The sequence below is a fragment of the Chionomys nivalis genome, chromosome 8, assembly GCF_950005125.1.
Source record: "Chionomys nivalis chromosome 8, mChiNiv1.1, whole genome shotgun sequence".
NCBI lineage: Eukaryota > Metazoa > Chordata > Mammalia > Rodentia > Cricetidae > Chionomys > Chionomys nivalis.
In genome coordinates this window covers 46,031,897-46,173,120 of record NC_080093.1, presented here as the reverse complement: position 1 = coordinate 46,173,120, position 141,224 = coordinate 46,031,897, and the positions used below count along the sequence as shown (strand labels likewise).

Here is a 141,224-nt window from a genome sequence, read left to right as displayed (position 1 = left end):
AAATGATTTTCTCTTGCTTGCTTTCTTCTTTTCAAATGTACATTGGTGTACATCGCCTGCATGTATGAGGGTGTCAGATCCCCTGGAACTTAAGTTGCAGGCAGTTGTGAGCTGTCATGTGGTTGCTGGGAATTGAACCCAGGTCCTCTAGAAGAGCAGCCAGTGCTCTTAACCATTGAGCCAACTCTTCCAGCCTAAGAATTGATTCTTGAAAGTTGTCCTTTGCCATCCACCTGAGAGTGTGCATGGCCAAGCATACATACATTAGAGTTAGATGAGGTCATGAGGTGGTGACCCATGATTGACTCCTACCGGCTTTATAAGAAGAAAGAGAGAGAACTCTCTCTCTCCCCCCTCCCTTCTGATCATATGAAGTTCTGTGTCATCCAGGATGCTGCCAGCAAGAAGGCCATTGCCTGATGTGGGATTCCCCTCTGTATGCTGTGAATATGTTTTATGATCATTGGTTAATAAAGAAGCTACTTTGGCCTATGACAGGGTAGAATAAAGCCAAGCGGGAAATACAAACAGAGATATATATAGAGAGAAGGCAGAGTCAGAGAGATGCCATGTAGCTGCTGAAGGAGACAGATTCCAGAGCTTACTGGCAAGGCACAGTCTCATGCAGATACACAGATTAATAGAAATGGGTTAATGTAAGATGTAAGAGTTAGGTAGGAATACACTTAAGCTGTTGGCCAAGCAGTGTTGTAATTAATACAGTTTCTGTGTGATTATTCAGGTCTGGGTGGCCAGGAAACCAACGAGCAGTCTCTGACTATAGTTGTCAGTTGCAGATACTTGACCTTGGATGGACTTTCAGAACTGTGAGTCAAAGTAAGTCTAACTGGCTTCCTCTCTTTCTTTCTTTCTTTTTTTTCTTTTTTCTTTTTCTTTTTTTTTTTTTTTTTGGTTTTTCAAGACAGGGTTTCTCTGTGGTTTTGGAGCTTGCCCTGGAACTAGCTCTTGTAGACCAGGCTGACCTAAAACTCAAAGAGATCCGCCTGCCTCTGCCTCCCAAGTGCTGGGATTAAAGGCATGTGTTACCACCGTCTGGCTCCTCTCTTTCTATTTTAAAAGTCTATGCGTCTGAGTGTTTTTCCTGAACATAGTATGAGCATCATGTGCATGCAGTGCCCAAGGAGGCCAGAAACCTGTATTTGATCCCCTGGAAGTGGAATTACACACTGCTGTGAACTGCCGTGTGAGTGCCAGGACCTGAACTTGGATCCTCTGCAAGAGCAGGAAGTATGCTTTGTCTCTGGCTCTAAGTCACCTTCCCTCATAACTTCCCCAATCTATAGTCCTGTGTGACTTACAATAGAAACAGACTAATATGTGAGGACTTGGTGCCACTCATGAACAAGTCAAGTCACTCCTCAGGCTTTATAGGCAGGGAGCACCCTCAGGAGAGGTGAACTGTTCAATCCGTAGAGCAGTGCCTTCAGGTTGGAAGCCAGACCGGGACAATCAGCTGTGACCAGTTTCAGTGGATGGTTAAATGAGCAGGCTAGGGCCATATCCCCTAAAAGGTGCCTGCAAATTTGGCTAAGACTGAAAAGATTTCTGGCAAGTATATGAAGAGACCAGAATTGTTTTATGTAATTGGTAGGAGTAAAATGAGAAAATTGCTTTGAAAAACAGGGCACGTGGATCACAATACACCTCAAATATCTACCCCTAGGGATATACTTAACAAAAATGAATGCACGTCTGAAGAAAATCATGAAGAGGAAGAAGAAGAGAAGGGTAGGGGGAAGCAAAGGGGTGAGAAGGGGGAAAGAGAAAGAATGAGGGGAAGAAGAAAAAGAAGAAAAAAGAGGAAGAAGGAAGAGGAAGGAGAAGGTGAAGAGAGAGGAGGAAGAAAAAGAAGTGGAGAAGGGGAGGGAGAAGAAGGGAAGCAGGAAGAGGGGATAGAGGAGGAGGTGGAGGAGGAGAAAGGAAGAGACCATCTTGAGATAGAAACCAGTTTCCCTTAGTCAGCAAGGGCAGGGCCGTGATGGGCGAGGTGGTCCCGGTGCCGCTTCCCCCAGGGGACAAATAACTCTTGGATTAGGTTGGGCCGAGGGCACATGTGCAGCGCATGTGGATTCCTTACTGGCTCAGTCTGAGATTTCCTAAAAAAGAAAAAAGAAAGAAAGACCAATCTCAGTAAAGATGATCTCAGTCTCACCCACTTTCCGCCATAGGATGTATAAAACCCTGCCAGGCAGTGCAACCTGGTGGTTCCTCCCTCGGAGCCCCGCCTACTCGTCGAAGATGTTTCTCACTTTCCCTCATAAGACCATGTTCACTCTGTTCACTTCTCATCTGTGTTTCCTTAATCTTCTGCAGCAGGAGACAGTGAACTCGGAAGTCACTGGCTAGGGTGGCTTTGGTTGCTGCTGGTTGTCCAGCTACCTAGCTCCCTGAATTAGGTAGCTGTTCGGTATCAGACACTTGGGTATCGGTGAGGTCTGCTATCTTTGGTGGTTTGAGCTCACCATTCATGGACACTGAGGGGCTGCTCTCCTGAGGCACAGGTGTCAGAGGTCTGAGACTGGCCCCAAGGTGTCCTGGAGCCATGGACTCCATGGTTTGAGACACCCCACCAGACACCTGCTTTCTGTGCCATGGGGTCAAAGGTGTGCTTGCTTCCCCTCTTAACTTTGATCCCAAAAAGCAGGAAAGCCCCGTGAAAGGCTCCAGGCCTGTTGGGACCCATTCCAAAGCCATTGTTCTTCATTTTACCTGAAAAGTCACCTCTGGCTGCCAAGTCAGCAGGCATGGATGATAGTTCAAGGTCTGGTCCTAGTGGTCATGAGAGCTTCCAAACCCAGGGCAAGGCAATGGTGGGCTACTTGCCATGCAACAAGGACCATGCCGAGATACCACACTGACACTCAAAGTTGATATTGGTAAAGCCACTTTCCAGACTGAGAAATGGGGTTCTAAGAGGGTCCCCAACAAGGGGAAAAGACTTCGGAGCTGGATTCTCTTGACTCTGAATTGCTGTTAGAGTTGTGCCTGCCTGGGGTCATTCTTTTCTTAGATATAAGAGGAGGCAGAAAAGAGGAGCAAAGTCTGTGATTATTGGTATGGCTCTTTGCTCCTGCACCAAACATGGCAAGGGCTCATTACCCAGAAGTCAGCTTGGTAGAGGAGGCTGATAGCTGCTGAGTAACTTCCTGCATCTCCTTCCTCTTTGCAAGCTAACCCTTTCCCAGAAAGGAAACTCTGAGGTGAGAAACAGGAAAGGGGTCCTGGTGGAGGGAGCGTGTCTTGAATGGCTCTGAGCAGGGCACTGGGGAAGGGGCACACCTAGTGCACTGAGTGAAAGGAACCCTGGAATGGGGGTCTGCTTTCAGTTTGGGTCCTGAGTCAGCCTCCACCATGCTGTGCGGCCTAAGGTACCTTTCCTTCTCTGTGCCTCTGCTCCCTTACCTGTACAACTTAGGAATTGATGCTCATAATAAGCTTATCAGGGCTCATCCACAGATTACACAAATGTTAACTGATCCGCTCCTTCAGTCACCAACCAAGCACTGGGGACAGAGCACAAGTTAGGAGTGGAGTCTGGGCCATGAAGACTGCTCTAAGGGAGAAGTTGCCCCAATCCACAGACCCTAGCCAGTATGAGATTGGCTCAAAGAGCAAAGAACAAGTCTGCTCTCACCTGGGCATTACCCAGGAGCCCTCAAGCATGTTCCTATTCTCCTGGTGCTCCAGGCATCAGCTTTTGGGGGTGCTCTCACCCCCATTTCCTGATGAACCTGAGGAAAAGACATAAAGTGTCCTTCTTGAAATCCAGCCGGAAGGGCAGATGACCCTGGAGATAAATTTGCAAACAGGCAACCCAGCCAGGGGCTGGAATCTGTGCAGAGGCCAAGGGGGAAGGAGACCAAACAGGTCAGAGGTGCCTTGTTTGTCCAGGGACAGACAGGCTGGATTCTGGAAAGGTAGCAGAACAGAGGTTAACCCCAGCCTACATGTCAAGCCCTACAGTAACCCCAGATGAAATAAAGATGCTTGGTTAAATGGGAGCTTTATATGTACCACTAATAATATTTTAATATAAATATATCTTGGCAGTCTTTGGACTATACTGATATTTGTTTGCTGTCAAGCTGAGATTCAACTGATTTTTTTTTTTAAAGAAATAGAATCTTAGGTAGCTCAGCCTTCGTTTGGTTTAAACGTTTCATGTAGTGGTGGATGGCCTTGAGCTCCTGGCTTTCTTGTCTTCACTTTCCAATTCTGCATCACTGCCATGTTTTCAAAGTGGTTAAAATAGACATCCTGACCACCTAAAATGTACACTGAGTTCTGAAACAAGAGTTCCACGTTTGAATCCCAGCTCCGATTCCAACAGGTTGGCCTTGCTGACTCACTGACTGGCTCTCCTATGTATGATATCCTCCTCCCTAAGTGTGGAGTAACTGTTTGCACGTCAGTGAACAAGAGCCACAGAGCCCTGGGCTGTGCCGAGCTGACCTGTGGGAACACTGGTTTCTCTCATAAAAAAAAGACCACCTTTCAGCCTGAGTTAAATTGCATGAGTAGATGGTTCTCTCTCTCTCTCTCTCTCTCTCTCTCTCTCTCTCTCTCTCTCTCTCTCTCTCTCTCTCTCTCTGTGTGTGTGTGTGTATAGGCAGCCTCACTGGAGAGCATTTGGCTTCTACATCACAAAGGCTCTCAAGTGTATGTGTGTGCCCTAGTGATTAATACCATCCATTCCCTGAAAGCATTCCAGAACTTGCAGTCATCTTTTGTACTGTTTTCTTTCTTTCTTTCTTTCTTTCTTTCTTTCTTTCTTTCTTTCTTTCTTTCTTTCTTTCTGTCCTTCTTTTCTTTTCTTTTCTTTTCTTTTCTTTTCTTTTCTTTCGCGGGGTGGGGGGTTCAGACAGGGTTTCTCTGTAGCTTTGGAGCCTGCTCTGGATCTAGCTCTTGTAGAGCTAGGCTGGTCTTGAACTCAGAGAGATTCGCCTGCCTCTGCCTCCCGAGTGCTGTGATTAAAGGCATGTGCCACCGCCGCCCAGCTTTTGTACTGTTTTCAGAGCCAACGAATGTATCAAAATTCCACTAGTGGACTGGTGAGATGGCTCAGGGGGTTAAGGGCGCTTGCCACCAAAGCTGATTCCCAAGTTCAATTCTGGGACATACATAGTAGGAGAGAACATTAGTACTAACCTGGGCACCAGTGCCAGGTCAGCCTCTCTGCCCTCCCTCCCAGGATCCATTGGGTCCCAGGGATGCCCAGTCCTTCTCTGCAGAGAAGTGACTTAGTTGATAGCCATCTGTGGGAGGAGCTTCTGGGCACGCTGGGTCAGGTCTTTGTGTAAAGTGTCTACTGATCTGTCTGACAACCTATAGTATTCCCACTGAGCCAGAGACTGGGTAATTTCATAGATGAATGTTAGGTTCAAGGATGGGGACACCCAAAGTCCACTTGGCTGGGGTACAAAATCACAGAGGTAGGGAAATAACTTACCCTCCACCTCCCAGTTGGTTCAGTCTTGGGTGGGAAGAGGTTCTTGAGGGACCTCTGGCCAATTCCAGACCTGAATGGGAACGGTTTTCTAGAAGTGTCTTACAGAGGTCAGAACAGAATTGGAAGTTATGGATACAGCCACGTGGAGCTGAGGAGGATGGGAGCCAGAGAAGAGGACTTGGGACCAAGGCAAGGAGGCTAGGCAGCAGCATAGAAGGGGACAGGCTGGTCAAGCCAAGCATGTGCTTTTTCCCAGACTCGGGGACATCTGGAAAAGACATTGATTGACAGGAGGTTACAAGGAGACCAGTCATGGAGTTGCAAATCCAGACCATTCCTCAGAGGAGAGGGGAAAGCTCCACTTAACAGAACAGCAATGGAGGCGGACTCCACACCCCAGAGGCACGTGAGTGGTTGGGCATTTCACCTCAGCAAGTTTCTCCCCGATGATGACTGATGCCGAGACCAGTTCAGATGTGGGTCTCCCGAATTATACAAATGTGGGCCCTTGACTGGTGTTTTGCAGGCTGGTCATGCCTGGCTCCAATGTGGATGACAAATATTTCCTAATGCCCTCTTTACTGAGGGGAAATGAAATTCATAAATAATCTAACCTGTGTACCTGTATGATTTTAAACAAGTGGGGGGAAAATCAATGTTCTGTCCTAACTGTACTATGAAGGAAAAATGAGAAGTGATCCGTAATAAAATACTATAAATTTCAGGATGCAGGGTGCAAACTGACTATAGCAGGGATTTCATGGACCCCCTGTTTGCTCCTAGAGATGTGACCGTGACGGCCACCGCAGCCACTAAGACAGTGGGCACAGGTGGCTGTGAGGCTGACTCAGACACCACGAGCCGCCCTGTTGCCAGTGACATGGATTAGGCACCAAGTCCTGGAAAGATGCCAAAGAAAACAAAGGACAATCTTCTCCCCCACACACAATAGTCTCGTCCTCAGAAAATTCATTGTGTATATAAGGAGCATGAAAGATTGCTTCGTGTTTATATATAAACAGGTCATACTCATGCACACACAGATGCACACAGCTATTGTGACCAAAAAGATGTCTTTGCAGATCTCCCAGAGGAGCCGCCCAGCGCTCATTCAGCACCATTGTTGATGCTCATTCAAGCCACATGTGTGGTGACAGCCACAGAAAGCAGAGCACAGGGGCCAAGTTCTGAGAGCTGGGAAAGGGATCAGAAGATCTGGCGAGTGGGCCCAGGAACATGGCATCAGACCGGAGCTAACTGGGGCTGTCTGGTGACGAGACCTTCCCTGAGATGGGATCTGCAAAACAAACTGACAGAACAAGTACCTGTTCTGTGAGGGGTTTGGAAGCTGGGCTGTGACCCCCTCTCATTCTTCACACCATCCACAGTCAGTTATGTACATAGAGAAGGGTCAGTAAAAATGACATTCATTCTTCTTAGTCACTGGGCACCAGGACCTGCTATTAACTCACAGGGCCTCCAGGGAACCCTGGCAATCAGGGCCTGTACTCAACATCATTTATAATGGGGACATTAACAGACTGGGGATGTAGCTCAGAGGTAGAACTCTTGCTTAGCAAGTCCAAAGCCCTATGTTCGATTCCCACCAACACCACAAACAGCAACAGTATGGGGTGTAGTGTTAACTGAAGCCTCAAGAAGCAATTCCTTGCCTGAGGCTAGGTAGTTTATACCAGCAGAGCTGGAAATCAAACCCAGGGCGTTGGGTATATTAGGTGAGTGTTTTTGCCAATCAAGTTATACCTCCAACTGATAAATAAAATAACCTTTTAAGGGCTGGGGCTGTCACTCAGTGGCAGAGCACTTGTCTCGAATATAACAGGCCATGGGTTCTGTCTCCTGTAACAAAAATATAAATTCAAGAACCTGGCATGGCAACAAAGCCCTGAGTGTCAGCTATGTAGCCGGCCAAGACAGGATTGCTTGAGTCTAAGTATTTGAGATCTTGTTTCAAAATACAATTAACAAACTTTTGTTATCCTGGAAGTTAAACATGGAGAAGATCAGAAAAATGAGAAAACAAAGCTGTCATTCTGTGTCCCCGGTGAGTCTCACTGTAAACATCTTATTGTCTGGCCTCTTTCTATGAATGTGAGGGCTTTAATCAACATGAGATCCTACTGTCTGCTGTCAGTAACAGCTTCAGCCTCTTCCTGCCAATGCGGCAATATCTTTCTTCTTTAAAAAAGTACTTGTTTGATTTAAAAAACTTTTATGCGTTTGTGTGTTCATGTCTTCATATATGAGAGTCACGTGTGCTCAGATGCCATGGAGGCCAGGCAGACTCCCTGGAAGTCAGACAGATTCCCCCAGGCCAGACAGAATCCCCTGAAACTGGAGTGGAAGACAGTTGTAAGACACTTGGCGTGGTGCTGGAAACAGTAACACTGAAGCCCTCTTAACTGCTGAACCACGTCTCTAAGCCTCTTCTGCATCTTTCCACGCCACAGGCCATATTCAAGGTCTCCCACGGTCCCTGAATATCCCTCACGCCGATTGCTAGGCATATGGGCCCTCTTGGCATCACTTGGTGCCCTCAAGTGTCAGTCTAAGCCTCTTCTGCATCTTTCCACGCCACAGGCCATATTCAAGGTCTCCCACGGTCCCTGAATATCCCTCACGCCGATTGCTAGGCATATGGGCCCTCTTGGCACCAGCTTGGTGCCCTCAAGTGTCAGCTTCTCCCGTCCTTAGGTTATAGAGGTCTGGAAGGACTGAGCCAGCTGGGTCATAGACTCTGGAATCACCTGGAGAAAGGGCATCTGGACTTGCCTGTGAGGGGCTGCTGTGATTGTGCTAACTGCTGTGGAAAGACCCTTTTTGCTGTGGCAGGATCATTCTTCCTGCCTTGGTTTCTCCACCATGGAGAATTGTACTTGGAACCACGAGCCAAGACAAACCTGTGCTCACCTAAGTGGCTTTGTTAGAGCATTGTAATCAGTGACGGGAAATGAAGTTAAGGCAGTCTCGCTTTGGGACTGACTTCTCTTGGTGGCGCCCTGTCGTTCCGTTCATCTCACTCCTTGTCTCCTACATTTCCAGGCTCGAGCTGGCGCATGCATCACTATGACAACAAATCTGACACAATTTAAAGGAAGAGAGGTTGATTTGGGCTCGTGGTTTTGGAGGGTCCAGTTTATCGTGAGGCACAGCAGATTTGTGGCACCCAGAGTGCCTGACCATGACGGTTGACATGGGACAGACCAGGAAACAGAGAGAGCTAGATGGGAAATGGAGAGAGGGGTGCAATTTTCAAAGGCCACCCCTAGTGGCTCACTTCTCTCAGCCAGGCCCCACTTCCTAAGGGCTCCACAGCCTGACCATTCAAAATGTCAGCCTGTATGGAAACATTTTTGTTTCAGATACAGGCATAGGGATGTTATTCTGGCTACCTGGGAGGCTGAGCAAGAGGGGCACAGGTTCAAGACTGGCCTGAGAAACTAAACAAGCCCCTGTCTATAAATGAAATGGAAAAAAAAAAGAGATCTGTGAATGTAGCTTAGTGATAGGGTGTAAAGGTGAGGCATCCATCCCTAGTACCGGGGGACAAATAATCCCATAAACTAAACACACACACACACACACACACACACACACACACGGGATTGGTGGTATCTCCCAGGCACGCGTCACATTCCTGGGTGAGGCAGAGTTGGAGAGACAGTGTCACGCAGGACTGGGTAGAGGCTTGTCCCAGTTGTGAGGATCCTCAGACTTCTTGCCTGGGTTTTCCAGCATAGGAACTGAGGACCCAAGAGCCGCCTCTGGGCCCGTGAATCCTTGCAGCTTATCAAGGGTCTTTTCTCCCCACTCCAACACTGTAGGGAACATCTACAGGTCCAAGATGCATGAGAATATGAGTCTCGTTTCAAGGAGACAGACTCTCAGAGCACAGTGACCACAGTTGGGACATTCTCTGCTTCCCTTGAGCCTTGCCTCAGGGCTCTGCCAACCTTCTCTATCAGCAGAGGTCCCTGAGCATACAGCTTTGGGACCCTCTGGGCCTAGCCTGTAGTTCAGGCCACAGGCACACTGCTATCCAGAGAAAGCCCTGTACCTATCCTTGTATTTTAGAGACCGGTTTTGCGCTGGCATGGGGTTGTGAACACAGATGTCAGGGCCCCCAGGCCCTGCCAGCTCAGCAGGGTTCAGGTTCCCTCTGGGAAGAAGGGGCCTTGTTACAGGCAGCAAAAGACACTGGACAAGAGGCTCTGACCCCACTTCCCAGCAGCACCCCCCTTTCCCTTTGGGGTAAACTGAGTCTCAGAGTCTAGGAGGCGATTCCAGGACACATACTCCAACCGAGGGAACTTGCTCCTTCTCCACCCGACCAATCTTAGGGAGGTCCCCATGGACCAACCAGTCCTCAGCCCAGTTCAAAGCCACACGACACAAAGGGGTACTAGCTAAAGAACTCTGCTCACAGTTTAGCCTGCTTCCACCCGACCATGCTATTCCTACACTCAGCTACCCCGTGGTTGTCTGATGTGAGGAAAACATGGAGAATTGGTTCAATCAGTAAAGTATAAGGACCCGGGTTCAAATCCCAGGACTTATTTTAAAAAGGCCAGGCATAGCAGTGCTTACTTGTCTGTATTTTTGTTTTTGTTTTTCAAGACAGGGTTTCTCTGTGTAACAGTCCTGGCTGTCCTGGATCTAGCTCTTGTAGACCAGGCTGATCTCAAACTCACAGAGATCCTCCTGACTCTGACTCTTGAGTACTATGAGTAAAGGTGTGTGCCTCCACCGCCAGGCCGACAATGCTTACTTGTAATCCCAACACTGGGGAGGTAGAGACAGGAAGGTCTCCGGGGCTGGATGGCCAGACAGACAAACCTGATTGGTGAGTATGGGGCTAGGGAGAGACCCTGGCTCAAACAAACAAACAAAAAATTGGTGAGTGGTACTTGAGGAACTATAGTTGAGGTTGTCCTCTGATTGCTACACACAGGTCACATGAGCACACGCGTGCCTGCACACGCATGTGCACGCAAGCACACATGGATACACAATAATAAAAGTGAGTATTTGTATTAGTTCCTTTTCTGCTGCTGTGATAAAACACAGTGACAAGTCAATTTATAGAAGAGTTTATTAGGATCATGGTGCCAGAGGAATGAGAGTCCACGATGGTACAGTGGAAACCCAGCAATGGAGTGCAGACGTGGTGGCGGGGACAGAATCAAAAACACAGAGTAAACTGGACATGTTGACAGGATTTTAATTTGCAAGGCATCCCCGGTGATGCTGTGGTGCCCCCACAACAAGGTTGCACCTCCTATGCCTCCCAAACAATGCCACCAACTGGGGATCAAGTGCCCAAGACCGTGAAGGACCTTTCTCATTCAATCCACCACAGTAGCGGAGACAGAATATTGGTCAGTAGATCTCACGTTACTTCAGTTCCTAAGAATGATAGGATCTAGGGCTGGAGAGATGGCTCAGCGGTTAAGAGCGCTGGCTGCTTTCCAGAGGACCTGGGTTCAGTTTCCAGTAACCACAGTAAACACATGGTACCCCACAACCATCTAACGTGGGATCTGATGTCCTCTTCTGGCATAAAGGTGTACGTGCAAATAGAGCACTCCTATACATTAAATAAATAAATAAATAAATAAGTCTTTAAAAAAGGATGATGAAACCCTGGCTGGTTTATTAAGAGAATTATGTGGTAGAGTGCCTCCTGCTTCTCTGATGGTTACACTCTGTTCTGTGCTGCTTATACAGAGATTTTTTTAATCCGCACAGCATAGGCAGCCATTGTTATTAGTGTCCCCTTTTACAGATGAGGAAACTGAGGCCCTATCCATGGTCACATAGAAGATAAGATGGAGCTAGCTTGCTTAACTTTGAAATATTGGCCACACCCTCAAAATGCTAGATGCGATCCCTGGGCACCAGCAGGGAAAGACTTTCTGTTCAGTCACTCTTTGCCGCTGACGTCCCCTGAGGTCAGAAATCTTTCAGGCTGAATGTCTACCTCCAGCCTACTCTAAGAATGTGTATTAGGCAGCTAATGCTGCAATGATACTGTGTAACCAGCATCCCAAAGCTGAGCCATTCAGAACAACCATCTGGTATTCTCACCCTTTACCGCATAGTCTCGTTTGGCTTTGTGGCTCTGCTCCAAGAAGCAGAAGTGTTGATCAATTTTTTATTTTTGTGGAAAAATGCCTGAAAGGATGGAAGTTTATTTTTTGGCCCATGGCTGGCCGGATTCAATGTTTTGGGATGGCCAGGAGAAATAACAATACGGCCGTGGGGGAGTGAGGAAGAAGCCACGGTTCGCCTCTAGGAAACAGGAAGAGAATGCCCGCCCGAGGCAGGAGCTTTCCCCTTCATCCTTTCCAGCCTATGATGTTGTACCACTCACATCTGAAGTGAGGCATTCCCTTAGTTAGCCACTCTGAAACCCCCTTCCAGATGCATCCAGAAGTGTGCTGAGTAGTCCTCTCAGAGCTTCTCAGGTCGCCACGGCATCAGGCACAGCACAACGTCCCGTCTCTCCCTGTAGCCCTGTATCAGTCAGTAGTGTGCACCCGTACATGCACAAACTTATTGTGCAGACCGGCTCATGTGACTCTGGAGGCCAAAGAGTCCCACAGTGTGTCCCCTGCAAGCTGCTGCTCCAGAGAAGCTCTAGCCTATGAGCAGAGGGAGGAGAATCAGGAGCGCGAATACCCAAGAGCAGGACAGTGTCAGCCTGGCTGAAGAAAGCGCTCACCCTTCCTCCCTTTTTCTTCATTCTAGACCCTTGGGGTACTGGCTGCTACTCATCCCTACTGGGAGGGTGGCATGATGGTCAATTGTGGTTATCAGTTGACTTGAGTCACCATGGAGACAGGCCTCTGAGCATGTCTGTGAGGGAGTTTCCAGATCAGGGACATTAGGTGGAAAGACACACCCTGAATGTGGGTGGCTGGGGGCCTGGACTGAGTAGAAGGGTGAACGTGAACAGAACACCAGCATCCGTCTCCCTCTGCGCACTAACTCCGGATGCAATGTGAGCAGCACCTTCACACTCCCCACCTCACGACTTCTCCACCATGATGGTCTGCACCCTCAAAGCGTGAGCCAGACTAAGCCCTCCCTTCTTAAGTTGCTTTTGTTTGGTGTTTTGTCAGTGAGGCAAGTAACTACTAAAGATGGTCACCTAGAGAGTTCGGTGCTTGTCATTTCCAGAGGCGCCCTTCCAGGCACACCTACCAACGGTGTCTATCAGTTATCTGGGCATCCCTTAGTCCGGTCAGTGCACCCATACGATGAACCATCCCAGCTCAGGCTGTTGAGCAGCAGTAATAAGGGGCCTGTTTAGCCTCTTTCCACCTCTTAGCTCACTGCTCAGTACAAACTGCATAATAAGGTCACAGTCAGGGGCTGAGGGCACTTCTAACCTACTACAAAGCCACGGCCAAGGGAGTAGGTGCAATGGCACTCCAGGGCAGTGGAGACTTGGGATCAAGCCTGAAAACTTCCACAGTAGGGATGTGTTTAGGGCTGTACAGCTCAGTCTGTGGCTGAACATCAGGCATGGAATCTCTGGTTGAAGAAGTCTTAGGACCCTTCGTGTGTGTGTGTGTGTGTGTGTGTGACAACCTCAGATGTCATTCCTCAAGTACTATCTACCTTGGTTTTTGGCAGTGTCTCTCGGTGTCCTGGAACTCACCGAGTAGGCTAGTCTGGCCGGTCAGTGAGCCCAGAGATATACCTGCTTCTGCTTCATAAGCACTAAGAAAATGCTTTGTGCCACCATGCCTGTCTGCCTTTTTTTTCCAAACATGTAGCTTCTAGAGGTGAAATTCAGGCCCTCGTGCTTGCAATGTAAGTGCTTTGTTGAGTGAGCCACATTCCCAGCTCCTGGACACCTTATAATGGGAGAAGCTCCTTGGATATTAAAAATCAAAGCATGCTAACACAGTTTACAATAATTGCGGCATAGATTTAGATGTTTACATTTAGCAAATTAATGCTCTTAGCACACACGCAAATTGCCAAGCAATATAATTATGCTATTCACAAGAAAATTACAGGATTTTAAAAGTTATTAATTACTGATATACCCTGGGCAGTGGGGTCTAGCAACAGGCCATGGGTATGATGTTTTCTGATGATTGTCTGCATTTATTCTGGCCAGGGTCCTCATCCCAGGGCATTGACCTCCTTTGGAAATGGTCCCCAACTTCTAACCCCAAAGCCTTATGTGCTAGACATACTTAGGATGCTTTCTTAAAACCTTGGTGCCTGGGGTCACCCCAGCATCCTAACTTAGTAGGGAGATGGTCCTTAACATGGCCCTCAGTGTCAATTTTTTTTTATTTTCTCCAAAACTCCCAGGGTGATTTTGATATTCTATGAGTCAGAGCGGAGGACCACTGATCAGCGTATGGGTAGGTCTAAGTCAATCTGGGGCCACTGATCAGCGTATGGGTAGGTCTAAGTCAATCTGGGACCACTGACCAGCGTATGGGTAGGTCTAAGTCAATCTGGGGCAACAAAGTCTAAGACGAGACCTGTTTATGGTTTGGGTGAGAGCATCCTCGTTGAAAGCTTACCCTGGAAAGCACCATCTCTCATTTGCTGAACAAGAATAAGGAAGCATTCTGCCTGATGCCCCTGGTGGCCACTTCATAGCCACCAAGGAAGCCATGGGATGCAGAGGAAAGCAGAGAGACAGGGGAGCCTTGATCACACCACCATGGAAGTCTACCAACCTTCCATATGTGAGCCGACAAACTCACCTCTTACGGCACCTGTCAAACTAATAAGGCACTTCCTGTACCTGCTGTCGTCAGGGTCAAGTTTGAGATTCCGTGTGCAATGCTCAACATGGCACTTCGTGTTGATAGATGCAAGCTACAAGGACAGGGCGAGAGAGCAGGTGAATAAGGTTTCACTGTGCTGAGGAAGCCCCAGGGGTTCTGCATTGCAGAGCTTGGGCCTTTGGCCAGTGTATAGCAGGCACTTGTTAAATATCTGCCCAGTGGGATGGGCGCTTTATGCCTTCATTTCCCTTTGCCTAATACTCTGATCTCTGCCAGATGCCAAGGAGGGGAATAATCTGATTATCTGATTAAAGTAATATGGCCCTCTCACTAGCCGCTCCAAGCTTAAGCTACCAGCGCAGATCTGTATGGTTTAAGAGGCTTACCATCTAAGGAGTAAAATAACCAGGCAGGGAGGGCGATTCACTTAGCGACTGCCCCCCAAATGCTTACTATGTGTCTGAGGACCTAAATTCAATCCCTGGAACCCACGTAAATTTGGAAGGAGAGAACTGACTTCACAAAGTTGTCCTCTGAGCTTCACATACGTGCTGTATCATTCTCTCTCTCTCTCTCTCTCTCTCTCTCTCTCTCTCTCTCTCTCTCTCGTGATTTATTTTAGTGTATGTGTATTGTCTGTGTGAGTATATACCACACGTATGTGCTGGTTCCCAAAGAAGCCAGAGAGGGTATCTGATTCCCTGAAGCTGGAGTTACAGGCAGTAGCCAGCTGACATTAGTCCTGGGAACTGAACTTGGGTTCTTTGCAGCACAAAGTGCTCCTAACCACTGAGCCATCTCCTCAGGCCCACAAATACAATTTTTCAAAGGCCACGTCTTTTATGGTTCCATAGACACAAGTCCATAAACACAGGAAGTAGATTTAAGTTGCATGGCTAGGGGGTGGTGGGAAGTGGGGAGCGTCTGCTAGGGGTGGGTGGGAAGCTCCTGCTAATGGGTACAGGGCTTCTTGGGGTGGGGAGGGGAAGAGAACATTTGTCCATTGCTAGTAACATTTGCAAAATCTTGGAGTTTTGTTGAGCTGCCTCCAGTTGTACACGTTAAAGGTGTGGATTTCAGCTATGAGGTAGTTGGGAAGACCTTGCTGGGGGCCACGCAAGCTTTGGAAAGGCAGTTTTTGAGACAGGCTCTCGTTTAGCCAAGGCTGGTCTTGAACTATGGCACCTCCCAAGTACTGGGATTACAGATATACACCACTTTTTCCAGCTCTGCAGACTTCACACTGAGCAGACCAGTGCCGTCTGCTTGTTCTGAGGCACGCATGTTCATTCTGAGCTCCCATTCTCCTTAGAATAACCTAGGAAGCCTTTTGAAAGCCCGGACACAGAGAACCCAGATAATATGTCCAAAGTCCAGCCTGGCCTGGGAACCAGCATCCTCAGGGGCCTCTGAAACAGTGACCAAACAAGGAACAGAACATATCTGGCTTGGCCAAGGAGGACTCTGAGACCCAGAGTTACTAATAGCTATGCCTTGTGAGTCTCTGTTAGGCAGACATATTGATTCATGAACAAGAGCTTGGGCTCTGGAGCCCAGTGGTCCTGGGTTCAAATCTCGACTCTCCACTCTACAGATGTTCCAGACAGCCATAGCTGGAGCATGGGCTGCTCGCTAAGCACAGGTTTGGTCTCTGCTCTGTGGGGAATGGAAAGAGACGCCATACACAAAGGGTTTCTCCCAGTAGCTTGCTCACCTCAAGCACCTGCCTATGTGACCATGAGTCTAGGGATTTTCATCATGTCGACTGAGGAGGAAGGGAAGGCGACCTCAATTTATTGGCCAAGTTAGGTCTTTGAAAATCATATGAATGTTCAGATACCTGCACATTCCATAGGTGCCCTGTAGAACATCATTCCCACAGGCCTGGAAGCGCGTCTTGCCCAAGCCCCTTTTCAATATGAATGCTCATAGGGGCAAGAAGTAGAAAAAGGATGGCCTGAATTCTGCAGCATCTGACAATGGATTCCTAGTACGGATAATCCTCTCCCATCTGCATATACAGTGCCACCCATACGTCCAGGACTTGTTCAAGACGCTTGCAGAGCCTCCAAGGGAAGGTGGAAGGTTTCAGGCGTAGCAGTGCAGTCTCTGATAAGGCCACTAGGGGTCTCCACGCTCCACCAAATGACTCCTTCCAGGGTCCTGTCAATGGCTTGACTCTCAGCTGTCTTGGAGCACAGCGCTAGAGGGTGACAGATGTGGACCAGGGACTCCAGACTCTGGCCCCCCCAGGGTGCCATCAGTCCTCCTTCTTATTCACAGGGTCAGGTTACAGGTCACAGTGAGGTCCAGCCTCTGAAGATGTCAAAGTTCAGTGTAACGTTAAGATGTGTCAGGGAGGGGGTGGGAGAGTCTCTACTAGTTGAATATGAACTGGGCACTGGGAACCAGTTGGTTTTCTTTCATTGTCAGAACATAATCCTGCAATTTAGATGCTGAGTTCTCTCCTCTACACACTAGGGAGCAGCTGCTTGGGGAAGCATTGGGACAGGATTAGTGGGCTTGGGATTCGGACACCATTCTGTCCTGTTTTAAAGCCTATGCTCTTTCTGGGTCATCCTGCCCCTCAGCATCACAGAAGACACTTTGGAACCAGCTCCTGAAAAGACCAACTGTCCCCCACCTCCCACACTCAGTCACTCACAGACGCCGTCACACTTAGGTACACACACACACACACACAGCCCAACATCCCAGTAGAACTCAATCCTAGCCTCTCACACCAGGCTTTCATGGAGGGGGTGAGTTATGAAGGATTAGTATAGATGAGTTATTCTAATCTAACCATTTTCATGGCTTTTATTTTCTCCTTCTTGAACGTACTTTGCATCAGGGGACTACTGCCTCGTTCCTATGAGAGCAGTGCTTTTTCTTGAATAGAGGCTTGTTTATGGGTTTTGCCTGCTATTACAAAAGCAATTCCTGCCTTTGGAGAAAACACAGAGACACCAAGAGAACAGAACCACCCCCATACCCACCCCCAGGGACAGCCCAGGCTAACACGTGTATGCTGTCCTTCCCACCCTTTCCTCCTCTGCACACCCTCTGCTACTACAGGAGTCCCTGTCCTGTCTAAGGGAGTTCTGGGACACCGCAGTGCCCTATGACAGGGTCCTATGTCCCATTGGGCTTGCCCTCTTGGGATGGACATAGGATGATTTCACAAGTTCTGTTGTGGAACACTGTCCCCTGAGCATACTCGTCAAAGCAGCCATGACTGCTCACAAGAGACTTTCGGGATTGGCTCTGTTGAGACTGGGGAGCCGGCTCAGTGGGTAAAGCACTTTCTGCATGAGCATAAGCTCCTGAGTCATATAAAAAGCCAGGTGTGGCAACACACATCTGGAACCACAGCCCTTAGAGGCGGAGAGACAGGAAGATCCCCAGAGCTTACTGCAAGCCTAGGCAGTCAGTGAGCTCCAGTGGGAGACCCAGTCTCAGAAAATAAGGTATAAAGGCTCTGGTGAGATAAATACAGGCGTTTGCTACACAAGTCTAACGATTTGAGTTCGAGTCCCAGCTACTACAGTGGAAGGAGTGAGCCAACACCTGAGAGATGTCCTCTGCCCTCCGCATGTCACAGTGTGCACGTGCCTGCACTGACATACATGCTACACATGCACACACACTAATAATACGTAAAATTAAAAATAAGGTGGGGATATTGCCCTCCAGCCTCCATGTGCATGCACACATGTGCACACACAGCCAAAAGAGAAGAGAAGAAAAGAAAAGAAAAGATTGGGCCCCCAGACATTCCTCACAGAAGAGGTGGGGAGAGTCATTATACCCCACCCACTTGAGATCGCAGCTAAGCCATCCTGAGCCTCTCACCTGCTGCAGGTAATTCTGCCTGAGATGCATGCGGTCTAGTGGGCTCAGGAAGTGCTGCAGAAGTTATGGAAGGGGCATGGCTTACTTTGTGCTGAGGAGACTTTTCAGTGATGTGACTGTTCGGGGGGTGTCACCCACATTCATACAAGTAACCCTAATAAGTTCACCCTTGGGTCATTACTTTGACCAGTCATTGGCGACCTATCTGGGGTGAGTAGCTGTTTGCTCATCTCTCTCTGGGGGAAGCTCATGCAGCAGGGTCATGTGCCTTAACCTCAGGGAGTCTGCTCTTTCTTGCTGAGTGATGGATTTGGAGTAGACTATTGAGAGGGAAGGGAAGGCCAGAGGCTCTTACTACACAAAATTTTACTGGAGTAATCTGGAGACCAGGAGACAGAGCTGGGGAATCCTTAACCTAGCCCAGCCAAACCCAGTATATGAACCTGGGTATCAGCTGGGCACTGGAGGCGCACACTTTTAATCCCAGCACTTGGGAGGCAGAGGCAGGTGGATCTCTGTGAGTTCGAGGCCATCCTGCTCTACAGAGTGAATTCCAGGACACCCACGGCTACACAGAGAAACCCTATCTTGAAAAACCAAAAAAGAAAAAAAAAAGAACCTGGGTATCTTGTCTTCTCGCCAAAGCCAGCTGTGGACTCTGCAGATATGTATGCTCAGACAGACCCTGCTCTCAGTCATGGCTCTGTAGCCGTTGTCTTGCAGTTATTATTATTATTACTTTACATTTAAGAAATTGTGTGTGAGAGAGAGCGTGTGTGTGTGTGTGTGTGTGTGTGCACCTGCCACAGTGCGTATGTAGAGAACAACTTGTAGGGGATCAGTGCTCTCTTTCCACCATATGTATCCTGGGGATCCAATTGGTGGCAAGCTCTTTACCTACTATGCCAGCCTCACTGGCCCCGCAGTTTTGGAGCTTTTAATCAGTTACCTGTGAGAGCCCACATTTCCTTTTGCATTGAACTCTGCAAATTATGTAGCTGGTCTGTTCCTAATAATGATACCAATTACTGACAGAGCTTGCTGTACGCTTGGCACCGTGTATTTTTTTCTCCCGTATGTAATTCACCTGCCCCTCACAGCAGCCAGGTGTAAATTGCTTCTCTTCAACTCAGCCAACCCACATGAGAAGGCGTGCCAGGCACCAGGTCCTTCCTGTATGCTGGTGCCCCAAAGACTCTCAGCAGGGCAAGGGGTACCATTACCACCCCCACGAGAGTCGGAAACTCAAGTCCAGGAGAAGTCTGCAGCTAGGGAGGGTTCCGGTGCTGTATTTCAATCATCGCCTGTCACTCCCGTGCCTCCTATCACTGTGTGGCAGCCAGCACAGGCCCTGCCTGGCTAGCCAGGGGGCTGTTCCACGTGCTCTGCACCCCTACCTGCCCTGCCTCAGCCTCCATTCTGGCTGGGATGGGCCCCCCACAGTGCCTGGGAGGGAGGGCAAGTACCTCTACCCACGCTGTCAGTTTCCGTTCCTGTCACCTCCCGATATGACAGCTGCTGCACCAGCCCACCTCCCAGGCTCAGGTGTCCAATCTACACCACCACCAGCTCACCCCAGCGCAGAGCCTCGGGACTAAGGTGTCACTTTCCATCTCTGCTCGCGGTGCCTGAGCTCATGTGACTACAGCTGCAGCGCCTGGGACCAGGTTCATCAGTGCTGGCTACTGCTGAGGTGACAGTCCCCGGGGGACTCAGGGTGGCTGAGAACCAGTCCACAGGGATCCTCGCACGCTCAGGCCGGCTCATGCAGCTTCTTGTCTGAAAATAGGATGAAGAGAATGGGCTCAGCAATTAAGAATTCAGAATCTGGGCGGGCATAAGTTCAAGTCCTAGGTCCAGCACCTAATAGTCATACGGTGCTGTCCTCTGGGAAAGACAAAAGAGCAGAAACATAGGGCCCTGGATGAGGTCCTCAGCCCTGATGGAGAACCTCAAGTTTGAATGGTCGCTTGGGCACTCACCACAAGTGGGACGGTGTACTGGTAGTCTTTGGCCATCCCAAGACCCATTCGGTGCCAACATCCTAGGCCTTGATGGGGACCGAGCAATCTGACGACTGTGAACCCCTTCCCTGGTGCACTGGAAGTCACTATAATAAGTATGACTGGCTAGGATGGCTCCCACCGCCTCAGCAGGTTAGGTGCCCTGCTGGGAGGGTTATAGACAGGGCAGATGGCTCAAGAGAAGGCCGAGTTCAAGGCCATGTTCCCATAGTTCTGGGGACACCAGGCCTATGACTGAGGACTGGGAGCTAAGGCACCAGGAGGCTTTTGGCAGGCATACGGAGACAGTTTATCCCAAGGCGGTTGCAGGCATGGAGTAGGTCAAGCTCCTCATCAACCTAGGTTCTCCACCAGCCTCTCTACCCTCCTGGTGTGGGGGTAACGGGTGGGGCTCTGGTACCAGGCCTCTGTCCCCAACTCTTGGCAAGTTTCCTCTTCTCCACTGACCCAGCTCCCACCCCCCACCTACCATGCTCACGAGTCCCCGAGGAGCTGGCTAATACACTCATTGAGATGCTGCAATGGAGGTGGGGCCTGGGAGGACTTTTCTAACCAGCTCCAAGGGATGCGGGGCCACACTCTGAGTAGTCAACATCCAAAGCATCACAAAAATGTAGGTCTTGAAAATTAGTCCTAATTTGTAATTTTGGGTTCTTAGCCTGATCTGACTAGAGTAGACTTTGATGGCCTCTCTGAGAGAAAATTGCCCACAGAGGTCACGGGGAATCCTCACTCAAGGCTCAGGATTTGGTTTTACTCCTAAGAGCAAGAAATAGGGTGAGGGTACCGTCAGCTTGGGTGACAAGTCACTGGTTCCCAAACCTGAGCCCGTACACCAAATGCTTCAGAACTACGTGAGGATTAAAATGTATAGACTTGGAGTCACAAAAGACAGATAGCATAGGATTCCCTTAGAGGAGGCAGAAAGCAGTTTCCTATAGACACAGAAGCATAAGGGTAGTGGCCAAAGGCAGGACAGGGGGGTGAGAAGATGGGAGGCTCTGTGCAGCAGGTGCAGAGGTTCAGCCTCGCGCCACAGGAAAGCTCCAGAGACCTGCTGCACAACTGAATGTTTCCTGGTGAACTGAACACAAAAACAAGGCCGACCAAATGGCAAGATCACCAACTGTGACTGCAGCTCAATCCTGGGACCCATGTGGAGGAAGGAGAGAACCAGCCCCTAAAAGCTGTTCTCTAGCACGCGTGTGCCCCATACATTCATACGCCCACCCACTCCATGCACGAATAAAATAGATGTCTGCAAAACAGCTGGTGGGTGTGGCAGCACACACCTTGATCCCGGCACTGGCGAGGCTGAGGCAGTGGATCTCTGTGAGTTTGCGGCCAGCCGAGGCAACACTGTGAGACCCTGTCTCAAAAACAAACAAACAAAAAGCAGTTGAAATTGAGGCTGGGGATATGACTCAGGTGTAGAATGCGTGCCTGTCATGCACAAGGGCCTAGGTTCAATCCCCGGCATTGCATAAATCAATATATTGCATAAATCAAGTATAGTGGTGCATGTCTGGACCCAGCACTCAGGAGGTGGAGAAGCAAGAAGTTCAAGGTCATCCTTGGATGCATGGTGAATACAAAGGCAGCCTGAGCAAATGAGATCCTAAAAAAAAAATAAATAAATCAGTGTGAACCCAAGACATAGTGGTTCAGGTTTGTAGTTCCAGCCCTTGGGAAGATCTCTTACTCAAGGCCAGCCTAGGCTACAGAGCAAGGCCTTGACTCTAAAGAGAGGAGTGGAGCTAAGATGATAAATTTCACATTATGACCTTTTTTGTGCTCTTAAGAAATTCTTTAAAATCCTGCCCCTGGAACCTGAGAGCCTATTACACACATCTGAGGAATCTGATTTTTATTCGCCTGGTTGGTGGTGGGAGGTGGGGAGTCAGACACATGACTTTAGTGCAGGGCCAGGCTCAGAGACTTCTGATCAAGCAAAGGCTGTACCGGGAGAAGCAAAGGCTGTCCTTCCCTCCCGCTCCCCTTGAAGCCTCCCTGCCTAGCAATCACAGAAGCCCTAAGCCTTCCCCCTGCCTCTGCCAGTCACCCTGGTGAACTTCTGAAGCACAAATCCCATGCAGGCCCGCAGCTCTGAGGCTCCATGAAAACTGTACCAGCCTCCTGCTGTCTTTTGTGAAATAGAAGAAGCAACTTCAACAAAGCCTGTTCGGGGAGGGATGGCAGCATGCTGGGTCAGGTAACCTTTGGTATGGGCAGAGGTCTCACCAGGGTCCCAGCCCAGAAGACAGAACAGAACTGGGCTGAGAGATGTGCACAGAAGAGAGAGGTGTTTGGAGCTGAGCTTTGGCAAAGGAGGTAGTGTTGGCCAGAGGGGGAGGCAGAGGAGGTAGGACCCAGGGTAAAGGACACAGAGGTGCACCTCACAGGTGACAAGCAGGAGAGTTGCACTGGTAAGGGCAGAGGGAGTGGGAGGGAGAGCTTAGAGAAGATGAAAAGCCAGTTTGGCTCAGGGCTGCCTCTGTTTTCCAGTCCCAGGGTGGCATCAGGCCTGGGATCTTGTTGCTGGCTACCTGGCCCACACCTAGCCTAGTCTCAGCCCTCCTTACTGGGGCTCTGTTTCGCTCCTGCTAGCCTACGGATCATGCCTCCTCTCCACTCTCCAGCCAGACTGCCTGTCTATAAGCTTATTGGCAATCCTAATAGGTGTTTGGTGAAAGCTGGCGGGCTGTAGCGTGCATCCGTCTAAGAGGGCATCCCCCGCAGATCCACAAACCCCACCTCCACCAGGGCCACTGGATCTCCCTAGGACATCAGAGGTGAGTTCAGGGGTCACTGTAAGAGAGGGCCATCCTAAGGAGGAGAACTACAGTCACAATGTCATCTCCAGCCACCCTCAAAGGAACACATAGCCTAATACCACGAGTTCCCGGGCAACCTCCGCAGCAGGTCCAGTCAGAAGCCCCTGGGCTGTATCACCCACCGTCAGCTTCAACAGCACAGAAGAATCCAAAACTGTTTCCATACCCCGCATGCATTTCAGAAAGTTCCCTTCCACCCAGAGGTATCAGACCTCTTTTACAACCACCGGCACCCACAGGGAGGCTTCTTCTCCCTGCCCACATCCAACCACACAGCTTCTCACCGAAGTCCAGTTAGCCTAACAGCCACAGCTCCTGAAGACCTCGAGTTCTCCCAGAGGCCAGTGTCTTGTGGCCCCAGCCACAAGGCCATCACTGTGTGGCTTGTATGCAGTACTTCTGTTTTTCAGGATTAGGGAAGGCAGCGATATCCCTGTGAACACTGACAAAGAACTCATATCGAATCGTTGTTGGCAGGAAGGTTAATTGGATACAATTGTAAGCTTGTTCCTGGGACAGGTATGTTAATAAGAGCTAAAACTTCTGGAGAATGCCCAGAGCTGGAGGGTGAGATTAATATGCCAGAGTCCAAGGTCACATTGAAACAGTACCCAGCAAGCACTCAGTGACAGCTCAGAAGCCCTGTCTCCTTGCCTTCTCACTACGCCCGTGGTCCCTAATGAGTCCCTGCCCCTGGGAACCTGGGAAATACCACTGGGCAGGGCTGGTCTCCCGAGTGATCCTGTGTGTGTGGGTATCATCTCTGTTTGGGAGACTGCAGAAACAGGTTTGCTGAATGAGATGAGATTTGTCCAAGTTGGAAGTGAGCAATAGGTTCAGCATGGGCCCGACTTCAGGCTCAGAGTCATTCTAACCTGGACCACAGGATGGCTAGGAAGATGTTCTCTTGGTGTCCACTAGGAGGCGCCCCATATAGATTCTCTTTGCTGGTACCACTGCCTTTAGGACCCTCAGTCAGAGTGGCTTTCTGTGGTCTCTAAGCAAGGTGCGCTGGGCACTGCCAGCCCTTGGCACTAGGTCCAGAGGCACAGCAGTCTTTTCCTTCTACTTCCGAGGGTCAGGGAAAGAGGATATGAAATCTACAGAAACCTGGGGTCCTATGATCCCTGCCCTGGGGTCTCTTGGGAATCCCACTGTGTTAGATCAGAGCAGAGTCATCTATAAATGGCAGAAGCTCAGAAAAGACTGATAACTCATTCGAGATCACAGAGAAGAACTTTGGGGTTCTGACCTGCGGGGCCAGGAGGTGCTGGTCCCCAGGCCTACAAGCCAGGGTAATGACAGAAGGATGAAGTCCTGTACAGGATGCTCCTGCAATCTCTCAGAGATGACAGAAGAACCCATATGACAAAGCAAGGGCCAAGCAGCAGGGTGAGCAAGGAAAGGGTCTCCCTGGCGTGAGTGCCTCTCTCCAGGGGATTGGCATGATGAGGGGGACACAAGACTGCCTTGGAAAATCCCAGCTTTCCCAGGCAGGTGACAGAACCTTCTCTCCTAGCCGGGCCCAGCAACGTGGAGGCCAGAGCCACCTGACTCTAACTATAAATAGAGAGATGACGGAAGGCTCCAGAAGCCCAGGGGAGGCTAGAGAAAGGGAGTCAATTCTCCCTAGAGACTGAGGAAGACACACGACACACACGAAGCATTCTCCTGCAGTGGGCCTTCAAGGTCAGCCTGGAGTCCTGCAGAAGGATGAGAGGGGAGTCTTGGCCCAGAGAGTGGGGCAGGGCAGAGGTGTGCAGAGCGGTGGTAGATGACAGGTCACAAAGGCCAAGGGCTTCGGAAGCCAGAGGGAGGCTTAGTGCTGCACGCAGTCTTGCTCTTACAGCAGTCTGGCATCGTGCTGGAGAACTGGACTAACGTCCAAGAACAAGAAAGGCATAAGAACAAAGAGTGAGTGATTCAAGGCCGCTGGGGGCACAGTGCCAAGAAGCATGCAGCCAGCCTTCCTGTGGAACAGAAGCAGATTATGGGATTCCAGAGGTTGCCAGCTGTCTCCAAGCATGTTTTCCACGGAACTCCTGATGCCTAGCTGGGCACAAATTCACCTGAAACGAAGACTGCACATCCCAGAGTTCCTATGAGAATATGTATGGTTCTTCTGTGGGGTAAAAGGCTCCTTTTGTCTCTTCCTTGCTGGTTGTAATATGCCCGTACTTATTGGAGCTGGAGCAGCCATTTGTGACTGTGAGGTGGAAGCCACACGTAAGATGACTAACCAAGAAACAAGTGATGATGTCGGTACCACTTGTGGGCCTACCACGCCAGTCCCGAAGCAGAGACCTCCAAATTTTGTTTACTTGGGAGAAAAAAAAAAAGTCACACAGTATTTGCCTTCCTATTCATTCATGAACCTCTCAAGAGACCTAATATATGGGGATTCTGTTCCTAGGCCACTTTGCACCTAATCAACACCACGGGCATGCTATGTGATCCCACACGAGGGATTAGCAGGTGTTGGTCCTTTCCAGAATCTTCCCTCAGAAAGTATCAGTGGAACACCTGACCATGTGGCATGGTTGGTGTGGAGAGAACTCTGTGCCGGGGCAGTTCTCCCTCCAGACAGCCTGTCTTCCTACTGCAGAAGTTAGCACCCTGGGATCACCAGGGTTCCTGGAACTGTATTCCAGGCTAGCTGGCCATGAGCTGCCAGCCGATGCTCCTGTCTCTGCCATCTATCTCTGCTAGGATTACAACTTTGAGCTACCACAGCCAAGGTCTTACATAGATCCCAAGGATGAAACTCAGGGTCATCAGTCTTGGACAGCAAGTGCGTTCGCTCCTGAGTTATCTCCCCACACCCTTGTTGGTTTCTCTGGCCCCTCCCTGAGTGGGTGGGTTGAATGGTCACCCTATGACAATACTAACCATGGAAGCCAGCATGTAATGAAGTCCCCTGGGCACCCCTTGCAGTACCCAGATTTCCATGAGGGGACTATGAACATGTCTCTTCCCCTTAGCTAGGATGGACACCTAGATTCTGTCATTAAAGGGACAACTCTTCACTGTGTCTCCAGTAGTCCAAGGCCAGCGTCTCTGCATCTCTGCATCGGCTCCCTGGATGGTGAGCAAGACGAGCAGCATGAGGCAGTTGAGAAAACGTGTCCCTGCAGCTTGGGCCGTCTCTTTGACTCTTATGTTTACTTTTGTTGAGGTCACAGGACCGTCAAGGAGGGATGGGGAGCTGGTAAGGACATTCTCAGGGGGCTACAGAGACTGTGCTCACACTTCCCTTCCCAACATCCACCGTCCAACAGGCAGCACATCCCAGGCCTGGGGGAACAGGTCACAGAGGTGAGGCAGAGGGAGCGTGGTTGGAAGTGAAGGGGTACAGGGGGGACAAACAAATGGATTCCGTCTGCCTGGATGGGCACCCCGCTTTCCCACCAGTCCTGAGAGCTCCAGTGCTTTGACCTGGCCGTGCCTCCTATTCACAAGCACATCTCCTGAGGCATTGTGAGCAAGAGGTGACTCAACCTGTGTCAAGTTTTAGGACAGTGCGTGGTGCCTGAAACCTGCCCACAACCCATGAGCTGCCTGGATGTCATCAGCATCATGAATACGCCACCGCGGAGTAGTGACTTCATGTCACTAGTAAAGCTCACAGGCCTCTTCAAGAAAGACACGACCAGGAGGGGATGTGGCTTCTCACTTTCTGCCTTGTAAAGAGCCCTCTCCTGATGGATCACCTCCCACTCCCGAAAGGGACTTGGTGAGTCTAGCTCAAGGGGGATGTCTGCATCCTGCTCAGGGTCAGAGGAGGCCAGGGGTTTGGAGCACAGACTCTGTCCAGGCTGAATCTGAGATCTGCTTAAATATGTGCCCTGGTTCCTTTGGTTATGAGACAGACTGAGGCAAGTGCCCGCCTGCAGGTTTAAATTCGACTTCATGTGGCTGGTGAGTTGGTGGCAAGGGATACCTCTGGGACCAGAGCAGTGATGGGGCAGGAGCTTCCCAGCCTTGCCAATGGATGTCCCTGAAGGCTGGCACCCAGCAGTTCCTACATGGGGATGACTGTGTCCCAGCTCCTGCCACACTTGAGTATGAATTTTCTAGGCATTGAGAGAAGCTATTGTTCATCACAGCTCAGGATAGGAGAGCTGGTCCTACTGGCCTATCTCTCTCCATCTGCCTCGTGCCCCGGGAGGCTGGCTTTACTACCCAATCCTGCATATGAGGACCTGAGACCCAGGTTGGGCTCGTCTGATCACAGAATCCTTACCAGACCCCCACCATGCCTAGATAAAACCAATGTGGAAACCTGGGGTGCACAGCTAGCCAGGCACACATTCACTCCAACTCTCTTCCCACCTCCCTCCAACTCTCCCCACTCTTTTTTTTTTCTTTTTTAAAAAATCTGGTGACTTTGAACCCCAGTGACTCACAGAAGCAAAAAGCAAGGTGTTTCTTCCTAGAATTTGTGCAGTTGGGGAGCATGTGTGACTGACATAGGCTTCTGCAACTGGGAAGCCTACAGTCTGGGTGCGGAGGCAGCTGGAGGGCTTCGTGGAGAGGGTAGCACTGAGCAGGCCTGCAGGAAGGGCAGCGCCCCCTAGGCACTATAGGAAGATCCTGCACCTGACAACAGAGGCCGGATTTGCAGGCAGCTGGCTGATGACCAAGGGTCTAGCAGTTCTCCTGCCTCTGCCTGAATGTCCTTGTGTAAAGCAGAGGTGTCAAGGGTCACTGCAGGAATGCGGGTGTGACTCAGTTGGTGGAGTGCTTGCACAGTCTTGGGTTCGATCCCCAGCACCATCTAAACTGGGCGTAGAGGTACACGCCTGTAAACCTAGCACGTAGGCACGTAGGAGGTGGAGGCAGGAGGATCAGAAGTTCAAGTTGCATAGTGAGTGAGACCAGCTTGGGCTGCATTAGATCCTGGAAAAAGATACCGGGGGGGGGGTGACTAAAGAAGGAGTGGGGCTTCGTGGATGAACATGGAGGAGGAGTCTAGACACCTAGGAGCCACTGGAGGGCTAACCTGGCACAGAACTTGGGTGGGCATCACGACTGACCCAGTCTGTGTTTGCTTGGTGCTCCATGCTTTATCTGTGGTATCTTATTGAAACCTCGCAACCACTTTACTTGAATGGTGCACTGTGTTCCCATGAAGAAACATGTCCAGAGGGCTTGGCTGGCTTGCCAGAGTCTATGCAGCTGTCAAGTGGCAGCACCGAAGCTGAGAGCCTGACTCGGATTCAGGATCCTGGGTCCCTGACACCTGTGTCCCTAACCACCCCGGCTCCCTGTCAGGGTTGTAGTGCCAGTCTGTTCCCTGGTGATTTGTGGCCCCAGCTGCCCCCTGCCATTTACACTGGGGGAGTGTCCCTCCTGGAGCTCAGTGCCCCCACTGTATCCTGACCCATGCCCAGGCTGGTGAGAGGTCCTGCCTCCCTCTGGGAGGGGGTCTGGCTCTCCCTTCCCTAAGGACAGGGGACTGAAGAGGGGAGGGAGGAGTTTCATTCCCTGGGCCCAGGCGCTGTGGGCTAAATTTAGGTGCTGGGATGCAGAAGGAAGATAGTAATTAGGGGTGCTGTGTCACTTTCCCGGTGCCTCTTCACATCCCTTGAGCAGTCACACGCCACTCGCCACTCGGGGAAAGAGGGAGGAGGCTGGGGTGGCCCGGAAGAGAAGGAAGAAACAGATGGACAGCTGGGTTTGGGGGCAGGGGTGTCCAGACCTAAGGGGCTACCTGGGCTATATATACTGTCCTGGGGCCCTGGGGGCCCTGCAGGAAAGGTTACAGAAGGACAACTTCCCACAAAACACCCTAAGGGCTTCCTCCAATTAGTACTGTTCACAACCCCTAACCTGGCGCTGTAACCCCAAGAGCTCTGCGCCAGGGAAAGGAGTCAGCTGTTGACGGTGGGGAAACTGAGTTGCATAGGTGTGCACAGGTGAGGCCTGGGGAGACAGGTGTGGACCACACAAACTGGTCAGACCTTAGCATGGCCTCTTTGAGTCTTGCCCAACACCATCATATATCACTCTGTAAGAGGGATGCTGGAGGAAGCATTGCAGAAGAGAGGAGATAGCAAGGACCCTGGAACACAGCAGCTGCCTTTGTTGGGGGGGGTGTAATTTAATTAAATTGATTCATTTATTGTGTGTGGGGAGCACATGATAGAGGTTGGTACTGTGTATCTTCCTCAGTTTCCTTTAAGATTTACTTTTTAAGTTTATTTTTATTTTTGTGTGTGTGTATGAGAGAGAGAGAGAGAGACAGAGACAGAGACAGAGAGAGGCCGAGAGACAGAGATAGCACACAGCAAGTACTAAGACATCTCTCCAGTTCCTCACTCTATTTTTGGCCAGACTGCTTGGTCAGCAGACCCCAGTGGTCCTCGTGTCTGCCTCCACAGCACTGGGATCACAAGCACTCACCACAGCTTTCATGTGGGTGGTGATATTAGAACTCGGGTCTTAATGTTTATACAGCAAGCACCTACTGACTAAACCAATCTCCCCAGGTCCCTATGGTTTTTGAGGCAGGGTCTCAGGTATCCCAGGCTGGCCTCAAATTCCATATATAACTAAAGATGGCCTTAAATTCACGGCCCTCCTGCCTTCCACCTCCCAAGTTCAGGGGTTATAGGTTATATCGCTATTTCTGTTTCATGAGATGGTGGGGCGCTCATCAAGGGACTCTGTAAAGGCTAGCAGGTAAGTGTGGCTATTCTAAAGGGCCCAGGCTGCTGGCAAAGCAAGCTGGAGGTATCTGTGTTGGGGGTCTTCCTACCTGCCTATCCCTGGCAGCATTAAAGGCAGACCTGAATCACCCAATTAAAAACTGGGCAAAAGATTTGAATTCACATTTCTCCAAAGATTTGCGAATGGCCAATAAACACATGCAAAGTGACTTTGCACAACTCACCAGGGAAATGCAAATCAAAGCCACGATGAGAAGCCACTTCACACCCACTAGGACTGCTGGAATATAAAGCAAGGCAGACAATAACAAGTGCTAGCAAGAGTGGGAAGAGATTAGAACTTCTGTGCACCGCTGGTGGGAATGCAAGACGGCACGGTTGCTTTGGAAAACCCACTTGGAAGTTCCTTAAACAATAAACTATAGAGTTACCATATGCCTCAACAAACAATTTCACTCCCAGGTACATGCCCCACAGAGCTGGAAACAAATGTCTCCCAAAGAGTTGCATGGGAGTGTTCTTAGGCATAAAATAAAATGGAAACAATTTAAATGTCTGTTACATGATGGGTGGATGCGACCACACAGTGGAATATTATTCAGCAACGAAAAAAAGCGAAACACTGATACACACTACAGTGTGGAAGAACTTGGAAGACATCGGGCCAAGGAAAAGAAAAGACAAAAGGCCACATGGCACGCGATCCGTCTGTACCACCCAGTCGAATTTATACAGGTAAGAAGCACACTTGAGGTTTCTAGGAGACGAGGAACAACTGCACACAGAAGGCAATGAAATTGAGTTGGGATTAATGGTGATTAAAGCAAGGCTGGAAATACATTTAAAACCATAAAGTGTCCACTTTAGAAGGGTGAGTGCTTAAAAAAAACTTCACTTTTATTTGTGTGTGTATGTGTGCACGCGAGCGTGTGTGTGTGTGTGTGTGTGTGTGTGTGTGTGTACAGGTGCTGACGCAGATCAGAATGAATAGCCAGATCCCCTGAAGTTGGAGTCACGGGCATTTGTGAGCTGCCCAATGTGGGTATTGTGATGTGATCCGAACTTGGGTCCTCTGAAAGAGCAATACACATTCTAAATTGCTGAGCCATCTCTCCAGTCTCTAGATGGATGAGCTTGATAGAGTGTGAATTATGTATCAATAAAGTTGTTTTTTTTTTTAAAAAAAAAAAATCCGGACCAGCCTCCAAAAGCTTTGGGCTGTAGATGAAGACCCACATACCATATGCCTAAATATTCCCCAACCAAACAAGCTGTTAAATAAAATATGTTCCCATCTCCTACCTCGACATGTACACCTTCATAGTGGCAAAACAGGAGTGTGTGTAAGGCCTTGGTTTTTAAATGCTTGGAAACTGTTGTTTGGGTAGCCCACTGACAGGGCCGGCTGTGTTTAGACAAGCGATAGCGTGATACATAATTCATAGATTTTTATTTTATTTTATAAAATGTCCATGTCTTCATTTCACCAAAAATGACTAATTTCAGTGACGGTAGTGATCGAAAGAAATAGAGCTTTGCCAAAATATAAACTGAGGGGCTGGAGGAGGGGCTCAGTGCTGGGCGCTTTCCTTGTGTTCCGAAGGTTCTGGGTTCGATTTCTAATAGCTACAAAAATAATCAAGGATAAATTATAGTAAATGGAATTTGTAGAGATTTATTTAGTGAATGTCTGTGGACCTGCAGGAGTTTTTGTATGCCACATGTGTGCAAGTACCTAAGACTAGAAGAGGGAGTCAGATTCCCAACAACTAGAGTTCCAGGCTGTTGTGAGCCACCATATGGGTGCTAGAAACCAGGTCCTCTGCAAAAGCAGTAAGCGTTTTTAACCACTGAGACATCTCTCCAGCAAATGAAAATTTAAAGTATTGTCCCCCAAAGATACTTTTTCTAACATTCAGAATTATTCATTGAAACAAAGAGACAAAATAGAAATTATAATTAATGTGATAGTTGAAATCCTCATTCGAAATCAAATCTGAATTAAACATTTTTAGGAATTTTAATAAAATCCTGCTAACCATTTTTAAAAAATGATTAGCAATTGTAGTATCGGCACCCAGCAAGCAAAAATCAGTGTCATATTTCATGTACATTATGTCTAAATTTATATATACAAATATAAAAGTGGTAAGAATTGTTTAAGCATTGCAAAAGGCCCCTCAGCTGCAGCGGGCATCACTGTGGATATCGCATTAATTCACAAGAATCTCGGGAACTGAGAGCTAGTGTACCAAGAAAAGCAGGGAAGTGACCCCTCCAAGAAATGACTGGAGTCTGCAAGAATACACAGGGTTCTTGCCTTCTACAGAGGGTCAGACAAGTCCAGTAATTTGTTTTTCCCCTCAGCATGTTAGCTTTCTGTTACTATAACAAAACCTCAGAGCCAATTAACTGGAAAAAAGGCTCATATTAGCTCACAGTTTTGGAGGCATCAGTCAGGGCTGCCTTTGGCCCTGTGATGGGGCAACAAAGGGTGGAGTAAGCTGTTCACTTTATTGTGGCCAGAAGGAAAGAGAGATGAGAAGGGGCTGGATTTCCACTCTCTGCTTCCAGGGCACTGCTGAGGGAGCACCTTCTGCTCCTTCAGCCAATAGCTGCTGAAATACCAGCCCACTGGAGCATGGTCTATTTATCTTTAAAAAAGAGCGGCAAGCCTCGGCTCGCTCTCTTGATTCCGGTGCTTGGTTCCAGCTGCTGTTCCAGCGACTAGGCAGAAAGAGCAGAAGGTCCTCCTGCAGCAGGGCACAGCCCCAATGTGTGCCTAAAACCTTCCATTATGCCCTACCCCACCATGTAATAATGCCAAGTCGGGCACCAAGTCTTTCACACACAGATCTTTGGTGCCCTGGACTTTGGGAGATACATGGAGCCAAACTACAACCTTCTACCACACATGTCTGCTGCTCAAGACACTCCCCTCCCCCATCCTCAGAAGCAGAGTCCCTCTTCAGGTAGGCGGTGTCATAGTCTGTGAACAATGATGGCCACCTCTCAGACCACACTTTGTGTCCAAAGCCCAGACAGGAGAAGAGGAGGCCCGGTCTCCGGAACAGTGTTGGCAGTTAGAGACCATGTCAGGAGCTGTGTGGGACTGGCTTTGGACATGGGAGATGTCTTACCTCTACTTCCTGTCTCCCCGTGGTACTGGAGGAAACCACAGACCTTCCATAGTCATTGTCCCATGAACATCTCCATGTGGCCAACATTCAGTTTACATAGTTGTTTGGATTTTAGTTGCAGCCTCCGAGACGCAGAATCTTGAGTCAGGAGAAGCCAAGGGATGCTGGAATTCTAACCCCAGGCTGCTTCTCTCTGATGGAACACTGCCTACCCCTCCATGCCTTTGTGTATAAAACCCAATACAGTTCATCAGGCCCAGGGCTGGCTTCTGACTTCCCACTGACTTCTCTCTCACCTGTCCCTCATGCTGAGCTAGTAAGGGTCCTTGTAGCCTGGTTCCTCTCTCTGAGACACCCTTTTAGCTTAAAATGTTTTTTAATAAGGTCTCATGTATCCCAGTCTGACCCTGAATTTTTATGCTGCTGGGTCTGACCTTGAACTTCTGATCCTCCCACCTCCACCTTCTGAGTGCTGGGATATAGGAATGGACATCAGGTCCGGCTTAGGTGGTGCTGGGGACTAAACCTGGGGCCTCATGCATGCTAGGCAAGCACTCTACCTACTGAGCCACACCACAGCCTCCTCTCTGCTCTTTGCCTTCCTTCTCCATCAATTTCACTCTGGCTGTCCCTTGATCCTCCATGTTGGGATTGGGCTCCTTCTCTCTGAGTAGTGTATGCCCACAGGAACAGGGACTACTGGCCTGGTGGCTTTTCCACCCCAGGGCGTCCCACTGGCCATATTGATATGGCTGGCTGAGCAAGCGAGGGCCACATTCTAAAGGTGCAGGGGACACTGGCCTTGACTTCCTCTCTACACTCTCCTCTGGTCTTGGGAATGAGCAGACAATCCACCCAGAGGGCCACTGTAGGGACAGATGGATGGGAATTTGTGGCACCCTGAGATCTGATCCACAGGTGTTGAGGGGGTCTCACTCAAGCATAGGCCTAAAGTGGCCAGGCACAATGGGGATCTCCATGGTGACACATTTGATCTTAAGTCAACCTGAAAGCTGTGTTCCTCCCGCATACCAAGGGTTCTAGTGGTAAAGGCCCAGGGCTAGTGTGCCGGTTTCAAGATCCCTCCAGCTTCCAGTGTTATCTTTCTAGCTTGCAGTAGCACAATGGCTGCTTTACCTCCAAGCCTCATGTCTATAATACCTGGCAAGAAAAATGGAGGTTCAGACCAAAAGGAATGTACTGATCTCAGTGTGCCCCTTAGTTTTCAAGATGTGTTTCTCTGGAATTCCACCTGCTCAACCTCCAATCATGCCCATGGGTGAGCCATGGAGTAAAGATTAAATGGGTGGCAGAGGGAGAGAATCAACTGAGTCTAGCCCAATCCACCCAGGGCCCTGGCAACCCTGTACAAACTATAGTGTGATTAGCATGTGGTGTGGGAGGTAATGGGCAGGCTATGGGGAGTGGAGAGTTTACACCCAATGGAGGAACACCTCCAGGCATCGTGTTTTCCAGGCCACTGCACCCCATCCAGACCCACCTGTACACCTGGTACCAGGGTTCAATCGTGAGCGTAGTAGAACAGGAGTGAGACTGGAACCCAGGCCTTCTAAGGCCCCCAGCATGAGATGATGTCATGGTTGGCCAGCCCCCTTTAGTGCACTATGGAGCTAGAGCAAGGATCCCTGGACCCAGAACTACATACAATAGGGAGGGAGACACTGGCCACAGTTGTCACCAACCCCCAGGGCACAGTCAGCTCCTCAGGGTGGTTAGCTGGCAGGCAGATAATTACCCTTGTCACCCACTGTCTTCTGGGAAAGACAGCTCTGCAATCTGCTTGTCAGGGACTGCCCCTTCCCCCACCCCCTGCTGAGGCCATGGTTGATAGTGGGTGGCAGGTCAGCCAGTTGGAGCCATGGAGACCAACTAGAGGGCAGATGGACAAATGACAAAAAAGCAATGGGAGGAGGGGTAGAGAATTTATACCAGACATACTATACCATGGAAATAGGTAAACTGAGGAAAGAAAGCTATGTGCCCCTGCTGCTATCCCAGGAGGAAAGGATGAGGTAATGGATATAACATCTCTGGTAGATGAGTCTCCAAGCTAGCCATCTCTGAGAGGGTCTGGTGGGGCTAGCCAGAGCCGAGGATGCCTCAATGTGGATCTTGAAGGACAACAGAGGATTCTGGGAAAAGCATCTAGTCAGAGGCATGGGTGAGCAGGTCAGGGCCATCCTGGACAGAAAGAAGTCCAGGTGGAGGCCTGTGGGCAGGCCCTCAACTATAGTGCCCTGGTCCCATTCCTACCTCACGGATGAAGTGCCAGAGTCAGAAGTCACAAATGACAAAACAGGTATCCTAGCTCAGCTCAGCCTTTCTGCCTTCCTAGCCACCAACTGGTTTCTCTGCAGCTGCTGCAGAGTGAGGAGCAGGTGTGTAGGATGTGTGTGTGTGTGTGTGTGTGTGTGTTGGGTGGGACCCTTGTGTGCCAGATTAGGAAGCTTGGACTTGGAAGACAGGGAGGCTTGGAAGATCTGAGCAAGAGGAAGGGGATACTTGACCAGCTTGTGTAGGAAAGAGTCCTTGGTTCTTTCTCCAAGTAGGTCCCACCCACAGCTGTTAGCCCCTTGTTTGCTTCCTATCCAGAGCACAGAGTAATAGTTAAGTGTGTGGGGTGTGGAGTCCAAATCTTGGGTTTGAGTCCTCCCCCACCTTAGACTGGTGTGCCCCATCAACTTCCCATCTATAAAATGGCATCACAGTCTTGGCATCGGACTGGTAGGATTAGGTGAATTTTGCCGTGGGACCTATCCCAACCTGGTGCTGTGGTCCGCCTCTGCAGGCTCAGCCTCTTGGGAGGCAGAGTCAGGAGGACCTGGAGCACAGGAATTCTAAGCCGGCCTGGGCAGCACAGGAAGAAAGAAGCAGATCTGTGACAGAGCCAGGCAGGAGCAAACATGCGCAAGGCTGGTCGCTCTCTCAACCCCCAGCCGGTTGCTGTGTTCTCACCTGCCAACCTCCTGGATCCTTGCCATCACTCCCTTGTTCTCTTAGAGCGACAGCAGACTGAGGCCCTTGTGCCTGGTTGCATTCCTGTCTTAGGCTGCCGTAACTAATGACAACCTGGGCACCTTCAACAATAATGGATTATCTCCCAGCTCTGAAATCTTCAATAAAGTCCTGGTAGGGCCTCCCCTCCGTCTTGTTCTGGGGAGACAACCGCTCCCTGCCCTTTTCTGATCCTCCTCACTGTTCCCTGACTTGGAGCCTTGAGGTTTCAGCCTGTGTCTGCCGCCATGTGACAATCTCTTCTTTTGTCAATATCTTTACTAATTTTCCTCCTAAGGATGCCAGGCATATTGGAATCAGGGCCACCCTACCTCAGCAGGTCTGCATGATCAATGCCAGTTTCCAAATGTGATCCTACTCTGAGATACTGGGGGAAGGCACTTCAGCATATCTCTACAGGTAATTCAACTCTTGATAATCATCAAGACCCCCCCCACAAACACAGACACACGAACACACATGTGCATACACACACAGACACACATACACGCATGCATATGCATACACACGCACACACACACATGCATGCACATGAACACTCCTGCGTGCACACACACACTCCTGCGTGCACACACAGAGACACACATGCACACAAGCATGCACATGGATGCACGCACGCATGCACATGCACACACGTGCACACGCACATACACCCCTGGCCAGAGAGGTGGGAGGAAGAAGAAGAAACAGAGCAGGAGCAGTGAGATGGCTCAGATGGCAAAATCACCTGCTGCTAAGCCTGACAACCAGGTTCCCACCCCCAGAACCCAGAAGGAGAAAGGAGGGAAGCGACTCCTGCGAGGTGTCCTTTGACCTCGACATGTGTGCCATACCATGTTACCAACCACACAAAGTAAATACATCAAAAGATAACAAAGTGTCTATTTTGAAAAAGAACGAATGGGGGGGGGGTGTGGCTCAGTGCTGGAGTACTTTCCCAGCTTTCCCCGAAGCCTCAGTTCAATCCTTAGCACTGATACAAAGGAACCATGTCCTGTCCTTGTTTTCCTAGAGCTGAGTAGAAAACCTGCCCCAGAGGGCAGAGAGATGGACTTTGTTTTTAGATTTTGCAAGTGGGGTGCCAGAGACATGGTTCAGCAGTTTAGAGTACTTGCTGCTCTTGCAGAAGACCTGGATTTGATTCCCAGCACTTGTATGGCAGCTCACAACTGTCTAACTCCAATTCCAGGAGATCCAACACCCTCTTCTGGCATTTGAGGGTACCAGGCACACATGTGATACATAAATATACATGCACGTAAAATTCCCATGTACACAAAATACTGAAAAAAAAAAACCTGTGTGTGTGTGCAGGTGTGCATGGTCAGAGAAAGATATCAGATGTCCTGCTCCATCCAGTACTCTGCCCTCCCCATAGTGCCCTTTACCACATCCAGATTTTTACGTGGGTTCTGGGGATTCGAACACAGGTCTTTATGCTTGTAGAGCAGGAAGTCTTCTGCACTGAGTCATCTGGGAGAAGGATTTTAATTTATAGAAATCTTTTGGGATTTGCTCAGTCAGCTGGCTAGCCAAGCCACCCGTGACAAGAGTCCTTGGGGACCAGGTAGGCTGGGAAGCATTTTCACTCTCGGAAGTGCAGGCCTGACTGCTGAGCCCGGCAAAGCTGACAGCGCTCAGTGTTTAGCACTGCTGTCACTCAGCATAGATGGGGATTCCCCGGGGAGACGTCATGGCAGCAGGGGGCAACTGACGTCTCCTTGACATTACTAATCCAAGGGCCCAAGCTGTCTGTGCATCAGACAATGACTCGCTGTGGGGGAGAGAAAGGATGCTGGGGTTGTGAGGGAATCGAGGAGGGTGCAGTAGCTGGTATTGTTTTGGGGTACAGTAGGATAAGGGGGACACCTACCTAAGAGGCTGGGGCACTGAATGACCAGCACGGCTGAACCCAGTGGACCTGGAGGAGAGGTGGAAGTAACAGCCGTAAAGGTCAGCGGCCCTTGGGGCCAGGAACATCCAAATGCAAATGTGGAATTTACCCTCCTACAGTGCCCGCTGGCCAGCCTGCTTGCCTGCTGGCTTGCCTGTCTGTATGCCAACCAGCAGCCTGGGCCTGGCAGGCACAGCAGAAATCCTGGACCCTACCAGGAGCTAGGCAGCTCTAGGAATTCCCCCGTGCCCTGAGCACTTCAGGAGGGTGGTTAGGTTGTACAAGGGTGGGATGCAGCCTCAGGGATTCCAGTTGTCAGCTGGGCTTCGTCTCATCTCCCACTCTTCAGCTCTCCCGGCTCCACTGACGAAGGAGCAGGAAATAGGACCGTGTCTCTTTCTCATCCATTCTGCTTCTCCCAGCTTCCCACCCAAGGTCAAGGGCAGCCAAGGGGATCTTACTGGTCTTTCTACGAACTTGGGGCAAGGCCAGTCAAACTGATGGGGTCCTTCAATGTGCGGGAGTTTTCTGTTAATCCCCCAGAACCTTGCCTCTCTCCATCAGGAGACAGTTTAGAGAGGAGGTCCCTTTAAAGGTGGTACCCCAAGCAATGGCAGAGCTGGACTCAGACTGGCCCCTATCTCCTACCTGTAGGGATCGGACCCCAGTCTTTGCTCAGTACTCCCCCCCCCAAACCTTTGCAATCAGCCTAGGAAGCTCCAGGTGAAAGACAGCCCACCATTACACACACCAGACGCCAGGCAGGCTACCCCTCCTCGTGTGTGTCAGAGGACGAGGACTCACTTGTGTGTGCGCACGCACACACCTTGATTGTGCAGTGCTGAGTTCTGTAGCATAAGCACTGTGACGAGGACGCAGGGTTACGTTTACTCCCAGCTATTGCCATGTGACCTCATCACGGGTCCCTAGGGTCAGGGCTCTTCTGAGCCAATCATGCCAATTTCCCTGTGTGCTTATAGACCCCGGGAGAGAGGCCATCTCCCCCTCAGTCTACCAGTTCCCTACCTGTCCCTGATACCTATATCCAAGCTTGACACCTTGTGAGTGTTCAGTCCATCTAATTCTTGCCTGAGTGACAAACCTGCCACTCAGAGTCCGGGAATGCCGTCCACAGCATCCTGGGAAGGCTCCCAGGCCAGGACACTTCAGTCGCTCAATCTTCATTCCCTCATTCTGTCTACAGGACCCACTCAGCCTCTGCCCCGCTTCTCTCCCTTTCTCTGTGTTTCTCTCTGCTATCCTGGGCGCTGTCTCTTTCTCCCTCTCATTTTTTTTCCCAAATGCTGTTTCTCATTTCTTGGGCTTCCATGCTTTCTTTTTTAACTGCAAATGACATATGCCAGAGACAACTTGCACGGTTTATTTCTTTCCTTCTACCAGTGTGGGGCCCGGGAACTGAACTCGGGCGATCAGACTTGGCAGAAAGTTCCTTTGTCCAGTGAGCCATCTTGGCAGCCCTCTGTGCTTTCTTTTTTCTCTCCTTGGACCTTCTGTCTGAGTGGCTTGCCTTTCTCCTTTGTTCTCACCCCTCTCCCTCCCTCCCTCCCTCCCTCCCTCCCTCCCTCCCTCCCTCCCTCCCTCCGTCTTTCCCTACATCTGGGCTACTATTTGCCCTCACCACCACCCCCACATGCCCCAGGGAGTCTTTTCCTACTGTCAGGTGATGTCACTGGTGTCTCCTGGACCATTCAAACCTTTTAATCCTATTGACATTCACTTAACAAGTTTCTCCCATTGTTGACAGAGCCTCCTGCCCCACCCACGCTGTCCAGGAGCAGAGTTCAGAGTTTCTGTAAAGCCATTTGGGGTCATGGAGATGATGACTCCATGGAGTAACCTCCTGGCCACCTCCTTGGTTTCCCTGGGAATGAGGTCAGCTCTAGATGAAGAGTAGGTATGTCCAGAAGGCATGAAATCAGAAAGCAGAGGAGCCACACCCTGGGTTCTGGGCTAAATGTGGATAGACTCCTTGGGAGGGCATTGGGGATGGTTGCAACAAAGGAAGTCCTCAGGGAAGGCTGAGGAAGTCAGGGCTTGGAAATGAACCCTGGAATTGCCAAGGGAGGTGCTGTTCACCTGCCTACTTCCCACTGAGTCTGTCCTGAAGACAGAGCTGAGATTCAGGGGTCTAATGTTAGGGAAGGCTCCATATCAGGCAAGGCTGTGGGGGACTGGATCTCTGTCCATCGCTCCCTGGTGAGGAACTGGGTGGGCCCAGTGCCCTTAGCCTGGAAACAAGCCTATCCAGAAGGCCCTTGGAACAGCAGGGCTGCTTGTGTCAGATGATCTGGGTTGAAATCCTGCTCTGCTCTTTGAGGCCGTGGGACCTTCAGAGAACACCTAACTTCTCTTAGCTTTCGTTTCTTCCTATATGGGATAGGCAACTGCTATCTGCATCCAGTGGTCCTTCAGGAGAAAAGAGCACCATGTCACGTGTGCCACGTGCTTGGCACAATGTCCTTCAGCTCACCAGACAGCCGACTATATAATTGCTGTCTTAAAGTTTCTTACTACACTGACACAGCCTTGTTCGAATATCAGATTGGCAAAGCTCACAGTTTGATAACATGCCTGCTGGCAAAGCCACAGGGGAGCAGGGCAAGCAGACAAGGCTGGGCTGGTATAGCTTGGGGACACCACTGTGGAAGGCACTGTGACCCTTTCCACCCAATCAGGACCTCGGATCCCCGCACCTCCCTGGGAGGGTCTCCTCTTGTAGGTTCGCAAGCCCCCACTGAAGCGCCACATGTGGGGGATTATTTATTGCAACATTTAAAGTAATTGCCAAAGGCTGGAAACAAGCTAAATGTGCATCAGTAAGATCTGTTAAATAACTCGTGGTCCCTCCATATAAGGAAGTCCTGCACAGCCATAAACAAGAGATGAGGGTACTGTTTCCAAAAAACGCCCAGCAGTAACCAAGATGCATCCGTCAGGGAAGAAAGGCAGGGAGCAGAAGGATGTGCACACATGGTAAAAGACGAAGGGTGTGGACACCAACAAAGCTTATGGTTCACACATAATATATTCCAGGAAATAAGAATCCCTCCCTTTGCAGGGGGGACACGAGAGGGGGCGTGCTGGCGGGACTGTCTGCTGCCTGGTGTGTGTGTGTGTACTCTCCCATACCACAGCACACGCGTAGAGGTCAGAAGACAACTTAGGGTAGTCAGTTTGTTCCTTCTAAATTACGGGTCCCAGGAATCAAACCCAGGTCTTCACATTCAGTGACAAGAGCCTTTACCCATTGAGCTACCTCAGGGGCCTATTTTGGGATTTTGTAGCTGCTGTTTTGGAGAGGGTTTGTTTGTTTTTCTTTTTGTTTTTTTTGAGACAGGGTTTTTCTGTGTAGATTTGGAGCCTCTCCTGGAACTCGCTCTGTAGACCATGCTGGCCTCAAACACACAGAGATTCACTTCCTCTGCCTCCCGAATGAAAGGGGTACACCACCGCTGCCCAGCTTGGTTTGAGGGTTTTTGTTAGCTCGTTTGTCTGAGATAGGATCTCTTTTTTTTTCTTTTTTTTCTTTTTTTCTTTTTTTTTTTTTTTTTTGAGATAGGATCTCTTGCTGTATTGTAGGCTAGCCTGGAACTCACAGCAATCCTCCTGCCTTTGCCTCTGGAGTGCTGATCTCATATATCAGCATCTCCAGTTTGTTTCTATGGGTTTTTTTTTTCTTTTTAAACTTGTATTTTGAACCTTGTGCCTGTAACATAAATTAAGTTGGGCAAGGTGGAGCATGCCTGGGATCCTAGAACTTGAGAGGAAGAAGCAGGGGCATCAGGAATTCAAGGCCAGTTTGAGCTACAGCCTGCTTCAAAATTAAACCACACACACACACACACACAACTTCTAGTTATTTTGTTTGTTTCATTTTTCGGGACTGAGACAAAATTTCAAAGTTTTGGCTCCATGGAATTTTCCAGAGGTGCAAAGGGCATCAGGGACCCACCCTGAGACCGGCCGAGAAGGAGCTGGTGTGCACGCGCACGAATTGGACAGAGGACAGTCTTGGGTAAAGTCTGCCACATTCACTCACTTGAGCAAAGGCTGAACAAATGTTTTCTCCACAGCCATTGTCAAAGGTACAACTCCCCAGGCACTCTGACCATGGGGGCGGGGGCAGTGTTCAAGAACCCCACTGAGGGATGATGCTGTCTCTCGCATCCAGCACCTGCCATGCACCTGTGCCTCCTCTCACCTAAAAGCAGGAGCCACAGCGGCTAGGGTGGCCATCTCATCGGCCCCCACTTCCCTGCACTGGGCCCAGACAGAATGGAATTCTTAAACCCACTCTTACAGTCTAGTCAGCTCTCAGCGGGTGTGGCAGCATCAAACACACCCATGCAGGGCAGCAGGAGCTCTGCTGCCAGGAGACCGTCTCCCTGGAATCTCACTCTTGGAGGTGGTGACGACAGCATGCAGGCGGCAGGGTGCCACCTACCTTTCCAGCTAGGGCGGGTGCTGGGCTCCAGGAGATAGGGTGAGGGTTGTCCCCTATAACAGGTCACGAGGGGCTACCTGGTGAGCAGTGGTCTCTTTTTCTGGTTTTCCTATGAGTGTAGGACTTCAGCACACAGACACTGAGGCCAGAACGTTTGGGATGCACTAGGCAAAAAGGCCCTGGCTCAACTTCTCAGGCGGAGGACAGGGACATGATATTGGTCACACTGGCTGCTTATGGATCCATTAGGTATGGGCCTTTGGAACTTGGCATCGTGAGTCCTCAAAGGAAGCTGGGAGGACATCCCACTTTCAGAGACTGAGGCTCAGGGAGGTGGCCACTTCACATGTCCCTAAGCCACCGAACTGACCCCAAGGTCCTTTTCTCTCCATTGTTCCCCTCATGTTCCTCCCTGTCTGCCTCACGAGTGCTCACATATCTGAGCCAGATCAGGCACACAGGGCAATGACCTTGAAACCAGGTAGATACCCTGGAAAAAAGCCTAAACCTGCACACAGTGGAGGAACTGCTTAGAACACAGAAGGGGAGTCTGGAAGATGCATGGGATGGCCGCTGTTGCCCAGGAACACGAATATAAGGATGGTAGCAGGAGCTGACTCAAGCAGAGCCGCCCTGGGGCAAGTGTCATGAAGCCCTGGAAGGTTGAGGTTGAAAGAGAGGCTTTCTGGGGTCAGGATGTTTGGATGAAAGCCCAGCTGCTCCGCTCACCAGCTGTGTGACCCGAGGTCATTTACTTAACCTTTAGGGGCCAGTCATTTCACCTGTAGAATGGGGATGATAATACACCTGTCCACAGAGCTGTTTGGAGGACAGAGTAATTTAAAATGAGCCCAACACAGACCAGGGCAGTTGGGATAGAGCAAACACTAAGGTTCGGCCATCTGTCATTTGTTATTTTGACTGCTACCCTGGTCCTCTGTCTCGTATCCCAGTTCTAGGCCGCTCGAATATGTGGGTCGATTTCTGCTGATTGGAGCGGAAGCAAAGACATGAAGTCCAGTTCGGGAGAAGGGACGGTCCTCTCTGGAGAGTGAGGTGCTCCTGGCTCCGCTGACTTCAGAGCCCCATTAATTGTCCAGAGTCTGCCCGGTGATGGTGTCCCTGCCACACCCTAAATGTGTATCACTGTACCCATCTGATCCCCAAGGCCCCCAAGACCTGGGCCCAGGCAAAGCTGTGGGAGAAATGATGTGTCTAGGAGAAGACACACCCAGACAGCTCTAATGAGGCATGTGGAGGCCAGAGACTGAGGGTGGACAGGAGGGCAGGGGTGAGGCGGTTTGACAGCTAAGTGGGATAAGCTGCCGCAGGCGGTTGCTTGGGTGAGCGAGCACATTCCCAGTCACTGGGCAGTAATAACCCTAATCCCCTCATTACCACTCCCAGAGCTGATGCGTGACTCAGGCAGGAGCTGCCAAGGGTCCCTGCCTTCTGAACCTGGTTCCACACACCCTCCCCTGCCCCACATCTGTGCAACAGCTGGGCTTCAGGGCAGCCAGTAGCTGGCAGGCTCTGGCACCATCTGCTTCCCCAGACCTAGGCTCCTCAAAGCGGGTGCTGGAGTGGCTGGGGACCTGCAGGGAGGGGCTCAGGCTCATGTGACCTCGAGTGTGGAGCTTCCATCCCTCACTCTGCTGCCTATAAAGAGGTCCGGGGCCAGTCTGGGAGCTCTTGATGGGTCCTAAGGGATGTCAAAATTATTGGTTCTCCTAACGCTTGAACCGCAGTTTCTCCACCTGCATGGTAGGAAGCCTGCCTTGCTAGTGCCCTCATTCCTCTCTGACCAACCATAGCTAGCCGGGATCTGAGGCTTGAGTGTGCTCATGCATGTGTGCATGTGGGAGAGTGCACACGTGTGTGCAGAAGCATGTATATACATTCACATGGAGATCAGAGGATAATGTTGCTCCTCGTGTGCCTTTTTGGTTTGTTTGTTTGAGATAAGGTCTCCCATTGGCCCAGAATTACATTCTGTATGTAGGCTACACTAGCCGACCAAGGAGTTCCAGGTATCCACCCCCTCCCTTTTTGCCATAACTGGGATTACAAACTCAGACTGCTGGACCTGGCTTTTTATGTGGGATCTGAGGATAGAGTTCTAGTTGCCACACTTGCAAGGCAAGCACTTTACAAACTAAGCCATTTCTCCAAGCCGAGGGCGTTCTTCTAAGGACATCTGAACTACAAGTTTAATGAGGTGTGGATGGGATACAATGGAAGAGGGAGGGGCATAATCACTACTTCCCAGAGCCTTCGTCCCACACAGCCCCAGGCTGCCCATCAATCTGGGGGCACTTGATTCGATTCGCTTTCTCTTACCCGTGCTAGGGTTAGAGATTTTTCTTCCACGGCTGAGGGGAGTTGTCAGGAATTATGGCTACAATAATAACAGAAAGGCCTTCTGAACATCTTCCAAGCATCCTGAGAAGGCACAATGCTAGGGCTAAGTGGTGTCGCCACGATCCAGTAGGTGGACATCATCATCATCATGTCCAGCTCAAAGATGGCACACAATGCGTAAGACCACGTGGTTAGCCGATGGTAGCATCAGGATGTGACCTAAGCTTTGTGTGATTCCAGACCCTCTGCAGCACCATGGAGCCACAGGTGGTCCCTGTGCAAGTCTGGAGCCACTTCCCGTCAGAAGGAGAAGCGCATCAAAGCGAGACAGCCAGCTCCACCCGCGTGGCCCCACCACCTGGCATCTTGACCATCGACTAGTACACAAAAGAGTCAGCTGCGAGTTGCGTCAGGTAGAGGAGGCAGTGTCCCGTGGGCAAATGGCTGATATATTATCTCCCATACTCTCATTTCAGGAAGTGAAAGTGACACTGAGACATCATCTGAGAGAGGAAGGGACTGGCCCAGGGTCATCCATCTAATTGGCATCGGCGTCAAGACGGAGCCTAGGGGCTGGCAAGATGACTCATCGGGCCCTAGCTGTCAAGTTAGATGACCCAGGTTTGATCTGCAGGGTCCAGACAGCGGGAGGTGAAAACCAGCTCCTGCTAGTTGTCTTCTGATCTCCACATGTACACTATGGTGTGTTCCTCCCCTACTCGGTGAATAAATTAATAAAATGCAATTAAAATAAGAAAAAGACTGAACCTGTGTGCAACCTCCCCAGGGAGAAAAGCTGGAGGCCTTAGTTGCTGGCACCAGGGACTCTTTCCTTTCCTGAGGGGGCATTAGCACCCCTGCTCCTTGCCTCAGGCTGAGGCTTGGGAAGGGAGCTAGAGTACAGCTCAGGCAGGTGCTCTCTGAGTACCCTACTTCATGGGGACAGTGGGCTCCATAGGTCTGTTAGCTGGCTCCAGGGACAGGCTGTGTATGCAGTGAAAGGCCATCTCATTCGCTACTGTTGACACACCCGGCTCTTGTTCCGACAGCAAACACTGGGCCTGGAGAGACGGTCTTATTGGCTGGCAGTGTCCTATTGCAGGCTCCCCTCCTTGCTTAAACAGACAGCCCTGTTTGCCCTACCTGCCCAGCCCCCAAGACCTCACTAATAAATACCCAGGTCCCTGCCCTGTGGGCAATTCAAACCTCTTGTCCCAACGGGATACCCCTTCACTACTGGGGAAACCCATGAAAAATTCGAGGCCAACCCCAACTCCCTAAAGCACCATGTCAGTGTTACAAATGAGGAAACAGAGACCCAAGGAGAGTGGGAACCAAGGTACACACAGATGGTCAGGCCAGCATCCAGCCACTCTCTGTGATTGATATACAATCTCTGCAATTGGACATATGGTGTTGCTTTTGCCTCAGTGAAACCTGAGCCACCAAATAAATGGCACCCCAAATCACCCCATGACTGCCTCCAATGGCTCACAACATCCCTTAGAAGTTTCTAGAGGCCAAAGTCTAGAATAATTCATTCCTGAGAGAGAGACATACACACACACACACACACACACACACACACACACATAAATGCCTGGGGTTTCCAGCCCAAGACACCCCACCCCCCAGAGTGAGGCCCTGGCTAGGGGTGGGAGGTGAATAAGTCAGTGGGCTTAAGCAGAGCAGATCCTTTCCATCCTGGCCCAGCTCGGCTTCTCAAATCCCAATCCCTGCTCCTTTAGGACTGAGGAAAGCTGGAAGACCTTGAAATGTCCCAGCATCTCAAGAGGCTTTGATAGATATGTGTGATGTGCATGTGTGGGTGGGGAGGTGTGTGGGGGGGGGAGGGATGTGGGGATGTGTGGGTGAGTGTTTGTGCATATGTGGGGGGTGTGTGAGTGTTTTTGTGTATGTGGGGTGTATATGTATGCGTGTGAGTGAGTGTGGGTATGTGTGGATGTGAGTGTGTGGCACATGTGTATATGAGTGGGTGTGTGTATATATATGTGCGTATGGTGTATGTGTGTATGAGAGGGTGTGTGTATGTGTATGTGTATGTGTGTATGAGTGGGTGTGTGTATATGTATGTGTGTATGGTGTATGTGTGTATGAGAGGGTGTGTGTATGTGTATGTGTGTATGAGTGGGTGTGTGTATGAGTGGGTGTGTGTATATGTATGTGTGTATGGTGTATGTGTGTGTGAGTGGGTGTGTATATGAGTGGATGTATGTGATGTATTGTGTGAGAGAGGCTGGAGGCTGACGTTCGGAGTCTTCAATTGCTCTCTCCACCTTTCTCTGGTGTGGGGCTCTCAGTTGAACCCAGAGCTTGTTGATATGGCTAGTCTGCCTAGTATTTTAACCACTAAGATATCTCTCCATCCCTCCCTCTTTAAAGACAGGGTCTCATGTATCCAAGACTGGTCTCAAACTCACGATTTAGCCAAGGATGACCTTGATCTTCTGCCTCTAACTCCAGAACAACTTTTTATGCAGGACTGGGACTAGAACCCAGGACTTCATGCATGCTAAGTAACCACTCTGTAAACTGAGCTTTATCTGCAGCCCCACAAAACATGGTCCCAAACTGGAAATTAAATTACAATTTAATTGATAGAGTACTTGCTTAGCACGCATGGGGCCCTGAGTTCAATCCCCAGGAGTACATAAGCTAGGTTTGGTCCTGTACACTTGAAATGCCAGCACTCTGATGCTGTCAGCAGGAAGATCCAGAGTTCAAGGTCATCCTCAGCTACACGGTGGGTTGGATGCCAGCCTGAGCTACATGAGACTGTGTCTAAAGAATAAAAATACCATGGTCTCCTTGTTTCCATTCCTGAGCCTAGACCAGTCCAGCCTTCTCTGGGCTGTTGTGGGTGATTCACTGCAGGCTGTAAACAACCCCCTGGAGCACCGGCTGTACCACCAAGGCCCTGGCACTCATCCTAGCCGTGCCGAGGGGAATCTAAAAGAAGACACCGTGCCCACGCACCCCCGATGGAAAAGAGAAGGTGGAAGAGAAGCAGGGGGAGGCTTCCAGATCTGTATCTCAACACATGCACAGGAGCCCATGATACAGCCAGCTTTGCAGGGCCCAGCTGAACCTGAGGGTGGGGGGTGGTGCACCAGCCAGGCTTCCTGGGAGAAGGGACCTGGAAAGAGGACGTGGGGTGGGAGGAGGAGGGTCACTGGGAGCTGCAGAGCCAGTAGCATGTCTGAGCTCCTATTGTGCAACAGGCACCCCGGGAGACTTTAATGAAAGAAGCTGAGACCCTAGGGGCCATACAGATGTCTCAGTGGGTAAGGGTGCTTACCACCAGGCCTGATGACCTGACTTTGGTCCCCAGAATACACAGAGTAGAAACTGACTCCTGCAAGTTGTCCTCTGACCTGCATATGAGTTCTGTAGTATGTGCTGCGCTTTTGTGAATTATTGGGGGCACAAACGATCTCAGATGTAAATAAAATCATAAGAACTCAAGAACCTATGCCATGGAGAACAGAGAAGGGGGGGGTTGCAGGGAAGATGACTCCCTCACCACGGAAGAGCGGGACCTTGGAGACCTTCCCACTCACTTGACAGGTGGAAGAAACTGAGGCACAGCACAGACTGAAGATTTGCTTGAGGTCCCCTAAGGGGCTGTGATGGAAGAAGGTCCCAAAGTCACCCGTGTGGGCTAAAGATGAGTGTGACCTCTCTAGCAATCAGAAAGGACCTAAGTCCTGCCCTCTTCAATGTTGCCCACGAGTAGTTCACTCTTATGGCTCTGGGTGGGGAGGCACTGGACAAAGGCAGACTTCCTCCCTATGCCGTGTGTGAGACAGGTTGTAAGGTTCTTGATGACGTGGCAGAGGCTCATGGGGAAAGCCAGGCTCTGCATTCACTGAGCAGAGGGTCCTCACAGCTGAGCCTCATCCATCCCTGTCTTACTCAGGGTTTCTATTTCAGGTGATGAAACACCATAACTAAAAGCAAGTTGGTGAGGAAAGGGTTTATTTGACTTATCCTCTTCCACATTGCTGTTCATCACAGAAGGAAGTCAGCACAGGAACTCAAGCAGAGTTGGAAACTTGGAGGCAGGAGCTGCTGCATAGGCCAGGGGTGCTGCTTACTGGTTTGCTTGCCCTGTTCTTGCTCAGCCTGCTTTTTTATAGACCCAGGACCACTGGCCCAGGGATGGCACTGCCCACAATGGGCTGGACCCTCTCCCATCTATTACTAATTAAGAAAATTCCATACAGGTATGCCTATAGCCTGATCTTATGGAGGCATTTTCTTAATTGAGATTCCCTCCGATGACTTTAGGTTTTGTGTCAAGCTGATGTAAAACTACCCAGCACAATCCCTGTCTGGACCAGAGCAGCTGTGATTCTAAACTCCTGTCCGTGTCACAGAGTGAAACTTCCCGTCTCTCTGGAAATGGCCAGCTGGGGGCTGATGGCCCAGTGTCCAAACATTCAAACATCTTCCAACCTCAGCCCCCACTCTCCACCCTTGAAATCTTTTGCCACACAGAGCTTTATGCTCCTCTAGTGACTCAGTTTCCCCAGCAACAACCCTGATAGCTGTAGGCAGATTGTGGCACTGACATTTCAGAGGCCTGAGCTCTTGCTAAGTCAACAGTAGACACAGATTACTTAGCCGCTGCAATTTGTGGCTGCCTCCTACATAGTGGTTTGATAAGCCTTTATTGTCACCTCCCTCTGATGCTGCATCCCTGGAGCCCATGGCAGCTTATTTACCCAGAGACAGAAGGCGGCTAGGTAGGGAAAGATGGACAGTGATGGTACAGATATAGATCCCTGGTCCAGAGCAACAGCCCAGATGCATCACCTTGAACATCTTGCTTACCCTCTCTGGACAGCCTGGAAATGGCTCTCCATGGCATGCTTTAGTTTCCTGGACCTCTGGACCACTCAGATACAGTCTTGGGCCCCAAACAAAGCAGATACTCTCAGATCATTACGCCAGTCCTCTGCCCTAATCCTTGCCCCCAGTGATTTGTCATTCAAGGTCCCTGGCCTCTTCCCTGGGAAGTCTGGTATCCCACCCCAGTGTCCCTCCTCCCTTCTCTGAGTTTCTACTACACCTGTCTAAACTCATGCTTCACATATCCTGGGCCATTGTGTGAGTCAGTGCTGGGTTGGGTCCTATTTGGCCCTGGACACCTGGCACAGCATATAGTTAACCTCTGTAGATTTTGCAGGGTGTGATGTTGCCCGGCTGTAATCCCAGCATTTAGGAGGTTTAGATGGGAGGACTGAATGTTTAAAGCTAAGGCTGGGATACAGCTTAATTGGTATAATACTTGTTTAATATGCACCAATCGCTTCAGCCCTCAGTAGCACATAAACTGGGTGTGGCTCAAACCTGTAATCCAAGAAGTGAATGGTCATACCCTACTGCAAAGCTTGTTCAAGACTAGCCTATGATACATAAGACCCTGTCTCAAAGAGAGGGCAGAGAGGGAAGGTGGGAGAGAGGAAGGAAGAAGGGGAAAAGGGAGAGGAAGAAGGAAGAACAGGAGGAAGTAGGAAAGGAAGGAAGGTGGAGAAAGAAAGGGAAGAAAGGAAGAAAAGTTACTGCAAAAAAGCCTGGGGGACTGGAGAAACAGCTCAGTGGCTGGGAGCACTGACTTCTCCTCCAGAGGACCTGGGTTTAATTCCCAGCACCCACATGGAAGTTCATGGCTATCTGTGGTTTCAATTCCAAGGAACCCAGTGCCTCCACACAGCATATATGCAGGCAGAACACCAATGCACATAAAATAAAAACAAATAAATAAATGATCTTTTAAAAAAAGGAAAGAAAGAAAAGAAAAGCCTGGAAAACTTAGTAAGATCTTGCCTCTCAATAAAAATTTTAAACAGGCCCAGGATTCTCAGTGCTTAAGTGCACTTGGTTGTCTTGAAGAGGACCTAGGTCTAGTTTTCAGCATCTACAGTAGGGCACACAATGGTCCATAGCGCCAGCTCCAGGGCATCTGGTGCCCTCTTCTGGCTTCCATGGGCACTGGGCATGGACATGGTGCACATACCATGCAGGCAAAATACTCATAAAAAATAAAGATAAATAAAATCTTAAAATAAATGAACAAATAAGAGTCTGGGGATGAAGCTTAGTGGTAGTTGGCTTCTCTAGCATGTCTGAGGCCCTGGGTTATGCCCATCCTCAGTACTGGAAAAGTAATTAACATAATTAATTTAAAATAAAAAATAGAGATGTCTATGCATGCCATTCCGGATGATTAGTACCCTGGTAAGGGAAGTGTATCAGGAATACCAGAGAAACAAGGGGAGGCTTCCTGCAGAGACAGAGCCTCAACTGACATGGAGGATGGATGAAAGGTAGCCAGATAGGGGAGGCTGTTTGAGATAAAGGTCTGGGAGAGGAAGCATATGTGGTGAAGTGCGGGCACAGTGCTTTCTGGGGATTCACTGTAGTTTGTAGAGCCCCCGTTTCCTAAAATAGTAATTTCATTTTTCGTGTGTGTGTGTGTGTGTGTGTGTGTGTGTGTGCGGATGCCTGCAGAGTCCAATAGACGTTAGATTCTCCTGGAGCTAGAGTTACAAACAGTTGTGAGCTGTTGGATGTAGGTGCTGGGAACCAAACTTGGAACCCTTGCAAGAGCAGCATTTGTATAGCTCTGAGTCATCTCTCCAGGCCCTCTTTGCCCCTCTCTGATTCCATCCTGTGAATAAAGAGTTGGCCCCCTCTCGTTGGGTGAGCACCATAAACCTGAGAAGTCCAGGAAACTCCCAGGAGGCTTGTGACTCGGCACCTACCCCACGATCAGTCAGTTATTCTCTGCTCTGAGTTTTGGTTTGCCTATCCATGAGGCTGAGAGTCTCTCTCTCCCTCTCTCTCTCTCTCTCTCTCTCTCTCTCTCTCTCTCACACACACACACACACACACACACACACACACCTTAATATTGTAACTGACCTGAATGAGAGGAGATTAGGCTAGCATTTCTGTCCCAGCCTGGAGCTGTAGCCCGTAGCCTCAGTTGGGCATGGGTGTGTAACTGAGTGGTATAGAGAAGGTCCTGGAAGTTAGCTGTGCACTCCTGGCTCATCTTCCTTCCTGGGAGCCTTTCTCTCAGTCATGTCATTTAGGGATTTTTAAAAAGCAAAGGAAGAAAAGGTCTTCCCACTACCCAGCAGGCATGTTCTCGATGAGAAATGCTTTTCCAGCTCAGCATGTTCTTCCAAGAGTCCTCACCACCACCCACTCCGACCTGTCTACGGTCCACTCCATCTTTTCCACATCTCTGGTTTCCCCCTTAACCTTAGAGGGGCCTAAGGATGCAAAGCCTTGGGGGAAACAGAAGGTAAAGGAGATATCAGGACTGGGTAAGCAATGCCAGTCTTCTTCCCTTCCTGTCTTAGTCACTGCTCTATTGCTGTGAAGAGACACCATGACTAAGGAGACTTACAAAGAAAGCACTTAACTGGGGCCTTGCTTACAGTTTCAGAGGGTTATTCCATCATCATCATCATCTTGGGGAGCATGGTGGGATGCTAGAGCAGTAGCTGAGAGCTCCACATACTGATTGGTGGGGGGGGGGAGAGAGAGAGAGAGAGAGAGAGAGAGAGAGAGAGAGAGAGAGAGAGAGAGACTGACAGACACGGCCTGTTGTGGACTTCTGAAACCTCAAAACCCACCCTCAATGACACATTCTCTCCAACAAAGGCACACCTCCTAAACCTCGTAATCCTTTTGAATAGTGCCACACTCTGGTGACTGACACATTCAAATATATGAGCCTATGGGGGTCATTCTTATTCAATTCTGTAAACTGGAAGTGGCAGTGACAGGGACTGAATTCAGCACTCTTCCTGACATCTAGAACCTTGCCTGGCACAGGAGGTTCTCAGTAAAAAGAAAGAGTGGTTATTGTCATCCTGTCCTACTCTGCTTCTGGCTGGACACCATGAGTGAGGGTGTAAATGATTTCTTTTGTCTCAGTCGTCTGAAGGAGGACAAAGAGGTAGCAGGCTTCCTAGGAATGATGGCTGCGTTTCTGTTTGCCGGTCTCATGCTTTTCTGTTTGGTTCTCCTTGTGGTGCAAGCAGAGTGGGTATGGCTGGATGGTGCCCAAAGACCGCAGCTTGTTGACTGATCCTCCTAGACCTATTTCTTGTAGACAAGTCAGGGAGAGGGGCCAGGGGCACCTGAGAACCAACCCTCCATTAGGCTGCCTGCTTGCAGAACATGAGTGGCCAGGGCTGCCAGCCATTAGTGCAGGAGCCAGCCTCTGCTGAGACCCGAGACCAAAGCTTCTTGCAATTCTCTGGCTGGTCATTAAGAGGTGAGAAGCAGGGCAAGGACTCTGCAGAACACTTTGTCTGTACCCACTTCTCTGCAGCTTCCCCACCACCTGGCACTTAGCGGCTCCTGCCCAGCCCTCTACTAGGCCTTTACATGGGGAGGGAACATTGCGGCTGTCCTCCCAAGCCGTGGAACCCATCCTGGCCCATTAACACTTGCTCCCCGAGGCCCCTATGGTGAGGCTTTATTGCTGCCTCCAGGTTTCAGAAGGTAGAGAGTGAACAGCTGGGAGCAAAAGGCTCTGCACATGTGCTCAGCAGGTGTCTAGGCAGGACCCAAAGACCCCTCTCACGGCTGTTCTTCCTGAAGTCTTTTTATGAGCAGAGAGCAAGGACACACCAGCTCCTTCAGTCCTCCTATCCCCTACACTCACACTCAAAGCCACAAAGTAACACTCACGCATACACACATATACATACATCACATGCTTAAACACATATTCATAAACACATGTATCTATACGTACAGCCACATATATCCACACACACTTGCACACTGGACATGCCCTCACAGGACTAACTCCAGGCTCTCAAGAGAGAAAGCCACACCTATCCTGAACATATGGAGGAAATGTCCAGGGGTGGGGAGGTGGAGTGCAGGGAGGCAAACAGGAAGGGCCAGGCAGGAAGGAAGTCCAAGGGTGGGGCCTAGGGAAAGAGGCTTCATCTCCCTGGCCCTGTGAGCCCTGTTGGAAGTTGAAAGTGACCAGTGTGGCCCTGGCCTTTGACTATTCTGAACTTAAGGTCTGTCCCCAGGGTCCACACATAACTGAATGCTGTCCTTCCTTCCTTCCTTCCTTCCTTCCTTCCTTCCTTCCTTCCTTCCTTCCTTCCTTCCTTCCTTTCTTCCTTCCTTCCTTCTTTCCTTTCTTTTTTTTAAAGACAGAGTCTCTCTGTGTAGTCCTGACTGTTCTGGAACTCACTATGTAGACCAAGCTGGCCACTCTCTGCCTCCCGAGTGCTGGTATTTAAAGCATTTGCCTCCCCCTGGCTATCAAGTGAGCATTTTTCAACTCACATGACGGAGTTGAGTCCCGGGGTTCAGGGAGTCAAAGTCCTCCCTCAGTGGGCACACAGATGTGGCATGACCCTCTTCATTCTACTTTAACATGGAGGGGCGAAGAACAAACTCATCCCTTGCTCTTCCTCGCTCTTCATCCACTGCATCTTCACCCTTCACAGGTACAAAACACCAACAGCATGGTGCTGGCTCCTTCCTCTGCTTCTTTTCACAGACCAGAAGGCACAGGGAGTTAGATTTCTTACAACACTGGCTGCTTGACTACACAACCCTTACTCCTCACTAGGATTTAAAAGAGAAGGACCCTTTTCTGGTGGAGTCACAGGAATGAACATTTTAAAAATTTAAAATTGGGTCCTGGAGAACTAACTGGCTCAGTCATTAAAGTACTTGCCATTCAAGTGCAAGGACCCAAGTTCAATCCTCAGTCGCCACACCAAAATGCCTGATGTGGAGGAAAGACTTTGTAGTCTCGGTGCAGGGGAGTTGGAGACAGTGGATCCCTTGGGTTTGATCACCAACCAACTTAGCCTAATCAGCAAGATCCAGGTTCTCACCAAAGTGGACATCCCCTCAACAACGAGGCCTGATTTAATCTCTGCTTTCCCTGCTGCCCAACAGCAGAGTCAGGGAGCTTGAGACCTGGAGGTGAGCAGTCTGGTCTCGTGGTACGAGGGCTGGGAAGGCTCAGAGCTGCAATCGCCACTCCCTTTGTCCGTGTTCTCACCGTGCATGGCCTCCCCTCCCCTCCTAGCCTGCATTCAGAGGTTGACCCTGTTTCCTACTCCCTGAAGACAACCCAACCAGAAGCGTCTCTATGCTTGCATGGATGCATTCCTCTTTACCAGTATCTGCCTCCACCAGTATACCCCAACACACTGCCTATAACTATCTACGTTCCCAGCCATTCGGACAGGGAACGCAGAACTTCTGCTCTGTTCAAACATCCTCCCCATCACCACGCCCTCAGCTCTTCCTGCTGTATTGATCACCTCCCATGCACAAACCTGATGCCTCTCCTCCAAATCTCATGCAACCTCCTTGGTCCTGGGTTATCCTCTCTCTCTCCCAGCTGCTGCTCATTTCCTTACTGTCTTTCCGATAAACCTTCTGCTAGAGTTTCCTCTATCAGAGACAGTCTCATGAAGGTGCCTGAAGCCCCCCTGATCACCACCATGTGGCTGCACCAATGATCAGAGTTTGCAGGCTTCCTACGACTGGCTTTCTGGAAGCCTTTGACGGTACAGCCCCTGCTCCTAGAAGCATGATTTCCGTTATGCTCTCAGGAGTCATCAGCTTTCCTTTCATTCCCTTCCCTTCTTTCTCTATACCTCTGGCTGCTCCTTCCAGCCTCTATGCAGGTTTTCTCTCTTCCCCCAAACAATACTGTGTACGCTAAGCTCAGCCTTTGATCTTGGTCTCTCTTCATTTACTCCCCTGGTGAGCTCATGCACTCTCCTGCCTTTAAACAGTGTCTCTAGACTTATGACTCCACATCCTCATCTCCAGCCCTGTACAAAGGAGCCCTGGCCAACATGGGCAAAGCCGAGCTCAGTTCTTGCTTTTCAACTATATCCATCACATAGTCCTCCAGGTAACATACACACACACATACATGCATGAACTCACACAGGACAAAAATCATCTTACATAGTGCAGTGGTTTGTGGTTTCTCAAAGCATATTAACTTATGGTAACTTTGAAATTAAAATTCCATAGGCAGGAGCAACTGGGGAAAAGTCTAAAAAGTTTCCTTGGTGGGCGATATGAGAAAGGGTTGGAAGGAGGGTAGCTGGCATGAGAACTTCCCAAGTCAGCCACTGGCAAACCTACCCTGCCGTTACTCAGGCCAAACCTGCTGGCTGCCTCACCTCCTCCTTTTCCTCACAGCTCACACCCGATCATCAGGAAGTCCTTTGGGTTCTGCCTTCAAAATAGATCTGTAATCCGCTTCCCCCATCAACCCTCGACTGGATTATCGCAACAGCATCCACCTTGCCTCCCTTTGCTTGCCCAGCTCCTCCACACAGCTACAGAGGCTCTCCCACTATGGAAACCAGCTCCCATCTGTCCTTGGCCCTCACGAAGCACTCAGTGGCCCTCTGCCTCTCCAAGTCCTTGCTCACCTCATCCCCCTTCTCCTGCTCCACCCCAGTCTCCTTGCTCTCTCTCACTCTAGCCCCGGCTTGCTCTCTCACCTTAGGGTCTTTGCCTGGTTACTGCCTATCCTCCCATCCACCATTACGTACTGGGCCACAGGGTCAAATTCCACCCCTGCCCCCCGTGTCTATTCATCTTTCTCAAGGCAACTTGCCCCATTCACCTGGTGAATATTGCCACAGCCATCTCTTTTTCCCACAGTGCTCCTGTCTTCTAGCTTATTCTGTATTCTAACACTTAGTGCTGATGATACCTTGCCAGGCTAGGGTATCAGCTTTCCAAGGGCAGCGATCTTTATTTCAGACCCTGCTGCATCCTCAGTATGAGAACTCAGAACACGGAAGATGTGCCCCATATGCCCTGATGCCCATCCAGGCTCCTGTCATATCAGGTTTCTGACTCTTCCCACCCAGGCGCCACCACACATTCCTACCTTTGTACCCAATGTCTCAAGTGTGCTCCCCATAGCTCTTTGGCAGGATTGTTTTTAAAACAATCTCTCACATAGCCCAAGCTGACCTTGAGCTCTTTTTGTAGTTGGGGATGACCTTGAACACTTGATCCTCCTGCTGTCACCTCTTAAGTGCTAGGATTACAGACGTGCACCACTACATCTGGTTGATGCGGCATTGGGAATTAAATGCAGGACTTCCTACATGCTAAGCAGCGTAGGAGCTCTACCAGGGGAGCCATATCCTTCAGGCCTCTTTGACAACCTTACAAAGGTCTGGTTAGGTGAAGAAGGGAATCTGAGCTTTTGCTCAAAAGCAAAGAGGATTCATAGAAGGGCTCTTAGCGGATGCTTTGATGCCATAGGTGAGCAGGCAGAAAGGGAAGTCAGGATGGAGACTAAGTGGAGACTATTGAGCGAGCCTCTTGGAAGGGCAGGGAATGAGGGCAGGGAGTGAGGGCAGGGGGTGAGGGCAAGGGATGGGGGCAGGGGTGAGGGCAGGGGATGAGGACAGGGGTGAGGGCAAGGGACGGGGGCAGGGGTGAGGGCAGGGGATGGGGGCAGGGGTGAGGGCAGGGGGTGAGGGCAGGGGATGGGGGCAGGGGTGAGGGCAAGGGATGGGGGAAGGAAGGAGGGCAGTAGGTGAGAGAGGGGGATGAGAACAGTGGGATATGGAGAGGAGATGAGGGCAGGGGAGGAGGGCAGAGGTCGAAGGCAAGGGGAGGTTGTGGATTGAGGGTTACTGTGTGTGGGGGAACTTATCACTTCTTAAATTTTGAATCTGAAGTGCCCCCCCACAGTCTCATAAAGTACTTGTCCCCCATGTGTTCATTTTAGTTTGTGGAACCTTACTGGAAGAAATAGATCACTAAGGCTGGGAACTTAAAGGTCATAATCTGGTCCCTAGGTCCAGCTGCTCTCTGCTTCCTGATCCAAGGCCATCTGAACAGTTTCTCACACTCCCACTGCTGCAGTTGGAGCTGTTCCACCAGGATGCTGATAGACTGGAATCCCTAAAACCATGAGCCAACACAAATCTTTCTTCTCGTGACTTGTTTCTGCCCAGTGTCTGATCATAGTGACACAAGAGTAACAAATACAGCACCAGTAAAACATGCAGTTAAATAAAAAGAGGGCAAGAGAGACGGTTGATGTCTGCTGTCCAGGGTCAAGAGACGGTCTGGGGGGCACGGTGGTCCTCTGGAGTCCCCCTCTCCTGCTGCAGTCCCCATTTTTTCACCAGGGGATCTGGTACACAAGACCTGTGTGGATTGGGGTAGGAAGGCCCCAGAAGACCAGATCGTGGGCATGGAATGGAAAAGAAGAGTCTACATAAGGGCTTTTCTAGAAAACAGGCTCTAAGTTGCTAGGGAGGTAGTTCAGTTAGCGAAGTGGCTTACTATTACTATGTAAGCAAGAGGACCCCAGCATCTATGTAAATAGCTTTACACATCTGTGCACAGTTGTAATCTCAGGTCTGGGAAGGCAAAGAAAAAGTGACCCTTGGGGTTTGCTGGCCAGAGAGTCTAGTCCAATGGGCAAGGCCTAGGTTTAATGAGAGACCCTGTCTTATTAAAAATAAGATGGAGAACAATTGAGGAAGGCATTGACTGTGTCCTTCACATGCATACACATGTGTACATATATCTGCATACATATGTAGGCACACACATGTGAACAGAGATACACAAAAAGGAAAGAAAAGAATCTCTAAGCCCGTGCTCCAGGATTTATAAGGGAACTCACTGATGAAAAGTCCCCCGTGGCCTTGTTTGACCAGAAAGACAAATATGTCAGGGAGTGACCTTGATGAGACTGTGTGGACAAGTCAGCTCAGCCCAGGGAGTGGCAATCAGGAGAGAACAAAGGTGCGTCCTAGGCAGATACTGACCCTGGGACTACGTCACTAGAAAATCAGAGATCCTCAGGACCACACCTTCTCAGATCTTTTTTTTTTTTTTTTTTTTTTTTTTGTTTGTTTGTTTTTGTTTTTCGAGACAGGGTTTCTTTGTGGTTTTGGAGCCTGTCCTGGAACTAGCTCTTGTAGACCAGGCTGGTCTCGAACTCACAGAGATCCGCCTGCCTCTGCCTCCCGAGTGCTGGGATTAAAGGCGTGCGCCACCACCACCCGGCAACACCTTCTCAGATCTTTATATGTCAGGTAGAGAAACTGAGGCCCAATGAGAGCAGGGAGCTACCACAAGACCTAGCTGGTTTTCTGGTTTTCTCAGGTGGGGAGAAGCTGAGGTTTCATATAGAAGGACTTACCTGATCTAATGGGGACAGACTAATAACATCACCAATACATTTATTTAACTCTCTTCTTCTTTAGAGTTCAGAGACATACACCTCCATGATCTCATCTATCCTCTGTAGTAGATGGTGGGGCTACTTTGTGCAGCTATTAGGAAACTTCTCTGCCCTTATAGCCTTTCTTTTCCTCTCTAGTCCCATTTATGTTCCCTTCCTGCTGCAAATCCACTTAATCGAGCAAGGATTTATGAGACTCGTGCTTGATGCAACACAGCGTGCGCATTTGGGAAGTTTCTGTATTTCCCCAGGGCTAAGGTCATTGTATTCTCTTTCATCCAAGAGGACTTGACTCATACCTGAAATTGTGTATGCTATACTGCTCATTGTAAGGCTTGGTCTTGCGTCAGCTGCATGCCATCACCTAAAGTCTGGCACTCCGGTGGCTCATGGATGGAAAGTCATACATTAGGCAGGGCTGTCATTCTGAATGTACTCAAACACCCCTCTGTCACTTGCTTGCCTGGCTCCCAGAGGTAGCCCAGAGTCAGACTTCTTCATATCCAATGTGTAGCATAAAGTAGCTACTCCACCCATGTTTGTTGGATGGATCAATAAAAATGTGAAGGAAAGAAGATGGAGATGGATAGTAACAAGTAATACTTGTGTTTAAAGAGTTCCCATTGCCAGGTGTGGTGGTGTTTGCCTGTAAATCCCAAGTCAGGGGTAAAGGAACAGGGAGAGGGGGAGTTTAGGGTCAGCCTGAGTGGCATGGTGAGACCCTGTCTAATAAATAAAAGAAGGATCTCCAGTGCACTGTGAGTTTAGAAAGATGTTAAATAAGCCGAGTAGTGGTGGCTCAGGCACTTCAGAAGTGGAGGTGGGGCAGATCTCTGTGAGTCCCAACCTGGTCTACAGAGCGAGTTCCAGAACAGCCAGAGCTATACAGAGAAACCCTGTTTTGGAAAGGAAAGCAAACAAAAGAATATGAAAATATGTCAAATACTATTAATACTATTAATGTACATCTGGGCTTCAGAAGAGAATTCGGGCTCTCCTAAGACAATCAGGGACAACTACCTGGAAGAAATAGATTGTCAGATGGGCCTCAGAGGGTAGGGACTCATAGGTGGAAACTCTGAAAGAGTGTTTAGCTAAAGATGGGACACTGAGCCAGCGAATGGGCAGGAGACAGAAGCCATACCAGAGAAGACACTCTTAGGGCAAAGCTACACATAACTAACGCCACTGGCAGTAGGGAGCTATTGGAGAGCCCCAGGAGCTGGGGAGCAAGGGGGTCTGACCAGACCTTGGTCAGAAAGCCACAGTGAAAAAGAACACTGGGAGGGAGGGACAGAGGGAGACAAGGGATTGCTCAGGAGCCATGGCTGGGGCACAGGGTGAGAGGCTGTGAGTGTGTCGTGGGGAGGTGGCTGCAGCGCCAGAGACAGGGTGTGAGAAGCACTGCAAAGCAAAGAGACTGACTGGATGAGGGGAAGAGCTCCAGGAGGATCTAGGAAACAGATCTGGGGCTGGGGAGAGTTAATGAGGCCTTCTGGGGTGGGTGGCTGTGATTTAATGGGGGCTGCTTCCCTGGGGAAGGGAATGAGTTCACTCCACCTGGGTGGAGAAGCTTCATTAGGAATGCAGATGCCAGGCTCCGAAGGGAGGTCAGGGCTCCAGAGACAGGGCTGGGAGCTGGGCTGAAGCAGGAGCTGAGCCTGTAGGAGTGAATGAGATCACAAGAAGAGGAGCACGGAAGATGAAGGCTGAGGACAGAGCCTTGGGGGCCACCCACAGTTGGGAGGGAAAGGATCAGGAAGACAGGGGACCTGGGGGAAATCAGAGCAGCCAAGATGTAGGAGAGAGAGAACCCTTTCTTTTCCCTCCTCCCACACTGAGGAGGGCCTCTGCTCCCCCTCACCTCTGTAAGCAGGACCACAGGAGGCTGAGGGGCTGCCCAGGTACCTGCCCAGTTACACCGCCAATGCTTCACAGAGCCACAGGCAGCACAACCCACGCAGGTGACTGGTTCCCTTACCCCTCCTTCTGGCTGCGACCTTGTAGAGCAGTAAGCGGGAGGGGGAAACACGACCACCGAGGCTCAAGCTCCTCGCCTTCCTAAGGGGATTACCACAAGACAATTTCTGTGTTGGTTGCTGTGACTATTAAGTGGGATAATGCGTGTTATGCATTTGGCACTCGGGCCAACCAAGCCCTCAGAGCTCAATAAATGCTGGCTGCTGCTATTACTATTATTACAGTGCTGTGCCTGGGTTCTGGCGCTGGGTCTGACACAGCTAAGGTGCCCAACAGCCTTTCTGGAGGTCTTGGTGAGAAGGAGGGGGCCTTGGTGATCTGCACTGGCTCCCTCCTGGGCTTCTGGTCTCCACTTAAGCCCCAAACGTGGGGAGGGTTGTTGCAGGACACTAGGTGTCTCCTTATGGATAATCTGTGATCTGAAGGACCCCCACACCCACTGCGGTCTTCAACTTCAGAGCTGGGGTGGACCTTGGGCAGAGGTTTGAGTTCTTTCCGGCGTGCTGATGGGTCTCTTCCTCCTCCAAGGAGGGCACGGTCCTGTCCTCTCTAATCCATGGCAATTTGTCAGTCCAGAGGGCACCGCTACGCCCCTTCTGCACAGGCCATCTTCTCCGTTCTCCTGTAAGGACCCTGACTCTACTCGCACTCCAGCACCAGGTTGGTCCAAGTTGTGAGGAAGGATGCTCCTCTCTGGGCTCCAGTTGAGAAGTGGCTGTCCAGGGCCCCAACCTGGGCAATTACAGGTTCTCCACTATTAGGAGCAAAGGTACCTGGTCTCTCGCCCCAACCCCTGGCCCTCCCCAGTTTTGGATTTAGGCCCAGTGGAGGGGTGCCTGTCCACTGTTGGAGCACAGAGATCTTGGGATGGCACAGGGAGTGTATGTAGTTCAGCTGACAGTGCTCACCTAGCTGGTTCCATCCCAACACTACGCAAACCTGGCTTACTGGTGCTTGTTACCTGAGACAGAAGATCAGATAGATAGAGGCAGAAGGATCAGAAGTTTGCGGTCATCCTTGACTATACAGCCTGTTCAAGGCCAACCTGGGATACACTAAACGCTGCCTTGAAGGAGGCCGGGGGAGGTGGGAGGGTGAAGACACTAGGTGATATGTTCTATTTTCTGTCCTCTCACACGGGGAACTTGGAATCTGGGACTCAGAGCCTCCGTTTCCCCCTCTCATCATCAAGCTAAGATACCTCATTAACCAGACCCTGAAAAGGGGTCTAGAGACCCCATGGACCCTTTGGCCTGTCTATCCTCAGGGGGTAGAAGCAGAGGCATGGTCCTCTGAAGTCTAGGGGCCACTAATTTCTTACCCCATCCCATTCAGACTCCAGCATACTCCCTGGGAGGAGCGGGGCTTTATTCTCTACCATTCCAGCTGGGGCTGGGGTCACAAAGCGGTTTAGGTAGGAGTTTGATGCTGGGAGGCCCCTGTTAACTAGGCCATCACTAGGGATGGGCGGTAGAGGCTGGAGCTGACCAGTTTGGTTCTCTGGAGGAGGTAGTGGCAAGAGCTAGGGCTTTGAACAAACCACAGACAGTTTCTGCAATATCAAAAAGAGCTCTTAGAGACTAATCATGTAGGGGGATTGGGGCAGCTGGGGAAAGAGCCTCTGCTTGCTTCCCATCAATGGAGGATCAAAAAGCATTTGGTCAAAGAACCTTTAAATACCTTGAAAGGCAGGTGAAGCCGGTTCAATGGGTTCCAAGAAGGATTAAAACATCAGTCTGAGCTGCAGACAGGCCGGCTCCAGCCACAGCAGTGCTGAAGGCAGAGGCCGCAAAAGCTAACACTTTAGGAATAGATCCCCCTAGCCCACCTCTCTCATGACCCAGAATCATCATGGGGAAGGCAAGGCGTGCAAAGAAGTGGGCCGAGGCTGTTGGAAGCCACCTTGTAGAGCTTCAGGACAAGGGAGCTTTTTCTGGAAACTTTAGACCACACACTTACTGATAAGCAAAATGTTGTATCTCCGCATTTTTTTCTAGGGAGATGAGATCCCCAGAAGGGTCTGAGACATTACCAAGATAGTCAAACAGCATCCCTATGGCACTGAATGGTAAACAGAGTCTCAGAAGAATTGAGGGTCTTACCCCAGCTCCCTGAGCTTGGCATCGGTGAACAGAGGAGTTTCCAAGGGGCCTCAGCCAGTCTCAGAGGCCTGGGGCAGTCCAAGAATCAACAAAGAGGTTGAGACCAAGCTTCCCTCTAAGGCTGTAGCTGTCCCCAGAGGAGGTGACTAGAAGAAGGCCACCTGTTTTCAGCTTTGGGGGCAGATGCTACAAAAGCTGAGTGAAGGAAGGGTAGCTATCAGGAGGAACATGAAGAAAAGAGAGACAGGAGCACATGATAGCAAGAAAAGGGACCTACCACCAAACCCTATGAGCTGAACTTGGTCCTGGGAACTTATGCAGTGGGAGGAGAGAACTATGCCCACATGCCACGGCATGTGCATTCTCTCTCTCTCTCTCTCTCTCTCTCTCTCTCTCTCTCTCTCTCCCTCCCTCCCTCCCTCCCTCCCTCCCTCCCTTCTCTCTCTCTCTCTCTCTCTCTCTCTCTCTCTCTCTCTCTCTCACACACACACACACACACACACAAATAGATAAAAATAAATGTTTTAAAAAATTTAAAAAGAGAGAGAGAATCAAGATGGGGAGAACCACATGGGAGGACAGGTGATATGGAGGAGGGACTTCTGGTAAGAGAACGCTTCTGGACTTGCAACAGCCTGGGGGATTCTTGAGTGCTGCAGCTATGGAGAGATCAGCCGGGGTCAGGGTTCTTGATGCTTTGGGGTCACCGCTGGGGAGCCAGGAAAGACATCTTGCCAAGGTATTCTGACATCTCTGCAGTACTATTTTTAGCCCTGATGGGGAAATCAAGGCCCAGAGATATCCAGTAAGTGATCAGTGGCTAGCTACTAGAGAAACAAAGGCAGGGCAGCACACAGGATAAGAATTTTGCTCTTGATCTTGTGGCATGGATCCCATCGTTTTAGAACTAGACCTGCAAGGCAGGAGAGGCACAGGACTGGGCATGGGTAGAAGATCCAAAAGTATGGATTACACCTCTTTCTGTGAGACAAGCGTGGTGATAGCTGCCATGGCCTTGTGTCCTGTCCCTTCAGGGTGATGGCACCCCTTTATTGTTCTTTTGAGACAGTATCTTTTAAGGCTACACTTGAACTCCTGATCCTCCTGCCTCGATCTTCCAAGTGCTAGGTTTACAGGCATTCAGCACCACCCCTGGCTAATCTGTTAATCCTACATTTTATGCACTCCAGACTCTGGGCCTCTGCATAGGAGGAAGGGGCTGGCTGGGGGCAGGGACAGGATTATGGGGCAAGTGCTTTTGGCTGGCCTAGCACATTGTGTAGGCTCTGATGTAGCTGTGCTAGCCGGTCTCAGTCCGTCCCTGCTGGATCAGGCCAATGCTCAGTCTGAGTCTGGTGCCACATGGATGGTGACAAGGGGAGAGGTATGTTTGCTCTGTCACATGCACACACAAGCAGCTTCCTCAGCATTTTTATTAATAATTCATCCTGTAGTCTGGTGGGTGGGGGTGAGGGGACAGGAGCTGTGGGGAAACAGCAGTACGAATATCATGCCAGGGAAGAAGCTGGTGGACCCAGGAGCCCTGCCTCCATGCCGTGACCTAGCAACACAGCCAGGTGGCCTCGGGGGCCCTGTTTGGGAGAGTGGAGGCCTGGCATCTGCTCCAGAGGGACGAAATGTCCCTCCCTGCTCCTACTCTCAGCCTGCAGCTGACCCAGGACACCTGATTTCAATGACTGCACCAGATGGGAAACAGGCCTGAGGGGTCTAAGGCATGCAGCAAGCCAGTCCTTGGGGAACTAGGTGCTGTGCACGTTTCTTGCCACGACATGGAACCCAGGACACAGGGGCCCACCCAGCAGCATCATGGAAGGAAAGGGCCTCTCCTGAAGGCCCCTCCAGAGGCCCAGGAACTCTTCTAGGAGGAGTCAGGGCCTGAGCTCTCTGGTAAACTCCATTTCCTGCCTCTGCCTAGTCCCTGTGAGTGCTCAGAAGGCAGCAACTCCCAGATGGCTGGGCTCTCAGGCTGCTCCAGTAGGAGAGAGGAGCCTTCAAATGCAGCAAAATGGTTTGAGGTTAGACTGCTTCTGAAATGATTTCTTCAACAAACAAAACATGAGAATGGAGTGTATACAGCATCTCTCTTAAGAATAAAAAAAAAATAGGAATCAATATCAAGAATAAATCAGATGCTTCAAGTATCATTAATGGTATCACATTTAATCTTACAGTAATCAAAGAAATAAGTATTGCTATCCTTGTTGTGCAGAATGAAGAAACCAAGGCCCCGAGACATGTGTTCGTGCAGGCTAACTACAGCTATGAATGACAGAGCCACATGTGTCTGTGCAGGCTAACTACAGCTTCGAATGACAAAGCCACATGCATTCCACCCTCTTTCCAATGCTGCTGCTTCCCTTGAGACCCACAGAAAAGGGGTTTTCAAAGTCTTAGAGGGTTCAAGGTTTAGCTCAGTGGTAGATTACTTCCTTAGCGAGAACAAGGCCCTGAACTCAGTGCCCAGTACTCAAAAAATAAAAATAAAAAAAAAATAAACCAAAACCCACAATGCCCTGGAGCCTTGTTTTGCACAAAGCCATCTCTTGAGGTTTTTATCTAGCATGTCTGGGGACTGTCCATCTCCACTGTGTTGGCACAGTGGCTATCTCATGCCTGCTGAGAGAGAATGAAGTACGTTTTATTTGTAAGCCCTGAGATGGGAGCAAATGGAAGGAGCTTTTCACGGATCTCAGAATCGCAGGCGAAAATCTGGGAATTAAAGCAAGGACTTCTCCAGGTCCCCTGGCAGCACCCTGGGTTGTGAGCTCTCAGAGCTTTGGCTCCTAGGTCTCCTCTAAGGGCTTGCCTTTCACCGTTTTCTACCTGAGGTGGCTTGGGTCATCTTCCTGATGTCCTCTTCATCAGCTTTGAGAAACTGGGAGCTTCCAGATGCCCAGCGGGAAAAAGCATGTTGAGTTACAATGGAAAGGATTATGCTTCCCACCACACCTCTCTTTTAGGAGGGTGGGAGGGATCTGAAGTAGGAAGATTTCTCCAGAGGGGCCCTTCCTGGGTACCCACTGATGGCTGGGATAGGGGTAGTGCACTCTTCACTCTATAAGGCCGTGAGAGGCAGATGGATTCGGAAGGAGGAGTGAGGGAAGGCTGGAGACCCTAGGACCCTAGCCTACTGGCTTGGCTTTCTAGGGTTTTCAGGGCCCCCACAACACAGGCTGTGACTAGCTCCTAGATTCTTGGTTGCATGTGAGTGAGAGTGGCTGCAGCATGTGGAACAAAACAGCCCTTGACCTCAGGACGAGGGCTGAGATTTCTGGGCACTGGAGAATTACAGGCCCTAACCTACACATGCCTTTCTTCCCCTTCCATTTTTAATTAGAATATTCAATCCTAGGAAATCTGTTTTCCACCGGAACAATCTTGGAGAAGGTTTGCTGGGGGAATTTCCTTATCTATTTCTCAACCGGAAAAGCTGTGGGAGGAGGTGAATGTGTGTTGTGTGTGTGTCTGTGTGTGGGGGTAATCTCCATGTGAGTTCCAGGGAATGGTGTGTGTGTGTGTGTGTGTGTGTGTGAGGGACACTTGGAGCAAAGATTTGTCCCAATGGATGCTGATTGCGGTACCACAAAGGGGCTGGAGGTATGGTAGGGCATGAGCTACACATACAGTATAAAGTCAGCTAGCTGGCTTTCTGAGAGCAAAAACCTTCAGTGTTGGAAAGCCTGGTTCACTTGTCAACTGCATGGAAGGAGGGATGCTGCCATTTGTACCCACCCCTTTCAGGGCAGGGTAGGGGCAAGACCTGCACGGTGGGCAGGGTCTGTGACTTTTTGTGAGCTAGGCTGTTCGTATGCTTCTGGGTACTGGGGGGCAGAGACGTGTAAAGATGTGTGTGTGTAAGGAGGCCTGGTACCCCATCCCCATGATTTGGTCCTGGACCTTTAAAGTTCTTGAGACACGATTCTGTCTCTTCCCTGCCCCAGAATCAAATTGTCCCAGAGTTCGTCAGATTTGGAAAATGTTAAACAGATACAGGGAGCAGATATCAGAGAGCGCTCCAAGAGATCCTCAAGGTTAACAGAAGGGGGTTTCATTTCTACTATGGGCACACTGGGTCAAGGGAAAGGGGAGGTCCGGGAGAACAGGGTAGAGAAAGGAATGAATGGGGACTGAACAGCTGCTTTCTTTTCTCACGGAGCTCGAAGAGGTGGGAAAGGTTGCGATACGTAGTACCCCACGGAAGATGGAGATCCTAGTTCTATCTGTTCCTGCAGAGCACCAGCTCTGAGAAAGACAAGACTGTCAGACCGAGGCCCAGCGCAGGCAACACACTCCACTCCTGGTTTTGATACCCACCAACCCTTCTTCCCTGGTCCTCCGCTGTTCTGAGTCCAGAGCTAACGCCCTCGAGTGGCCACCGAGCGGAAAACACGGGGCGGATCCCCACGCCTTTCGGAACGGAGTCAAGAGGGCACCTCGGAGGAGGTGGCCATCTGGGCGACCCTGCGGCTTGCGAGTCCACCGCCACCCGTGGCGCACGGACCGAGTGGGTCACGTCTTCCATAGTCTGGACGAACCTAGCCGTGGAGCTCCGCGGCCCTTCCAGGCGGGGCCTCCTGAGCGCTTGGGGTGTGCGGGGCGGCGGCCGTGCCCTCGGGGCGGCTCCGGGCGGCGGCGGCCAGTCCAGGACTGCAGTGCAGCGCGCGGCCGGCAGTGGGCGCAGCAGTGACAGTGGCCGTGGCGCTCGGCGGCGGGCGGGCGGCGCCGGCGGTGCCCCGGGCGCACACACACACATACACATACTCACGCATATACACACACACACACAGACATACATACACACACATACACTCCGCCTCGTACACACTCACACACGCTCCGGCGCGCACACGCGGCGCGCAGGCCAGAGGGAGGAGGCTCCGCGCGGCTCGGCGGCGGCGGCAGCGTGCTCCGCGGGCGGCCGGGAGGGCTGGCGGGCGGCCCCCGCTCCCCGGCTCCGCGGCTCGGTGCAGCCCGCGCGGCCCCCGCCCTCGGACCCGCCCCCGGGGGTCGCCCGGCCCCATGCCCTGCAGCGGCGGCAGAGCAGCGCGCGGCCGCAGGAGGCTCTGAGGAGCCCGGAGGGAGCCGGCGACGAAGGGGACCATGTACCGGGACCCGGAGGCGGCCAGCCCAGGTAAGCGTGGCCCCGCGCGGGCTGGGGCGCCCCGCACGGGCTGGGGCGCCCCGCACCGGCGGGCAGGATGGCTGCAGCGCCTGGTAGCCGTCTCGGAGCCCCAGCCCAGAGCTGCTGTCCGCTGGAGCCTCACGAATTGCACCTCTTCCTACCAGGGTCATCCCAGCCCCGGGGGCGTGGGTTCTAGCGGCAGAGACTCAGACTCAGACCCCGCAGTCGGGACGTTGCTAGGTTGGATGCCCGGGGCCGTGTTCGCAGTGTCCCCACAAGGACCTCCCCCCCCCCCCCAGCAGCCCAAGGACAACGTGTGTGGCGGAGCGAGGAGCTGCTGTCCCCGTGGTAGCCGGGCAGTGCCTTCAGAGGTACCCCTGCTCCCCAGCACCGGTGCCCTGGGGACGTCAATGTTGGGGGACCTCGGGGCAAGGAGGATCTTTGGGTCAAGATTGTGGGCACAGAGGAACGGAGTGTCATCTGCGGTGCCAACTGTGAATTGAGAGGGCTCCAGGGGGCAAGTGGGTATCTGGTGCAGCGGCAGGGGATAGAGGCTTCTAGGGGGTGGGGAACCGCAGGAGCGGTGAAAGGGAGGCAGGGGTACCTGAAGAGAAATCTCAGCGGCTGATGACAATGGGGGTGGCCGGGCAATGTTCTCCTGGGCTTGGGGAGGGGGACTCAAAGAACATCAAACTCACTCCAGTCCTACCAGGGAGGGAGGGGAAAGGGGCCGCACCCCTTTGCCTTTCTGAAAGGGAGTGGCCTGGGAGCCCACTGTTGGCTTAGCATCCTTCTGGCATCCTTAGAGCCCAAGCCAGGAATCTCTCCTCCTTCCTCGGGAAATTGCTCTGCCATTTCCTCCTTGGCTCCTGACGCCTCCCCCACGCAGTGCCCACCTGTAGGCAGGTCCCCTGCAGCTCTTGACCAGGTTCCAGCTCCCACCTGGGATACCAGAAAAAGCCCAGACTCCGAAGAAGCCCCCTACCCCCACTTCTGCTAGTTCAACCTCCTGGCCTCCGGGGTCTCTGTTTCTGGACTGCTCTCCAAGGCTAAGAGCGGGGGCTCCAGCCTAAGACCCACTCCTACAAGAGTCTCTGGGTTCCCTGCTGTGGTCTCTGGGGAAAGCAGGTGCTGTGAGAAAGATCAACCCTGAAACCGTCCACAGAAGGGGACTCAAGCCCTAATGCTCTGCACAGCAAGCTGGTGGACACTGGCTTTGCTCATTTGTGCCCAATCCACACTTGCTGTTTTCTCTCAAAGGGCACTCCAAGTCCACTGATGTTGACCTACTGGGCGGCAGACATTGTACTCACCCAGTACTTGAGTCTGAGACTCAGTCTCCTCTGGAGCGTCATGTCCTTCTCTGAACGTCCTCTAGGTGTGGACTGAAGGGACATTACCTTTGAGGGGCTGTTCCCTCATCTGTCTGAACCCAGGTCACCTACCCTGACATTTTTCCCCAGGAAAAGCCAGCTTCCTGCATTTGGACCAAGGGCAGGGGCATCCTTGTGCTTGGTTCATTCCGAGCAGCCCAGTTCAGAGCTCAGATCAGGAATGAGGATGGAAGGGAGTGCAGTAGGGATAGTCTCCGTTGCTGTGAGGCCACCGGCCTGGGGCCATGGGTTCACCCACCCACTAGTACCCTTCTAATACTTTGGCACCGTGACATTACCACTCCTCTAAGCACCTCTGCCCTCTCCACAGAGGCCAACTTGACGTGCTTGGCATCTTCTGGGCAAAGGGCCTGGATTCCACAGCTGTTCCTGACAGCCTGGCCGCCCCTGAACCTTTCTTTTCCTGCTTGCCCGTCTTGCCCCCTTGAAACTGCAGGGTCCACCAATGCCTGTGGCAAGGTTGGTTCTGACTGTGAAGGAAGCTGGTGAGGTTTTCTTGTTTCTTGTGTGGGCACTTGGCTGATGGAACTAAAAATAGGTTGTAGCGGGTACGGTATGATTGGTTCCTGCTCCTTTGGGATCTCTGGGGGCCTTTTGTGACCCTTAGTATCACTGCCCACTTCCTAGAGCCCCCCAAAGCTCCATGTGAGGCTCCCATCCCTAGCAGCTTACTTAAGGTCTCCCAGACTCTGTTACCCACAGCTAGGACCCTATGTCCCCCATTTCTAACCACCCACTATTCCCCTTTGCCTGGCACCAGGTAGGAGTGAGATATGCAAATTAATTCCTGTGTGACTCAGACCAGTCCCTCATCTCCCCTCTGGTCCCACAGGAGCCAGTACCTCTTACAGTCTGGTCTCCTCATCCATCTTCTCAGGAACACCTGTGGCCCATTGTCGCCTTATTAAATAAATAAAACCTTATCCTCTTCTGCTCCTCTTGCCCCTGGCCAGTTCCTGAGGGTTCCTATGGTACTCTCTTTCCCTCGGCTCACTCACTCTGCTATCCCCATAGGGCTCATCCTAAGACTAAGACTTTACCCGATGGCTGCTCTTCCCTCCCACCTGGTCCCTGCCCCCCAGGTACTACTGTTACTCCTGTGCTATAAAGAAAGCAGTGGCGGAGGAGAACAGGAGCCAGATGGAGAATGCAGACTTGTTCCTTCCCATGTCCACCCATGAGCTCCTGTTCCAGACTGCCAGCCACCTCTGCCCTACCTGCAGCCTCCCCTGTTCTCTCCCTCCTGTCCTTCATCCTCTGCCTCCCAAAGCTGGCCTGGCCTGCCTCCTTAGTCTGTCTCTACTGCCTGTCCCCAAGCTGGGCAGGGCCTCAGCAGGCCTGCAGGGGTCAGCGTTGCAGTGGGCAGGCAGGACAGGCAGAATGGCAGTGGGAAGGAGGAGGGAGGGAGAAGTGACCTTGCGGTGAGCTAGTGAGCAAGGCTAAAGAGAGAAGGGCTGGGAGAGAGAGGTCAGGTTCTGAGGTCTTTCTACTCAGTCACCAGGCTTCTGGGACTTTTTTTAATCCCACTGGACAGCAGTGTCTGAAGCCTCTATCTGTCCCACCTGTTAGTTGGCTCTGTCCCCTACAGACACTCCATCAGGCAGATCATTCCTTAGGGGCAAAGAGATACATATACATACATACATACATATATATGTACACATATACATATATATCATATAGGGCAGAGGGCCTTGGCATGGCAAGTAACTGTCTAAATCTACCTATCTTCTTCCTGGGCAGAGTCTGATGAAGGGGTTGGGGTGAGGCTGGAATTAAGGCTGAAAGAACAGATTCAGTTTGTGGTATGAGGACCATGGATAGCGGCAGAGCCAAGGCTGGGTGTAGAAGCCCAACAAAGCCAGACTATCCCACAATTTCCCTGACAACTGCTCTCCAAATGACATTCCTCGCCTAGCTGACCCCATGTACACAGGCTCCATTTGCTGCCATGCCGGTGTCTGGGGCTTGGGGTAGAGATCAGTACTCCAGAACACTTACTCCCTCTAACAGCTATGGCAGGGAAAGGGTCTAACGTTGGGCTGGGAGGGGTTGATCTTTGGGTATAGGGGCCCCTCTAAGCTATAGAGTTGCTGTAGAGACAGGCCTTTCACTGACTCTGTTCTGTGCTGGTCTAGGCCTTGTGGAGACAGCTCGACCCTCAGGCTAGGTGTTTACAAACCCAGGGATGGAGAAAAGAAATAGTCCTGAATCCTCTCCTTGCTGGTTGGGGTGCCAGAGAAGGTTGGCTCGTGGTAGCAATGACAGGCCAGCTTGTGATAGGTGGTGGGGAGGGGCGGGAGGAAAACTAGGAGGCAGAGGATCAGGTGGACACCAAGTAAGCAAAGAGAGGTCTTTGGGCAGTTGGTCCTGGTCCTAGCTGACCCACAGGCTCCAAGGGCAACAGAGCAAGGGCCCTGCAGCCCTGATATTGAAGCATGTCATGGGGGGAGGGCAAAGGAGGAGCATGTGGTCCCCTCCTAGCTACCCCCACTCTCCACCCACCCCTCTATTCTCTCAGGGACTTTGAATTCTTATTGAATCTGATGGACCGTTTTCAATAACTGCTTCCCTCAGGGGAGTGAGGCCCAGAACAGCAGGGGAGTAGCTGCTGAGGGGGCCATGTGCTGACTGGGAGGCTCAATCCTGAGTGGAGGAGGAGGAGTTGTTGCTTTAAAGGGCTCCTCAGAGACGCTGCGATATCCCAGGTGGGCACAGACACCTCTGTGGATAGTCCCCATTTCATGGTCAGGGCCCACAGGTGGCCTCATGGCCAATGAGGTCAGCTTTCTCTATCGGGGCAGTTACTGCTCTGGCCAGGTGCCGGAGCCAGCCTGTGCCAGGCTAAGCCTGGGTACCCTTCTACCTTGCCAGGGAACCCCAGCCAGTGGTGCCAAGCGAATTGTGCCAGTTCCATGGACATGGAGGTGCTGACCTTCAGGCAGCAGGGGGTAGCCCTGCTGGGCTCTGTCCAATTTGCCTCTGGAGGGCCAGGCTTTGTCTCACCCAGCAGAATTCCCAAGGGTTGGAACAGAGTTGGCAGACAGCATGGGACCTGTGGAAAGGACTGGAGAGAGCCCAGAGTCTATGCCTGCATTCCAACCCATCGGTAGAAAGGTGGGCTGGCTCGTCGGCTACTCAGAAAGGTTTGGCAGCTTCTACCTGGAAGGGACCCTTGGGAAAGGTGTGTCGCCCCGGGTGGTTGGGATATTTGGGGAATTGGTATATCCACGTGACAGAGTGTGCGGGGCTCCAGTGAGGGGGAAGGGGAAGACAGGGTGGTGGTAGAAGCTTGGTGACTGTGTGTACCTGCGTGTGTGCATGTGCGGGCGGCAGCTGGTTGGCCGTAATAGCTGTGATCATCCGAATGCCGAGTGCCCTGCCCGCTGTAAACAGCAGCTAATGAGTGTATTCATAGCGAGGTGCATTGAGGTGCATGGGGAACTGTGACGGAAAGCTTTGGGGAGGGCCCCTCCCCTGGCCCTGTACTCAGCCTGGCAGGGTGTGGGCTCTCTAGGGATCCTGCCTGCCCCCTGCCACACCCTCAACCTGCCAACCTGGCCACCTCTGAGGCTTCCATCTTTAGGGAGCAGGGCCTCACCTAGCTGTAAGCATGCATGGGTGTGGACAAGGGATGGTCGTGGGGGTATTCCATCTACAGATACAGGATTACCTTGATGCCGTATGGCTCTGTGTGTGTGTCTAGCTGGGTTAAACGAATCCCATCTGTATGTTGGTGACTCTGTCTGATTCTATGCATGTGTGTTTCCACCCCTGCTCAAGACCCTAAGAAAAGGACCGTCCCCTGTATCAATAGTTACCCTGATAGTGACAAAGCCAAGCATATTGTCAGAACAGCATTATGCTTCTGGTCCCGCTCCTTCAGTGTCCTTGGAGTTGGGGAGGATGAGGGCTTCTGGGGCTGCTGGGTGGAGAATGCCGCTGAAGGAGACAGAAGGGAGGTCTAAGTCTCGGCTTCCATGGGCTTGCACAGCTACTGTTGGCATCAGCAAAATGGGGGCTCTGGCTATTGCACCTCCAGGAACGCCAGTAAAAAGGGAAGAGGGGTGCCAGTGAGTCTGTTCTTACCGACGGTGTGCACGCCTGCTTCCTGCCAGGGCTGGATAAGTGAGAAAGGGGTGCCTGCATGAAGCCCCAAACAGGGGAGTAGAGGAGAGAGCTGTGTGGCTAATGTGTCCAATTAAATTACTTCAAACCCTGCCGCGGCAGCTGCTCCCGGTGGGGCTCTGGGTACAAATTGGATCCGTCTCATTACTACGGGATAGTGTCAGCAGGGCCAGAGAGCTGCGGCTGGCTTGGCCAGCCCAGAGCAGGCCCTCTCGTGCTCTGCCAAATCTGAGTACACTAGAGCCCCCTAGAGGAGTTGCTCATCAAAACATCCCATGGGGTCTCGAGGCCCAGTGAGATATTGGGGTTCCTTGTCCTTCCCATCCCTTACCCTGTGTGTAACAGACCTAGGGCCCCTCTGAGCCCCTGGTTTCTTCCTCCAGGAATGGAGTAGGTTGTGTTCTGCAGGGCATGTCGCTTAAGGAATTCCTCCCCAGCTCACCCAACACCTCCCCACCACTAACATTAGCCAAGCACTGTAGTAGCAACCTCTTATTTGCAGTATATGTTAGGCACCTTACATGTGTGCTACCAGGGATGACTTGCTGAAGCCAGAGCCCTGGACCCACCTGCTGTCCTTGGGAGCTCCTGCAGAAGTAACTGTGGCTGTCTCACTCCTCCCCTGCTGCCTCAGTTTCCTCCTCTGTGAAATGGGCATGATGATGATGCTTCTTTTCCGGGTGACTGGAGGATGAGGAGAGATGAGGCAAGAAAAGTTGTCATCCCCGAGCTTCACACGTAGTAAACACTCATGATGTGGAAGGGCAGCTGTCATCAACATTACCCCGTTCTGAGAGATTGATGTGTGGGATGGGGGTTCTGGAAGCTCTGGGAAGGACGTGCATGCTACTCCGTTAGTGGAAGAGTTTGGGGAGGATTTCACTGAGGCCATGGTGATCTGTCGCTGTCAAGATAGCAGAGATTCGTGGGGTGCTTACTGTGTGACAGGTGCTCTTGTCCACACATAGTGTGTCCATCATCAGCACACCCCCGGCGAGGACTTGCGATTAGAAGTCAACTCGGGATTCCAGTCATGCTGCAGGAACCAAGAGCTCTAGGTCTTGAAGAACATAGAAGAGATTGCCACGGGAGGAAGCACAGGTCAGGCATTTGGCTACTGGGAGCAGGGGCCTGAGGGGTCTTGGCCAGTCGAGGCAGTAGTGAGCAGTGCCTGAACTTGGTTGGAAGGGAGATCCTAGGGAGCAGTAACCTGGAGTGAGGCCTGGGAAGGTAAATTGGGCCAGATTAGGAAAGGCCTGGCTTCTGTAATAGAACTGGGCTATTGACAGGAGGAGCAACAGGGTCTCATATATTCCAGACTGGCCTGGAACTTCTACCACAGCCAAAGATGACCATGGGTTTCTGGTCTACCTGCCTTTACCCACCCAGTGCTGGGTTTATAGGTTTATACTGCCTCACTGAGATTATGAAGTGCCGGGGATCGAACCCAGGGCCCTGTGCATGCTAGCCAAAAATTCTACCAACTGAGCCACATCCCTAGTTGTGTTTTGTTTTTGTAAGGTCATGGAAGCCTTTTGAACAGATCTATAGCAGTGTGGCAGTATGGGAGATGGGAAGTTTGGCAACAGGCAGGCAATGGAGTTAGAGTCTCACCAGGGATCATACCTGCCTGGTTCCATCTCAGTCTTCCTGCCTGATTCTCTCCCCTGAACAGGGCTGAGCCCAAGGCCTTAAGTTTTCAGGATCCAGCTGACCTGGGTCCTAACCTTAGCAAACCAGTGACTGGGCAGTCAGATGGCAGTCAGTGTGGGTGGGTATGAGTAGAGACTCTGAGAGGGCCCTCTAGCACTGGGGTCATTAGAAAAAGCCCCTCGGAGATGGGTGGGGAGCCAAGGTGAGCAGTTCCAAGGCGCAGGGACATAGGCGATACCACCATTGATTACTTCTACACCCCACGTCTCACTTTGGGCCAGGGCGAGGCCATAGCAGGAACCACAGAACTTACACTCACGTTGTCAAGTCTGGGCTCCAGAGTCTCAGCAGAGCTAAACTGTCTCCATGACAACTAGGCAAGTCCCCCCACCCTCCCACCACCTCTCCGTGCCCATGGTCCCTGGTACAGGGGCCCATTTCCAGTAGGATCTGGATATATCTTCCTCTTTCCCTTGGGAGCAGCCATCCCAGGGCAAACAGCTTTACACTAAGGGGCTGGCAGCACACGTATACATGTTGCCATTTGAGTCTATGTGCCCATGCATGCATATGAGTGTGTGTATGCGCGTGTGTGTGAGTGTGGGTGTGTGTGCACGTGCACGCATCTGTATCCCCTTGTTTTCTAGGTTATATAGGTGAAGAAACTGAGGACCAGAGAGCTCAAGGGTCTTGGCTGGATTATTCCACAAATCAGGATAAAGAATTTAAGTGATTCTTAGTCCATAGGCTGGGTGGTAACCACTGAGCTATGCTGCCTAGCGCTTCCCTTATCCTACTAGGATCCCAGCCAGTCTGTCTCTCAGCCCATTTCTCAGAAGGCAGTGCTTAGACTCTGTTTGGCTGCAGATTCAGACTCAGAGGGTGTCTCCAGCACCTTTGTTAGTGCTTAGGGCTGTCCCCTATAAACCCTTTATTCCCCAGTCCCTGAATGGAGTAGAGGTTCCTTTCTATCCTGTTTTCATTCTTCTCCAAGCAAAGTGGAGGGATTGTCTTGCCAGAAGATCTGGGGAAAAGGGGAGGAGCCCCTCACTCACTACGTGGCACCTGCCAGCCTGGGAGGAGCCCAATAAATTGTCTATGTGGCCCTCCCCAACCTCATTCCTCCCTCTCCAGCCCCCGCCTGGTTGGGGAGGTGCGAAGGGAGCGATTTCACAGCCTGTCAGCTGAGGCCTAAAAATACCCAGAACTCTGAGATGTTTGGGCAGGGGGAGGAGAGCGTAGGGACCAGGGATGGGGTGGAGGAGTGCAGCTAAAACTCAGCCAGAGGAGCCCTGGTGGTACCATCACCCTGCTTGGGAGTGAGGGCCAGATCCTCTGTTCCCATGGCCCCCATCTGTCTCATTTTTGGAGATGGCTAAGGGGGGCTGGCATCCTTAAGGTTGTGAGAGCAGAGTTATGACAGCCAGACTGAAGGAAGACTTGGTCTTTGGTAGGAACCATAGACCCTAAGGCCCCCAGAGCCTCACACTGATGCTTCTTTCTCCCTTTCCACCCCCAAGTTGGGTGGCATCTTCAGGCCGTGGGAGCCAGGCTCTGCCTGAGCCTGCTTCCTTCCTGGAGAAGGTGCCTGCTTCTGTTAGAGGAGAGGCGTGAGGGAGGAAAGCAGTGGGGATGAGGGTGCTGGCTGGTGTGTGATGTGACGTCCCAGCCACCCAGGCACTAGAGGGAAGCAGAGGAGAGAGGGTGTGGTGGCCCACGTCACTACCACGTGGCTGTGCTCCTCCGCTGAAGCATGGCACACGGTCTCCACAAACCAACCAGAGTCCAGAGGTGTGTGTGTGTGTGTGTGTGTGTGTGTGTGTGTGTGTGTGTACACACAGAAGCACATACCAGAGTTGGCCTCTTCTTGGTGCTGAAATGCTTGTGGGCATGAGTGGTCCAGCATAGCTATACCCGGCAGATACTGATTAAGAACAGATGAACAGGTAAAGAATGATAAGTCACATGCAGGAACTGACCGAGAGAGTACAGCGTGGCAGGCAGACCGTTGGGCTCTGGATCAAAAAGAGTTTCTAGGCTGGTAAAGTGCTTGCCTTGAAAGCACAAGGACCTGAGTTCAGTTCCCAAAATACACATTTAAAACCAAAATCCTCACACAGTGGCACACCCTTGTAATCTTAGCACCGGGGAGGAAGAGACAGGAGGATTCCTGAGCTTGCCAGCCCAGCCACCTTGGTGAGCTCTAGGCCAGGGAGAGGTCCTGTATCAAAAAAAAAAAAAAAAAAAAAGTGTGTGTGTGTGTGTGTGTGTGTGTGTAAGAGAGAGAGAGAGAGAGAGAGAGAGAGAGAGAGAGAGAGAGAGAGAGAGAGAGAGAGAAGACAAAACAAAACAAGGTATATCTGGTGGCTCCATAGCTCCGTGGGGAAAGGCACCTGCCACCAAGCCTAATCATGTGTTCAACCCTGGCACCTACATAGTGGAAAGAAAGAAAAACTGCTGCAAGCTGTCCTCTGACCTCCACATGCATGCGATGGCACCTGCATGTTCTCCAAACAAAATAAATAATAAAGATGGTTGGTTTTTTTTTTAAAAAAAAAAAAAAAAAAAAACCCAGGATGGACAGCTCCTGAGGAACATCTGTGGTTGTCCTCTGGCCTCCACAAGCATTTGCACACATGCACACACGCGTGCACAGACACACACAAATGATGCACTGGCACACACACACATCTGCACAGGTAGACTCACAGGTGATGGGTTCTGTTGTGTACTGATTCACATGTGACCTTCGGCAGCTTAACCTTGAGGTGCTGCCGTTTCTGTGTGTGAAAGGGAGATAGCGGTGCTGTCTCTGGGGATCTTGGTGTGTAAGCCACCTGGAACTGTGTCCATCAGCAGGTCGGCACCACGTACATGAACCGTCATTGTTATCTGGCCCCTACTCTTAGGTGTTGAGTTGAGAGCACCAAGCCCCAGAGAAGGCAAATGACCTTCCTGAAGTCACACAGTGAGTGGCTGAGCCAAGACTAGAACCTAGGCTACAGTGCCTAGAAATGGGACTTATTGAATGTGAGGTCTCATGATACTTCTCCCCATTGGCATTTGGGACCTAAATGATCAGATCTGGGAACTCAGATAATGAATGCCATAGTGGAAGGGTCTTCTGGACAGTGACTGGCTAGCCACCAGGTTAGAATCATTTCCCTGGTTAGTTCTTTGGAATCTCAGTTTCTTCACTAGAATAGGGTGATAGGGTTGTCATGGGGATCAAATGGGATCCCACACATCATGTGTTAAGCAACTGACACGCTGTGCCTAGTAACTACTCCATAGTGTTAGCTGACATCATCGCCTTCGCAGAGCCCTCCTACCCAGCCCCCTCCCCCTTTAGCCTCACTTTCTTTTTTTTTAAATTAATTTATTTATTTATTAAAGATTTCTGCCTCCTCCCTGCCACCGCCTCCCATTTCCCTCCCTCTCCCCCAATCAAGTCCCCCTCCCTCGTCAGCCCAAAGAGCAATCAGGGTTCCCTGCCCTGTGGGAAGTTCAAGGACCCCCCACCTCCATCCAGTTCTATTAAGGTGAGCATCCAAACTGCCTAGGCTCCCACCAAGCCAGTACATGCAGTAGGATCAAAAACCCATTGCCATTGTTCTTGAGTTCTCAGCAGTCCTCATTGTCCACTATGTTCAGTGAGTCCGGTTTTATCCCATGCTCTTTCAGACCCAGGCCAGCTGGCCTTGGTGAGTTCCCAATAGAATATCCCCATTGTCTCAGTGTGTGCATGCACCCCTCGCGGTCCTGAGTTCCTTGCTCGTGCTCTCTCTCCTTCTGCTCCTGATTTGGACCTTGAGATTTCTGTCCAGTGCTCCAATGTGGGTCTCTGCCTCTGTCTCCTTTCATCGCCTGATGAAGGTTAATATTCAAGAGGATGCCTATATGTTTTTCTTTGGGTTCCCCTTCTTATTTAGTTTCTCTAGGATCACGAATTATATGCTCAATGTCCTTTATTTATTAGCCTCACTTTCAAGGCCTGGCCACGCTTGTTTCTTTCCATGTGATACATCACCACATCAAGGTCTGACTTGCTGACGGCCCGGCTCCACGTTCATCTGCTGTTGCTGCCCAGCAGAGAATGGGACCCCCCACTGGGACTGAGTCCTAGAGTCCTCTGTCTGGCTTCCACACCCACTTGCTGTATGACCTTGGCCAATCACTACTTCCTTGTGTGTTATTCCTCCTGCTGAGACACGGAGAGTCTGCAGTATGCATCCCCACGTGCTCCAGTCATGTTACTGTGACCCTGGAGGGTCCCCTGGCTCAGCCCACTGAAAGGGGTTACAGGTTGGCAGAGGAAACTCAGCTGGCTGTCCCCAGAATGTGGAACATCTGGGGCATGAGCTAGCCGGTGGCTGATCATCGAGCCTGCCCACACCTGTGGCTGTGTAGGAAGAAGGCACACAGGCCCGGCTGGCTGGGTACTGACATTGGGGAGGCTCAAGGACAACAATGTAGAAATAACCCTTCTTGGGGCTCTGGGAGCTGCTACTCCAAGTCATTCTCCCCCATTCTCCACTCCTCCCTGGGGTTTCTTCCAGTGATTCCTCCTTCCTCCCTGTCCTTCCTGTCTCCTTCTCCGTCTTGGGGTCTCCTGGTGTCTCCCTCTCTGCCATCCTCTTTTGTAATCTTGGCCATCTTATGGGGTACCTTCTTTCTCCTCTCTGGAGAACGGAGATCTGTCTGTCTCTGTGTCAGTTCCTTAGACTCCTTCCTTCATTCTTTCCTCCCCAGCTTCCTCATATCCATGTTTTGCCAGGTATTCTGGCCCTTCTGCTGCTCAGGTCTCTATTACTTTACATGAGTGTGTCTAGGCTGCTTCTAAATCCTGGACTCCTGGCTCACTCCCATTCACTCCCCCCTCACCTCTGAGCATCTTCACTTTCCTTCTCCATGTCCTTGAAACTCCTTGGTCCTCCACTGCCTGACCAGCCCGACCCAGGAAGTGTTTGTGACTAGTACTGGCACTCACTGCCTCCACATACCCTCATCCCTGTGGGTGGAGAAAGGGGTCAGTCCAGGGCCCTGGGACTAGCAGCCTTGCTTCCTAATTAGCAGGAGGTAATTGCCTGGAAGAAAAAAAAACATTTAGAATGAGACTCCAAGACTTCAACTTAAAGCTGAGCCAGCTGGTGGTCTCTAGGGAGCAGGATGAGGGGAGGCAGCCTGGGTCAGGGCCTCAGAAAGCCTCCTAGCCCTGAGGATTTTCGAGTCCTGTGGACCCAGCACTCAGCCTTGAGCAAGTGGGAAATAAGTACTGCGCTGGCAGGCCCACCTCCTTCAACTGAGTTCTGACTCAAAATGTGACTTAGGGCAAGCCATTTATTCCTCTGAGCCTTGGTGTTGACTCCTGTGAGGTCAGAACCAGGCCACCCCTGCCTGCCCTCAGCCCTCAGTGTCACGGGTTTCAGTCAGCGGCTATGACAGCACTTAGGCTACACACACGGCTACTGTCTCATCCACGTCACGGTCTTGCTGGTACCTGAGGGAGGGTGAGGCCTCTGGAACGCTGGGAGAGAGCTGAAGTTTAGGGGTGCAAAGATAGGAATTCCCATGCCAGCCTTCATGTTAACCAGCTGCACCACTCTGAGGGCTCACTCTTGCCCTCTGGTCCCCACGTTCTCCATGTGTAAGAGGCTGACTGTGACACTCCCTCCGGTGGGCGTTTGCAAGGCTGATGTTTGTAGAGCTCTTAGCATGGTGCTTAGCATGTAACAAGTGCTCAGCCAATGGTACTAGACGGCTCTACTGCAATTAAAGGAAATTCGTGTCACTCCTTCCACGAAGTCAAAGAATCTGGGGTTCAGTATTGTCTTCGTGACTTCATCTGCTTTGCTTTTGTTCATTTGGCTGAGGTAGGGTTTCAGGAGTCCCGCCTGCCTCCATGTCCTGAATACAGAATTACAGGTGTGCACCATAATTCCCAGCTTATGATGTGCTGGGAACCAAACCTGGAACCTGGTGCATATATATACCATATATAAATATATATATATATATGCCATATGTATACTCATATATACCAGCTGAGCCCTGTTATTCCTGCTTTTTGTTTTGGGTGACTAGGGGGAGTTTCTTCAGCCAGCCTGGCTAGCGTAGATCTGTAGTATCACCAAGGGCAACTGCTTCTTTAAGAACCTCCCACCTGTAGAATAGGAGTGTCTCGTGGGTATGGCCTCCTCCCCAAGCTGATCACTCTTTTCTAGGGAAGGGCTGTGAGGAGGTCCTCTTTTAGGTGACTGAGGGGGTTGGAGGCTCTGCCCTGAAATAAGCAAATTATAGGAGTTTTCTGGCCTAGCAATGGGAGGAAAGGTTGATGTTTGTCAAGTCAACACCGCCCACCACCTGGAGAAGGAATCAGCAAGTTTTGATTGGTGCATTCTGGTCATCTGTGTTCAGTCTGCACTGTGACCGGAGCAGCAAGGCGCCCAACCAGGCTAGGACAAGGATGGACGAGTTGGAGCGTGCATGTGTTGGGCAACGATGCAAGCTCAGAGTGCCAGATTGCCCTAGGAGCAGTGAGGGGGCGGCGGGGGCCAGGCCTTCTGCTGCTCCTTCCCGGCGCACCCTGCACCACCACTGGGGACCTTCTGTGCTCCTGCTCTGGGTGCAGTTCCAAGACTGCCACCAGGAGGCAGTGTGGAAGACTGCCTAGAGGGAAGAGGGTGTGGTATTTACTTTTGCCGAGAGACTTGTGACTTCCTGGGGCCTCTCCATCTAAAGAAAAGGAGCTCTGGATTCTTCTGGTGGCTTCAGCTGGGCCTTGGTCAGGGAGGGACCGGCAGAGGAAGGTAGAGCTACTGCGCTGTAATTGCGAGAAGGTTCCAGTCTCCAGTCTTTTTCTAGAGGAACCATGAGAAGATCACAATTCTGGGACCGGGGACTGTTCAGCACCAAGGACAGGGATAGCCGGGCCTACATCTGTTTCAGGACCACGGGCAGCACTGCAGCGCTCAGTGGCTCAGTCCTCTAACCCTGTGACAGAGACATAGTGAACTAGCAGGCACAGGAGGGACACCCTAAGTTCTAGCGACAAGGCTGAGAACAGAGAGCGGAGTGAGTAGCCCAAGGTCACACAACTGATGAGTGGCTGAGCTGGATTCAGATCCCTACCAGTGTCTCTCCATCCTCCTTGCCCATATCTGGAGGCCCTCTCTAGTTACCTCTTACCTTCTTAAACATCTCCGGAAGCTGATTCACATAATCTTGCATCTTCAAGAGCCCTTGAGCTGGCAAAGATTAAGTGCCCTTCCCTCCCCCACCCAGAACCCTGGATGAGTACTTGAAATCCAGGATGAATGAGTCCTCACTCATGTGGCCTTTGTGACTCCAAGCCTCAGGTGGGAGGAAGTCAGAGAAGGACAGGTGCCCTTCCTGGCCCATAAGGAAGCCTGTAGCCTGTGGAGGTGGCGTTGAGTCATCAGTATGAGGAACTGCGTGGTGCTCTGAGATCCTCCAATGAGATATAGCACAGCGTTCCAACTCCAGCCTCTGTGCTGCCGTGTATTATTAATAACAATAAGATGCTGATTTAGGCCAAGGCACAACAATGCATTATTCATAGGAGTAACTAGTGGTCAAGGCTTGTACTTAATCATCACACATCCCTGATCCTGCCCCCGCTCCACGCTCCTGCCGGAGAGGCTCTTCCTGTGAGCTCCTCCTTCCTTGGGTCCCTGCTGCTCTGATGGATGTGATCATTTTCATGGCTACCCAGGCAGCTCATCAGCTTTGGGAACAAGGTGGGCAGGGAGAGCAGCAGGTTCCTGGATAACTTGGCCAGATACACTGCATGGAGCTGACACTTGAACCTGTCCATCCCGAACAGCCTTGATCCTGACGGCTTCTGGCCTCGGCAGATCTCTGTCGTCCACAGATAGCCTGTCTCCCTTCCTTTTGAGGCTGAAGGCCGGCACTCAAAGCAATTCCAGGCCAGGAATTGTGGGAGGTGAGGGTGACTGTGGTGTGGGGAGGAGGTGACTAGACAGAAGATGACCTTGTGACCTCCATTAAGTGTGATGGTGGATGTGAAACCTTCAGTAAACTGTCCAGCATTTCACAAACTGTTCCGCACAGTACAAATGTTAGCCATGATTCCCTAGGCCATGGTGATGTCTGCTGGAAGAGAGAGCAGAAATAGGGGAGGCGTGGATAAGACCCTGGAGCTTGCCAGGACCTCACCTTCTGATGAGGAGTCGGAGTGCTTGTGGATCCTGACATGTCCCTATCCAGTTCTTGCTGGACCGGCTTCTGGCTCATCCGGATAGTCCGTCATTCGCTGTTTACTCACTTGGCATTGCCTCTGAATTCTAAACTGTCTGCATGCAGCCGGCCTCTGCGGCCCCTGCCAGCATGCTCTCCCTGGCTTGCTCACACACTATCTGTTTTTATTACAGTCAAGGTTGAGGAAGCTTGCTTGTGTTAAGCCCCTATTTTCAGCTACTTGTAACTTTCCAAAACACTTCCCCTCGGGCCTCCTCTTGTTCTTGCCCCAGGTGAGGCCCAAGGTATTGCAGGCTCCTCCACTGCTTTCTGAAGGACATCCAGAGACAATGTCCAGAGGGCATGGGAGAGGGCCAAGACCCGGCTTGCCTTTGAAAGGCATGCTGGGCTCTCCCCTCCTTTTTCCTTTTCTTTTCTCCCACCCATCTCCTTTTCTCTTTCTCTTGTAAGAAGAGAGCTGCCAGGCTCCAAGGTGGGTGGCCTGGAAGGAGGAGTTTCGGAGTGAAGAGAGGACAGAAAATTCTACTGAATGCCAAGCAGCGGAGCTTTGCCTGCTCGGGCTCCAGGGCTTGGCTCAGGGCTTCTGCCTTTCCTTCTCACCACTTCCTGGCTTTCTGATGTGTCCTGGGCTGGGGAAGGAATGGAGGCGAGCACACAAATGTACCTTTCCCATGCCCACATTACCTACCCCAGGCGGGTAGGCTCTGTCCACTTGTAAATATCCCCCCCCCAATTTCCGTATGCTCGGCATGCATTTGGAGGGGGGCTTCCTATGGAAAGCCATGACGCCAGCTCTCACTGCTTTCCACCTTGAACATCATCCTGAGGGCTGAGGGAAGCTCAGCACAGTGCAAAATCAGGTGGGAGGAGGAAGGCTCAGGATGGGAAGGTGCTGGCAGACGTAGACCCAACCACCCCCAACAATACTCCTCTCTCCCTCTCTCTCCCTCTCTCTCCCTCTCTCTCTTTCTCTCCCTCTCCCCCCCGCCTCTCTCTCTCTCTCTCTCTCTCTCTCTCTCTCTCTCTCTCTCTCTCTCTCTCTCTCGTGTGTGTGTGCATGTGTGTGTGCGTGTGTAGTGTGTGTAGAATAGTGGCTGTGCCCTAATCAGTACAATAATGGAACCCCGGCACCTCCTCAGACTACTCTCTATTCTTTCCACTCCCAGCTAGCCCAGCTCCAGCACCTGGTCCCCAGCTTCTCCTGGGACTCTTAAGCAGTCTCAGCCTCTATCAATTGAGGGTGCTTTATCAGGCTAGCATCTGAGGGATGATCCCTAGGCAACATATGCCAGAGGAGTGTCTGAAACGCTGGGGAAACTCAGCTCTGGCTCCTTCCTGGCAGTTCTTGAAAAAGAACCCTGTCTTAGTTAGGGTTTCTATTGCTGTGATAAAAAAAAAAAAAAAAAAGCCCCACATGACCCAGAGCAACTTGAGGGGAAAAGGGGTTATTTTATCTGACAGTTCTATATCACAGTTCATCATTGAAAGAAGTCACAGCAGGAACTCAAGGCAAGAACCTGGGGAGCAGAAGCCATGGAGGGACACGGCTTACTGGCTTGCTCTTCATGGAGGTTCCCTCTTCTTAAATGATTCTAGCTGTGTCGAGTTGACAAAAAGAAAGAGAAAGAAAGGAAAGAAGGAAGAAAGGAAGAAAAGGAAAGAAAGGAAAAAAGAAAAGAAAGGGGGAAAACTAGCTAGGACAAGTCCTTTCACTGACTTCTTTATCTGGTGTTCACTCAGTCTCTTTTCCCTGTAGCCACTGAGGGATTTAAGGCACAGCACCCCTAGAGCAGAAGATGGACAGCCAAGGGACATAAGTCCTGAAGACCCCAAGTCCCATCCTGCTTTTACCTCTCTCTTGCTGTGTGCCCCTGGGCAGGTTCTGAATCCTTCTGACCCTCAGTTTCCTTCACTGTCAAATAAGCTAAGAGACTACTTTCATTTGAGTGCAGTGGCTCACACCTTTAGTCCCAGCACTTAGGAGGCAGAAGCAGGCAATCTCTGTGAGTTCGAGGGCAGCCTGGTCTACATATTGAGTTCTAGTACAGCCAGGGCTACATAGTGAGACAATGTCTTACCCTCCCTCATACCCCAAAAAGAGATTTGCTTTCAAAGAAGTGCTGAAGGGTATGAACCCGACTTGGTGCTATCGATGACTATGGCTAAAAGTATTTGGTAAGGAGATCGATAGCGTACAAGCTGAGGATGCTGGAAGGGGCCTCCAGGAAAGTGGACAGTCCAGGCTGAGACTGATGGGAAGTAGTAGGCACAGGCAGTATCCATGTCACCATCTATGAGTACAAATATAAGTGAATTTTAGGGGGACAAGCCTGTGTGTAGATTTCTGGTGGGCCCAGTGGCCCCCTCTAGTATGATCTGGACTATATGAGCCAGTAATACAGGACTTTAACCCATGGCTTCAGTTGAGGGAACTGATCTATGCCCAAGAAAAGGGAATGGGACAGAAGGTCAGTTAGTTCAAGCTTGGAGGACAAAGACACTGCTGTGTCCTTGGGGAGGGCTTCCTGAAGGAAGTGGGCTTTCCTGGAACTGGATGATTTCATGCATTTAGTTAGCAATTATCTCCGCAGCCTCTCTATGGATGTTTGACTGCAGAGATTATGGCTCCGGGGTCTCAACCCTCCAGGCACTCCAGCGTGGGGGGATATAGAGAGCTAATTATGAATCCCAAATGGTGACCTGTCATAGTCTCAGTACATAGGAAGGCAGTAAAGACCATATTTGGTCAAGTACCTTGAAGAAAAGACTCTAAGGAACTGCCGTCCAGTCAGCCTGACACAAACCTAGACATATCTAGGAAGAGGTTATCTTACTTGAGAAAATGCTTCCATCCAGATCCTGTAGGCAAGTCAGTAGAGCATTTTCTTGATTAATGATTGACGTGTGAGGGCCCAGTCCACTGTGGGTGGTACCACTCCTGGGAAGATGGTCCTTGGTGTATAAGAAAGCAAACTGAGCAAGCCAGAAGGGGTAAGCCTGTAAGCGGCATTCCCCCGTGGCTTATGCTTCAGTTTCTGCCTCCAGTTTCCTGCCCTGCTTGAGTTCTTGCCCTGACTTCTCTCACTGATGAAGTAGTACCAGAAAGTAAAATCAAATAAACCTTTTCCTCCCCAAGTTACTTTTGGTTATAGTCTTTACCACAGCAATAGAAACCTAACTAAGACATCATGCAAAGCCTCCTAAGCATGAAATGACTGGCCCAGGGGCTTGTGGGAATGAGTGAAGTGGGTGTGGCTAGGCCATGCTGTAGAGCATGTCTTGTGACCTTGTTCCCCCCAGAGGGAGGCCACTGTAGCATGGTTGAAAGCACAGGCTCAAGGGCCTTTGGCTCTCCTGACCTCTGCTTCTTTCCCCATCAGTGGGGAATCCTAATAGCCCAAGGTCCTAGAGATGATACGCAGAGACTGACTACCTGGTGTGGTATCTGCCACACCCGGAAAGGAAAGAGGAGGCAATGTGTGAGTGGACAAATGACATCCCACTCAGGAGCAAGAGTTCCAAGCCAGAGGAAGTGTCTGAAAGCCCAGGCCTTCTGAGTGATAGAGTGGACTGGACATCTGCCCATGGCCCTGGCCATGGGCGTGCGTGCGTGCGTGCGTGCGTGTGTGTGTGTGTGTGTGTGAATATCTGTGTTAGGGATGAGTCTCCATGTTGCGTGTACATGAGAGGGCTGCGGTGCATTTATCTGTGTTCTTTGTGCACATACCTACCCTCCCCCTACCAGGCAGCCAGTGAGCTTGCCTTCAGAAGTCCATTGCTTCTCAAGCAGCTTCCCCAGGGCATCCAGCAGCCCGCGGTCCTGTTTGATTCTGTTCATCCATAAATCATGGCTTGCTGAGGAGATGAGAGGCAATGGAAGCAAAGCCTTACCAACCTGCACCAGGTCTCTACAGTTCACACCTGAGGCCCAGCCTGGCTTCCAGCTGCTGCCCCTACCCCACAGCCGGGCTTCCCCCTCCATTCACGGAGCACTCACTGATGCCCGCCACAGTTAAGCTTCTAGAGGGGCACTTCCTGGGGCAGGGAGTGGTTAAGCATGCACAGAACCCAATAAAATGGGAACCTTGGCCTCTGCTTGTCCTAGGGAGAAATGAGGGTGAACCAGTTCAATGTTTCATTCAGTTCTCAGCGAGCCCAGCTCCCTGCCCCAGATATCTCTGGTCCAGGGCACAGTGCGGTGATGCTATGATAATGGCCAGCGTTTATTGCTTACTCTGTGTCAGGCACTGTGCTAAGCACATTATATGTGCTAATTCCTGTTAGTCTCCCAGTGGTCCAAGGAAAATTGTGCTATTATTAGTCCTCGCTTACAGGTAGAGAAACCAAGGCATGCAGGGATTAAATCACATGGCTTATAAGAGTCTGAGCCAGAATCTGAGCCCAGAGGTCCGGTTCCAGAGCCACAGCACGTAAATACTACACCCCTAAAATATGGTTACAGGCACAGGGCAGTGGGAATGCTGAAGTACAAGACCTCAGTTCTCACTGTGCAGATTACGGGAGGCTTTCATGGAGGTGCTCTCATCAGGGTCCTGACAACTCAAGGGTTTGTAGGGCAGATTTGGCATGGGGGAAAGAATAAACAGGGTGTGTGTATGCGTGTGTGCCTGTGTGTGTGTGTGTGTGTGTGTGTGTGTGTGTGTGTGTGTGTGTGTGAAAGAGAAAGGCTCCGAGACTGTCCTTAGCGCCTCTCCCATCTCTTCCCTTCTATCTTGTTTGGGTGACAAATGAGATACCATATGCGGGCGTTGAACATTCAAACAATATTTACTGAGCACATCTTTGTGTGTCTCCAAGGATACCGATGTGAGTGAAGCATCGGCAGGCCCGGAAGTGTGGTACACAGTGGGCGCTTAATAAATAGCAGCCTCCCAGGGCTATTCTTACTCCCAGAGGCCTGGGAGTCTTTCTCATTCATTCTTCCAATAAGTATTTATTGAGCACCTACTATATACCAGCTTCCGGCCTCCGTGATGGGATCGTGTTACCTAAGAAGCTGATCTCTGCTAGAGCGTTCTGTGTATTGGCAGTTGGGCCCCCTTCAGAAAGGGGCCACCTCTTTGCTTCTCCTTTCTTTGAGGTTTGCTTGGGGGTGGTATGGGCAGGATGGGACATGCCCAGAACAGGCCTGGGCAGAGGGGGCAGCAGTATGCCTGAGCTCACTCCTCCCTTCCTGGACACCCACTACAATTGGCCCAGCAGGCTGGTTCTGCTTAGCTCCTGGTTTGCCCTGCCTCCCAGATCTCCCAATGTCATCTGTCTGCCCTTGTCTGTGTCTCACCCCTGGGGACCCAGGATGTCTCCTCTGCCCAAGGAGAGGTCGTGGAACTCCGCCCTGGGCCAAGGCTGACTAGGGCTGCAGTGTTTCCTTTCCTCAAATGTTAATGTGCTAACGATAAGGGGACTTGAAACCATGCATGCCATCTGAGGAAGGGATAGAAGAGCTGGGGCGGCTTTGCCTGGAGAAGACTTGAAGGGGACATGAGAACTGTCGGCAAGGATTCAGAGGCCTGTCATGTGGCAGAGCTGCCCGAGGGCAGGCTGAGGACCGTGGCTGCGAGTCACAGGGAGACAGATTGGACTCGGCACAAGCTACAGCGGCCTCCTCAATGGTGTGTCTGCAGGAGAGCCAGTCTCCTGCAGGAACAGCTCCCTGTCACCACCAGGGCTGTCCAGAGGGGATCATGCATCATGGGGCCTGACTCTGTGACTTCAAGGTCCCTTGAAGCCCGGGAACACGATGACTCCATCCTTCAGGAATGGTTCCTGCTGGCTGGAAGGCGAGAACACGCTTGTGCCCCTTGATGGTAACAGTACTTGAGGGCATGCTAGCCAAGGACATCTTGTCACTTTTATTCCCAACATCAGTGCAATTTGTAATGGCAAGCATTTGTTTCTCCCTGCCTTCAAGGGCTGTGCGAAGGATGCTGAGGGGGCTGACAGATCTTGTGGGGGAGGAGTCAGCTCCTTGAAAGATAATAGCATCCACACTGCAGGAGACCCTAGAGCCATCATTCCGGAGGGATTCGACTTTGCTCAGCATCTCCTTCTTCAAATGTAATTTTCTTCAAAAGTCCAAGATGTTAAAACCAAGGGAAATGATGCTTATTTGACCGAAGAGGGGCTTCAGCCTTCTCTACTCGGAATCTACCTCTGCAGCCCCCAAGAGAGTCCAGAGAATCCTAGGTGTTTCAAAGGGTGCACTTTGAGCACCACTAACCAATATCTAAGGCAAAGGGTATGGACCATGAGACAGACTGCCTGGGCTTGGACCTCAGTTCTCATCCACTCGCTGAGCCACTGAACATGATCTCACAGCCCCTTAAACCTCATTACCCTGTCTGCAAATTGATACTAGCATAGTCCTTGTCTCGCTGGTTCTCACGAGGAGGAAGCCGTCCCTCTAGGTGAGATACCTGGAATTCCGGACTCATCCTCTGAATCAGGAAGGGTTTCCTTCCTGATGTTCTTCCACATGTTTGACACTGGTGTCCCAGACAGCAAGGACTTGCCCATGGCCATAGGGCAAGGCCAGATCAGAGCTCGTGGAATTGACTCGGGGGTTTCCTGTAAATAGGAACAAGCAAGGCTAGCAGGTGGTGAGCTGACAAAGGCTGTGTGAGGGTGATGGTTCCTGGGAGGTCTAGGAAGTTGGTTTGGCCCGAACAGCAGCGTTTTAGAAAGAATAGAGAGTAAATAAGCTACTCGGGGTGCCGCAGTGGTGGGAGGGAGTCTGAGGGCCCTGAGAGCTGAGAATGACCACCTCCGTGAGGCATCTATGCAGGAGAGACCCGGAGGAGAGGAGAGGCAGAAGCTAAAACCACAGGAACCAGGACCAGACAGATATCGTCAACTCTTAATTACCACAATCACTGGCACCGAGCGGCCCATGCAGGCTCCTCTGTAAATACACCGCATCTCCTTGATTTAGGGCACATCCCCAGTGCACACATCTTGATTTAGGACACATCCCAGTGCACACACATTCAGAGCTCATGAATGCTCCTTGTTGCCGTTTCCCCTCTCACTCTCCCACATGGTCATTTTTGGTTCAGGTTTTGCATTCTGTACATTTGTTTTGTGCTAATGTTTACAACCCCCTGTGAGGAAGACAGGGGAGGCTGTTAAATCTGCATTTCCAGAGGAGAAAACTGAGTGCTCATACGACTGCTCCAGCACCACAGAGTTAAGAAACAGAATCTGTGCGGAAACCTGGGGCTTTCCTCCCACAGTGGGTCTCCACCCTTAAAATATGAGACCGCAGAATGCTTAAGATGGAAGCTTCAGGTGGCTCTTGTGAGCGTCTGGAACCTTACAAATAATGCTGAGGAGGCTGGAGCCAACAGGGATGAGAAGGCTGGAAGCAAGCCAAGGGGCTTAGGACAGAGCTGACAGGAGAGGGCTTCCAGCACAAGCAAAGTTGAGTTAATGTGGGCTGAAGATCCCAGCAATTCCCTTTGATTACACATGTCTCTGTTGAGTCTTGGCCAAGCCCTTAAGAGAGTCTGAAGGTACTCAGAAGGCAGATGGCCTTTGAGCCCGTTTGCTTGTTCAGAATTGAGTGTGGCATGTGGAAGCAGAAGAAGGCCACACAGAAGCAGTGGCTCCTCTAGAGCCATTGAGGGACCTAGGGGCCATCACCAAGTCCTCTCCCTTTGAAAGGCGTAATGTTTAGAGAACGAGAGAATGTCTACACAGTGTGTACTGAGGAAGAAGCTGAGGCACTGAGCAGGGAGGACTTCCCAGGTTCAGGCAGAAAAAGCAGAGCTGGTAGTGGAAAGTGCCAGAAAGGAGGGGGAGGGGTGCTTGTTCTAACGACTCTGGGATGGAGAGTGGCTCTGGCCCATAATGCTCTGACTGTGCATGTCCTCCTCAGGGGCGCCCACCCGCGATGTCCTGCTGGTCTCTGCCATCATCACCGTCAGCCTTAGCGTCACTATCGTCCTCTGCGGCCTGTGCCACTGGTGTCAGCGCAAACTGGTGAGGCTCTTATGGGGAGACTCTTTGGGGCTGGGCCTGACCCTGCACCCTGCCATCCTGCAGTCGCTGGCTTGTGAATTCTATGGTGTGCCTAAGCAGAGGACCTGCCTGCCCACAGCCAGGAACAAGTGCACAGAAATTCACACCACAAGCTTGCACATACTCGCCCACTTCCTTTGCTTGGGTCTTGGTCCTGTACATCTTTTTACACCCGGAGGCACACACATGGGGACAAACTCGTAGAGCACTACACGAGCGGGCGGGTGAGCTCCCATGCTTCTTCACCTCACGCATAAAGAACTGCAGACACACACGCGCAGACTGAGAATTGAGGCCCCGCTCGTCGCACCCCCCTTTCCCGCCCCACGGCCCCCCCAGTGGGCGGGGCCCATCCACATAGCTTTCTGGCCAATGAGAAGGCGCCGCCCGCCCCGCCCCACCCCTCAGCCGCCTGCATATCCATCCTGATTCTCCTGGTTTGTACAAGCACAAACGGCTTCTTTTCATTTTTAACGAGGGCTGGGAAATTAACGAGCGGGATTAGGCTATCAATAAGTAACGAGACTGTCAGGAGGGACATTCATCACCCGAGGGCGCCAGGAGGGAGAGCAGAGAGCCACCCGTTCCGCCAGCACACTGCAGCGAGGCAAGCGCTGCTGTTCCCGCAGGACCCCCTCTCCGGGCCCTTCAGCTTGAGTCCCACCTCCCACCCTGCCCAGTAGCGCAGTAGGATTTGAGAGGGCTACAGGGAGTGATCTCAATAGAGGTCCAGAGATGTCCCAAACGCAGGCAGGGATCAGGCACCCCTCCACCCCTCATGCCCATACCCCACCCCGGTTCTGAATAGGATGATTGGGGCAGCATATACGGAGGGACCATAGGGGCAGGCTGAAAGCTGAGTTACAGGCCCTGAGTGAGGAGAGGCTGCATGCCCCACTCCCATGTAGGAAGAGAAGGGCAGGGACTTTAGGAAAGAGTTTGAGGTCTGGTGAGGAACCTATCTATGGGGAGAACCCAACATGGCTCCTTCAAAAAGGCAAATTTGTGTTTGGGTGAGCCTCTACACCCTGGGGTATTGAACTGGGGAAGAACCACAAGTTCAGCTCCCTGCGTGAGTGTGACCTGTCCCCTGCTATGGGCAGGAGTGTAAGCTAGCTGCCGTCCGTTGTTCCTTGGTCCACTGTATCTGCCTCAAAATTTCAAGGTACTGGAGGAAGTTGGGCTTCGAAAGCTGAGTACCAGTGTCTTCTGAGACCATGGAAGTGGCTGTTCTGTATACCCTGCAGCCTGGTGGGTGCCTTGCTGCCTTGTTGTAGGACCAGTTAGGCTGTCCCTGCCTGTCTGTGTTTGAAGGCAGAGGAGGAAGGTTGTACGAGCTGGTGACTGTGTGTGTGTGTGTGTGTGCGCGTGCACGTGTGTGTGCGTGCGTGCACGTGTGCGTGTGTGTGTGCGTGCACGTATGTGTGTGTGTGTGCGTGCACTGCTGAGCAGCAGGATGTGTACCATTTTCTCAGATCCTTGGTAACTGAGGTCTGCCCGTGTCTTCCTTGCATATGCATCGTGCCACTCTGAGTGGGTTTGCGTATGTGTGTGAAGACACCCTTTCCAAGGCCAGAGTACAAGTGGCCTCATCCCACCAGCCCTAATCTCCGGCGGGAACAGAGTATGGGTCAGGTTTGTTTGTAGTTGGGAACTTGGGCATTTGAAGGTTCGAACCAGCAATCTCTCTGGCCCAACCACACTGCAGCCTCCAGCCAGGAACCTTCCCGGGGTTCCAGACCACACAGTCTGTCTCCCTGGATTAACTCTCATAGACCATCACTTCCACAGCATCCGCACCACCACCCCCACCCACTCCTGGTACCATGGATCCCAGGTGACAGGACCCTTTTTACCCAGGCTGTTTCCTTGGTCTTTAGAAGGAGTTTTAATATGCTGTCCTCTGACAGCAGCTGGGCTCTCCTTGCCTTCCTATGCCTTCAGCTCTAGTGACATGATACCTTGACAGCCCAGATCCCATTTCCAAACATTAATAACTTCCATAATCTTCAGCTGGCTTTTTCCGGATCATGCTGGCAAGTCCCCTCCCTGACAAGTAGGCTAGTGCCATGGGGCTCCTCTCAAGTCACCTAATATCTCTGGAACATCATCTAGGGTTTCTGCTAGTTTGGGTTGTTATGTGAAATCCTCACTGCCCAAGCCCCGTCCTGCCCTGGTCCTGCCCCACATGGCACCCTGGCTCCTGCTGCAGACTCAGTCACTGAGGCCAGCAGGAAACGTTCTTTGAGCTGCAGATGGAAGACAGTCAGAATCTCTCCCAAATGCCCTGGGCCATCAAGATCACCAACTCCAGTCCTGCCTGGCCTTGAGGAAGGGGCAGCTGGACATCCTTGGAAGAGGGTGCAAGCCAAAGCAAGCTCTCCTGTAAATACCTGAGGAAAAAAAGAGGAGAAGGTAGATGGAGTTCCAAGGTTTCCCTCAGAAGGGCCCTGTACTGCCCAGATGTTGGGGAATAGCGGGACTCTGGCTCCTACCTAAGGTCCTTCCAAAAATAGCCTTTGGTGACCACAGTTCGGCCCCACCGCTGATGGTCTCAGTCAATGTTGGGAATTATTTGGGGTTTGAACCTCTAACTTATGAATGATGATAAGGACCAAAAATGCGAGGAAGGGTGGCTCTGTGGGCCTGAAGGGCCTGGCACCTCTGTATTTGAGTTTGAAGATTTCAGCTCAGGGAAACAACTTGAGCCCTGAGCTCCAGTGTAGATGGGGAAATAGGACGGCACTTCCAGTTGGTGCTGGAAACTACTTGTAGGTGCCAGGTGTCACTCTAGGTGCTAGAGGGTTAACAGCCTTGCCTTTGTGTGGCTTTGTGCCAGGATATAGGAACGGACATAAATAAACAGACAAAGTGATGCTATCTGGTACCAGGAGCCCCTTCTCCATTGGACCCACCTGATGACGGCAAACCATTCCAGGAGGGAGGAGAGGGAGGTCAGAGAGGGTGGAAGGCTTGATCAGGGTGGCATGGGGGCACCCGTGACCTCGCCAGGCCCACATCAAGGTGTCCTGAGCTATAGAGGTGCTGCAGCTGAAATGAATGGAGGGCTCTGCTCACCACATATTCATGGGATCTTTGCTGCAGTTTCCCCAGGCTCCTGTGGCCAGGAAGGGGCTGCAGCTGGTGGGGGCATGTGGGAACACGCTGTGGCAGCTTTTATTCTGTGTTTGGAAGGATGGAATAATTGACTGTTGTGGCTATGGTGTTGTTGCACATGAGGGACTGTGAAAGCATGCACGTGCATGCTTGCATACATGTGTGTCTGTTTGTCACCGTTCAGCTAGGTCAGGACCAGTTAGTAGTACCCAGTGGTAAAGGGGTTGGCAGGGCAGACCTGGCTCCTGTTCAGCCTGCATTCTCGAGTTGCCTGCACCAACCTGGTGCCTGGCCCAGGCTTGAGGTCCATGGGGTGTTCGTGAGGATGCTTGGTGGCAGCCAGGAATGTTAATGGGGCTGGGCTCTGCATGAGCTAAATTTAGAAACCCAAACCGAGAAGGTGAATGGTGCTCACCTTCCCAGCAGCAGGCCTAGCCATTGCTATTCTTTCTTGCACTGTTGGAACCAGGGTGCCCATCCCTGCCCTGCTTCTTTTCTGCTCACATTGGGCTAAGCAACTCTGGGGGCTGTCCAGGGGCCAGGCATCCTTGGAGACCCCAGGGTTAGGATATACTCTCTCTTCCCAAAATGAAGTCTTACAGAGGTCTTGTCCCTGCCTCCTAGCCCTAGGGCATGAGGACCCCAGCAAGACCCCAGGCAGGGACTGACAACCCTGGCAGACTCAGGCATGTGGCCTGCACCCTCCCCCACCACTCACGTCATTGGCCATTGCCAACCTTGCCCTGCAGGATGCCACCCCCACCATCTGGGGGTGGTGACGTGGACACTGTGACGTGGCCAGGCGCCTGAGAGCCGTCTGTCCACGGCAGAGGGAACTGTGTTTCTGGGAGCTGGGCCAGAGGCCCAGGAGACAGGCAGACAGGATGGCCTGATACCTGAGGGTCAGGCATGAAGGGTAGCTTGTGGGCAGAGGCAGGTCCTAGAGCCCACAGGGTACCCAGCCATGGGACAGCAATCACTCACACTGGCTCTGGAGTTTGTTGATAATCTAAATTCTAGTCTCTCTCATTTCCTCTGAAGCCCCTGTTCTGGAAAGAGGGGACTGTCCAGATCTTCCCCCAAGAAGTAACCCTGATACTGTCTTCGCAGGGCAAACGCTACAAGAACTCCTTGGAAACGGTGGGCACGCCAGACTCGGGGCGTGGGCGCAGTGAGAAGAAAGCCATCAAGTAGGTGCCAGGCTGTCAGTTTTTTGGGGGGTACACAGATAGCCCCAATGGGAGAAGCCCCTTCTCCCAGTCCTCAGACCTGGCCACAGACATATCTAATATCTCCCTCACTCCCTGAGGCCATGACCATGCCCACTTCTTAGTCTCAGAACCCTGGATAACTCCAGGGCCCCCTTTTGGTGCTTATGCCCAGACCCTGAGATTTTGGAGGTTGTAGCCTCCTTAAGACTGCCTCTCACCCATAGCCCTGTATGTGCCATGCTGATTCTTCCACCCAGTTCTTACTGTCATACACACTGTCCCCACCCTCCAGGCAGGCCCCTGGACCCTTCAGTCTCCTCCCCAAGACCCTATTATGGGCTTGGAACTCCCTCCTCATAGACTGGGTTTCCTTTCTTACTCTCCACGCATGCTCCCAGGACAATCGAGAAAGGGTGACAGACAAACCATGAGGATCCCAGCTGGCCTCAGTGCTGAGCCCTGGGGGAATCAGACTCTGCCCTCCTAATGCATCTTGTCCCCCTTCAGGTCCTACTGATTGTACCCTGCCTAGGGTTCCCCACTGAGATCTAAGAGACTAGTTCATAGATCAAGACCACCTTGGCCAACTCTCTGCTGAGAGTCCCTGGGAGGCAGTTCAGAACTCCCTGCCTACCTAGGGCTCAGGCTCTGAGAATGGAGCTTTTTCTACCTTACTTTCCATGGAGACCAGGCCTTCATAGGGAGTTCTGTTCAGCCCATCTGGATGGGATCAAGCCTGCTGGCCAAGGGGCTTTGCCTGGAAGCTGAGCCCCAGCCCTACCCATACCTCTCCCCTGTCAATCAAGGCCCTCTACTTTCACTGCCCCTTCCCCTGCACCCCTGCACACCCTGGCCCTCCTGCATCTCTCATTCTTCTCCTTGCTCCCCTATTCATTCATGAGGGCTCCCTCCCTGTCCCTCCTCTTTTTTTATATCTTGCTCTGACCCTGTTTGGGGCTTTCATAGAAGTTATGGGGGGTTGCCTGAGGTGGGGGATGAATAGAAGGGTGGGCCAACTAGGGCTTGGGTGGGTGGAAAGCTCAGAAGGAAACCAAGGGGAGTCTTTGAAGCTGAGTTTGGTTGCACGCTCTCGTCTTCAAAGACAGGAGCTGGTGGGACTCAGAGGCTGTTGCAGAACACAGGCTCTGAGCTTTCTGAAGGTGGGGGTCGAGGAGGATCACGTGAAGGGGAACAGGGGGCCACCTCCAGTCTGGGCTATTTGAAGCCCCAAGTGAAGACACGTGATCATAACCTTCCTAGACACGGGTGCTCATGACGGGGCAGACAGAAGTAGGCTACAGGCAGAGTCGAGAGGGCTCTCTAGGGCTTAGTGAGGGCAGAGTGCCCCCTCTGACACCCTGTAGACCCACTGTCCACAGCCTGAGCCTGCTTCCATCTGGTGTGCTGTCAGTCCCTCTGCCCCTGACATAGAAGCCACTACTCATGTCTGTGTTCCTGTTTTCCCCATCCTGAGCAGTTCACTGCATGACCCCCCACTGGCTTAGGCCCACCTCCAAAGGACGGGGTTCTTCAGCAGTGCTGTTCCCAAACTGCTCCTTGGAGCACCCGTGCCTCAGCAACGATGAACACATCCGGGATTTCAGAGTTGGGGAAACACTGCACGCTCCATCTCCCTTTTGGCGGTACTGGTGGCCATTGACACACAAGACTGATAAGTTCTGTAGGAAAGGAAACAGTTTCCCCAGTCTTTTATGAGGGATCTTCTTTTTCAGTACCATGGTAGAAATCCAAGTGGCCCCAGAACTCAGGGTTGGAGGACAGCCTGGCAATGATGTTGGGTGGATCTTTTCCCTCTAGGACCTAGATTGGATGGAGACCTGGAGGGGCATGAGGAGGGAGATGGCCAACCTGCTGCATTCCTTTAACACCTGATGCGGGGAGGCTCCATCCAAGCAAGGATGCTAGGGAGCAGAGCCAAATGAGTATCTCTGACCCGAATGAGATCGTTCATAGAAAGAGAGTTTTCTACTGGAGACTATCCCGCCTCACTCCCCTCCCCACTGCCCCCCCATCTCTGTGAGCTGGCTCAAGGCTTGAACTTTGTGCATGGACTCTCCTATGAGACATTTCCAAAGTGTATTTAGACAGTCAATAACTATCATCAGGGACAGCCAAGGCCACCGTTTCCTCCGGGCTCGTGGTGGCAGGCCAGCTTCTTATCTTTTTCTTAACTGTTCCCGAGTCTCAGATGGAGCACACCAAGGTCAAGATCTAACTCTCAGGGATGCAAGAGGCAGCTCCCCTGAGTACAGTTGATTCTTCGGGGAGAATGCACCCGTGATGCTGGGCCCCATCCATGCTTCATCTCGCCCAAGCGTGGACATGGGCCAGACTTTTTCCTTAGACCCTTAATGTAGTAATGTCCTGTCACCCATGCATGGCTTCCTTCTAGAACAGTCCAGTGGCCTGGGAGCTACCGCTCTCTCAGTGCCCGTCCCTGTCACTTTGGGAGCCCAGGAAACTAACAAGCTGTCCATACTTTCTGAAACCTCCAGATCATGACCTACAGGAACCCAGAAATTCCTACAACATTTATGTTCTCAGCATGTCAGCTGAGGACAAGTCACCAGAAGGAGCAGTGGTGGACTAGGGGTAGAGGCCCTTCTAAACCCAACAGCTCCACCTTAGAAACAGGAGCCCAAGGAACCTTCCCAGCTGGCCAGGCCAAGTATATACTGTGGGCCCAAGGCTGGGCAGGTCCCACTGGCCCCACTGACAGAAGAGCAACCCCCTCTGCATAGGCCCCAGAGCAAAGGATCTTAATGATCCTTTATGATACCCTCTCTGGGGTCAAAGACCAGGCTACCTCCCTTATCGATCGGGAAGGCTCACCCAACCATTCCAATCACCCCATTTGTCTCAAGTGGAGCCTTCTGCTCACCCAGTCTCATGGAAAACCCACATTTCAGCCTCACCAGAGAGAGGGCAGGCGACATGTTAGGCCACTGGAGAGGAGATGGAAGAGGGAGAAAAGTCAGTCCTCCCCTTCGATGGGAAACTGAGACCAGGGAGAGAAAGGGCCAGCTACCAGCAACAGGGTTTGCCCTACTTTCCAACACCTTCTAACATTAAACTATTACCTTCCCCTTCTCCCAGAGTACCCCTTGCCCCATCCGGGCCTTGTCTCCCACCCCACCCCATCCCAACCCCCTCCTCTCTCATGGTCTTTCTCTCTCCCACCAGCTTCCTAGGCACGAGGCTCTCCCGTCTGCCTGCCTGCAGCTTGTCTCCTTCCTGTGTGGCTTCCCCTGGCCAGCCTTCCAGTGCACGCGTGTTTGTATGAATGTGTGCGCCTCCATGGATGTGTGAGTGCAAGGATGCCTGGCCCAGGCTGCGATGCCCATCCGCCGCCCTCCTGCTTTTCTTCCTCTGCAGGAGCAGACCCTCGAGGCCCTACCCTCTGTGTGCCCCCAGGGCCCCCCCTTCTGCCCCTGCAGGACTTGCTGTTCTGGTCTCTTCTTGTATCTCCCTGTTTTCTCCCCTCTCTCTCTGCCCCTCCAGCGACCTAGACAGAGACTTTTGGAATAACAATGAAAGCACAGTGCAGCAGAAATGGAGTTCCTATCCTCCCAAGGAGTTTATTCTAAACATTTCACCCTACGCCCCTTATGGCGACCCTCGACTGTCCCTCAAGTGAGTGACTTTACCTGGTTTGATCATATGTACTGAGTATCCGCGCACGCCCCACCCTTCCCTTCTCCTGCCCCCCTCACTTCCTCTCTGGCTCCTCTCCCTTCACTCACCCCTCCATTCATCCCATGGGCAGGCTGGCCATGGAGACGAGCAACCCCTCCTGCCCCCCTCGCCTGCCTGTTCCTCTGCTGTCACCTCCCCAGGGCCACCCATGCAGGAGAGCCCCCTCCGCAGCCACACCTGGTCCCCAGCCACGCCCCCTGGCCCCCCACCCTCTGTGCAGTCAGGATGGGGTTGCCCGTTTTGGTCCCTCCCTCTCGGTTGTGGCTCGCTTTTTCCTCCCCGCTGTGTGCTGCGGCCGTGGCTGCTGGTGGTCGGTGGTCGGTGGTCGGTGGTTCGTGGTGGTGGCGGTGATGGTGGTGGTGGTGGTGATGAACTCTGACTAACACGGCTTTCTCTCTCTCCCTGCCTGGGGGCCTCCTGGCCTGGACAGCCCGCTCTTCCTCCGTCGTTAACCCTTCGTTGTCCTGTGGGATAGAGTTGGAGGTGGCTGCCCTCCCCCAACCCCCACCGCTCCTGCCCTAGGCGGTGGGGAGGGGCCCCCCTCCATTGTCGTGGTGCGTTGTTCTCTGACCCCAGCCCGCCCGGTCCCCCTCTCTCCTCTGCAGGCTCCACTGTTAACCCATTTGCAGTGCTGATGTCTCTCTTTCTCTCTGTCTGTCTCTTGTCCGTCTGTTTCTCTCCTCCTCTCTCACTGTCTCTTTCTTCCTTTTATCTGTCGATGTCTTTCCTCTTCTTCCCCCTCCCACCCCCATGTGTGGCCTGCCCTCTCTCCCCCACCGCCACCCCCGGTGCTCCTCTGGCCTGGCTGCCTCCTACACGCCTCCAGTGGCACCCTCCTGTCAGGCGCCAAAGTGGCCACTGCGGCGGCGGGGCTGGCGGTGGAGCGGGAAGGCCGGCTGGGGGAGAAGCCGGCGCCGGTGCCACCACCCGGAGAGGACGCCTTGAGAAGCGGCGGGGCTGCCCCCAGCGAGCCGGGCAGCAGTGGCAAGGCGGGGAGAGGCCGCTGGCGGATGGTGCAGAGCCACCTGGCCGCAGGGAAGCTCAACTTGTCCAAGTGAGTGATGGCACCCCATGGCTGCCAGAGCCCTGAGCTCAGGCCTGCCCCCACCAGGGTGGACAGCGGGACCCCTGGCATGCCCGCTGCTGCCCCCAGAGGTGCCGTCCTCGGCCCCTGGTTCATTCCATCCCTTCACGAGACGCTTTCATCGTCCTCGCCATCAGGCACAACCAACTCAGCCATACGCTCTCTCATTCAGGCCTCTGCAGCCTCCCATTAATGTCTTCCTTTGCCAGTGACCAGGTCATTCCATTCTCTGTCCCCAGAGCAGCTTCACTCCAGTCCTTGGGCCATCCCATCCTCTTTGACTGGCCACCCCATCTCAGCCATCAGGTCATCCCTCTGTGGTCAACAGGCCCTTGGCTGTCCCACTGTGGGACCATCCCATCCCGGGGAGCAGGCCCATCTCTACCTGTGTTTACACCGCTCATCAGCCGGTGGGCCTTTCCTCTTTTGGCCAGCTGATGGCTCTAGACCCAGCCTTGAGCCGTTCCATTTTGAACGATTTCATCTGCTTGTCCCAGGCTTGCTTGTACCATGACGCCATCTGCCACAGGGTTTCATCTCTGAGCAGCACAAGGCTGCTGCAGACCCATCTCATCGCAGCCATCCCCACTGGCTGACCCTGCCTTGGTCAGTGAGCTGTCCCTCTATTAGGAGTTCTTGAGGGTTAAGATTGTTGAGCCCCAGCAAGCAGCTCATTTCAAGTGTCAAAGGGGGGTCAGAAGAGCCTGTCCTTTTTTTAATGACTTCCTGGGCTTGCCAAGCAGTTGTGGGCAGTTGGCACAAGCCTGATCTGTCTTCCCACCAAGGCTGCCTGATTCTCCTCTTGGCTTTCAGAACTTCCAGGGTCCCACAGTAGAACCCTTCCAATCCCCAGGTCCTCTGAACCATGAGCACCACACAGATTCGAATGTAGGCTCCACTGTGAGCTGTTGACCCTGTCTCATTCCCAGCCAGGGAAAGAGCCTCCCGTGAGAAGGCCGACAGCCTTGATGCCTTCTTAGTGTTGGTCTATCCAGCTCAATTCAAGGCCTTCCTGGCTCTCTTCAGAAGTCGTGCCCCCCCCCCCCCCACCGCCGCACACATCGAAATACGGAGGATACCAGGCTGAGACCTCATTTGCTCATTGCCTTGAGTGGTCACAAGTCCATTTCCTCCTGATACATGGTCTCAGGAATGTCCCTAGAGATGGATGCCTCACACCCCACTAGAGAGCTACACCCTCCCCCCGCCCCCAGGCTGCCCACGCCAGGCTCAGGGTTGACTGGGCTTCCTTGGCATTCGCTCACTGGCTTCAGGCCTGGAGCACCCAGCTTTAGTTTCCTGTGACTGAAAGGTTGTAAATTGGACTAATTTTGGATGTGATAGAAAACTGAAATGAGGTCGGCAAGGAGACAGAGAAGACGGTGTGCACCCCTCCCCCAGCTGGCCTGTCCCCATTGAGCTGTGGGCCTACCAAGGCTGGACAGACCTAGGCCTGCCCTGGGGAGAGCCCTGATTCCAAGCCCAAGTCAGGCCAGGCTGCTGCCTGCCTAGAACCCCAGCTACAGCCATGTTTTGCTTTCTTTTCTCATTCTGTCCTCTCTCTCTCTCTCTCTCTCTCTCTCTCTCTCTCTCTCTCTCTCTCCTCTCTCTCTCCCTCCCCCTCTCTCTCTTTATTTGCCCAGCCCACAGGGGCCACCTAACTATTGTCTTTTGGTTCCCAGAGTAAGTTCAGGGGGTGAGCATGGCTGAGGTTTGGCTGCTGTGGTGAACGTGGCTCCCAAGGGCCCTGGGCCCTCCTTCGACTACTACAATAGATGTATTTGGCTATCCCATGGCCCTAGAGCAGGAGGGACCAGCTCTCTCAGTAAAGGGCCGAGTGACATCTAGGAAATATTTAGGCTTTGCAAGCCAAGGCCACGTCTTTCACACTGCTTAGCTTTGCCATTAAGCAGAAAAGCAGCCACAAGTGGGATGTAAGCAAATGCCATCATCTGAGTTTCAATAAAGCTTTGTTTATAAAAGCAGAGTGGACCAGATTCAGCTTATAGATCAGAGTTCACCTCCCCCAGTTCCAGACAGCTATATTGGGAAAGGAAGAGGAGGCTGGAACCTCAGACCCAGGGAGAAGGGACTTACTCAGGACAGTGCCTAGTTTGACTCCCTGGTACTTGGGTGACAGCTTGCCTCCAGTCCTGTCATGGGAATTGCTAAATCTCTAGCCAAAGCAAAAACAGGCAGAAACACAAAACCTTAAGGCAAAACACAAGTTCCTACCCCCAAACCCTAGCATGGTAGCAGTTAGTGTTACAGCCCTGACCTCAGCTCTGAAGAAGACCATTGATGGGCTCTTTTGTACATTTGTCTACAGCAGAGAAACTAAGGCCCAAAGAGGTATAAAAGCTCATTCAAAGTTGCCCAGTTAGTAAGTGGCCAAGGTGAGCTTTGAACTCAGGTCTCTCTGGCGCTACACCACCTCACAGCCAGGCTGTTTTCCCGTCTGTTCCTGCCCTGCTTCACCCAGCCCATTTAAAGATGCTGGTGGGCCATTGCATAGACATCCTCTTAGATGTAAAAAGCAAGATCGCTCACTATCGGTCAGAATTAGGGTGAGGCTGAACCAGTAGCTCTGCTCCGGCCACAGGGCAGGCTTCTATATGTGAGTCTGTCTTCTTTTCCTTAACAAAGCATGAGGAATGGCTGCCCTGCCTCCTCAGCCATTACTAGGCCAGCTCTGTACTGGCCTGGATTTCTTTCTGTCTCCAAAGGACAGTAGTACCTAGAACACACAGGCAGCTGTTCCTAGTGTCCCCCTAGTGAGATGACAGAGGGGTGGCGGCAGCTCCCTGTCCCTCCCATTCCAACATGACAGACAGTCATAGGGCTCTGGGGACCTGCCTTCACCACGCAGCTGCCACAGCTCCTGTGGCCCACTCAGACCGGCAGAGAGGTTGGCCCAGACAGGTACTGGGGAACCAGCGAGCTATGTCCAAAGGTGGGCGGGTGGGGCCAGCCTGGGGACCTCAGGGTGGGTGAGGTGGTGGCAGCGACTGCAGCAGTGACTACTCCGATGGAGGCCTGGCGAGGTCCTGCCGAGCGCGCCCTGCACTGGGGCCTCCCAGCCCTGGCCCTCGGCTTCTTTCTCTTCCACTGTGATCCCTTCACCTGCTTCTCCTTTCTCTCCTCTCCTCCACCCGCCCCAAGTTTCGAGGACTCCACCCTGTCCACGGCCACTACCCTTGAGTCTATCCCCAGCTCCACGGGAGAGCCGAAATGCCAGCGACCCCGCACACTGATGCGGCAGCAGAGCCTGCAGCAGCCGCTGAGCCAGAACCAGCGGGGCCGGCAGCCCAGCCAGCCTACTACCAGCCAGAGCCTGGGCCAGTTGCAGGCCCATGCAGCCTCGGCACCGGGCTCCAACCCCCGGGCCTATGGCCGGGGTCAGGCTCGGCAGGGCACCTCGGCCGGCTCCAAGTACCGGGCAGCTGGGGGCCGCAGCCGTTCCAACCCAGGCAGCTGGGACCACGTGGTGGGGCAGATTCGAAACCGAGGCTTGGACATGAAATCCTTCCTGTAAGTCCTCCCCTTGAGTGGGCCAGCTCCCCACCTCCCCAACCTGGCCTTTTCCCCTCCAAATCTCCTTGGGAGCAGCTGGAGCAGGACAATCTTGTTCCTCCATGTGGGAATACATATATTCCCACAGTGTGGCTGGCAGGTTTAGGGGTTCCCCTCCCCAGACTTTTGTGGCTGATATCTGGAGCGCCACCATGAAAGGATTTGTATCAGAGCCCCCAGAACTCTGAGGACCCTAGAACTCTCCAACTGCTGCTGAGGCTTGAGAAGAGAAGCCCCTCTCTAAAGTTTAGTGAGAACACATATTTAAGCGCTCTGGAGGTCCCTGAGACCTGCCCCTCCCACCCCACCAACAGTCACCAGCTGCTCTTGTCACCTCGCCAGCCATGCATCACGCTGCCCTTTCCTCCTCCCCTCCCCAAGCCATCCCTGTCACCGAATCCAGAGTCCTGCAGTCCTCGCTGCAATGCCCCTCCTGTCTGTAACTAGACTCTGTTGACCTTTCTGCCCCATGCATCCTCCCCACCCCACCCCACCCCCACCCCATCACCTCCCTGTCCATCCATCCCTGATCGCAGCCCTATCATAATGCCCCCTCCCCCGAGGACAAATCTGAGCCACGCCCCAAAGATGCCAAGTATGGTATTTCTCTCAAGAACCCAGCTTGGAAAAGAAATACCATGCTAGCCAGAGCTGACCTTAGCTGCTTCCCTGACACTTGCCCCACCACATACCCTCGCAGAGGTAGTCACTGTCGAAACTGAGAGGTGTGGCTTTGTTCCAGCCATAAGGAGATCATTCCCGTCACCCGGGTCTTCCCTGGAAGGCCTCTTAGGTATAGACCCGCACCATTAAGTCTGGGAGGAAGAAGAGAAGGCCAAGGCAAAGCTCACCAGAAAGATACAGGGCTTCCAGAAGGCAAGCAAGTTTCCCAAAACATGTTCTATCCCCATCTGAGAGCCCAGCCAGAGCTTCCAGCTCAGACAAGAGCCACCCTTGGAAAGGTCCTCCAAAAGAACTAGGTGCCCACACATACTTGCAAGAGGCCTGTACCATGGCCCACCAGCCATTCTTCCCAAGGCTGCCCCTGAGAAATTAGGGCAACCTGTCCAACTGCCCTCAGGGAAGGCAATCGAGTGCTGCAACAGAGAAGATGTCCAGCAAAGCCTCCTGAATTGGCAGTGCATTGTTCTGGGATGGGTACTGTGGCCACGGAGTAGGAGATCAAGAGATCTGGTTCTGCTATGGCTTGAACAGAACTGAGGGTCAGCTGGTTCCCACCAGACCTTAGCAGGGAGTATGCCCACCCTCTTCCTATTCTTCTTGCAATCACTAAGTTTGCCCAGCAGCAGGAGAAACCCAGATGCCAACTCTCCCAGCCCACCACCTTCCTAACCAACCAGAATTCTGATGGGCATGAGTTAAATGCCAGCATCACGTATACCCACGATTCTGTCCCCACAGCAGCTCCCGTACTCTCTTACCTACTGGCCACCTCTAAACTCGGCACATCTTCTACTTACCCCTCACAATAAGGGGCTGCATACTTTGTAAAAGCCGGACACTTTCAACTTTGCAGGACACGTTCAGTCTCTACCACATAAGACTTTCCCCCCCCCCAATGTTTTTAGATTACAGAAACTGTTCCTAGCTTGTGGACTATACAGAACCGTTGACAGGCTGAGGTGTGCCGACCCCCGCCTTGCAGTTTAGCTGCTCTATTGCTGAGATTCTTCACCCATAGAGGCCCCATTGCCCCCTTGTGAGGCCCATCCAGGCCCTGCAGGAACTTGCCCTCCCACGCATGCAGGGTGCATTTTTCCCACTTGATACATTCAGCCCCTTCCAACCAGACCAGTGTGTCTCCCCCAAGTCCAGCTCTGCTCCTCGTCCTTGCCCTCGTGGCCTGCGAAGCTGCAGAGAATGACAATCTGGGTATTTATGCAGAGGAACAGCTCCGTTTTAAAGAAGACCAAAAGCAGTATCTGAAAAATGCATTAACTGGGGAAAAAAAAACCACGTGTTTTCATTGGGTTCGCCTTCCCTCAGCTCAACTAGCTCCAGAACAGCCAAATGGAATTTTACCAACTCAGACAATAGCTATAGTCAGGAACAAAAGAAGCCAGGACCTAGCCTGAGGGAAGGGGAGAGTCGAGCCCCCAAAGTTAGAGGCCAGCACAAGTGTCAGCTTGGTGTGGCTGTGCCCAAGATAAAGACTCTGAAGAAGAGCCCCTCCGGGCTTAGCTTCCTCCCCTCACTCAGACCCCGGGGGCGGCTCTCCTTTTCCACAACTCTTGTGCCCTCTGACCCCAGACGCTATGTCTGGCCTGAGTTCCCATTTCGACAGTCTCCCTGGGGATTAATCACAGAAGCTCTTGCTTTCCATCAGTGCCTGAAGTGATAGATTCCTGACCTAAGATCCACCCACTTCTGGAACATTCTGTCAGTCTCCCTGTCTTTCCCTTGGCCGTTCTTGAGGCATGCTTTCATGCCTGCCCCGTCAGAGAATGCTTCAACTCTTCGTTCCGATGGGCTCTACGGAGGTTCTCTCAAGCTCTACAGAGCCCCTGCCAACTCAGACTTCAGTGGCTTTCGGGGAGAACAGCCACCAGAATTTGCATTTCCTTCCAGGAAGTGCCTGTGACACCAGCAAAGCTCCACGCAGTGGTTCCCTGGGGAGGTCTCCACACTCGAGTTGTGTGACCTCAGACACCGAGCTGCTGCCCACACATCCTCTCGGAGTCCCTCTCATCCTGTTGATACCTGCCCAGCACTCTGCTTTGGCTACCTTCCCTCAGAGCCGTGTCTCCACTGCAGACACAGGCTCCCTGCGGCCCTGCCAAAGCGTGCCCAGACATCGCCACGTTTCTGGACTTTCTCTTCACCTTTTTTCCCTGACGCCGTCTGAACTGCTTCTCCTCGGAAAGGCCTCCATTGAACAGGTCCTGGAGGCCTCCAGTCATTCTCTGATTCTCTGGGGACGTGGATAAGAGAGAAGTCCTGCTATGCCTAGGATCCCAGAAGGGAGAGAATTGGAATTCTCCTAATGATGGGCTGTATATCTGGAAGCCTGGAAGAAGCCGCTATGCTGGCTTCAAGGACATCTTGGTGACCATGACCCCAAAATTTATGAAGGGCATCCCTGAGCACAGTGTACAATGCCCATTGGGTGTCAGATTTTTCTCTAGTACTTCTCCTGTGGCCTGAACCTCCAGGGAGCATGCCCTGTACAAGATACTGAGAGCCTCTCCCCTTCTCCCAGGGAACAGACAATCAGAGTGACTTCAGCTGGAGATACCATGTCCCAGGGCCTCTGCTCCACTCTCCAGCCTGTGTGTTCCCTGGGGACTATCCCAGATATCTAAGTCCTCTCCTCAGGCCTGTGCCTAGCCCCTTCCCCACGTTACCCGTTGCCCGAGAGCTCTTGGCCCAAGGCCAGCTGGACCCTCCCCTCTCCTCCCCTCCGCCCTGTTCTCCAACCATTTACAGTTCTGAAGATTGGTTTCTTTTCTCCACGGCCAGTTTCTTACGCTTTTTCTCCTCTCTCTCTTTGTTTCTGTCTCTCTCTCCTCCCCTCACCCTTGCCCCTGCCAATGGTGCCGCCTCCTTTCACCCCGGCTGCTGGGCTGCCCATCCTGGGCAGGGAAGGCCGGATGGTGGTGCTATCCCTGGTATTAGGGCTTTCGGAACAGGATGACTTTGCCAATATCCCTGACCTGCAAAACCCAGGAACCCAGCAGAACCAGAACGCTCAGGGGGACAAGAGGTACGAGCACGGGCGAGGTCTGCGGCGGCGGCGGCAGCGGCAGAGAAGGAGGCACGGAGAGGCCACCTGCCTCACCTGGCCCCGACTGCTGGACGAGGTGGTGGTGTCTTCAGCAGATGGGAGGAGAAGTCCTCCTGCTGGTGTTCTGTCCCCTGACCACTTCAGTGGTGTCCCTTGGGTCGATGAAGGGACCATCCTGGGACCATTCTGGATCAAGCCTGCTCCCCAAGCATGCTTATCCTGGCCTGGAGCAAGCCCAGCCTCCTGGGCCCCATCTCCCTGCTTGCCTCCCTATGCCGCCCCTCCATCTTTCATTTCTACCCCCCTCCCCAATCCAGAAATCCCTGTTTCTCTGGCGGTTGGTGAGTGAGGGGAGATACTGAGGAATGGCATAAGCCTGTTCTTCCGCATCCTCTCCACCTCAACCTCCTTCTGGCCTGTAGGGCCTGTTGTGCTACTCAGCCATGGAAGAGGAGCTCCTGGTGGGGAGGGTCTGGGGTGAGGAACAATGGGAGAGGCCTGGTGACCAGAAGGAACCAGAAGGGTGACCCCTGAGCACAGCCTCCAGGAATGGAAAGTGGGGCCAGCTATTTACAGCAAGGTCTGGTCCTGCCAGGCTCCCTGTGAAGACTGACAATAGTCAGGTGGCTGAGGTACAGGCTATACCTCCTAGCCTTCATCACCTGCAGTTCAGGAAAGCATCTCCTGCTGTCCTCTGTGTCGAGGAGTGGCTGGGCACTGCCTCATAGGTAAAGGGAGGGTTGCAGGTTGCAGGGTTTCTTAGCACTCCTAAAGGTGGAGTCCTTACCTACTTGTTCCCTTGATGTGGCCTTAGGCTGGATTCACATCTGCTTGTGCCCAGCTCTGCTTCCCATGAGACCAAGGGTCTGTGGTAGGGCACGTGGGCCAGCATTGGTTTAGCCAGAGCCTCACTTTGTGACCTCAGACAAGTCAGAAACCCTGCCTAGGCTTCAGCCTCTGCCTCTGTCAAATGAAGGATTGAGCAGGGTGACCTCTGAGGGACACATGAAGCTTCTAATGAGAAAATGGACCCAAGGACTGAGGCACTTGTCAGACCCTGTGAGCTAGACAGAGATCAGATTTAGACTGGCAAGCCCGATGCTCATTAGAGGCTGTTGGGGACAGGAAGGGACTGCCCCAGGCTGCTGCCAGGGGTATGTAACTTAGGGAAGGGGATACAGGCTGTATGTGATGGCTGACTGGCTGTCTCACAGCGGCTTCTGGAGACCAGCCCTCTCTTCCCTTCCCACCCAGAATCCGTGTTGCATGTCTAGTGGGTCAGATGTCCCTAGAGAGTAGGAGGGGAGAGTGAGACCTGTCCTTTCACTTGGTGGCACAGCTGGCATCACTCCCCGAGCCCCATGCATGTGAAGCACGGACTGGGGGAGCAGCAGAGCCGGCCACCCCCTACCCACCTGGGTCTGACAGAAGCCACAGGGTCTCAAAGATGGGCACCAAGCAGGCCAGAGGGCCCCGAGGAGAGGGGTGGGGCCAGGAACAAGAGGATGTGGGGGCGGGGGGGTACTGGAGCCCTCTGAAAGCCTGCTAAGAACCCAAGCCCTTTGCCAGGGAGGGCTCGCGGTGGGGGGGGGGGGGTGTGTGAAGTGTGAGGGAGCAGATGCAGGCTGGAAACGAGATTTCACATCACCCATGTGTTAATTAACCGGCTCCATCTTCACCCAACAGCCTATTTATACCTCCTCGCCGCTCAGGTCTCCATATTTTAGTTACCCATCCCTTCTGATCATGACATCAGCTTGTCCTCTGCCTGCCTAGGAAAGGGGTGTGGAGGTGGAGGCATGCCTTGGGCCCTCCCCACCACCTGGCCTCACTTTCCGAGTGGACACATGCCATCCCCACCTGTTCACGCCCTCCCATATTCGAAACTCATTTCTCACAGCTCTTGGGGTGTCTCCAAGTGGTGGGCAGCTTCAAGGGGCTGCAGACGCAAGTGATTCCTCCCTATCGGTGCCCCTCCCCCATAGCTTGGCATAGGTGCGTCTGTCTGGGCCAGACCATAGCACCTTAGGGACCCACCCATTTGACCTTGGGGCCTTACAGCCACAGGCCAACCCATCTGTCCCATCCTCTAAAGCATGCCCTCTCCACCCCAGCTGACCCCTTGACCAGGCGTCATGGCTGCTATTGGAGAGAGTCTCAGCCGCCTTGGTCTGTTAAGCAACAGGGTCCTGTGAGACAGAGCTCTGTGGGGAGAAGCCACTCCAGGGCGCAGGTAAAGAAAGTGGGTGTCCAACAGGCTGCGGGGGTTGCGAGGAACAGTCTGCTTCCAACCCACCCAACAATTCTTGGTGCTCCAGAAGGCTCCCTTCCAGGATGCCCCAAGCCCTGGGCCTCAGCATATCCCTCAAGGTACTCTTGAGCGAAGGAGTGGGGTGGGGCTGGAGACCCTTGCTGTGTCTGTCACACTCATGCTCCCACGCCACCCACTGCGTGCTCAGCCATCCTTCCAGCATCTCATTCACCTTTGCTCCTTGGGATCCAAATGGTTTCCACCGTGGCCCCACCCCCACCCTGAGTGGGGGGCAGAGTGGACCAGGCCACCACCATTGCTCGCCTCCTCCGAAGCCACCATGTTTCTTCCACCTCTGTGTGTCCCCCGCCTCCTCTCTGCCTCTCCTGTCAGCCGCCACGCTCCTCCTAGTTCCCTTGTCCACCCAGCAGCCTCTCCACACGTCTGACTAACCTTTCTTAGCCTCTCCTCTCCTTCTCTGTCTTTCTCTCTATCTCCTTCCTCCATCTGCTCCTCACAGGGGTGTCCCCGGGCCAGTGACCAGCCCCTCGGCCTCTCCTTATGCCTCTCCCTATGTCTATCTCTCTGTCCTGTGACCTCCGACAGCTTCAGGGGTGCTGACCATCTTTTCCCAGGCTGCTTTGCAGCTATGCTGACGCTGTGGTGTGGCCAAAATAACTCCGACTTTCTCATACCTTCAGCAGTCAATCTCACGCTCTCTCCTCTCCCGCTCTATTTTTAACCTGACTTTACCTCTCCAGCTATTTCAGTCTCCTCTTCCTCCCCGTGCCTGTCTGTGTGAGCACATGTCCATGTGCGTGTGTGTGGTTGTCGGGGGTGGGACCCCGTGTGTGCCTGCCACTCCGTGCACTGGTGTGTCCACACCTCTAGGGTGTCCAGGGAGAGGGCAGGCAGGTGGGCGGGCATGCAGTGCTGTTACAGAGCAAGGCCAGGGTCTCCCGGCAGGTGGATAGTGCACCTGATGACCCGCTGTCCCTGCCTTTCCTGCTTCTCTTTTGTTCCAATTCACACGAACACTTTCGCATGGCTGGGTCTCCCCTTTTGGGGATCTAAGTGTGCCTCCAGCTGTGTGTGTCACCACCGAGGCTCTGGCTGTCCTGCCCGTCGCCCGTCTTCTCCCTGTTGCTCTAGGTGTCTGTTGGGCTTGTGTGACTTTTTATGTGTATGTACGTGTGTCTGTGTGTGCACGCCCTGTTGTTGGATCCTGGTGTCTTCCCCCAGGGCCTGGCATATTCTGAGCATGTCTGTCTCTGCCTGCTGTGGCCGCCCGTGTACTCCAAGCTGGTCTGTGCCAGGGGATGTGGCTTGTATCCAGTCTGTGTGGCTCTGTGTTCTCAAAGCCATTTAATTTTAGCCTGCCCCAAGCCTTATGCCATTACTTCCTCACAGCCTGTCCCTACCTCTTCCTTCTCATGAGACATTCCAGCCTGGTCCCTGGGCAGGGTCTTAGTTGTCTTTTCCCAAGTCCCAGCTGAATGGAGCCTGGCTGTTAAACCAGAGATCCCAGCCCCTTGGACCAGCATGGCACTGGGTGTAGACATGGTTGCCGGCTAGGTGGTGGCCTGTCTTTCTCTGACTCAGGGTAAGAGTCTTATCAAATGTGCTGTGTGAGTGGGGAGCATGGTGGAGACAGGGGAGCATGAGGTTATCACGTGCCTACCCAAAAAACGGCTATTCAAGCTGAATGGGCGCCGTGTGTTTCTTTTGTGTCATGTTAGAAACAGAACTAAGGTCTTGATCAGTGTTGGCTATGCAAGCCCTTTACCATCCAGCTACACCTTCAGCCCGTAAAAGAGCTTGTATTAAATCAGATTTAAACTTTCATGCTCAGGTCGGGAGCGATAGCTCAGTAAGTGAGAGACTTGCTGCACAAGCGTAAGGCTGAGCCCCTAGGACCTATGTCAAAAGAAAAGCAGGGCATGGTGGGCCTGTAAGCTCTGTACTGGGGGGAGGGGGTGAAGTCAGGCAGGTTCCTGGGGCTCCCTGGCTAGCCAGACTTTGCAAGCCACAGACCAATGAGAGACCTTGTATCTAAAACAAGACAGCAACTGAGGAATGACAGTCAAGGCTTCCACATACATGCACATACATGTGCATATTATACACATACGGACACACACACAGTACTCCTTCACACGAGCCACATGGCAAGTGTATAGATTCCAAGCACGTGACTAGTACTGCATGAGACAGCAAAAGATCACTTCTGTTACAGCAGACACTGCCAGACAGAGCCATGCGGACAGTGGTCCCAGCCTCACCTTGGCTACAGGGTGAAGAACACCTTGGCTCTGCCGAGGCTGAGCAAACACAGGTGGGGCTCTGGGAGAGAGGCTATGGAGTGTTTGCAGAGGGCAATGACGTGGAGAGACACCTGGACAGGTCTCCTGGCGCCTCCCCCTTTCCAGACTAGGTGGAACAGGCGTCTGCTGAGCAGGGGAGTTCAGAGAATAGCCATGTAAGCCAGAGCTCGGGGCAGGGGGGTTGTGTGTGGGGGAGGTTACAGGAAGAATGAAGACTCCCCTAAACAGCCCCCACAGGGCAGCTCAACCAATCACCTGAGGCAGAGGCTCAGGAAGACGAGCCCTGAGCGCAGGTCTTCAGGGAAACCAGGCTTTCTGTGAACAGGGGTTTCACTCCTGCTGGCTCACAGGAGGGGACAAGGGCTGAGTTCTCAGAGAAGATCCTGTGACCACCCAGGCCCATGGAGTCCAACCCAAACCAACCTGCAGGCCATGCTCACTGGAACTCTTCCCCCGCCCCCAACCTTTAGGTTGCCTGCAGGAGGGAAGGCTGTGAACACAGCCCCAGTGCCTGGCCAGACACCTCACGATGAGTCTGACCGCAGAACGGAGCCCCGTTCCTCTGTCTCGGACCTCGTCAACTCCCTGACCAGCGAGATGCTCATGGTGAGAAGGGTTGGGGATGGGCTGGGAGGGGGGCAGAAGTAGGCAACTCAGAGACTTAGATACTCAGTTCCAGCACGATGGCTGTCACTGTAGGCTGACCAAATGAGGCCTGGTTTCTTTTCCCATCTCTTCATCAAAATGCCTTTCTATGCCTCCGTTTCCTCATTCGTCTCCCTTTGATCCTTTTCTGAACTGAGGAAAAGACTAAGAAACCTATGCATACAGGACGTTTACATCCTGGGAGGATAGGCTGTCTGAGGCAGGTGTCCCTTTCCTCCAATGGCATTCCCTTGGGGAGAGACGTAAGACTGCCTTGTAGCCCACCAGTGACCTCAGTTGCTCTTTGTTGCTGTCAGGCCTTCGATCTCAGTCTAGGTTGTTTTCCAAAGCTGGGGTTGCGGTTCTCATGGCACCCCCTGGTGGTAACAATACGTCACAGCTACTTGTACTTCCCAGAGAGACGCTGGGTTAATCCCTAGAGGGAGGCCCATGGACAGGCATAGCAAGTTAGCAGACAAGAACCGGTTGAGATCTGGTGGACCAGAAGTTCCTCCAGGGCTTGGAGAGGGTTGTGGTGGGAACCCAGCACCTTGTCTTTCTACTGGACGTAACAGGGCTCCTTGACTCCCTTCCTGTGGAGGCAGGGTTCTAGCCACCCCTACCTACCCAGACCCACCATTTCCTGCTAGCCTGACCTGTCTTCAAGTAGCAATATGCACACAGAGTCACACAGGTCACCTGGGTAAGGATTCTGGTTTCCAGGCATCAGGCCTGAGGTGGAGCCCGAGGCTGCGTTTCCCTTGGCCTGGCCCTTTGTGACTTCCTATCTCTAACTTTGTACAGACTGGTTGTCTTCTGCTCCGTGCAGCCCGTTACCACAGACCACCCTGCCTGCTCTCACAGCCCCTTAATTGGTGCTGTTTCCTGGTAGTCGGGTTCCCAGAAGGGACAGCCCTTTCCCAGCCGGCTGGCTGGCCCCTTGCTGCCCTCAGGGAGAGGCTGGCAGACTCAAGCAGCGGAAGGAAGTACAAGCCGGTGTCCCTCCCATATATTCCACAGATGCCCGGAGGTGGGAGGGCAGTTGCTTAGCCCTCTGCCAGGGCGAGGTCACTGATGTTAACAATGACAGTAAAGATAAGCAGGACAGAGTATGTCCTCACCCCGTGGTCTTCTCCAGACCCCAGGCTGCAGAAGCTGAGGACCAGGAGTCAGATACCTTAGAGATGAACAGAATCCTCCCCACTGGGGAACATGGGACCTGGTACAGGCTAGCTTGATGTCTTTTAAGGGTTACTTCTGGGACAGAGGTTTGGGGCAGGGGAAGGGAAAATTAGGCAGCTTGGTTGCCATGGAAATGACTTGTTCACTAGGCCTCAGGACTGGGCCTTGAGAAAGCTAAGCAAGTGGGTACAGATGCTCTGCCCCTTTCAAAAGTAAAGTCCACCCAGACAGTCCCGGCTCCCGCCAAGAGCGAAGGGAAAATGGTGGCCTGAGATGCCTCTATAAGATGAGAGGGAGTTGGTGTTCGAGTCGTCTGGGCTGGCTCTGCCTACTTGTGCCGTGTGCCTGGTCACCCTCCTGGGAGCCCTCAGTCTAAGTTCCATGATCCCCAACCTGCAGGTTCAGAAAGTGACGTTCAGGGGAAGGGGAGGGCTGCTGTGGGCCGAGGGAAAGCGGGGTAGAGGGCTCTGCATGGAAAGCCACATCCTGTGTGGGCCTGGGAGAGAGCCTGTGGGCAGCGAGATCAGCTGTGTGTGTGGGGGGGGGGCGGGGTGAGCAGGAGCATCAGCGTGTAGCGCAGGTGGTAGCATGCTCGCCTAACATGCACGAAGCACTGTTTGATGGTGGGGTGGCACATGTCCCAGAAGTCAGGTGACAGAGGCAGGTAGATCAGAAGCTCAAGACCATCTTTTCAACATAGAAATAGAGACCAGCCTGGGTTACGTGAACCTCAGGCTCACACAGACATAAAAAATTAAAAATATAATTAAAAAAAAAGTTTGGTGCAATTCTTCCTTAGCCACTAGGTGGAGCCAGAGGTCAGATTCAAACTATGGTCTAAGTTCAGGCAGGAGCCAGGCTCCCACCATTGCTGGCCACAAACCTGGTTTCAAGTTCTGACCGGCCAGTCAATCAGGGGGCTTGAGGTGAGTGGCCTAGTATCTCTGTGCTCCAAGTCAAACTTTGAACATACTAGTGCCTGCCTTAAGATATAGGATGACCCAAAAGATGCCAAGTGGGTGGCATACAGCAGTAGGGTTGGCCTGCGGCAGGTGACTGGCCTCTGTGCAGTATTTGCCACTATCACTTCTCCTTGGTACAGGAAGGCCTTTGCTCTCAGAGGCTGCAGGGAGGGCCTTCCTATGACTTGGGGCCTGGGCATGCTTGGTAGAAAGAGCGGGGCATGACATCAGAGACGGAGGGTCCCTACTGCTGTGTGAACTTGGACATGTGACTTGACCTCTTTGAGCCAGAGCCTCCTCAGCAAGAGGCGGGTGACAGCTGCCTGGTCCGGCAGTAAGAAGGTGATGTGTCTTCACCATGGTAGGTGCCTCTCTCTGCCTTATGTCACTTGTGATGGTCTGTGTTGAGAAGCTGGGGCTGTCACTCCAGGAAGCCTGAGGGGCCCAGGGATTTTCTGAGAGAGTGTGGGGAGAAGGCAAATGCCTACCATTTTGTCACATCTGAATTCCCTGAGGCCCATTCTTGACTCCCATCTTGGTGAAAGGCGATGTGGACCAGGGAACAAGCCCTGACTAGGCAGATAGAGCCTCAAGGCCTCCCATTATTCCTGTGAGCAATAATCCGACTGGGAGATCCCAACTGCTTTCCTCACCCCTTTCCTAGTTAAGATGAAAATATGGTTCCCAGTCCCTCCTTGTGACTATCTACTACTGCCCATCCTCTATGCTGAGAAGTGGGGACTGGGAACAGGCATAGCCTGGAGGTACAACCTCGGTGCCCAGGGACCCCCAGCCTCGTTCAGTCAGACTCCCTGGGGACAGCCTGGCAAGCCTCTCAGCATCCCATCATCCTCCTGAACACTATCTTGTAAACTGCATCATCCATGGCCCCCAGAGAGCCTCCTGTGTAAGAGCTGGGATGCCTCCCATGAGTCCAGAGTGCTGAAATAGGAGGGGAGGGAGGCCAGGACAGCTCAGGGTGGCTCTTGGAACTGAGCAGAATTATGGCTTCAAGGGGAGGTGGGAATTTGGGTCTCCTGCTCACAGCTATGGGGTCCAGGAGGCAGACTCATTCTGGCCCTGTTACCCACCCTCTTTGTAGTTAAGTCCAGGCTCTCAGAGCCAGAACATCCTTCACTGGCCATGACTGTGATGGACCACTACTGTATCCAGCCATGTTGTGACTAGGAGAAGTTGGCTTGTCCTGCTGCCTTGGGCCCTGTCCAGCTGCCCAGGAGCCTGGTGGAGACAGACTCCCCACCAACCTGCCATCTTTTTCCCCTGCAGCTCTCCCCAGGCTCCGAGGAGGATGAGGCCCATGAGGGCTGCAGCCGAGAAAACCTGGGTCGCATCCAGTTCAGCGTTGGCTACAACTTCCAGGAGTCCACACTCACCGTGAAAGTCATGAAGGCGCAGGAGCTGCCGGCCAAGGATTTCAGTGGCACCAGTGACCCCTTCGTCAAGATCTACCTGCTACCCGACAAGAAGCACAAACTGGAGACCAAGGTGAAGCGGAAGAACCTGAACCCACACTGGAACGAGACCTTCCTCTTTGAAGGTGAGGCTGGTGCCACTCCCAGCATGCCTCTTGCCCCCCCCCCCGCCCCACCGATCCCATCCCACACATGTGGCTGTAGGCAAGAAACATGAACCAACCCATGCCTGCAGGTACACGTGTACAAGCACAAACAGGCAGGTGTACACACATGCATATAAGATGCATGCACACACTAATTCCATGCACACACAGGCCCGATTAAGCTAATGCATTTTGCTTCTAGCTGAGATTGGTCCCAGGAGGTGAAAAATGTCAATGTACAAGCCATAGACTGACTGAGGAAGGAGACTGGTTCAGGCTAGAGTCCCAGCTTGTGGCATTCAGAGGTTTATTGCTCTGGAGCAACCATGTGAAGGGCCTTTATGCATCTAGTAGAAGTGCCAGAACCTTCTGGGACTTTCTCTTTCATCCTCATCCTCATCTCCATCGGCCCCTTGCTCTAGGCTGAGCTCGAATCTCGGCTTTCTCATTTACTAGCTGTGTGGCATTAAGCAAGATCCCACCCAACCTTTGGTGTCTTCAGCTATAAAAGAGGTAATAATTGTAATTAAACAAATTAGTAACTTTTCAAAGCACCTAGAGCAGACCCTGATATCCAGAAGGTGCTGATATGGCTTGTTGAAGATATGGTTTGTTGCTGGCCTTTGACTCCTTCCCACCATGGGAGACGAGCAAGATTTTGGAGCCATTCCCTCTGGCTCCAAGAGGCATTGAGCTGAATGTGCCCCTTGCTCCCAAAACCACTCTTTATCTCTCATGGCTGAGGACACAGGGTGTGTAGTGACGGAACTGTCCACCCATCTGTGATACCAGGAAAGAGAACCTAGATGTAAAAGTTGGGAATTGGCTGGAGCAGGTATGGTGGAGGCTTGTGGGTTAGGTCCTGATGCAGGCAGAGCCAGGATTTCAAGGGACCAGGGGAAAGTCTATAGGGATGGAGCCTGGGCACAGAGGAAAGAGTGGGTACCAGCTCACAGTGGGAAGTCACTGGGGCCACACTTTGAAAGGACTAGGAACCTTCTGGGTACACTGGAATGCTAAAAGGAGCAGGCTGTGGGATATTGTCTATTTTTAAAAAAATCAATCTGGCCACAGTGTTGAGAATGAACCATGGGAAGAAGCTTGGGAGCAGGAAGGGCAGTTTGGACGTTCTTGTGGCTGCTGGGAAGAGTTACTGGTAGTTTGAGTACATAATATGGGATCTGTTTAGGAGGAGGAACAGATAGGTAGGCTTATGCCTAGGGAGGAAGGGAAGAAGAAAGCAGAGTCCCTGAAGCTGGTCTGTTCTCATGGGAACCTTTCTAGTTTCCCTGTCCCCAGTCTTCCTAGGTCAGGCAGAGCCACTTGCCCAGACTTGATCCAGAGAGCAAGAGGGCCACTGCCCAGACCAGCAATGGACATACAAGCAATGAGCACATTAATGGCCATGGTCTTATTGTTGCTCCTGGGACTGGCATGTAAACCATCTGAGCCTGTTCCCCCATCTGTTGGGTCTCATGAGACAAAGTTCTTTCTGGCACTTCAGAAAGTGCTACTGCAGTAAGCTGCGGCCCCTTGGCCTAGGCTCTGACAGAGGACACAAGGTCATCCCCAGTCACAAGGCCTGCCTTCCTTCTCCCTCCCATTGTTCCCTTCCTTTCTTCCTCCCTCTCCCCATCCCTCCCTTCCCTCCATCCTAATTTCTTTTCTGGTTGCTGTAATAACCCTCCTCACCTTGCTTGTCTGCCCCTACCCAGGTTTTCCCTATGAGAAAGTGGTGCAGAGGGTCCTCTACCTCCAGGTCCTGGACTATGACCGTTTCAGCCGCAATGACCCCATTGGGGAGGTGTCCATCCCTCTCAACAAGGTGGACCTGACCCAGATGCAGACCTTCTGGAAGGATCTGAAGCCATGCAGCGATGGGAGTGTAAGGCCTTTCATTCCTCTAACTGGAGCCGTGTGGTCAGGGTTGGCAGAGGATGCCGGTAGGACTCAGAGTGGAGAACTGATGGCAGCCTCCGCAGAACTTTGGGATTCAGAAGCTGGGGCAAATTTTCTGAGCTGTGCAGTGAGCGAGCCCAGGGCTCTGCCCATGGACCTGGGAGCCCTGGGTAAGCACAGACTTGCTAGAGGAGAGAAGATATCATAGCAGTGACAGGCAGAGAGACTGGCACTACCCGGGGCAGGGCAGAGGACCCTGCAGCTTTCTGGCCACACCTCCCCTTCTAGTTCCTACACATATCATCCCTGCAGGGAGATCAAAGGGAGCATCCCCCTCCCTGTGACCCAGCCTCACCCCCTCTGTTGCCCTACAGGGGAGCCGAGGGGAGCTGCTCTTGTCTCTCTGCTACAACCCCTCTGCCAACTCCATCATCGTGAACATCATCAAAGCTCGCAACCTCAAAGCCATGGACATCGGGGGAACATCAGGTGCTGAGCCTCATCATGACAGGGTGGGCAGGGGATGCGGAGGGCTTCCTGGCACATAAGGGCCACTTTGGATATGGAGGATATAAGTGTTTTGGGGCCCCAACCCTGGCCTCGACCAGTCCCAGCTCCTCTGACTAGACCTGTGAGAACTCTTTGGACACACTCGGGATCAGTTGTCATCTTGGCAACCAGGCCTCCCTGAATCAGGAAGAAAGGCAACATTGTGGTGGGGAGACCCCATTCTATCTCCAGTGCCACTTGCATGTGACCTTGGGCAGACTCAGTGGAGCGTTAGCATAAGAACATTAGGGCAGTGTCCAGGGTCGTTTTACCTGCTGATTATTCCTAATCTCTCTCATTCTTGCACTGGCCCGGCCTTGTCTCCCTCTTAGAAAGCATGTAGCCAGCTCCCGCTTAAATTTCTGCACCTAGAAAGGCATGGAGATCCTTGAATCCTCCTGACACACACACTCTGCCCCTCTGACCCTTCCTCTACTGCCCCCCAGACCCCTACGTGAAAGTGTGGCTGATGTATAAAGACAAGCGGGTAGAGAAAAAGAAGACGGTAACAAAGAAGAGGAATCTGAACCCCATCTTCAATGAGTCTTTCGCCTTTGACATCCCCACGGAGAAGCTGAGGGAGACCACCATCATTATCACTGTCATGGATAAAGACAAACTCAGCCGCAATGATGTCATTGGCAAGGTAGGACTGGATGGGATGCATAGCCAGGTGCACAAGGGTTTGTCCTTAAGAGGCAGCAGGGGCCAAGGTTAAGCAGAGGCCTGGATACCAGGAAAGAGCCATTCAGACAGGGAAAGAAGGGATGGGAAAATGCCTTGAGTTCCCCAAAGGTTTTCTGGGTGGGCTCTCAGACTGGTTCAACCTTGCTCATGGGACGGGCTGGGTGGGGCTATAGCAGAGCCCTAGCCAGAACCAAAGACCTGACTTCAGTTCCTAGTAGGTTTGCACTCCAGTGTGGCCTGGAGTAAGTCACTTGTCCTCTCTGAGTTTCTGTGTTCTTGTCTGAAAAATGAAGCAATGCCAGGTCTCTAGAGCTCCCCAAAGTCAGGTAAGAATTACCTGAGATAGATGGAGACTCTGGATGAAGGTGGCTCTTTTTTTTCCCCCAAGACAAGGTTTCTCTGTGTAGCCCTGGATCTCACTCTGTAGACCAGGCTGGCCTCAAACTCAAAGAGATCCGCCTGACTCTGATTCCCAAGTGCTGAGATTAAAGGAGTGTGCCACCACCGCCCAGCAAAAGTGACCTCTAATTGCATGTTGAGCAGGATCCAGACCCAGAGCTGATTTGAATTTTTCGGCAACACAGTTCTGCGACATAATCCTTCCAGTTTTCCACTTTGAAAGGCATGTTTCTGTGTTTATGATTCAGTGTTGGGAGTGTGGGCACAAAAGTCTGCCTGGTTTTGGTTTTGTTGCTGTTCATTTGTTTGTTTTGTGGCCTTTGGAATGGAACCCAGCCATACACTGCCACTGACCTATACCTATGGCCCTGAAACTCCCCCTTACCAGCTGTCACCTCTTTGAGCCTCATTTTCTCTGCTCAACATGAGAGCAGGGAAGTCCCAGCTACATAGTTTAGTGGGAACATTTGATAAGGGCATAGCGAGATGCTCAGCCTGGTACTTGGAGTACACGTATAGCCTCAGTTGTAATAGAAATTAGCTTGTACATGTGGTCACCCCTTCAGTAACATAGGTTTGCTTTCCTTTGTTTTGAGACAGTCTCCCTGGCAGATATGGAACTCACTGTGTAGACCAGGTTGGTCTTGAACTCAAGGACTTCACCTGTCTCTCCCTAGTGCGGGGATTAAAGCCTTGTGCCACCATGCTCAGGCTGGCCTCAGACTCATTATATTGCTGAGTTTCTGACCCTGCTTCTTCTGTCTCTCAAACACTGGGATTATAGGCAAGTGCCGCGGTACCTGCTCTGTGCAGTGCAGGGGGTTGGATCCGGGGCTTTGTGTGTGCTGGGCAAGCGCTCTACTGACTGAGCCCTGGCCAAGTCTCAGAAGTTTGCCCAAGAATAGTGCGGGGAACCAGTGACCAGAGAAGAGGGAAGGAGGGAGGGAGGGAGTGGAAAACACAGGTCCCTGGGGACATGACCATCTTGGCTACCTCTCCACGGCTGTGAAAAAACACCATGACCAAGGGAACTTATGGTTAATGAAATATAAAAGAATAACTTAGGCATTTAATTGGGGGTTGGATTACAGTTTCAGAGGCTGAATCCATGACCATCATGGTGGGGAGCATGGCAGCAGACAGGCATGGCACTGGTGCAGGAGCTGAGAGCTCACATCTGACCCATAAGGCAGAGAGAGAGCTAACTGGGAATGGCATGGACTTCCTAGCCCACCCCAGTGACACACCTCCTCCAGCAAGGCCACACCTCCTAGTCCTCCCCAAACAGTTCTGCCAGCTAAGGACCAAACATTAAATAGAATGAGCCTATGGGGGCTATTCTCATTCAAACCCCACAATGGCCATGTTTGGAGAAGGATGGCCTGGCTTCTGCAGGGAGTGGGCCAATCTGGAGACATCCCACAGACGATGGAAGGGAGGACCCAGCTGTTTGGAAGAAGAAAGCATCTAGCCTGGTAGGAAGAAAGCTGGCCCTGGGAGTATCACTCTGTCGACCTGTGGGCACAGGTACCACAGCTAGAGTGTATGCTTAGTGCAGAGCCCGCTGAGTCTTCAGAGGCCTCTCTAGCCCCTAACATAGCCCAGTCTCGTAGAATTAGGTATTCCTTGGGGATTACTTTTAATTTAGCTCCTTCAATAGACCTACCTTTGGTGGGCCACACCAAGTCAAAAGTGGTTTTGTTCTTGCTTTGGCCTGGGCTAGTTTGGAAAGCCAAGGAAGGATGTTCTGAGTCACAGCCTCAGCTCAGCTCCTAGAGGCTGGGGTTCTGCCTTTGCTCCAGGCTCTGGTGTTATGCTAGGCTGAAGTCGCAAATGCAAGCAGGGGCCCAGGAGCTCTTGTCTGTGGCCTTGTGGTGGTGGTGGTGGTGAGGGGGTAGTGAAGAGAAGTTGTCTCTCTGAAGAGTGAGCCTCAGAGACAGGGGACTTACTGAGAACTCAGTCACATGAGGGCAGATGCATGCCATCTTCAGTGTCTATAAGGCGGGTCCTACTATCCACAGACTATACAGAGGGGCCTGAGGCTGGCAGGATATTCTGCCCCATGCATTTTTGTTCTAGTGGTTTTACTGTTTGTTTTGACAGGGTCTTACTTTGTAGCCCAGGCTGGCCTCAAACTCATTATGTACCTCCAGACTGGCTTCATACTCATAGTAATCCTCCTGCCTCAGTGTGAGGGTTTTAGGTATGAGACACTGAAGCTGGTGAATAATTTTAAGTTTACAGAAAAGTAACAAAGACAACATGGAGTACCCATATCCCTCTCGCCCAGTGTCCTCAATTGCCAGCCTCTCACACTGCATCCGTCACAGCTTAAGGAGCTGATGTGGGACCTTGCTGTGACCCCACCAGACTTCCTTTGCCTTTGGCCAGTTCTTCCACTAAGGCCCCATCTCTGAGGATCCAGTACTAGGTAGCACGTTGTACTCCATTGTCCAGGCCCCCCGCCCAGGTTCTTTGACCTGTGACAGTCTCTCACCTTCTAAGGTGTCATCTTGATGGCCTTTAGGGCCCCGGGCAGAGATCCTGTGGCATTATTGACTTTTCCCGGCGGTGTCCAGGCCGGGCTCAGCTGAACACACTTGGGGATGGGAGGGGGTTCTGGGTTAGCCATGCCATGCTGTGGAGTCCAGACATGAGCCTGAGCAGCGCTGATCGTCCAGATCCCCGAAGACCTGCCTTACACCATTTTGAACATTTAAACTCCAGCTGAAGAAGTTAAGACTCTTAACTCTGTACCTTAGTTTCCCCATCTGAAAACTTGGGCTAATCACGTGGTCTCTCACATGTCAGGTTCGTAAAGATACATCAACCTCTGGATGTCAAGTCCCTAGGACAAAGCCTTGGGGTGGGTGGCAGCAGGAAATGCCAGGAGATGGGAGAGAGAGAGTAACAACGGTGCCCCCTCCTCGGGCAGGGACGGTCACCCAAGCCAATTGCCTGTGTCCTGACCTTCACTGCAAAACAGGTTGCAATCTGATGTCAAAGGGCCAGGCATGCCCAGGCCCCTGAGGGGTAGTACAGGCAGGAATCTAGGTCAGGCTGGCAAGGAGGGAAAGGGGCGGCCTCTGCGGTACAGGCTGTTACTGTGGGACAGGGCCCAAGCCTCAGAGCCTGCCATAATGGATCCTCTTCTTCCCCAGATCTACCTGTCGTGGAAAAGCGGCCCAGGTGAAGTCAAGCACTGGAAGGACATGATTGCTCGCCCCCGGCAGCCTGTGGCGCAATGGCACCAGCTGAAAGCCTGAGTGGGTCCGAAGGAGCTCCAAGGGCCAAGGCCTGGGTTCCCATCATGCCCCCACCTCTTTATGCACAATGCCCAGCCTGGACCCCTGCCATGGGTGAGGGGAGAACCCTGAAGGCTCAGCCAGGGAGGGGTACCGGAACTCTACTGGGCCCCATTTCTAGGAAGTACCAGCCCCACCTCCACGAGTCCAGCTTGGGGGTGGGAGCTCTGGGAGCCATTTCCCTGCTTTGCCTCTTTCTTTCCTGATTTGCTGATACTAAAGAAGTGGGGGAAAGCTCAAGAGCCAGAGAGGCCGCTCCCTCCAGAGGCCGCCAGGTGGGCGCAGCCCTCCGTTTTCTTTAAGGCAGTGCCTGGAGTGGAGAGAAGCCACCCCTTCCCTAGCCCCCCTTTTTGGGGCCCAAGAGAGGAAGGCCGAGGCGTTTGGCCACGGCCTGGTCTTCAGGCCCGTCCCCAGCTTCAGGTGCCGGCTGGGCCCTGGATGCCGAGGATAGTATATAGCCTGTGCTCTGGGGTCCTGGAGACATGGCCCTATGTATTTGTGTTGTGTCTACCATGTGCGTGCGTGCGTGTGTGTGTGTATGCACGCCCACACAGTGCACACATGTGCACGTGTAAGCTCGTGCGCACACGTGTGAAGGGGGTGCTCACTCCCCGTCCCCCGGGACCAGCAGTGCTGACTAGCTATGGAGAGTAGCGGAGTTCCATGAAGAGAGGATGAGGTAGGGCTGGGTCAGGTAGAGGTGAAGGCCGCAAGGACACTAGAAGAGGAAGGGTATGGATAGCTGAGTAGGAGCCGTCAGGACCACTTTGCCTGTCTCTGTAGCCCCCAGACCCATAATTCCCCAGTAGCAACTCCCCTGTAATGTCATTCCTTGGGTCTGGGCTCTTGCTTTGTAAGCACCTACTCATCCTGTGCATGGCATTCTACCAGAGCACCACCCTCACCCTTATCAGGCATCCCTAACCCCTTACCCAGGGGCAGCCCACCTTCCCAGGTCTCATATTCCAGCCAAGTTGGCATCTGCCCCACACTCTGTGGCTTGGCTACAGTCCCTCAGCCCCACTCCTTACCCCAATACCGCCAATTCCTTTATTTGCATTGTCTGATCTACCCCTAACCTCTGGGCTGACTTGACACATTCCCCCACCCCCACCCCCAGAGCAGTAGCTCTTTCTGCCCTGCCCCCACCTTGCAAATAGAGGAAGCCGGGAACATTCCAGGAGTCTGAGGTTGCCATACCCAAAGAAGCCGCCGTCTCTCCTCATCCTCTGCTGAGGAGAACTGGCTTCCCCTTGGAAACAGCAGACTCCAGGATGATCCCTCTTGAGTCCCGCCATCCCTCTACGCTGTTTTAGAGAAGACCCACTGTGACAGAGCCTCAAAACCTGTTCAGAGACTGGAACCGGACATTCCCAGAACCTACCACCAGGTGGCACCAGACCACCACATCTGTGGTAACAGTTGGTGACCACAGTTCTACCCTGGATGGCAAGCCTGACACCCCAGGAATAGAAAAGGCTCTGTCCTGGATCTACACACCTAGAGCACAGTGGAAGCATAGATATGGGCACATTTTCCTTTAGTGAGGTTCCCCTTACGCTCAGCTTCCTGCTCTTGGTGGTGAGGTCTCCTTTTTACCCATAGCAAAATGTTCTTAAATTGAATTTCACACCCCGTCCCCTGGTACCTGGAGGAATCTCTTATGTTTTAGGTGAATCATTTGTAGGCTTAGGCTGAGGAATTCTATGTGAAACAAATAGCTACCCATTTCGCTTGTAGATCTAAATGCTCCTATACTGCAGCTTTTGCTTTAAGTGGGATCTGCCCCAGCGGCCTTGCCCAGCTGGGACCCCAGAAAGGGACCCCAGAGGCTGTGTGTAAATAGGAGAGGGTACTTTCAAGAGTCTGGAAATGAGAGAGAAATTGCTGCTATCCTTTACTCCACCTGCCTCCGTTCCCTGAGCATTCCCACAGGACCATCTGAGGGGCCCAACCAACTTCCACCAACGGGAGTAAGAATGGCAGGGTTTATGGGAGTAGCGCTCTTGCATTTCTTAGCCAATCAGCTCAGAGAGCATCACCCACAGAGCTGGTTCCCCTGAGACCTACCTAGGGACGCTGGTGACCCAACCTGGAATTCCTCGGCCCCCACGTGTAGCTGGAGTGGGGGATACCGGCAAGAGGTCCCAAAAGGTGCACTCAGCAGAGTGGGTTTGCACAATAGGCAGTGGCTGAGAAGGAGTCTGGGTATGGGACAATTAGGGCAATTGGGGAGCCGGGGAAGGGGGAAACCTGAGGGTGGGGAGGGCACCAGAGCTCTGCTACCATCCTCATAGGGTCCTGGGCAAGTCACCCACACTCCCTGGGCCTCAGTTTCTCCATCTGTAAAATGATGGTAATAATACTTCACCTACCTCATGGGGGAGGTTGTGAGGCCACTATCACCTGACCCGGGGGGATCGAGGCAGGAGGGCTCTGAAGGTGCTACCCAGAGCCAAGTTGTCCCTGACACCTGAAAGCAAGGCCCACCTGCCCATCCACCCTACCCCACAGAGCCTCGAGGGACCACCAGAGCCAATCTGTCTCTTCACTGTGTCCCAAGCCCCTTTATGAGTGTCACTGACATCTTGTGGGCGCCCTAGACTTAGCTGTTATGTCGTTTAGATATCTTTTCTTGTGACCATCTTCTCCATGTAACTGCTATACAAATTCCACCTGCCCCAGCACACCCCTCCACCTGCCCTCCAGCACTAGAGGCCAGGGAAGGGACAAAGGAAAACAGCCACAAAAAAAATAAAAATTAAAAAAAAAATTTTAAAAAGCCAAGGGGATTCCCAGCTTGACTGGGCCCCCGGGGTGGGAACTGGTGGCAACTGTTTGTATTGTGTTTGAGTCCTTGAGCGCAAGTGTTTTATAAAAAATAAAACAAAAATCCACTATCACAAAAAAAGAAAAATTACAGCAAAGAGAAATGAAGAAAAAAAAAAGAGAAAAAGAACCATACAAAATTTTCCACCATATGCACCCTCTAAGCCAGCAAAATCTTCCTCTTTGCAAAATCATATTTTTGTGGGAATGGGCCCTGCTTTTTGTGGCAAGGCCTGTTCTGATAAATAAAGAATCGTGAAAAAGTAGGGCCTTGGCTATTTCCTCTGTGGGTTCCAGCCCTCTCTTCCCCCAAGGGAAGCAGCAGCTGGGAGTGGGGAGAAGGGGGAGCCTGGGGGTATCTCCATTCAGTTTGTCACCTCTGGGACTTGATTTTTCATTAGTGGCTTGGGCCTGCCTGAGCTTCCAGCCCACCCTCAGATCTAGACTGTCATCTCCACGCTCACCAGGGAGCAATGCATGTCCTAGGTGAGGCCTAAGTCATGCTTAGAAGTAGTCAGCTCTCCTACAGATCTACAGGGCCTCTCCTGGAGCTCTAGCTGGGAACATACTCCCTCTCTTCCCAGAGGACCCTTAACACCATCCCAGGTAGGCAGAAAAAGCGATGACGGGACCCCAACTCCCACTTCACCGTCACCTGCTCAGCTGCTATGACTTGGGGACAATGTCTTCTTCCAGGTCGTGGTGGGGGGAAGGAAGGGTAGGCTGAGATCTAGGTCGGCCTGATGGACCTGTGGCCTTTCTCTGACCTGTTGTCTAGGCTGATTCTCTATGGTTGGAAGAAAACCTCTCCAATCTAAAGAGCCCCATTGGCAAGTTCCAACCTGAGGGCCTGTGAGATTGGACTCCAGTGCCCTCCTGTCTGTGGTTCTGGCAAGCCATGTCCTTTGCTGGGCCCTTCGGTGTCCACTATTCACAAAGAAGCAATAATTTCCTAGCCACTCCCTGCTTGGTCCAGGGCAGCTGGCCTGCCAGTTCTCAGGGTACTGCAGAAGGAAAACTATACCTGCTTCAGATAGACACTAAGGGAAGCCCATATCCATGGGCCCTGCCCCACTCTGGAGTGAAAAGGGTCACATACCCTTTGTTCTCCCACATCTGGGGCCAGCAGCTGCCTCCTCTGTCTATACTAAGTACCCCCATTCTGAAGCTTTCCCACCCTTGCCTTTCTGTCCTGTCAGCTTCCTACACTATGGTTCAAACATCCCTTTTAAAAGGTGTGTGCTGCTGGGCGTGGCTCAGGTACAGCGCTTGCCTGGTGTGCAAAGGCATATGAAAGGGATAAAAAGCAGAGGTTTCTGGCTTTTATTCCAGAGAAGGGAGTCCTGGGGTCAGGTAAGTAGCTTCAGGGGCACCCTAAACCAGCCTGGGTTTGGGTTAGGTTTTCTTTGGGAAAGTAAATCCAGGAAACAACTTTAGCAGAGGCGGTTCAGCAAGCAGAGGTGTCAGACCCTAGCTGCTGGCACAGGGCCTCTGAACTTCTCCGGCTCACCTGCTCTGCCTGCTCTGAGCTACCCATCCATCCCTTCATGTTCCTGAGACCACTTTCTCCTTCAAGTCCCTCCCAGATACACTGCTTCCAAAGGTCTCACTGGCCTCTCTGAATTCTGGGCTCTCCTCTCCCTCTCTGAGAAAGACAGCCCAAAGGACAATCTGAACATGCTTGACGCCCTATCCTGAGCCACCCCCATCTGTTTCTTGTGAAGTCATCCACTCCCCGTGTCTGAGTCCTGTTTGTGTGTCTGTGTATATGTCCATATGTGCACATGTGTGTGAGTGTGGTGTCTCTTAGATTGTGAGCCCTTGGGCAGGGTTCCCTGTCTGAATACGCGTCCTGTGAGGCACGTCTGGCTGTGGTAATAAATGTCCATCTTCAGAGTCGCAGTGCCCCGATGTCTTGAGGAAGCTTTGGGAAAGATGTCAAAAAAGCCAGTGTGGCTGCATGGAAGGAGGGGAAGGGCTTTCGGGGAGGGTCTCCAGTTCCCAGTCATCCCATTTCCCCCCTTTACCAAGCTCTTGCAGGGACAGTAACAAAACTAGGAAAGAACTCTGCTAAGATCCCAGTATCTGCTACCCTGTCTGCCAGTCAAGAGGTCAGTTGGTCCGCAGGCTTGGGAACCAGTCAGGAGACTTGAGGGTCAGAGGGGAGGAGACAGGCTATAATTCTCCTCCATCTCGCTTGCCAACTTGCCTGCCAGCCAAGGATGGGGTGCTCTCTCATAGCCTGAACTGAGCACTGGGTAGCGGAGTCAACAATAGGCCAATGGGCGGTCGCAAACTCCTCAGCTTGTTTCTTGCCCTGCCGCCTCCTCTGCCCCTACTCTCGTGTTCCCTTGGCCTTTCCTCCTGCACTCACCTCTTGACCTCTGTCCCGACCTGACACACACCCAACTCCTTAGAGTCTCCCTGTCCCCTCCCCATGTGTGCCACCTTTAACTGCCCTGAGACTGTGGGGACCACAGATGAGGCTGTAAATGTCACACATCTCTTCCTTCTCCTCAGGGGTCAAGTAAGGGTGGCGATGATGTTGGGACCACTCACACAGTGCTTTCTCCACCACCAAGGGAAGTAGTATCCGGGAAACTGGCAACAGACCTTCCTTCCCCAGGTGCCCTCATTTCCTCAGAGAGCTTCCTAACAGTGCCGTCAGACATCTGCAGGAACTCTAACCAAACTTTCCAGAAGACACGGAATGTGCTTCCATCAGCTTCCGTAGCTCCCACTTGGTCAGTAAACAGCTATAGATAAGGATGCCAAGCTGGACAAAGGAAAAGAGGGGGCAGGAGAGGGATCTGAACGCCTCAGGATGGCCCAGGGGAGTCCACTGTAGGGCACTCTCCAGACCATCGGGCCTCAGGTGAGCCAGGGAAGGGGAGCAGAAACATCAGAAAGGAAGGAAAGCTTGACCTGGAGTTCCACACAAAGGGATGGTGGATAAACCATGTGCAGAGTCTTAGGTTGGAGAATCGGACAGATGGAGAAACTGAGGCTCGGGGGACTAAGACCAAGACTTAATCAGGATCACTCAGCCAACAGCTGAACTAGGAGGGGGCCAGACCTGGTCCACAGGGGTTTCCCTGTACCGGACAAGTTCTGGGTCAGAGGGTCAGGGGGTCAGTCCCTGGTGGGCTGAGGTGCTTGCCAAACCCATCTGTTAACCTCACCTCCCAAATCCTTACCGTTAAGTCACCAGACCCCAAGAAGGTCCAGAGCCCTGATAGTGTCTCAACAAAGACAAAGCCTACAGATGGGTCCCACACTCTTACCCTTTGTAAAAGAGGCAGCTTCCAAACTCCCCATCTTCTCCCCCTTTCTATCCACAGTCTTATCTCACTCCAGATCCACGCCCAGCCTCCTCCTTACCCAGCTACTGGACTGAGCCTGACCGTTTGGCCTCATATGACATCAGCCCTCATTGCCATGGTGATAGAGGCCAAAACTGAGGGAACTTAGGCTGAGAAAGGCAAAGGAGAACGGAGCAAGCACAGTCACAGAGCGAGTGGGAGGGGCCGGTACTGGTGCAATTCCAGCTGGTGGGAGAACCAGAACCTGAGAACTAAGCTGCAGATGACCCCCACGGCACAACCTAGGGTAGGGCTGTGAGCCAGAGTGGGGAAGGCGACACCCAAAGATGCCAGGAGACCAGCTTCAGGGAGCCAACACCATTTCTTTCTGCAGCCTTGCACTTGTTCCCCAGACAGGAAGGACACAACAGTTGGCCAGGGTCATTCTGACACAGAGTCAGGGCACAAGGGTGGGGGAGGTGCACCCACAGCGGTGGAACTTGGTGCTCCCAGACTTATAAATAAATAGACATGTGGGAAACGCACATTCTTTCTCCAAGAAATATAATTTATGTTTGCAATCAGTTTTTTTTTTCTTCCTAAAGAAAACACTACCTTCTGGGGCTCCAGCCCCTAACAGTGTCCCTGAGTGTCCTCTGGCCCCTTCCTCCTGTTATTGCTTGGATCTGACCCTGGGAATTGCAAAGCCTGTCTCCTCACCCCCTCGGAGGCTGTCCCTGGTGACGGAGTAGAGGCACATAGTGCCTGTCCAGTGCCCCATGCCGTGCCAGCCACCCTGGCTGTGCCCATGTAAGGAAATGGAGAGTGGGAGCAGTAGTGAGGCCCGAGCAGCCTCCTAGAGAGCAGAAGCCCTCTCTTCGGGCCAGGAGCCCTAGAGGCACAGTGGCTTCTTTTCAAACTTGACATCTGAGGGCACAGATTGTAGGAGAGGGAAGATCTCTTTGCCCAGCAATCTCTCAGCACATGATGGGAGAAGAGATCAGAAGGAAAAGTGGAGTGGAGACCCTGTCTTCTGTGCTCCGTACAGATATCGGGGACCTGGTGGAGAGCCGAGGGAAGCTAAGGTGTGTCCTGCTTCTGTCCTGGACAGTCCCTATGCCCTACCTCTGGCCAGAACCTCCCCCCTTCCACACACACAGAGAGAGGAGGAGAGAGAGGGGGGGGCAAGTTTTGCCACCATACAATTCACCACAGAGGTAATGACTCCAGCAGCAGCTAGAGTAGGCCTAGGCGATCTGAACCCCAGATGAAGGTGATAGGCACCCTGGGCATCCAGTGTCAGAGTGGGGATGACTCTGTGGATAGTGGTGACCTGGTTCCAGGTGAGAACCCGCTCATCTGTTGTACCATCAGTGACTCTATCCCAGACTTCTTGGTCTGAAAATTGCCCAGAGGTCTGCCCGGGGAGTCTTTCTTACTACCCAGAAGTCTCTGAAGATAGCCTAAGGCTTTTGCCAGGTAGCTCACTCAATGCCACTCCTTCACTGCCCCAAGAGGCCCAGCGGCACCCTATATCCAGACAGCCACAGCTTCCTAGAGCCCCTCCTGCCAGAGTGGCCAAGCCATCACTCAAGGCAAAAGCTCATGTGCCCAATCCTGGAGGGGCTTCCAAGGCTTGGAGATTGTCCCTGGCGGGCCCCAGGGCCCTGGGTCCTGCGCCTCCTATGAGCAGATCTTCTTCCTCCTCATCCTCAAAGACCCGGACTGGCCGCCGGGGTGGCGGCCGCGGAATGGGCTCGTCGCGCTCAGCCATGCGCTCGACGGCGCCCTCGCCAACTAAGAAAACGGTGTCTGCCACACGCGGGGGTCCAGTGACCGGGTTGTGGTCGTAGGAGAAAACTCGCAGTGCGCGCAGCGGGTGCAGGTCCGGGAAACCTCCCAGGCGGTTGCGGTCGAGGTCCAGGATGTGCAGCCGGCCCATGCGCAGCAGCGCGGGCGGGAACTCTTCGAAGCGGTTGCCGTAGAGCCAGAGGCCACGCAAGCCCGTCATGCGCGGCAGCTCCGCGGGCAGCGCGCGCAGCCGGTTGTCACCCATCTGCAGCGATTGCAGCGCCACCAGGCGCAGCAGCGGCCGCGGGAAGCGCCGCAGGAAGTTGCCTTCGATCCAGAGGCAGCGCAGGCTCTGCAGCTGCGCAAAGTCGGGTGGCAGCGCCAGCAGCCGATTGCCGCCCAGGTAGAGACGCGTGAGGCGCGGCAGGCGACACAGGCCGTCGGGCAGGCGTTCCAGCTTGTTGAAGTCGAGCGCCAGGATGCGCAACTCGCGCAGTTCCTCGATCTCCTCGGGCAGCTCGCGCAGCCCCGTGCCGCTCACATACAGCTTCTGCAAGCGGCTCAGCGCGCACACGGCGCTAGGCAGCCGCCGCAGCCGCCGCCCGCTCAACTCCAGCTGCTGCTCGCCGCTGCGCAGCTGCTCCTCGGCGTCCGACGGCAGCTCGTCCGGCGTGGACTCCGCGATACCCATGGTCACGGGCCCCAGCCCGGGCCGCCGCTGCCACCACCCGGCATCGCCCTACCCCGGCCGCCCCGACGGGGCCTGGGCTGCTCCGGCCTCGGGGGCCCCCCGCCCCGGCCTGCCTGTATGCCGGGAGGGGGGCCGTGCCGGGAGGAGGCGCCCGCCTGGGCCCCGCCGCCCGGCACCGCGTTCGGCCGCCCGCCTTCTGGCCTCTCCCGCTGCCTCCGCCGGAGGCCGACTGGCTCGAGTTCGAGCTGACTCGCAGCTTAGCGACCCGTCGCCTTGGCAACCCCCGACGCGCGTGCGGCTGCCAATGAGGCAGAGAGTGGGCGGGGTGGGGCGTGGCCAAGGCGGCCCGCAGGAATGGGGTCCTGAAACTGAAGAGGATCCACGGCTAATTATCCCTGCCCGGAGCTAGCCCGAGCCAAAGGCAGTCGCTGAGCGCAAACTTAGCACACAACCGGTTAGCGCTGAGCCCCGACGTCCGACGCTGTCTACACCTGCCTCAGCGTGCCACTTGATACAGTGTGTGTGCCTCAAGGCGAGTGGACCCAGGAGGAAGAAACCTGGGACTGAAGAAATTGAGGAGGGACGCTGGAGGAGGACAGGAAGGCGAGGTCGTTTGCTATTTGGTTCACATCCAGCGGCATGTGACCAGTCGTCCAGTAAGTTGGGCGGGGCGGGGGGGAGTCACTTCAAGAGTATCTTGGACTAACTACGAACAATGTTATGTTCTGGCCTTTTTTAGATCTGAGGATCTGTGGGACTATGTTTGACTCCGCCCTCGCCGGGTTCTGTCCATTGCTGGTGCTCTCACACTCCAAACCCGCAGCTGCTATCCAGGCGCGCCCAAGGATACCCAAGGTCTGCGTGTGGCTGTGGTGGGCGGAGGACTGGAACAAGTGACCACCTTTGAGTGCCACCAACGATAATCACCTTGGTTCTGTGTCTCGGCTGCTCTCACCAACAGCCTTTTGACCTGCCTCCTCCCCTTCCACTCTGCCAACGCTCCATGTGCCCGGCTCTTTGCGCAAAGCTACTACCCATATTTTAAAGATAGAGGCACTGAGTGAAGCCCTAAGAGATTGGACTTTAGCTGGTTGACCGAAAAACAAAAACAAACAAACAAACAAAAAAATAAAAACTGGCCTTTGAAGCCAGGCCGTGTGACTCAAGAGCCCTAACTCCTAACCATCTGATTTCCCAGTAAAAGAAAACACATCCTTCCACCCCACCCCTCCAGGAGATTTTTCCTCAACAGAGTTTCTGACTCACAAAGCCGAAACTAGGAGAAAGGAATTACTAATCCTATAGAGATGAGGAGGAAAGCAGCCTCCAGGGATCAGGCAAAACTGCTAGAGGGTTGTGCAATGATAAGAGGTGGCACCCTGGGACTCAGTCAACAGACCTCACACCTCCTCCCCCTGCCTTCTCTGACCCAGCTGTTGGGACAGCCTTAGTGTCCTCCAAACCATCCCGACAATCTCAACATTAAGACACGTTGGTTCACCTCTACAGCCGTCGCTGGTCAACCAGCCTGAGCAACAGCACACAGCAAGAACCCAGTAATCCCAGAATTTTCTCAGAACAGAAACTGGAGAGTTTTTGCAAGTTCAAAGTCAGCCAAAGCAATATAATGATTTAAGGCTAACAGGATACATAGCAAGCGCTTGTCTCAGAATGGAGGCAATAAAAGGGGGATAGGGTGACTCACACCTGCCACCCCAGCTGTGTTAACCAGACTGGGCAAGAATCTGTCTGGAAATTTAAAAATAATGATATAAAGAAGGAAGGGCTGGGGCTGTCCTTCAGTGCTATTGAGTGTATTTTGACAAATGTTGTCACCGGCTTTTTGTTTTGTTTTGTTTTAAGCTTTTGTTCCTTCGTGAGTTTCGCATAGCTCGGGCTAGCCTCCAAATTTCTGGTCCTCCCACCTCCATAACGCCGGGATTACAGGTGTGCACCACTAAGTTCTGATTACGTGGTACTGGGGATCAAACCCAGAGCCTTGAGCATGCTGGGCAAGGCGCCCTACTGATTGAGCTACATCCCCAGTCCTTTTTTCCCATTTCTATTACCCAAAAGTTTCTGCACACCTCTTCCACATCCCAGAGGCAACTTTGATCATGATACCTATCATCCGGGGTCAAACTTGACTTGCTCTTAAATTTCCTAGAGATGAAACCACCCAGAAAATCCTTTTTTCACTCCTGGGTTCTCCTTCTCTGATCCTTAATAGATATTTGTGAGCTAAAGGAACAGAAGGGCAGAGCAAAAACAGTGGTCTTCAAGCAAGGCGTTTCTTGGGGTGAGCAGATAATGGGAGACACAGACAGAGGCAGGCTGTTACTAGGAAACAGCCATGTACCCTCTATCCTTGGGAAAACTAATAAAATTATGTGGGGACCTCAGTCAAGGTAAGGGATCCAGCCCCAGCTAGGCAGGGTTCAACTTCAAGTTCCTAGACTGTGTTAAGTTCCAACCCAGTACTCTCCCTTCTCTTTACATGAGGGGATTTCTCAGAGAAGGTGAGTACTCACATACCAGGAAGCCAGGCATGACTACCTCCCAACCCCCTACATCCCTTCAGCATCTTTATCAAGGGACATTCGATGTGGAGGAGGGAACCTAGTCAGCCCACCCTCACCACATGCTCAGGCTGGCACTGCAGCACCAGGCAGCCCTCCTGGGCTCTGTGGGCATCCCAGAAGCCCGGTGAGTGCCTCTGCTCCTGTACCAGCCAGGCATTGCTCCTGGAGTTAGGAGCACGGAGGCCAGCCCTCTGCTTCCTCTGGGTCTTTTTCTTGCTCTGGGTAGATCCTGTACCTTTCCCTCCCACCAGGTCCTTCTCAGTGGGTAAAGGTAAAATGTGTTGCTGCGCTCAGGGCCCACGCAGATTGGCAGTGAAGCAATCATCTCAATGAGTCACGCTGGCACGGCAGGAGCTTGGTCCCTGTTGAGGTGTCACTAATGAATTAGCTTCACCGCAGCATGGGGCCCCTCAGCCTTTCCCCACTTCCCAGGAGCGGAGGAAAGTGAGACCTGCAAGGAGGAGCCAGGGATCTGAGAGCTCTAGGTTCCAGCCCAGGCCCAGTTATGCCCTCTGTTCACACACACTACAAAAATACTTGAAGGACAAGTCCCCAGTTCAAAATGGACTCTCTATTGCCAATCGCCAGCTATAATAATCCTATCCCACCCCTCAAATCTATATGGAGGTGGTTTTTTTGTTTGTTTTTTTTTTTTTTTAATACAAAAGCAGTTCAGTGCTCTTAGAGATAAACGTCTCTGTATCCAGTCTCCGGCATTCACGCTTGTTCACATTTTCTTATGCTTGTTCTAAACCTGTTTTCTTTTAAAGAAAAGAATGAGAAGCTGACAGACCACACAGAAGGAGGCTTTTGTCTCCCCTTCTGTGTCCCTGCAGGCACCTCTCCCCTGCTAACCCTGCCTAGGCTCCTCTTGCGTGCCGCACCCTCCCTGCCCTGAGCCAGGGCTACTGCCTGCTGGCAAAGACTTGACACAGAAAGTCACATTGCTGGAGGTTCTTAGAAAGCAAAGACTCCAGCTTATTAGATCCAATCAGGAAATGTCAGGGCAAGGAGAGGGCTCATTGTCTCGTGGGCGTGGGTGATGTTCTTAATATCTGCACAAAGCTAGAGACCCTGGCTTCCAAAAGCCCTGCAGAAGGGACTCTCCCCCGCTATATTCAGTCTCATGGGTTCTTGGTCTCCTACAGATCAAGTCTAATCCTCTCATCTTGGGAAATGGAAAGTGATGGCTTCTTCATGCCATGCTGTCCCCTTACCTTCACCAACCAGAACTTAATTCCCCATGGTCTTTAAGGTATTTATTCAAAAAACATCTAATGCCGGCTTCTAGGCCTGGACACTGGGGATTGCTATGAATCTACACACCAAGGTTACAATCTGTACCTCTGAGGGCAGTATTCTGCCAGTGGAGAGAGTCAACGGAAAAGGAGTGGTGGTCAGGTTGTGGAGAAAACAAAGCAAGGACTGAGGAGGAGGGGGTGGAGGAGGAGGAGTAGGAAGGAAAGAGGTGAGTGGACACCCCGGTGACCAAGGGAGACTACAATAAGAGAGGAGCATTGAGCAAGGAAAAGAGAAGGTGAGAGTAAGGCAGGAGAATGTGCACAGAGGCACCTTCCTGGGTCTGGGATGGGCAGAGCAGACCAGGAGTTACCAGGGTGTGGCCGCAGGTGAGGCAGAGGGGGAAGGCGCGGAGGCAGCACCTGCCTTTGGTGCTGACTTTGAGTACGGAGTCACTGAGAGACTTGCAGCAGAGACCATGCATTTGAACAACAGCTGCAGGAAGACGCCTGCACGGCATCCCCCCTCTCATCTTGGTTTCTCTCCCACACGATAATGAGCGTTGTCAGGTACTGAGCACCTACGGATTGTCTAATTTATCCTTCACTGCCGATCCACCAGGCAGGTACTGTATCCCCCACCACCCTCCCACTCTACAGATGAGGAAACAGATTCAGAGAGGGTAAGCAGCCTGAGTAAGGTCACACAGCTGGGAAGAGTCAAAGCTGAGGTGCAGATCCATCTCTGCATGAAGTCAAAATTTTCACACCTTGGATCAGTGACTCAGTTGGCTGGGAGACATCAGAGAGACCTCCCAGTGTGCCCAAATGCTTGTTCTCTGCCTGAAAACAAGATATCCAGTGTGCCCCACCTGAAGATGTCACTGTAGCTGGAGAGGACAAAGAGTGGCTGAGAAACAGAACCCCCCCCCCCCCCCGCCCCCATCACAGCATGAGGATTCTGTATTTGCTTAACTGAGGTATGGAGGCATCCTGCAACTAAGAGTCTTGCAGTCCCAAAGCAGACTCAAAAGAACAAAGAGGTTCCCAAGTCCAGAGGACCCAGGTTCAGGGTTTCCTGATAGCAAATTACAGGCAGTCTCTAGCCTACTGCTATCCCGGAGCCCTGAAATGCATAGTGGAATGGAGTTCACAGGGCCGGGTCAGTCTCTGCAGCGCTTCTCCTCCAGTCCAGTGAAACACGAACCCAGACGTGGCTTTCGGATCACATTCCATGGAACCCTAGCACATGGCCATCGGCCTATACCTTCCACCCCCAGGGACAACAGAGCTGCAGCAACAGAGGTCAAAGACCGTGACGAAGGGGAGTGGTGGACATGGTGGACCCAGGCTATCACGGTGGGTCCTAGTGGGTTACCATGCTACAAAATGGCTTCGTGATCAGGTGACCCTGTCATGGGGTGTTGGACCGAAGGTTGTTAAGGGTGTGTTGCGGGAGCTCCTTCCGCTCCTTCAGCCAATAGTCGCTGGGATACCAGCCCATTGGGGTGTGGTTTCTCTCCCTTTAAAAAAGTGGCCACTCCCCTCTCCTCTCTCTTTTTGCTTCGGGCTCCTCTTCCAGCAACTAGACTCCTTCCTGATTGTGCAGAGGGCTGTTGTCTGGGACGGTGATCTGTAAGTTTTTTCCCCTTTAAATAAATACCATCCTATTAATCATAATTCCAAACTGATGTGGGATTGTTTGTGATTTATGCCTTCATCAAGGGTTTGAGCTCTAGGAGAGTTGGCCGCCTCTCTGTTTCATGTTCTCATGGGATCACTTGTCCACTTGAGCTTCTCATCCTCTCCGAGCCTTGATCCTTACACCTGGAGAACGAGCCGAAGCCAAAATTAGGGCAGGGAGGCACTTGCCTTGCTGTAGAATCAGAAAGGCATTTGTTGGTGAGGTACTCGTCCCCAAACCATGGAGACCTGAATCTTATCCGCAGAACACCCGTGAAAAGCTATGTGGTGGGTGACGTGTGCTTGGAACCGCAGCACTGGATAGGCTGATGAAGACGGATTCCTGGGGCTCATGGGTCAGCCAGGTCTAATTGGCAAGTTCCAAGCAAGTGAGAGACCCTGTCGCAGAAAACAAGGTAGATGGCCTCTGAGGGACAGTACTCAAGTTGTCCTTTGGCTTCCAAAACCACACGTGCACACATGTGTTCTTGTATCTACATACACATGAGTACGTGAACAAGCACACACACACCACCCAAATATAAACAGTAAGTGTGAGCACACACAAAAGCCTGTCCCTAAGTAAAGACATTTCCACGCAGGTGTGTGTGTCAGGTGCACACATCTATGTGCAAAGGCCAGAGGAGAAATTGTCCTACTTTAATACTTTCTTCCTTGTTCTCTTGAAACAGGGTCTGTCACTGTGCCTGGAGCTAGGCTGGTGGTCAGCAAACCCCAGATCCTCTGTCTCCATCCCTCACCTTACTCCAGCTCTGGGGTTCCAGAGGCATAGATCCATACCCATTTTATGCAGATCCTGGGTACTTCTCTCTCTCTCTCTCTCTCTCTCTCTCTCTCTCCCTCTCCCTCTCCCTCTCCCTCTCCCTCCCTCCCTCCCTCCTTCCCTTTCTCTCCCTCTCTTTCTCCCCCCCCCCCCGTGTGTGATATGTGGTATAAAGGCACACACGTGGGTAGTATTTGTTCATGGGGTGTATATGCATGCAGAGGACCATGGTTGATGCTGGGGGTCATCTTTATTTACTCTTCCTTTACTTTATTTACTCAATGAGGCAAGGTCTCTCAAAGAAGCCCAGAGCTGCTTCTGGGGATTCTTTTTCTGCTTTCTGAGGCTAAAATTGGGGAGGAGGGCACAGGGGGAACCACCCAGCATTTATCCAGTTCTGAGGAGTCAAACTCTGGTCCTCATGCTTGTGAGGCAAGTGCTTTAACCACTGAGATATCTAGGGATAGATAATTCAGGATGGATAGTCCCCCTCCCCCTATTCTAGTTTGAACTCAGAACCTCATGCTTGGTCAGTAAGTGCTCTTACCTGTTGAACCATCTTCCAACCTGGTTTTTGGCACTTTCTAAAGTGTGGTCTCCTCCTCCCTTCCCCTCCAGTCCACAAGGAGCAGAACCACTCTGCCCTGGGGGATCTACATGAAGCTCAGGACTGGGTGGTTGGCCAAGGGAGGCATTAACTCAGGACCAGCAGGCGGTTCCTCAGACACTCCCTTCCCTTTGTTCCTCTCCATTCATAAGCCAAGTTTGCTTCCCAGCCTGCTACTCTCCAAGGGAACCAGAACAAAGAGGCAAATCCTCAGCTCAGAGTTGCAAAAGAGGCTTTGAAATACAGAGCTGAGACTACAGAGTCTTACAACAGCCATGGTCTGGATGAGAAAAAGAATTTTTGTAGGTCGAAAAGCCTGCCTTTGAACTTGAAGAGCAGACAGCTGGTGCCCATAAGCCCTGGAGAAGGACCGCATGCATCATCACAGGAGCCAAGGGTCCACCCAAAAGAACCTCCAGGCTGGACCTGCAGGTGAGAGGGAGGAAAAGAGCCCTGACCGCCAAGATGCCCAAGGGGGTAAGAAAGAAGCCCCATCTGGATGGGGGTCACCAGCACATGGGGAGCCAGTTCTGAGGCCTGAGAATGTGACCCGCCTATCACAGAGCCCTTGGAGCAGAGGCAGAGGTGAGCTAGCTATCCTCTGATTCTTCCCCCACCATTATCAAAGCTGACATTTCTGAAGCACTGAGATGGGTACAGATGTGTCAAGGGACAGGGTGGCAGGCTCAAAGGGACTGAGCAGTAGAAGTCATAAGCCAGCTGCAGGGGTGGTTCTGGACAGTTGAAGGAGAATGGGTCATGATGAATGACAACAAAGAAACAGTCATATGTGGTGACACTCACCTGCCATCCCATCGGTTGAGAAGTGATGGCAGAAGAATCAGGAGGTAAGGCCAGCTTCAGTGACATAACAAGTGTGAGGCTAACTGATATGCATGAAAGCCTGTCTCAAGAAAGCCCAAAGCAGGCCAAGGATATGACTCAGTGGATTAAAAAAAAATTGCTTGCCTTGTTTGCCTGACTACCTGATGTTGGTTCCAGAATTATAAAGGTGGCGAGAAATAACTCTACAATATTGCTCTCTGACCTCCATATGCTCCTGACAAACAAACACAAACCTATCTATCTATCTATCTATCTATCTATCTATCTATCTATCTATCTATCTATCATCTATCCATCCACCATCCATCCATCATCTATCTCCCCTTCTTCTCTTCCATGAGACAGTGTTTCATGTACTACAGCTCAGGCTTGACTTGAACGCAATATGTGAGGTGGCCCTGAACTGCTGATCCTTTTGTGGCTGTCTTCCAAGTGCTACGATTACAGGCATGTGCTGCCACCACCACCTTTAAATTGTGTTGGGGATCAAAACCAGGGCTTGTGTGTAATACGTAAGCACTTTCTCAACTGAGTTACGCTTCAGTTACATAGTGAGATGTAGGCTCCCAACTTACTGTGAGTGGTACAACCTCTGGACTAACAGTTCTGCATGTCATAAGAAAGTAGGTTCAGCAAACCATGAGGAACAAGTCAGCAAGGAGCCCCTGCTTCAATTCCTGCCTCGAGGTCCCTTCCCTGACTTCACTGGGTGATGGACTACAAGCTGTAGGAAGAAATTAACCCTGTCCTCCCGAGGTTGATTTTGGTCATGGGGTTTTATCACAATAAACAGCTCTCTAGAACACCCAGCATATCTTGAAAGCTGGGCACAGGTATGTGACTTACATTGTCCCCAGAGTCTCCCCAATAAGTACCACATGGATTTTAAAGCAGAGAGAACATCCAAGCAGGATCCTGCCTAATGGAGGGGAGTAGCCTGGGCTATAACCAGAGCAGCAGGGATGCCTGGGAGCACAGAAGTTGACTGTGTGCCTCTAAGTCTTGCCCTCGTGTCCACTTGAGGATTATGTGAGAGTTCAAAACCTCTAAAATATTGAATTATGTTTCTTTGCTGTGTGGTCAGGAGGAGAGGGTTTGTACACTCATGGTGCCCTGCATTTCGGGTGTCATGGCCATCTGCAGTCCC

General features: G+C 52.2%; 2 protein-coding genes across 6 annotated transcripts; one reads left to right on the top strand and one right to left on the bottom strand.

Annotated features, from left to right (window-relative positions):
• Positions 1–67,426: 67,426 nt before the first annotated feature.
• On the top strand, positions 67,427–128,629 carry Syt7 (synaptotagmin 7). Of its 5 annotated transcripts, XM_057779256.1 has the most exons (13): positions 67,427–68,048; positions 91,353–91,456; positions 95,723–95,802; positions 99,346–99,477; positions 100,367–100,594; positions 103,787–104,155; positions 107,799–107,921; positions 112,988–113,123; positions 116,594–116,864; positions 118,601–118,770; positions 119,159–119,273; positions 119,780–119,979; positions 123,581–128,629. In XM_057779256.1, the coding sequence occupies exons 1-13, from the start codon at positions 68,018–68,020 to the stop codon at positions 123,683–123,685; spliced, it is 2,064 nt and encodes a 687-aa protein (XP_057635239.1). In that variant the 5' UTR covers positions 67,427–68,017; the 3' UTR covers positions 123,686–128,629. The 5 variants fall into 5 exon arrangements, with proteins under 5 accessions (XP_057635239.1, XP_057635240.1, XP_057635241.1 ...); XM_057779257.1 differs by lacking the exon at positions 99,346–99,477 and having other exon boundaries at positions 67,429–68,048; XM_057779258.1 differs by lacking the exon at positions 100,367–100,594 and having other exon boundaries at positions 67,435–68,048; positions 123,581–128,628.
• Positions 128,630–130,250: 1,621 nt separating this feature from the next.
• Positions 130,251–132,573, bottom strand: Lrrc10b (leucine rich repeat containing 10B). The gene has a single exon (XM_057778443.1). It carries the CDS (start codon positions 132,335–132,337, stop codon positions 131,459–131,461), a length of 879 nt encoding a protein of 292 aa, XP_057634426.1. The 5' UTR covers positions 132,338–132,573; the 3' UTR covers positions 130,251–131,458.
• Positions 132,574–141,224: the final 8,651 nt, after the last annotated feature.

Excerpts from the sequence above, each read along its gene's own strand:
- Syt7 (XM_057779256.1), top strand. The coding sequence starts at position 68,018 with ATGTACCGGGACCCGGAGGCGGCCAGCCCAG. Across the intron at positions 91,457-95,722 it reads ACTGGTGTCAGCGCAAACTG|GGCAAACGCTACAAGAACTC; the intron begins GTGAGGCTCTTA and ends CTGTCTTCGCAG. Across the intron at positions 113,124-116,593 it reads TGACCAGCGAGATGCTCATG|CTCTCCCCAGGCTCCGAGGA; the intron begins GTGAGAAGGGTT and ends TTTCCCCTGCAG.
- Lrrc10b (XM_057778443.1), bottom strand. The coding sequence starts at position 132,337 with ATGGGTATCGCGGAGTCCACGCCGGACGAGCTGCCGTCGGACGCCGAG.